Below are 144,179 nucleotides of genomic sequence, written 5' to 3'. Positions count from 1 at the left end.
AAAGCGGCCCCAACTGGGCCCAACAAATGAGCCATCATTGCCGAACATTGGTGGAAAAAAAACTAGGCCTGGAAAAAGCAGTTTTTTTGCCAGCTGAGACTTGACAGAAGACCTGCCAGATGGTGCACCAAAAGGACCAAGCTCTCCAGGTGTCACTTTTCTGAGGAACCCCTGGGTTGGAGTCATGCAGTGTGAAAGATGGAGGCTTCGGGAGCCAACGAGCAGGTATTTCCACTTCTCTCTCCACCAATACCCATAGATTTTATCTTGGTACAGCCAAATTTGGTGGTGGTGTAGGCACTTTCGGTAAAGGTAAGAGGTTGTGGACCATGGAGCAATAAGGTGGAGCTGGTGGCAGAAGGAGATTGTGAGCCACACAAAGGCAGTCAGCTACCATTCGTTTCTGGAAAGCCTGCTACATTGACGGGCAAAAAGTGGAGCGTGATGGTTGAAGCCATTGCTCCGACTCTTGCCTGGATGCTTCTCTGCCTCCAGCTTGGTGGTGACCTTACCTTAGATCAACCACCACTCTCTGCAGACTTGTCATAAAGCACCAGCGCTGTTTCCTTCTCAAAGGACTGGTTTTTTTTTTTTAACCTCAGCTGGATCAGCCCAGATGCTCATCAGTGTGGACAATCCGCCACATCCAGATGACCCTCATGGCCGCCCGCTCAATAATAGCCTGAGCCACGATATTGCCTTCTGGCGGTATGATCGACCCTCATGCGTGGCACACAAGAGACTTCAAGCTCATCATCGAAATTGAATATGTTGATGCATCATCGTGGAAGTTGTTTTGTCGAGGAATGAAATGATTACATTTAATGTGTTTTGTGTTTCCACAGTTGAATGATTGCTGGACAATTTTTCACTCACCACCGCAGCTGTCTTGTTGACCTGTTCGGGCACATTCAGTCTTACCACAAATAAAAGAATGAACACATCAAAATCTCTTGTTTACTGATGTATTTGTAGTTCATGTTAATGTATAATTATGTCTTATAAAGTTCCTGTTTAATCTACATGTAGTGTTTTCCAGGCTCCTCTACACCTTTTGGCATTGAGACTGGAAGCAGGATGACCATTTTTATGCATGCAAGGCCTCAGTGTGAACAGTATTCTGGCGGCAGGTTCCACTGTTTATATATATATATATATATATATATATATATATATATATATATATATATATATATATATATATATATTGTTGCGGTTTTGAGTTTTTGCAATAAAGGTTAATTCCCCCCTCATCGTTTAGTCACACTACAACATGTAGCCTCGCGATAGTTCAGTTATTTCATAGTAAATGTAAGCAGAGTCCTTTTCCTGTGTTAGTTTTGCGTTGAGTAGAAAAATGAGAGTTAGGTTTCCCTCCCATGCCTTATGCTGCCTCAATACTTTGGCTTTTGGCGCGAAATAACACGAGGTCGGGCCTGGCAAGTCGATCCATGCCAAAGGAAGGTGGAGCAGGGAGAGTGGGAGTCACGGTAAGCACGAGCCGCCAATCAGGGCTCAAGGGAGTGGCTTAGCACTGCATCCGAAGGCGTGTTTTGGAACATCCGAGCGAGCTAAGGGGGTTGGCAATATAACCCATTGCGCGAAGCCCCCCACCACAGTTCTGTGGAGAGGTGAGCTGAACCAAGTTCTGAGGGAGGTGCGCTGAACCAAAGAGAAGAGAAAGAGGGTTCAAGAGTTGAGAGTTCAAAGAGAGAGAGAAGACGCGCATGAACCAAGTTATAAGGCGCTCAGTTGAGCTTGAGGCGGATCCTCTATCGAGTTACGTGAGCGAAAGCATGCCGTTAATTGATCGTACTGTGAGAAACTGCCAAGCCTGGTGAGAGACGCGTACATTTTCCCACCTGCCTGCTCTGCCCTTTGTTTGAGAGATGCGCTGCAAGGATCCCTCCCGCCGCCTGCTTGCCTTCATTGAGGGACGTGCTGTGACCAGGGAGAGCCACGCCAGGCGAAGCCGTTCCTGGACGACCAAGTCGGCACGTTCGGGGCGTGAACATCATCCTTTCTTCATTTCCCCCTGTGAGTGTGATCGGGCCCGTGTCTGGGGATAAGGTAAGACTGCTTAAGTTCTGCTCTGTGTCCCTTCGACTTGTACATAATTGTGTAAATAATTATTAAACCTGTGTTCTTCCTTTTATTCGACCGTCTCGTCCCTTCCATCTATTGACTAAGCGTGGTATGAATAAAACCGCTCGAATCGGGTTCCTATACCAGAGATCTGCACGGACCACATGGTGCGCCATCCGCCCGGGTGCACTCAAATTACACGTGGTTCGTGTGAGGCTTGATCCCCGCTTCCGCGGCGGCATGAGTACTTAGGTACGTGCGAGCATTGTCCCGAAACCCTGTCTCGCGTCCGACCGGAAGTGGCGACTCAAGTCTCGCGGTTGCGACGACCCAAAAAGAACAAGGGGTTTAATCTCCTTGGTAAGGGCTAGGAGGGTCTCAATACAATCATGATTTAACATTACATTTTGATATCTTAATACCATAGTATTAATTTTTCATTGAAATGATGAATGATGCTGTTTTGAATGAAAATATAGAGATATTGAGTTTAAAGCAGAATGAGAAAATGACGTATGGGTTTCCATCCGTGACATTCGTCGATTCCCCATTTGCAGTTTCGCCGTATGGATATAGCAACAAAATGACGTATGGATATAGCAACATTCAGACTGGGTACGTTTTTTGTCCAAGTCCTTCAAGAACCTGCCATCAATTCTTAATGTTCGACTGAAGATGGCACAGGAATGTGGAATTTATTGAAAAAATTTAATACTTACTTTATTTGCTAACTGGTATCCCTACGCATGTCATGCTATGCTCTTCAACTAAAGTATCAAACAAACCGAGCTATGCCGCTGTTAGACTATCGGTCTTGTTATGTGACAACAGCACTCGACTTGAATGCCACCGATATGCATAGGCCTTGTCAAGAAAATTGGCAATGATCACATGAGGCACAAATATCAGACTAGCCAAAACCAATAAACCAGTATGCTGGCAATATCTGACAAGAGCAGCTATTCCTTGCTGAATAAACAAGAGCTTTTCAATGGATGAAAAGATATAACATACTGCTGATGTATTTATCATGATAGTTGGCTCCTGGCAGAAGCAGTTAGATTCACCACCATCCGGCTGTATTGTCATGCTGATTGGCTATTGTAACTGTGCTGTAAAAATTATGCCATTAATCATGGCGGGCCATCTTTTACTCCTTTACTCGATAGAATTGTAAATGAGAGCAACATGCCGTTTGAGCGTTTGGAGGAAATGCTCCAACCAGTGAATAATATCAAAAAAGATTATTTGATTTTGGTCAATCCACTTTTTAAATCCTGAAAAATAGTCTTTCACATAATAAATTGGGGGAAAAAAAATCTGGTCTAGCCAATACAAAGCAGATCAAGCTGGCATGACAAACACCTGGTGTAAAAAAATAGACATTGTGTGATTTTTGTAAAGCAATTTACAGAAAGCAGCAACATTCTGAAATGATGTGAACTCTTAATTGATTCCCAATCGAACCCTTTAAAGCGTTGTCACATTTTATTTATGTGCATTATATGAATCTCTTTGCTCTGGCCTAGATTCAACCCCTCCCCATCACCAATCACTTCCCACAAACCTCCCAGCCCTGTACACCTGGCTTTCTGGTTTCATAAAGCACGTCACATCACTGCCATTTGGTATTCATGGACATGATAGAAGGTCTTGTAAACAGTGGTATACAAATCAAGCGTTTCATTATCATCATACGATTGATGCTTTGAGATATTAATGCTGGCATGAGCTGTGACACAAACAGAAGGAAAGTCCCTTTAAAACACTGGGAAGAATGATATCCTTTCCATCATAAGTGCACTTCTTCTTGCCGAATGCAGTTTTTTGTACATACATGTAGATATTTTATGTGCAATTTGAAGGAAAAACGGACAAAGTGTCTTGAAGGCAAATTGCCCAGGACAATCCATGGGGTCTTTGCCAATACACATGCGTCACTGACTCAGGCGCTCATGCATAATACATGAAGGAAAGGTTTTTTCACGTTACATTGAGCCATTCTTCTGAAGCTAAACCTGTGATAATTCCAACAAGGTCATTGTTGTTTGCTTTTGTTTGGAACTACAAAACTGCCTGCTGAGATATTTACAGATTTCTGTTTCATTCAATAATGCCACCATGTGTAGCTAATGTTTTTCGTGTTGTTAAAAAAACATGAAGCTCTTTTTTTATGCAAGAGTTTCCTTTAATGATGGTCAGAAAAAGACTTCTTCCAGAATCCACTGTTTATAAAACTGTTCAACAATGCTTCCACACCCCCACCCAGGTGCACATCATCCATAAATCTTTAAGAGGTCTGTACAACCAAATAGACTCAATTTAATAGACTCGTTTATAGATCTTGCGAAAAAGAGCAAATTGGCAATTTAAATATCACAAACCATGGTGAAAACAAAACTACTCGTCCCACGATTTGGTATGCTTTGGTAAGTTTTACAGTTTTGTTGTAAATATTTAACACAAAATTCTGTTTAAATTGTTCATGCTAAATCTTGTCGGTTTGGGTTACGTATACGTATAGAGGTTACGTATAGAGCAATATGTAATGGTGATTTTGTTATTCGGTTGAGAATCACAAGACTAATTTCAATTAAAGATACAAAGAAAATATTGTCTGCTGAAAGTGAAGGTTGACCTTGGACACCTATTAGGAATCTAGTTATATGAATTAATGTCCTTGTGGAAGAAAAGTAAATAAGGAACCCATGCATTTTATGAAGTTGACCTTTAATTTACTGGTCTGTCAAATAAAATGAAAGAGTTGATTGAATAACGGTGCATTGTTGGATTTGTCAGGCGGTTGTAATTATATATACAGTCATGGGCAAAAATATTGACACTCTTTCACTTTTTTCAAATAATGCACGTTCTTCCAGAAAATTGTTGAAATAAAAAAAAATTCTTCGTATCCACATTTGTATTTCTTTGGTTTGCAGTGGAACAAAACAAAAAAAGCTGGAAAAAATCACTAAATCTTAGCTTATTCCACACAGAAATCCTAAAATGGCCCGGACAATATAATTGGCCCCATTTAGAAGTTGTTAAAAATAAATAGATTTCAAGCAGGTGATTCTCCTTAACTTTGGAATTGAACTCACCTCAGGTGAGTTGCAGGTGCCTACAATATAAAAATCACTCATTCGACCAGTTTGAATGGAGAAAAAGGAGACATTCTGCTGTTTTGTGTCACTGTGTGTTCCAAAGAAAGAAACAAAGAGAACCAGAGAATTGTCTGAGGAGGTCAGACACAAGATTGCAGCCAAGCATGGACAATCTCAAGGCTACAAGTCCCTCTCCAGGGACCTTGATGTTCCTTTGTCCACCGTACGCAATGTTTTCAGGAAATTAAAGGCCCATGACACTGTAGCCAACCTGCCAGGATGTGGTAGCAAGAGACAACCCCCACATTTTAGAGGCCATTTTTCCCCGCAAAGCGGGGGTTGGCCTTTTTCGTGGACCGTGGTTGTTGTTGTTTTTTTGGTCCCCTTTTTGAAGCAATGTTTTACGGCCGGATGCCCTTCCTGCCGCCAACCCTTTTTGTCGCCTTTTTACGACAAGCAGGGAATTACCAGTGAACTGGTACTCAATTTTGCCGACCTCGAGAGGATGACAGGCTGAGTCAACCCCCTGGCGTTAATTCAGCGATCGACCGGGATTCGAACCTAGGATCCTTGGAGCCTAAGCTGGCACCCTAGCCGCTAGCCCAACACCAGGCTGTCTCAGCAGGCACCCTAGCCGCTAGCAAGAGACAACCTGATCGAATATTGCAGCGAAGGATTGTTTGAATGGTGGAGAAAGCACCTCAATCAACTGCCAAACATATTCACGCTGACCTTCAGACACAAGGTACGATAGTTTCAACTCACACCATCCATCGCCAACTCAATGAAAGGGAAAGGGGGTTCTATGGTAGGAAACCCAGGCGGACCCCACTGCTGAGAAAGCCCGACTGGAGTTTTCCAAAAACACACCTCACAAGCCAAATTCCTTCTGGGAGAATGTCCTGTGGATAGATGAGACCAAATTAGAGCTTTTTGGTAAAGCACATCATCTCTATGTTTACAGAAACCAAAATTAAGCCTTCGAAGAAAAGAACACCTTTCCTACAGTCAATCATGGAGGAGGTACAGTGATGTTTTGGTGTTGCTGTCCTGCCTCTGCAACTGGGTGCTGTCCTGCCTCTGCAACTGGGTGCCTTGAATGTGTGAATGGCATCATGAAATCAGGAGATTACCAAGGCATTTTGGAGCGCAATGTTCAACCCAGTATCAGAAAGCTGGGTCTCCTTCGAAGGTCATGGGTCTTGCAGCAGGACAATAACCCCAAATGCACTTCAAAAAGCACCCAGGAATGGTTCAAGACAAAACGCTGGACTGTTCTGAAGTGGCCAGCAATTGTTAGCCAGTTAAGAGGAAGCATCATTCATTTTTTCAGGAAAGCACCAAATTTGGCACAGATGTTCTGTGGACCTATACAATTGTTTTCCTGAGGGGCGCCCAAAAATTCAGAACCCCTGGTGGCCGCCATATTGAATTTCAACATGACCGCCCTCTGTGACCTATTTCCCTCAATAACTTCTATACTATGAGTGATAACACCACAGTTCCAGTGTCTTACCCCATGTTTTCATGGTCTCTGAATCCAATGGGATCAATTGCATAAAGATTGGCATCCATCATCTTTAATTTCAAGATGGCCGCCATGGTGTTTCCATTTTCCTTGAATCTCTCATAGTATTTTAGGTAAAATTTCAATTCCAAGTGATACACGTTGTTTTATTGGTCTCTGATAACAATGGAATGGTATTAATTAATCAAAGTTACATGGGGTAAGACACTGGAACTCCCCTCAGGAAAACAATTGTGTAGGTCCATACAACATCTAGCACCAAATGTAATGTTTCGATACTATAGTATGCCATGTAAGACGTGTCTGCCACAGCGTTTGATTGCCATTATTTAATTAGTTTATCTAATCACAATCTAATCAATAATAATAATACTTTATCTGTGTAATACATGTCCATTATGTCACTTTTATTTTATGTATGAATTATATATATTTTTTCAAGTCTTATTTCTTTCTTTCAGATTGAGAAAATGTCCAAGAAGTTCACCCTGGTTCAACCTCGCCCTAGTGGGAGCCATGATGATCCACCAGACATCCCATCAACTGACTGGAGTCTCGGTGTCCTTTGTCAAGAGACGACATCAGAATCGCTTCAACAGCCAAAGAGGGGCACACGCTTGGATGCTGATGTGAGCTACAAGTTGTTGGATGGTCAGCTGAAGTTAGCACAGGAAAAGGGCTACGATCCATTCAAGATCGACCTCGATCGCATTGATGATGGCAATGGCATTGAAATGACATTGATATCGAACACTGCATCATGGCATAAGTCCTGCCGAAGTAAACTTTCTGTCTCCAAAATTGATAGGTATGCCTCTGCCAAGAAGCGGACATTAGATGGATCAGAAGCACAGCAGGGAGGTAGTCCAGTGAAAACACGTCGTTTCATCAATCTGTCACACATTAGTGAGCAATCAGAACCAACTTGTTTCTTTTGTGATGGACTGGATGGAGATGCTGGACTCCAAAGGGCTTCTACATTTGGTTTAGACGAAAATGTCCGACGCTATGCTGTAATGCTGAAAGACACTCACTTGCTAAGAAAACTTGCTGGAGGAGATATGGTGGCTATTGAGGCTAGGTATCATAAGCGGTGTCTAAGTGCACTTTACAACCGTGCCTCGAAAGTGTTGTTCGGTCATCAATCTAACAAAGCAGACAGAGAAGAGGATCAAAGGTGTCGTAGCATTGCCTTTGCTGAATTATTGTCTTACATTGAAGAGGCACGGAAGTGTGAGCAGGGTCTTGCCACTGTCTTTAGGTTAGCAGATTTAGTGAACATCTACAAAGACCGACTGATAGACCTTGGTCCTTGGTGTTGGAGAGGATGTGAATGTGAATTCCACACGTTTGAAAGACAGCTTACTGTCATACTGTCCATCCCTGTCAGCCAGTAAAAAGGGTAATGATGTGATGCTAGCTTTTGACACTGATGTTGGGGATGCTCTGAAGAGAGCTTGCGAAAGCGACTTCGATGCTGCAGCTATTAACTTGGCCACGGCAGCACAGGTAGTGAGAAGACAGATCTTTCAAGGGAATTATTGTTTTGATGGGACTTTCGCAGATGCCAGCATTCCAAGTTCTCTCTTAGCTCTGGTGACCATGATTTTAGAAGGTGCTAGCACCAGGGGTTCTGAATTTTTGGGCGCCCCTCAGGAAAACAATTGTATAGGTCCATACTACATCTGTGCCAAATTTGGTGCTTTCCTGAAAAAATGAACGATACGCCCTATTTTTCGGTCTTAACTGCCTAAGTACAATGAGTCCAGATCTAAATACCATTCAACACCTGTGGGGAGATCTGAAAACAGCAGTTGGGAGAAGGCAACCTTCAAATCTGGGAGAACTGGAGCAGTCTACACAAGAAGAGTTGGCCAAACTGCCAGTAGAGAGATGTAGGAAGCTCATTCACGGCTATACGAAGCGCTTGACTGCAGTATTTTGTCCAAAGTCTGTGCTACCAATTATTAAGTCTCGGGTGTCAATAATTTTGTCAATGCCATTTCCTTTCATTTTCTGATTTAAAAGGATATATTAAGTTCTGAATCAAAAAAAGGTTCTGTCATATTAACAGTGAAATAAAGAATTGTGGAGACCACATATTCTTGTCAATTTCAACTTATTTTTCGAGAAAATTGTGAGTTATTTGAAAAAAGTGCAAGGGTGCCAATATTTTTGGCCACGACTGCATATATATATATATATATATATATATATATATATATATATATATATATATATATATATATATATATATATATGCTAGCTGAATGCATCCGGCGTTGCCCGGATTATTTTTGAATGAATTTACTACCATAATTCAGCTTTTACTCGTGGCCATAGAAGATTGACTACTATAATTCAGCTCAGCTTTTAATTGCGAAATGGGCCCAGCCCGGCCGAGGTGGGCCTCGACCGGCCTCGCCACCTAGCCTATAACCTTCCTGGGGCCCGTCCCGACATTTTTTGTTCGATAGGGTTCCTCTTATCTTTCACCATTCAGGAGATTAGCGCGTGCAGACAAACAAACAAACAAACAAACAAAAACTTTCTTTTATATATATAGAAGATGATACATGTCACAATTACCACTCTCTGACAAGTGTTAATAATATTTCTCATCCCAGGTTTTGGATTTGGTTTGGTCTGATTCCAGGATATTAATAATTATCTGCAACATGCAGTTTAGTACATAAATATCTTGTACATGTACTACTTTGAGCATGTCATCTTGAAAAAAGAAGTCAAAATAGTGATGTAAGTTGCAAAAAATCACTACAAAAGAATATTTAAACAACACCAATAAATGCTATATTTTACAAGTTACTGATTACAATATCGAAAAGATTACACATTAAATATTATTTATTTGAATAATGTAAAAGTGTTTGTATTGTTACGGATCTCTACGTCGGCCCTTTTTCCCCTTAAGAAGGGGGGATTAATCCCCTTGTGTGCGAATGACAGACGTGAGTCCTGAAGTCCCAACGCTCCTTCCGGTCGGGAGCAGCCAGGGTATTTGGTCTACGAATAGTCCCAAGGACCTGAGTGCCACTCCTGACCGCGAAGCAGGGGAGGGACTCCCACTCGAACCCCGGTTTTAGATGGTCTAGTTGCCGAGCGGTTTTTAGCAACCTGAAGTTCGAGTCATTAGCATTCACGAACCCGATTCCTAAATGTTGGCCAAAATCGCGCCACAGGTGTTCAATGTGGAAACCTCAAAGACGAACGGATGTGAAGAAGAAGAAGGCAAAAGTAGGAAGAACAAATATAATTTATTACTACTATTTACACAATTAAAGGAACCAAGGAGAAGGAAAGATACGAAAATAAAGACAGAAGGATGGAAGGATCAGAAGACACAGTGCAAATACTAACTTATCTAAACAGGCTTAACTTATACCCAGGGACAAGACACACAAAAGAAACTCACGTACACAAAAGGATGGAATGGCAGGAATGGTTTGGGACAGCAGAGGAGGGTCTAGGCAGATGGTAGGCGTCGAGGTCCAGCTCCAAGCACGCGCTCCAATCCACGCTTTGCGGTCGAGGCGAAAACCCGGCAAACATAGCTCCGCTTCGGGCTGGCAGCGAGGAGCCGGCAGCTCCACATATTCGGTTTCACACCGGCAGCTGTCTCACGCGTCCTCCGCCTCCTGCGTCTCCGACGCTCTTTTCCTACTCCGCAGAATCTGCCTCTGGTCCAGCGCACCTCCCTCAAATCCCTCTCTCCGCTTCTCCTCAACTGGACTCTTACGCACTTTTTATCTGCTCGTGGGGGCTTCCTTGGTCATCTGCTTAAGCAGTCCCTCCCAACTTCCTTTTATAAGGCGCGTGGCGATCAAGCCGCCGGCCTTTTAGAAACGCCCATCGGTGAGCTCGCCTCGGCCTGGATTGGTCGTGAGGGCTCACCGATCCCGCCCCCTTGATGAGGCGTTGGCAAAGCCACGCCTTGTTCCTGGCGCTTGGTTGACTCCTCCCACCTTCTTCTCCGAGTTAGAGCACATGGCAATGGCGGCGAATGCAGTTGGCAATAGAGGCTTTGAGGGAACTAGGGCATGCCCGTACTATATCTATATCTAAAATTATATCCCCCCCCTCTATTTACATGAAATGGTTTGGTCCAAAGCGAACGGCTTGCGAGTGGTGACAATCCCCCCCCTCTATTTACATGCAATGGTTTGGTCCAAAGCGAACGGCTTCCGGAGTTTGGTAAAGAAATCGCCATCGCGTGCACAAACGCGCAGGAAAGCGAATGAATCGCAAATTCGTTTTTATTAGTTGTAAAACATAGTTTAACGCCAACATAGTTTGCAAACGTGAAATAAATGAATATGCTCTCAAATGTGCCATCCGAGGCAGAGTGTGCCCGCCACGTTCGGCACACGCGATCGTTCGCTGCTCTCTGATTGGTTGAATCGTTTTTTGGACATAGCTCGGTAAGTAATTGTCCGATTAATATGAAACCTTGAAAAGGCACATCCTCGGGTCCCCAGCAATATACCTGGCAAGTTAAAAGTATATCGGACCCGTGGTTGTCGAGAAACAGCGGTCACAGACAAACAAACGTACAGACAGAGATTACTGGAATTATAGATAGATGAAAGGGAATCTATCGTATTTCAATTCGGTGCAATGCAGAGTCAACTAATGGGAGACACAGCCTTAAACTAATACACATAATAAGGAAATAACTATTTAGGGTGGGTATATGGTGGCCTACGTGTATGTATATGGATTAACTAGGAGGACGACCTTTGACCTTTACACACAACACGGAGATATTTACAATAATTCATTACACTTACAGAGGGTGATATTTACAACAATTACACAGAATTCTCAAATCCACAACACTGCACCCTCATCCTCCAGGCACGTGCTCGGGCCTATAAAACTTTAACTTAGTGTGACATGTAGGTGTAGTTCCCTCTACAATTAACCTGACCCTGAGTGTGACAGTTTTAAAACACAAATAAGTATGTCCCCCTGCTGCATTGCACCCTATCTAACTGATTCATGCCCACAGGATAACCGAATTGCGGAATTGTCTTCAAACTAAACATGAATGGTGGGGAGCATTATTTACAAGTGACGCTGATTTTATTTACAAAACGCAACCCAGGACCTGCGATTGTTCTTTTGGGGGGGGGGAGGGGGGGAGGGGAGACAGCCTGCGCTGCATCGACGCACCAGCACCATAATCACCAAAGCACCATAAAGCACCAGTCAGTGCACAGTCACCATAGTTCATAATAAACAACAAAACAAACCCTGCTGGTGGTCTTGCTCTTTGGCTCCCTCTGCTGGCCATTGTTCTTGATGTTGTCTCTCTTCCTCTTCTTGCTGGCGGCCTATTTGGACATAAAAAATGCACAAAATGTGTCCGTTTTTATTTATGGCCCACAGGGGCTGACTATGAGTGGTTCACCTGTGGGCTTGGTGCCACCTCACCGGTCCGCAAGCAAGATCTTGGGCCATCGTGGCCGGTTCCAGCAGAGGGGCCATGCCCCAACCCGTGGGGTCCATGAGTGGTGCTCAGCCACAGACATGTGGTCCATAAGTGGTGCATCGATGCAGGCAGCTGGTTGCGGGGGTTCGGGCACACAATGGCGGTCTCACGCACGCTCCCCTCGGTGCCCAGAGAGCACGATCCATGGGTCGGGGAAGGAAGACAGAGAGGGCAGGTTAGCGAGGGGCAAGGTCACAAGGGTACACATCAATAAAGGCAATGCAAGGTGAGGTGCGCCTGGAGACCGAGCGGAGAAAAGCTCGTCCCGATCGTATGTCACCCCCCCTGTTACCTACTCTACCCTTGCCCTTACCCCATATTTACAACAATCTACACATTTACAAATCCGTCACTACCGTCACGTCTTCCCCATATCTCCCCTACTCCAAATTCGTCACAATCCCATTCATCCAAAATTTGCCATCCCCAATTCATCATCAATCCTCATAAGGAGGGAGAGATGGAACATCAGCACAATGTCACACCCACGTCATGATGCGTCTCACAATCCAAAACATTTGCACAAAAAAAAAAAACAACCATGGCATGGTGTGGAGCACCGTCACCTCAGGTGAGTGGATGTAGATGGTGCAAGGACATTTCAATCCTAACTATTCTCTTAAATGACATTAACACACTTTACACTACCCGGGGTCTTTCCCTGCCAAACCATTGGCCTTCTTACTCTATGCGGTTTTAAGAACCAAATTCCCATTGACCAAACTGTGGTGCTTCGTCAATTTGAGGACTTACTCCCCCGATTCAACTCCCTGTGCCTTTGCACAATTTCAGGACTGGGTCGTGTGGCTCTCCCAGCAGGTCTACCCACCTGCACACCTCCACCACTGCAGTTGCCTCCGAGCTTACCTGCTCCTTACCCTAACCTATCTACCTGGGGAAGGCCCTCCTTGGCGCTTACCCCACTCGGTGCCCTCTCTGGCACTGGGCTACCCGGGTCCGTCTTCCGGATCCTCGGGCCCCATCCACAACTCTAACGGCTCCCAGAGCCCACCTGCGGCCTCACCTGGCCGACATCCTAACAGTGGCGGAGTGCCCATTCAACTACACACACCAACAGGCCACATGCCCAGCCATTTCCACGTCACTAATGCACCCATCCAAACACCATTCTTCAACCACGCACCACAGATGCCAATGTCCAACCACAATTTACCTACTCCCTCTACCTAACTCTTAAACTAACCTCCCTGGGTATTCGTGATAGGGGTCCACTTTTCCCCCATCCACACCTTCGCACCATCCACTCCACTCCACAGTTTCCACCATACTCACTCCACACCACCCATTCCATACTCCATATATTCCATACTCCATGTATTCCACACAACCATTCTCCATACACCTGTATTTGCACACCTGTGCCATCACTCCTACACCTGGTGCTTCCTGCACACTCCTTCCTCCCAGGACCATTTGCTCAACACAACACTCAATCACTATTACTCACTCATACACTGCTCCATACACTTGTTCACTTGCACACCTGTGCAATCACACCTGGTGCCACCTGCACCCTCCTTCCTCCCAGGCTTCTTCAATCATTCCATACAATGCACAACCACAATTGTTCCTCATGCACTGCTCCATACACTTCCACGCTCAATACAACTCACAATCACCTCACTCACTTTTCACAATACACTTCCGATTCTTAAACACACGGCATCATCTGATCTACCTGGTGCCCTGCTAAAACTCGCGCTTCCCCGTCGCCCATTACATTGTTGCGCTCCCTCATCATTATCATCCATTCTAACCTCTCTATGTCCCCGACTACCTGTCCAATGTTGCTACTTAAATCTACAGTTACCTACGGTCATCTCTAGGTCCCTATACATTATCCTAACCCTCCCGGGCTAGTTTTCACTGCCAAACCCCATAGCTATTGCTCATGTGCCCCGTTGTGGGAGGGATGGCAGAATTGCCATCCCACCACATCGGGCATCTTCCACTATAAATTTTGCTCATCAAATTCCAGCCAATCAAAAATTTTCCAATCACAAACTCCCTATCCCTACCAAATGTCCTTTCACTGGAGCCTCGGTGCGTCTTTACCTCATTAAAACTCGGCTTCGCAAAGCCGAGCAATGAATGCGGGTGGTTTGTTGCCGGCGGTTGGGTCCGTCCGGCATTCTGTGCGGGGAAGGAGGTTTACTCGGGCCGAGATTCCACGCACCATCTCGGCACGGAGCCGTCTGATGGCCCGATCTCGCCCTGCCGGAACGCCTCAACCACAAGGGGTCGCCGTGACGACCCCTTCCTACCGGGCCGCCCGCTCCGCTTAGCGGAGCACGGACGTGCCCGTTTAGAGCTAGGCCCGGCGTGGATCGCATACGGCGGTTCTTTCGAAACCGCCGTGGTTACGATCCCCGCTGGTTCCGCACACAAAGCCCGGCACGAACCGAGGGCTCGCTTCGGCTACAAGTCGATCTAACCGCTATCACGTTTAGCGTCGATGCTTCACTTGCATGCTCACACCCCGCGTTCCGTTCCCTGCTCACACATCCAGCTGTCTCCACACTCTCCGTCATTGCACCTTCTCTTACACACACCCCAGGTACACTCATAGACTTTGTCACACACCTGACCACCGCACACCTTGGCCCACACTCGTCGTTCGTACACCTCACCAACACACCTCTTCGCGCCCACTCCTCGGTCACATCCTCTGTGACAACCACGGGTGTGCACTCACCCGCACACCCAATCACGTGCTTCACTACCAACTCAAGTGTGCATTCCCCCACGCGCTCGACCATTACAGGAGTGCATCCTTCCATTCCAGGTGTGCATCCTCTCTCACCTGCTACAACCAACTCGTGCTCCGTGTCACTCTCACTTCTCTCACCACCACACTCGGTCGCGCATTCATCCTTACTCTCGACAGCGCACTCTGTAATCATGCACCCGTCCGTTACACCCCTTTCTTGTGCACACTCTCCCGTTACGTCCTCCGTAACACTCACCACAGGTGTGCACTCTTTCGTTACATCCCCTGTAGCACTCCCCATCACGCGCTTCCATGTGCCCCCCACCCCCCCGCACCTGCGCCACGACCCACTCACTCTAGACAGCACACTCACTCCTCGGCACGCACTTTTTCCTCACACACCCCATAGTCGGACATCCTTTATCCATACACTCCGGACCAGTCATACACCTCACCATTGGTCCCTCACGAACACCCGGGTCTACACCAACACCCAAGCCGACTGAATCTCCCCTCACACCATATACATTTCCGAGTATATCGCCACTCACCTCGGCACCTCGTCTTTGCTCCTCCTCCGCCACCTGCAAACTCTTTATTTGGTCAGTAAGCACACCATCACGATTTGAGTACAGACCTTGCACCAATTCGTTCACTTCCTCCTTTATCTCTCTCTTAGTTTCCCTCCGTCTCTTCTTAATTTCACTCACCCCCTCTTCCACATCCTCTAATTTTTGCTTCACCTCTTTCATTTCCCAGTGCGCCCCCTCAATTTTTTCCTCTAAGGCCACCTTGATCGTTTCTATGTGCGTCCTCACCTCCCGTTCTTTCGTCTCCATTGCCTCTGTCACCTTGTCCAACCTCTTTGTCAACCCCTCATGTACCATCTGACATTCCCTCTTTGTCGCTATAAGTCCCTTTTTTATCTCCTTCTTAGTCGCCTTTAACCCCCCGATTACCGCGGTGTTCTTCTCCACTTGCTCCACTAATTCCTTTTGTCCCACCGTCAGCTGCTCTACTCCCCTCGTTAGATCTTCTATGCCCCCCTGTAACCTAACCGTCCTATTTCTCACCTCTTTCTCCATACGCTCCTCACCTCGCTTTACCTCCTCACATACTCCCGCGACCTCCTCGCCCACACCTCGTCTGATCTCCTCCCCCATTTCTCCCATCTCTTTGGTAGATGCTGCCCTCATCTGTTCCAAATCATTCCTCTGAGCATCCAATTTGGTTTCTTACCCGATTTTCACCTCCTATATCTGCTCTCCCATTTGTTTAATTTCCCGGGCGGATTGCTCCCCTATTTCCCTCAATTTGCCTTCCATAGTGTTTTCTAACCCCCCTAACCCATTCTTCACCCCCTTCATCTGGTTCTCCTGGGCAGCCATTCTATTTTCCAACCCCGTTAACCCCTCCTTCATTTCCCAAATTTGATTACCCATGTCCTCTAGTTGGCCCCCCAATTTACCTTCGAGCCCCCCGATTTGGCTTCCCATATCATTTCTCAATTCCCCTATTTGATTTTCTAATCCCCCAAATTTACTGTCCAACTTCCCAATTTGGGCGCTGGTACCCCTCGCTTCGTCCCTCATTGCCCCCATTTGGCCCCCCAACTGCTCACCCTGAGCCCTCGTCTCTTCTTTTTGGGTGTCTAATTTGGCCATTATTTGCATCATAAATACTCTCATGTACTCCGGCATCTCGGGCTCGGCTGCCACGACCACGTGCGAAGCGCCGCCATTTTGTGCACCTGATACCCCCACAACCCAATGTGTATTGCGCTCCTCCATTACTCCCAAATCCTCCCCGGGGTCCTGGGTCGATTCTACCCCCCCTTCTAACTCACCCACTGGCATCTGCTTGCTTTGATTATCCATGGCACGATTTTAAATTTAGGAATATAAAATAAAATTTTGGGCCACTCGTAATTTGAGTGCGCTAAACGCACTTCGGGTCCGAATCTCGCTCCTGACACCAATTGTTACAGATCTCTACGTCGGCCCTTTTTCCCCTTAAGAAGGGGGGATTAATCCCCTTGTGTGCGACTGACAGACGTGAGTCCTGAAGTCCCAACGCTCCTTCCGGTCGGGAGCAGCCAGGGTATTTGGTCTACGAAAAGTCCCAAGGACCTGAGTGCCACTCATGACCGCGAAGCAGGGGAGGGACTCCCGCTCGAACCCCGGTTTTAGATGGTCTAGTTGCCGAGCGGTTTTTAGCAACCCGAAGTTCGAGTCATTAGCATTCACTAACCCGATTCCGAAACGTTGGCCAAAATCGCGCCACAGGTGTTCAATGTGGAAACCTCAAATACGAACGGATGTGAAGAAGAAGAAGGCAAAAGTAGGAAGAACAAATATAATTTATTACTACTATTTACACAATTAAAGGAACCAAGGAGAAGGAAAGATATGAAAATAAAGACAGAAGGATGGAAGGATCAGAAGACACAGTGCAAATACTAACTTATCTAAACAGGCTTAACTTATACCCAGGGACAAGACACACAAAACAAACTCACGTACACAAAAGGATGGAATGGCAGGAATGGTTTGGGATGGCAGAGGAGGGTCCAGGCAGATGGTAGGCGTCGAGGTCCAGCTCCAAATGCGCGCTCTGATCCACGCTTTGGGGTCGAGGTGAAAACCCGGCAAACACAGCTCCGCTTCGGGCTGGCAGCGAGGAGCCGGCAGCTCCACATATTCGGTTTCACACCGGCAGCTGTCTCACGCGTCCTCCGCCTCCTGCGTCTCTGACGCTCTTTTCCTACTCTGCAGAATCTGCCATTGGTCCAGCACACCTCCCTCAAATCCCTCTCTCCGCTTCTCCTCAACTGGACTCTTACGCACTTTTTATCTGCTCGTGGGGGCTTCCTCGGTCATCTGCTTAAGCAGTCCCTCCCAACTTCCTTTTATAAGGCGCGTGGCGATCAAGCCGCCGGCCTTTTAGAAACGCCCATCGGTGAGCTCGCCTCGGCCTGGATTGGTCGCGAGGGCTCACCGATCCCACCCCCTTGATGAGGCGTTGGCAAAGCCACGCCTTGTTCCTGGCGTTTGGTTGACTCCTCCCACCTTCTTCTCCGAGTTAGAGCACATGGCAATGGCGGCGAATGCAGTTGGCAATAGAGGCTTTGAGGGAATGAAAGGGAATCTATCTTATTTCAATTCGGTGCAATGCAGAGTCAATTAATGGGAGACACAGCCTTAAACTAATACACATAATAAGGAAATAACTATTTAGGAGGGTATATGGTGGCCTACGTGTATGTATATGGATTAACTAGGAGGACGACCTTTGACCTTTACACACAACACGGAGATATTTACAAGAATTCATTACACTTACAGAGGGTGATATTTACAACAATTACACAGGATTCTCAAATCCACAACAATATGAAGTGATGGGGAAGGCAATTGGCATGATAGCTCAGATTTATCGCATATGCACATTTCAGCTGCTGAAGTCTTGGTTATGTTTCCAGACCAGACGATAAATTGTCACCTGGTGTTTTTCAGGAATATTTCATTCTATCAATGAGCATGCTATCCATTGGATAGTATGTTTATCTGTGCACCTGAGTTGCCAGCATTTGATGATGGATGTTAAATATCTAAAGTTGGCCTTTGTAACGAGTAGATGACTGTTGCTGGCACCCTTTCTAAATTCAAAGATCCTATCCTAACCTTCATGGGGCACTGCATCAGCAGCACAGTTATGCTCCCAGCATTATGCAACCAACAGCCACGTGCCATGTACAAATGAATGATTGAATTAAGAGAAAGGCTGCCTTAAAATAATGTGGAAAGGTACTGTATAAAATTTGTAATCTAAAATATTCAAAAACAAATTCATTGTTTAAATCCACAGCTTGATGGAGTACTGCTCTCCCCTCTGGGCTGGGTCCCCTGCCTCACATCTTGCTCAACTGGACGCCATGGAAACCAAGGCCTTCAAGATTATTGGAATCTCAAGTGATGAAGCTGAGTCTATGGGCCGATGACTTCTCCATCGCAGACAGGTCGGTGGTCTATTTGTCTTCTACCACCTCCTTTCTGGCCTTGCACCCTTTGCCCTTTCCGTGCTTTTTGAGTCCCTGTATAGAGTTATGACAACCCGGAATTAGAAGCCATTTTGTTTCCATTGTTTGCGCCACGCACTAGTGCACTGCCCGCTAGTGTGTATATACATTGTGCGTAACCTCGTACAAAATTTGAGTGCCTACTTTGTGTAATTTGTGATTTGCACCGTGCCCCTCGCTTTTGATATGATTTTCTCTTAGTCCAAGATAAGAATCGGATTTTGTTTATTGCAATAATCTTTGTTCAGAAATGTAGTTTTATGTGGGGAGGAGAGGGAGGAGAGGGGGGAAAAGGAATAAAAGGGAAAGAGGGGACAGGAAGTGCCTATCATTTTCTGGACTACCTTGCTCTCTTGCGTCTTACTTTCTTGACGAGCATGCATGCACACAAAGCCGACAATGTGAACATTTTCAAATCTCTGTTAAAGACTCATTTATTTGAAAATGCCTACATCTGATTATATCTTAGGTTTTCTTCTTGTATAATTTGTATTTGTATATTCATCTCGCTGGCTTTCTTCTCTTTTCTAAGCGCTTAGAGGCTCCTGCAATTTACGCTATATAAATTCCTATTATTATAACAAGATTACCTTAAAAGCATCTTGACAAATGACAGAAATGTTGATTTTAAATATGAAAATTAAAAAGTAATTTAACTTTTCATGTAGGCGCACCGGGAGAAATACATATGCACAATTAAATTGTAATTATATAAAAGGCCCAGAAATTGTAATCCAGACTTGCAATGGAAGAGTATGCATGTAAAACATACCCGATTTTCATAGCAATGTACAATTAGTTGTATGGTGTACATCTAAACTATTCCAAATTACATACATGTACATGATAATAATAACAATATAATAACAGTATTTATATAGCGCCTTAGCATGAAATGAACAAAGCGCTTCACAACATATCTTGAAGACTACAACTTACATTACACAATCTTAGAAGAATACGACTTAAAGCTACTTTTCAAAAAATACAATTAAGTTACTTTGGAAATAAATGTGTTTTGAGTTTTGATTTGAAAGTTTTTGTCGTGTGAGGTCCGAATAGTTATAGGTAGTTTGTTCCAGAGGGCAGGTACTGAGTTGCAAAAGGCTTTGTCCCCGTATGGCATATGAGTTCTATTACAGACAAGGAGAGTCTTATCAGCGTGTGATCTTAAGTATTTGGCGTCATTAGAATGAGTGTGAGTATTAAAGACAATACTCACATTATTAAGTATTATTAAAGACAACAAACAAAGCCAGCCAATAAAATAGAGCGTTCCTCGTATGTATTCAATGCAAGGCCAAAAACACGCGAAGATCGGACAGGAAACAACATGGCGTCCACAGACCACGTGATCAATTTTTTTCGGACTCCACATGTCGCAACTCTCTCTATACAGGGACTCTACGTGCTTTGTCCCCTCCCCCATGTTTCTACAGGGCACACACAGTCCACCATAACCCCCCTTATGGGCCGATTGTGGTGAAACTACCTAAATCCAGGATTACTGCTCACCTCTACTTATTCGTTCGTATTTTTCCTTACTTGTGGAATCAACTTCCACACTCCCTTCAATCTCATTCTTCCCTCCAGGTTTTCAAGACAGCTGTTCCACCCCATCTCAGATCAACCCCAATCCAAAACCATGATATTGTTGCGGTTTTGAGTTTGCACAGTGAGTATAATAAAGGTTAAAATTTCCCCCTCATAGTTAGTCATACAAGCAACATGTAGCCTCGCGTTAGTGTAGTTATTTCTTAGTATTTGTGAGCTTAGTCCTTTTCCTATGTTAGTTCTGCGTTGAGTAGAGTCAGGAGAATAGGCCCTACTTCTACCGACTTTCCAGCTTCCCTAGCCTCATGCCCCTTTGCACTGACTTTGGTTCATTTTGGGCGAATTAACACGAGGCAGGCCGAGGAGGGTCGGGACGGAGCCGAATGAGGGGTGGCAGAAGCGCTGATGGTAAGCACGAGCCGCCAATCATGGCTCAGAGGTGGTGGCGGCAGCACTGCGTCACAGGGCGTGGTAAGAAGGTTCGAGAGGGTTCCAGAAGGTTCGGGGGCGTACCTATATAACCCATCGCACAAAGCCCCCAAGAGGACTCGCTGATGAGAAAGAGGACTTGAGGACCTGCTGATGAACGGAGAACTCGCGCGCACTGACCAACCCGGAGGAATCGATGACCAGCCGGAGTTGAGAGCGTCCAAGGACTGTGAGAGATACGCGGGTGAAGAAAGACGCGCATAAACCGGAATACGCGCTATTATAAAGTGACGCTCGGTTGAGTTGGAGGCCGATCCATATACAGTGCATTAAGTCGCGCGAGTGATAACGGCTGAGTAATCGCCAGCCAAGCTGAGAGTCCCGCATTTGCTCTTCCACCTCACCGGCTGCCTTTGTTCGGGAGACACGCTACGAGGTTCCTTCCACCGCCTGCTGCCATCTTCGCGGGACGTGCTGGGACCGTGGAGAGTCGGACGGGGCCGTTCCTGGACGACCACGTCGATGCATCTGGTTGGGACATCAATCCATCTGCAATTTCCTGTGTGAGTGTGACGGGCCCGAGTCCAGGGGGTAAGATAAGACTGATTAAGTGCTGCCCTGTGTCTCTGCGTCCCCGATCATTGCATATACGTGTGGGAATAATTAAACCTGTGTTCTTCCTTTTTCCATTCGATCGTTCCTGTGGTTTCCTCATTGGCTAAGTGTGGTACGAATATAACCGCTCGAATCGGGTTCCACTACTAAACTGCATGGACCACGTGGTACTCAATCCGCTCGGCATACCCAAACCACACGTGGCTCGTGCGAGGCTTGCTTCCTCGCTTCCGTGGCGGCGCAGGGAATTAGGTACGAGCGAGAGTTGGTCCCGAAACCCCACTTTGCGTTTGCCGGAAGGGACGTTTCAAGTCTCGGTTCCATCAAGCCCAGAAAGAACAAGGGGATTAATCCCCCCTTGGTAAGCGGAAGAAGGGCAGCGAAGAACCGTAACAATATTTTCTACCCTCATAAAGCTCCCTGTTCACCCCAATCCCTCCTCCATCCAAATTTCGAGTGAGCAAACTTCCTTCTATATCCATCTTGTCCACCTCGTACATCACCTTGCCCATCCCATGCATCCTCTCCTGCCACCCGTTCCTCCCCACACCCTTTGTTTGTCCAAGGCTCCCTCTATATTGGACTTCTGTTCTGCTGTTGTTGTTTCACCCTCTCTCTACTGTTCCTTTTGTGTATGTCTCTACTGTTCCTTTTGCGTCTTGTTGCGTCCTGATTCATTCAATGTACCAGCTCTTCCACAAGCTATTACGAACTAACTTCCAAAATTAAAATGTTTCGCAGAGAGGACCACATGCTACTTCTCATTTCTACTTCAATTTATTATTCCCTCTATCAACCATACATTGCTCTCAAGTTAATGACTTTGAAGTGTTTAGATTGCTCCCAAATCAATGACTTTGAAGTTTCGCTAGTCCAGAAGAGGTGCAATTTATCAACGTTAGGCCATCAAAATAAGTACATAAAATCTGTTTTTGTAACAACAAAAGACTTTCTTTTTTTGTTTACATTAATCGAAGAGATGCACTTTGGTTATGCTGTTCAATCAGGCAAGTGTCTTCCTCCTCATGATCAGGTAATGCAGAAGATGCTGTGGAATGGCTTACAAATACCAGTGTGTTTGCATCCCTGAAGGAGTGTATGGGGAATTGAGGGTGAGGAGCATATGGCCATCTTCCTGTGGGATGAGGAACTTGTCTGACTAAATAAGGTACGAAGAAGACATGTAGAGAGACACAAGTAGCCTCAGTGCGTCTCTCAATAAGTGTATAAGAGGCACGTATATTTGACTTTGATACGTTATATTTGACTACGTTACGTTATACGTTATACGTTATATTTGACACGTTATATTTGACTGACTATGCAGTCAAACTTACCTATGGTTTTCAATCTTGTGTGTGTGTGTGTGTGTGTGTGTGTGTATGTGTGTATATGTGTATATGTGTATATATGTGTATATGTGTGTGTATATGTGTGTATGTGTGTGTGTGTGTGTGTGTGTGTGTGTGTGTGTGTGTGTGTGTGTGTGGATATATGTGTGTGTGTGGATATGTGTGTATGTGTGCATGTGTGTATGTGAATAAGAGAGAAACAGAATTGTGAGGAAAAGAAATGAAAAAACGAGATGTGTGTGACCCACTCGTGTGTGTGTGCGTGTGTGTGTGTGTGTGTGTGTGTGTGTGTGTGTGTGTGTGTGGATATGTGTGCATGTGTGCGTGTGTGTATGTGAATAAGAGAGAAACAGAATTGTGAGGAATAGAAATGAAAAAACGAGATGTGTGTGACCCACTCGTAGGTGTGTGTGTGTGTGTGTGTGTGTGTGTGTGTGTGTGTGTGTGTGTGTGTGTGTGTGTGTGTGTGTGTGACCGACTCCCCTCCCCCCCCCCCCCCCCCCCAGTGTGTGTGACCCACTCATGTGTGTGTGTGTGACCCACTCCCCCGGGTGTGTGTGTGTGTGTGTGTGTGTGACCCACTCCCCCGTGTGTGCGTGCGACCCACTCCCCTGTGGGTAATCCACTCCCTGGTGCTGTGTGCGTGATGTAGGAGGGATGGGGGCGGGGAGGGAGAGGATTTGAGCTCTTGAAGTCACATTTTATAAAAGATGTAATGACACATTTCAAACTGTATTTCCCATGTGCACGCACATGCATTCACATGTTATCAGAAGTAAATACATTGTGTAGATTACATTATTTGTGGATCTGATAAATTGCCAGTAACCAATTTGTAAATCTGAATGTGCAGCATCAAACTCAGAATGTCCAAATGTCACACACGTGCATGCCCATGGGACTCCCACTGGTGACCCCACTAGTAGTAATAATAATTGGGAATAATAATGATAAAAACATGACTCCCCTTGTCGCTCCCATAGTAAACGGCTGTACTAGTTAGATCAAAACTAATTTTGATTCTGTGATTCGATTAAAAAAACAAACATGTATTTTCAATGCTCTGAAGTCAGAACCTGAGGACCTGCTGTTATACATTTGCTCTATACCAATCAAGCACTTTTCCTATCAGCAATGGATTGCAATTTGACAGCAAAGTCGCGGAAACAAATATGAAAGGACAAAAAGCTCACAATTTGTGATGATTTATAATGCATGGAATACCACGCGATGTCGGGATAATGCATTTTGCTGTTGGAATGACAAATAGTAAATAAGGCAAATGTGATTGAGACGAAAGGACCTTTTATACACCTGATCATCAAGTTTGATTGAAAACAAAAGGTCAGGTGGAAGGATGATATTAAACGGAAAATGTGCAAGAACTCTTATATTATCAGAATGCGAGCATGTCTGACACCCTTTTGTTATGCCATATTATCTTATCTGATAGCCTGGTGTGGTGATTACTTGAGTGTTCAACAGTTTCTCTCCCTATGCATTATGCATTCAATCATTCCTAATCTACTGAAAAGTGAAGTCCATAATGCATGTCTCCTGGATTTTATCTTTTCTTCCCAAGTGCCTTATGCATTAATTGGTATTAAACACGAGTCCATGCAGAGAAGGTGCACCAAGAAGTTTCAATTACCAGGTCGTACACGAGTTATATCCAGGGCCGGCGCCAGACTATTTTGCGCCATTGGCTAGGCCAGCTACTTGCATCCCCCCCCCAACCAAATTTTTTTTGGCCAACTTCGATTATTAATTCTCCCGTTTTCCTGACGATGATCAATCCATGCGCCCAACGACGAAATGGCGGCAGCGTTTTGAACATGCCGGATGTGACGTATGGGAGAAGGCGCATGGGAGCAGGCTAGTCAGTTTCAAGCAGGATGTGACATATGCCACAAAGCGTACATGCTCAAAATTAATCACTTACACTATTATGAACAATGAACTATTATATTTTCCTTTTATTATGTTTTTTCTTAAAACAATAATTTGTATAAAACTGTGATCCTTTAAGGTTCAGTAATGCGCCCCTCTGATGTCTGCGCCCTCGGTGGCTGCCTAGTTGGCCTAATGGTAGCGCCGGCCCTGGTTATATCCATGCAAACTCCACCACAAATATGGAAATTATTTGAGTTATGTCTGTTCAGCGACCAAGTGTATTCATAATGACCAATATGCAGATGGAAACTTTAATAGTTTTTTGTTTTTTGTGGCTTAAAAGCCTAAAATAGGACACGATGGTGCGTGTCGAAAGGCAGGATGTTTACACTTATCTCCCTCTATCCAGGAGGACTAATGCTAGTTGATCGGTCATTATCCCTCAGAAGGTAATGTCATACCCTGGGTTGTTAGACAAGCACATTGCCAATTTCCTGATTCACTCCTTCCTCTGACATACCATTTTGAGGTGCCGTCAGGACAACAAGTCTCAATAGGGTCCAAATAATCTGCGCAACGACAGGAGAAACCCAGCTCGCACCCTGTTAGTGGTTGAACAATCTGACACTTTACAAACTGTGCCTCAGAATAATAAGGAAGAGATGATGTTTTTTAACTTTTCATTTACATTTTAACTTTTCTGTCACCTCTACCTTAAAACCCAAAAGGTCAAAAGGATCATGAGGATAATCTTTTACAGTTAGGTATTTGGACTGAAATTCCAAGATCAAGTGAGCTCTTGCCCTTGTGCTCTACAATTCATTTCTGTGCACCTAGTGTTTGGCCTCGGATGCTTGTGTTATGCTTTTATAGGTGTACTGCCCCAGACAAACTCCCCGGATAACTTTGTCACCATATTTACGTTATCTTCCTGTATACCTTCAAAAACTATATTTCATGCTTCCATTACAGGCATTCCATTTCCTAATCCACCAACACCTGAGTGATACCTTGAGTGATGTTATTATTTGTGAAGGTTTTTGTCAGTTTGGTAAGTGGATGATAGATTTTCATCACCTGAAAACTGAGGAATATGTTAACCACCGCACCAGTGTGGCGGAGGTGACTTTTCAGTGTTAGCCCTTTCATAAGAACAAAAGAGTAATGTCTAAGGGTGTTACTGGAAGGTTATAACCAAGTCTAATTATGAATTTAAGTATCTCCCATCTCCTTGTTCTTTTACATCATAACAGTGTAACATGAATGGTAGAGACTCTGATGAGTGGCTCCTCCACATCATGCTACCAATAAAAAAAAAAAATAACCACCTTTAGAGGCCATTTTTCCCCGCAAAGCGGGGGTTGGCCTTTTTCGGGAACCATGGTTGTTGTTGTTTTTTGGTCCCCTTTTTGAAGCAATGTTTTACGGCCGGATGCCCTTCCTGACGCCAACCCTTTTTTCCGCCTTTAACGACAAACAGGGAATTACCAGTGAACTGGTACTCAATTAGCCGACCTCGGAAGGATGACAGGCTGAGTCAACCCCCCTGGCGTTAATTCAGCGATCGACCGGGATTCGATCCCAGGATCCTAGGATCCTAAGCCGGCACCCTAGCCGCTACCCCAACACCAGGGTTCTACCAATGAAGGACTAAATTCCATTCATAACGTTGGCAGAGTCAATAATTAGGATGTGGCAGACAAAACCTTCAACGTTGTTTTTTCTCGCTGAAACCATGACATCAGTTTTCCAACCTCTGCACTCAAAATCCATACCACCTGAAAGTGATTCTGAACCAGGAAGAAGATGCAACATCTATCTGTGATTTGAAATGAGGAAGGCATGTCTCATCAGGAACTTTTATTGTAACTATACTCTCAATCAGACAAATTAAATAAGGTCTCCCACCAGAGTTTGAATCACTTTTTAGTTTACAATAATCCAAGGCAATGTGAAGAGGTTACTGCTGCCCAAGACATAAAACTGACAGTCTGCACTAAGTAACAAAAGTAGACCTGGATGGACTGCTCCAGGGGTGGAGAATTACTATTGATGAGATGTGGGAGAATATTAAAATATATGAACATTTTGACCTACTATTGGAATAAAAAACGATTAGTACAGTGCTTGAATCACAATACATATATATATATATATATATATATATATATATATATATATATATATATATATATATATATATATATATACATACATATATATATATATACATACATATATATATATATATATATATACGTACAGACTTAGCATTTAATATGTAATATGGAATTATTTTTTTTCTTGACTTGGGTTTACTTTCTGAACTCAGTATATCAATCTGGTGAGTTTATTTTACCCTTCGGTGATGTCTTTGTTGAAAGAACCATGTCACTGATTGTCTTTCGCAGCAAGAAGTCAATAACAGGATTATATCACAGGTGGCGTGACAAAATGTAACGACAGGTACATTTGACGATTGGCTTCACAATCGGGTATATAAGGGTTGTTGCGTTCTGTATTTGTGGAAAACAACTGCTGCACATCTACAAAAGTTATTTCCGCTTCCTTTGAAGATGGTCCATCAACTTGACAATGCTCTTTGTCATGGAGTGGTGGCTTTACGAAATTCTGGCATGAAACAGCGTGCTATTGCTCGGCAGTATGGCATCACTCAAGGTCAGTTGTCAAAGATCCTGAAACGAAATGCTCAGAGGGGTGTCCCTACTCCAATACCGAGGCCAGGACGCCTACGCAGAACCACAAGGAGAGATGATCGCCAGCTGCACCGGTTAGTCTGCAATGGCCGTACCAAGTCAGCTAATCGGCTTAGGGCTGAGTGGCAGCAACTGACAAATGTGCCTGTATCCAGAAGGCTAGTCAACCAACGACTGGTTCAAGCAGGCTATCGTGCCAGGCGTCCCCTGAGAAAGCCACGCCTGACCAGACAACACAGCCAGCGCCAATTGCAGTGGGCCAGAGAGCACCGTCAATCGCAGCCAGGACACTGGAATCACGTGACCTTCAGTGACGAGTCTAGATTTCTGGTCTATCGTCAAGATGGCCGTGTCCAAGTGCGCAGACAAGTGCATGAAGCCCACAACGAAGACTGTATAGTGCCAAGAGTCCAAACTGGAGGTGGTGGGGTGACCGTTTGGGCTGCTTTTCATGCAGGGGGCAAAACTGACCTGGTTGTTCTGAATGGAAACCTGAACCAGTTCAAGTACAGGGTCATTCTGGAAGAAACATTGCTTCCATTTTATCGTGCAGCCTTTCGAGGAAACTTTGTCTTCCAAGATGACAATGCATGGCCTCATCATGCTCGCATGATCCAACACTTTCCTGCTGACCGTGGTGTAGAGCATATGGAGTGGCCTGCCATGTCCCCGGATATGAATCCGATAGAGAACTTGTGGGCAGAATTAACGCGTCAAATCGACAACTTGGACCAGCAGCCTACCTCTGTGTGTGAATTTCAGCAGACTATTGTCACTGCATGGCAAGCGATTCCTGTCCAAACCTTGGCAAATCGCGTGAACAGCATGCCTCGACGTGTACGTGCTCTCCTGAATGCTCATGGGGGTTACACGAAGTACTGAACTGTAATTTTACTGTCCGTAATCCCAGTCATAATTTGCTTTTGTTTTTGTTGAAAAATAATTTGGCTAATGTGCAAAATAAAGAGATACTTCTGGAAAACGTACAGAAGTTTAACACAGTACTGTCCGTGAATTGAGTTCGATATCAGTTTACATCACTTTCAAGGATCAGTTTATTTGCTTCGAAATGTCAAATGTGGTTTTTGTTTCTTTTAAAGGTCACATTAACAAAATCTAGAATAATTTCAACATAATTCCAATGAACTTTTGGTTCTAAGTCATCTTGAAAAGTAAGTTCACCCCCACAAAAAAAATATTCCATATTAAATGCCAAGTCTGTATATATATATAATTATATATATATATATATATATATATATATATATATATATATATATATATATATATATATAAATATATAAATATTGTTGCGGATCCCGGGTTTGTCAACGTACCCGGGATCCTGGGAGTTTATTACCCCGCTCCTCCTCAAACTCTGGGTCCACAGGCCTCCAACCGTGAATAAACTCGTGATCGACGGGTTGCTAAGCAATTTCAACCGCCAACCTCCCAGCCACGCGCCAAAGAGTTCGCTGGTCAAGGAATCCCAAATACCTTCAAGACACACAGCCGAAGAAACAGGGGGTTAAATCCTCGCTTTGCACACACCTTATTTTATGCCGAGTGATCTAAACGGTGCGGAAAGCGACGTTACCTTGCATGATTGTCGGGCCTGATTCAAGCCAAATTCGGTCTTGGGTGATACTAGGCCAATGGAGAAAAAAACGATCCGACCAGGTTTGAAAGAAACATGTACAACCTTTTATTTATAAGACAAAGAGAAAGAGATGGAGAGACAGCCTTATCAATTCTTACCTACCTAAACGCAACAGGCGCCTTCACACACACAGAGGATGACACACACACCGGTTATTCTCGTACCGATGTACGTGCAGGGACTGACTTGAGGTTGGCCGCAGCTGTGCGCAGCGCGCAGTTCGATCCTCGATCGGGACGTGCAGCTGGTGAAGTAAGGTCCGAAGGACGAACTTCAGCGCAGGAAAGGCAAACCAGCACGTCAGACAGCCAGCTTCAATATCAATCAACAGATTCAGCAACCAGGATTCATCAGCGAGCCAGCGAGGATCATCAACCAAACAGCCCAGCTTCAGCAACCAGACAGCCAGGAATCAGCAACGAGTAAGCCAGCGAGGAACATCAACCAAACAGCCAGGATTCAGCAATCAGCGAGACAGCAAGGATCATCAACCAAACATCCCAGCTTCAGCAACCAGACAGCCAGGAATCAGGAACGAGTAGGCCAGCTAGGAACATCAACCAAACAGCCAGGATTCAGCAACCAGCGAGCCAGCGAGGAATATCAACCAAACAGCCAGCGAGGAACATCAACCAAACAGCCAGGATTCATCAGCGAGCCAGCGAGGAATATCAACCAAACAGCCAGCGAGGAATATCAACCAAACAGCCAGGATTCAGCAGACAGCGAGCCAGCAAGGAATATCAACCAAACAGCCAGGATTCAGCAATCAGCGAGACAGCAAGGATCATCAACCAAACATCCCAGCTTCAGCAACCAGACAGCCAGGAATCAGGAACGAGTAGGCCAGCTAGGAACATCAACCAAACAGCCAGGATTCAGCAACCAGCGAGCCAGCGAGGAATATCAACCAAACAGCCAGCGAGGAACATCAACCAAACAGCCAGGATTCATCAGCGAGCCAGCGAGGAATATCAACCAAACAGCCAGCGAGGAATATCAACCAAACAGCCAGCGAGGAATATCAACCAAACAGCCAGCGAGGAACATCAACCAAACAGCCAGGATTCATCAGCGAGCCAGCGAGGAATATCAACCAAACAGCCAGTGAGGAACATCAACCAAACAGCCAGGATTCAGCAGACAGCGAGCCAGCGAGGAATATCAACCAAACAGCCAGCGAGGAACATCAACCAAACAGCCAGGATTCAGCAACCAGCGAGCCAGCGAGGAATATCAACCAAACAGCCAGGATTCAGCAACCAGCGAGCCAGCAAGGAATATCAACCAAACAGCCAGGATTCAGCAACCAGCGAGCCAGCAAGGAATATCAACCAAACAGCCAGGATTCAGCAGACAGCGAGCCAGCGAGGAATATCAACCAAACAGCCAGCGAGGAACATCAACCAAACAGCCAGGATTCAGCAACCAGCGAGCCAGCGAGGAATATCAACCAAACAGCCAGGATTCAGCAACCAGCGAGCCAGCAATTCCATATTAAATGCCAAGTCTGTACATATATATATATATATAACTGTGAGAAATAGGAGAAACTCCACAGTACGAGCAGGGCGTCTCATTTGCATTAAATAAACAATCGGGAGGTTAAATCAGACGTGGACATAGCTTCAGGACGTCGATCTTTAATTTGACAAGCTTTCGACCAACAAAGGTCTTCTTCTTAGTCATCCCCAAGTTCAACGGTTCCGTTCAATGAAAATTCCATTGAACTTGGGGACGACTAAGAAGACCTTTGTTGGTCGAAAGCTTGTCAAATTAAAGATCGACGTCCTGAAGCTACGTCCGCGTCTGATTTAACCTCCCGATTATTTATATATATATATATATATATATATATATATATATATATATATATATATATATATATATATGTATATATATCTATATATATCTGTGCAGCGTCTGTCCTGTGTTGTGTTGTGTTGTGTTGTGTTGTCCTGTGTTGTCACTGAACTACTTTCTCAAACTGTTGTGAAATCGTACCAAACTTCTGGAATGCACATATCTCTCCCGTCGGTACGTCCTAAGGGTATTTTTTTTGAAAATTTTTCCAATTTTTTTTTTTTTGGGGGGGAATTTTTTTCGGAAATTTTTTTTTTTTCAACTTCAATTGTTTATAAAATGCGATATCACGTATATTACAAATACATTTGTGCAAAATAATTGTTTGAATTATGATTGGTTTAAACCATGACAAAACGGCAACTCGGGTACAGTCATTTATCTGTATATCTACACATCTGGGCAGTGTCTGTGTTGTCACTTAACGACTCCCTCAAACTTTTGTTTCCGTGGTTGTGAAGTGTTTTTAATAACGTTGTGGTGGTTTTGAATCACGTGGTGGTGAGGTATTTGAATTATGTGGTGGTGAGGTGTTTTGAATTAATTGGTGGTGAGGTATTTATAATTACGTGGTGGTGAGGTATTTATAATTACGTGGTGGTGAGGTGTTTTTAATTTCGTGGCTGTGAGGTGTTTTTATTACACGTTTTATGGCTGTGAGGTGTTTTTATTACGTGTTTTATGGCTGTCAGGTGTTTTTAATTTCGTGGTGGTGAGGTGTTTTTATTATGTGTTTTATGGCTGTGAGGTGTTTTTATTACGTGTATTAAGGCTGTGAGCTGTTTTTAATTTTGTGGTGGTGAGGTGTTTTTATTACGTGTTTTATGGCTGTGAGGTGTTTTTATTCCATGTTTTATGGCTGTGAGATGTTTATAATTTCGTGGTGGTGAGGTGTTTTTATTACGTGTTTTATGGCTGTGAGGTGTTTTTATTACGTGTTTTATGGCTGTGAGGTGTTTTCAATTTCGTGGTGGTGGGGTGTTTTTAATTTCGTGGTGGTGAGGTGTTTTTATTACGTGTTTTATGGCTGTGAGGTGTTTTAATTTACTTGGTGGTGAGGTGTTTTGAATTACTTGGTGGTGAGGTGTTTTGAATTACGTGGTGGTGAGGTGTTTTGAATTACTTGGTGGTGAGGTGTTTTGAATTACGTGGTGGTGAGGTGTAATCGTCCCAAACTTCCAGTCTGCACCTACCCCTCCCCTATGTATGTGCAGAGGGGTTCTTTCTTGAAAAAAAAACATTCAACCTAAATCTTCAACCTAAATTGCCTATAAAAATGTAATATCACAAACACAACAAATACATTTGTGCAAAGTAATTGTTTGTATTATGATTGGTGAAAATCATGACAACACAGAAATTCAGGTGCAGTCATTAGCCTCAGTTAAAATAAGCCCATTCCTCAGTATCGACGCTTGGTGAGGCGAGCGTAGCGAGCCGAGCCAAGCTAGTATATATATATATACTAGCTTGGCTCGGCTCGCTAACTATATATATATACTAGCTTGGCTCGGCTCGCTGCGCTCGCCTCACCAAGCGTCGATACTGAGGAATGGGCTTATTTTGGCATGTATATATGACAATCGTGTCCTTGACAATCGTGACAATCGGATCGTGACAATCCTTGACAATCGTGGCATGTGTATATATATATATATATATATATATATATATATATATATATATATATATATATACTGTATATATATATATATATATATATATATATATATATATATATATATATATATATATATATATATATATATATATATATATATATACATACTGAAACGCAAAAGAAACTTACCACCTTTGAAACCTTTAAATATCAACAATAACACTGCGTGTAGTAAATGTGTGAACTTATTTGTGGACAATAGTGTCCTCACTGTCAGACAAAACGGTCACGGATGGTCAATTGAACCTTCAATGGTCACTTCATAGCACAGCTGTTGAACAGCTGTTGAACAGCCGTTTTGACTGTCAGTGATTAGCCAAGGGGTACGGGATGATTTTAATGAGCTGCACGTGATGTCCTGATATTGGCTTTAAAAAGGCCAGTGCAAAATGGGCATTTCAATCAACATGCCACGATTGTCAAGGGATCAACGGCAGCGTGCCCTGGGCATGCTGCAAGGCGGACTGAGCTACCGTGAGGTGGCACGTCGCCTTGGCTGTTCACACCAGACGATATCGGCCCTGGTGGACAGAGACACTTACCACTTGTTTGAAATGTAATAAAATTGTAACAGTTCAAAATAAAACAAACCAACAATTGCTAATTGAAACATTGGCATTTTATTGATGACATGTCAAGTTTTTGACCAAGATACACCATCTCATCAGTTTGTTCTACAGTACAGAACAGCACAGGGTGCAATGTCAGTCCCCTTTCAATAGCGTGTGTGGCCACCATTGTTTTGGATACAGGCAGTGCATCGTCGGCGTATACTGCCTACCAGTCTTTGGATGGATTGCTGCTGGATTCTGTCCCACTCAGTCCTCAATGTCTGAAGCAGCTCTGCCCGTGTCCTGGCCCTGCCAACTATGCATCTCCCAAGCTCACCCCACAGGTGCTCTATGGGATTCAGGTCAGGGGAGAGCGCAAGCCACTGCATGGTGTTGATGTTCTCGCCTTGGAGAAATGCAGTGGTAAAGCGAGCAGCATGGGGACGAGCGTTGTCATGCTGAAAGGTTCTCAGTTCTGGGTGGTTTAGCAGGAATGGCAGCAGATGAGGTCGCAGGATGTTATCCACATACCGCTGGGCGTTAAAATTCCCATCCACAACCACCAGTGGCGTCCTGTACCGGCCTGATATGGTGGCCCACACCATCACACTTGCGCCACCCCACCTATTGGCTTGACGCACGCAACAATCAGCATATCGCTCGCCAGTTCTTCTCCAGACACGCTCACGCCCATCAGGACTGTCCACACAGAACCTTGACTCATCGCTGAAAGCGACCTCGTTCCACTGCGCCAAGGTCCACCGCTGATGCTGCTGGCACCATCTCTGTCGGTTGCGGCGATGGGCAGCCGTCATCACGGGGCCTCTGTATGGTCTTCTGGCAGTCAGACCATAGTCATGCAGTCGTCTTCGTGCAGTATCATTGGAGATCCGTGGGTTTGCACGCCCCGGAGTTTCTGCCGCAGTGCGGGATGCTGGACGGAATCGATCCCGCAGGTGACTTCGGACCATCTGCCTGTCCTGCCTTGCAGTGGTGACTCTTGGCCTCCCTGATCGAGGTCTGTCATCTGCAGAGTTGTGGAGGGTGTCTCTGTCCACCAGGGCCGATATCGTCTGGTGTGAACAGCCAAGGCGACGTGCCACCTCACGGTAGCTCAGTCCGCCTTGCAGCATGCCCAGGGCACGCTGCCGTTGATCCCTTGACAATCGTGGCATGTTGATTGAAATGCCCATTTTGCACTGGCCTTTTTAAAGCCAATATCAAGACATCACGTGCAGCTCATTAAAATCATCCCGTACCCCTTGGCTAATCACTGACAGTCAAAACGGCTGTTCAACAGCTGTGCTTTGAAGTGACCATTGAAGGTTCAAGTGACCATCCGTGACCGTTTTTTCTGACAGTGAGGACACTATTGTCCACAAATAAGTGCACACATTTACTACACGCAGTGTTATTGTTGATATTTAAAGGTTTCAAAGGTGGTAAGTTTCTTTTGCGTTTCAGTATATATATATATTCAAACGACTCCATGGTAAGATCTCCAACCTTTAATTGAACCAACAATGACTCAACGTTTCAGTTAGCAACGTGGAAAACCACATGCATCCTTTAACCTCCTTCAAGAGTGATAAAATAAACTCAACCCCCCCCCCCCTTATATACTCAAAAGGTGGGGGTTAGTTATATACATACAAGCGTTACGCCTAGTTCCCCCACCGGGGAAGTGATGTGAGTTGACAAAGTGGAAGACGCAGAAAACATGCCAAGATATGATATTTCGCTCACAAGATTCAGACATACATGGAGGCGGCCATCTTGGATTTTGACGTGGCGACCCAATTTTCAATAGCGTTCTTCCTTATGCCTCGATACTCCCACACACCAGATTAGAAGTTAGTAATTCGTTTATTTTTCAAGATATTTCGCTCACAAGGTTCAGACATATATATGGTGGCGGCCATCTTGGATTTTTACGTGGCGACCCAATTTTCAATAGCCTTCTTCCTTATGCCTAGATACACACACACACCAGATTAGAAGTTGGTACTTCGCTTATTTTTCAAGATATTTCGTTCACAGGGTTCAGACATATATATGGTGGCGGCCATCTTTGATTTTGACGTGGCGACCTTTCAATAGCGTTCTTCCTTGTGCCTCGATACACCCACACACCAGATTAGAAGTTGGTACTTCGCTTATTTTTCAAGATATTCAGCTCACAATGTTCAGACATACATGGCGGTGGCCATCATGGATTTTGACGTGGCGACCCAATTTTCAATAGGGTTCTTCCTTATGCCTAGATACACCCACACACCAGATTAGAAGTTGGTACTTCGCTTATTTCTCAAGATATTCCGCTCATAAGGTTCAGACATACATGGCGGCGGCCATCTTGGATTTTGACGTGGGTTGCACCCACACACCAAATTCGAATGCGGTCCTTCGCTTACGCACGCATGCATGCACGTATGCACGCACGCACGCCCGGACGGACGGACGGACGGACGGACACACGGACGGAGGGGAAAACCATAGTTCCCCTTTCGCTCCGCGGTGCGACGGGGGACAATAACTCAGGCGACTCCATATAATGAGTTGATTCCAGAGGTAATGCACCATATGGCAGGCGGTGCTTGTCGCTCCCATTAAGTTACAGCGAAAGCTGGATGGGATACCTTAATGGCGGTTCACCACTGATGATATGGAGTCGCATAATGACTGATATATAACCAAAAGGTTTTCAGATTCACAAGTGTATGCAGGTCTCACTGCGTTGCCCTGATGAAGCCCCAACAAGGGCGAAACCAGGTCGGTAATTGTGAGTTTTGTATGCAATTGTGATAGTATTGGTTCACGAGTTATCAAGTGACCACTATATTCGTCATCTGTGTGTGTGTCTGTCTGTCCGCAGCATAACTACCCGATGATATTATCCGTTCTTGATGAAACTTGGGTGGGAGGTTGATATCATGATCTAGTTGTGTCCTGCCTGGAGTGGGCGTATTGCGCCCATTGTGGGCGGAGCCACGCCCGAAAAAGATGTCTTTTTAGGGGGTAATCGATTTCAAGCTACATATTCTCCAAGGAGTTTGGTGGAATCTGACAGGGGTTTCGTTATTTGGTTAGGCCAATGTCATGTGTCTAGCCCCACGGAACTCAAATTCTTTTTTTTTTTTTTCTTTTTCATTTTTTTTTTTTTCCCCCCATTTCATTTTTCACCGAATTTTCGGTATTGTGGAGCTAACTAACCTCATAACTGATTATACATTATTTTCTATCTCATTTCAAGGTCAGTAACCTTTTTTTGACATTTCCGGGCCTGGCCTGTCTGGGCCTGTTTCAGTTGTAGTCCGTCTTTTGTCATTGAATACCACTCGCTCGTGAACCATTGTCGTCTCCTGACTTGTCTGAACTAAGGTCGAAATTACGCACTGTCAGATGGCTCTTCCGGAGCTTGACAGGCAAGGCGTACGTACGTGGTGGTGACGTCATTACGTGCGCTCATTAGATTGGAAAACTGAAATTATATTCTGATATATATATATTGTTACGGATCTCAGATTACGGCGCTCCCCTTACCGAGGGGGGTTTAATCCCCTCGTCTATTACACTGGCCGTCCGAGTCCTAGAAGGTATCGCGCTCCTTTGCGGGGTTGAGGTTGACCAGGGTGACTGGTCAATGGGGTCCCAGATACCTTCGCCAACCTCGCCGCAAAGCAGGGCGCTACTTCTGCCCGAGCCACGGACAAGATGGAATTTTGCCGAGCGGTTTAGCTATCCGAGGCTCGAGCCGTTAGCAATAAAACTAACCCGATTCTGAGCGGTTCTAATCGTGCCACAGGTACTCAATTGGGGACAGGACGCAAGCGATCGGATGAGAGGAACCAAAGAATAAGAAGGGTGAGGCATGCCACAGGTACTCAATTGGGGACAGGACGCAAGCGATCGGATGAGAGGAACCAAAGAATAAGAAGGGTGAAGGAAGAACAAATATGATTTATTGACTATCTAAAAGAGGAAACGAAAGGCAAGAATATACAGAAGAGGGAAATAAAAGGACATAGGGCAACCTTATACACTCTTATATAACACGCCCATGACAATACAAACACACTTACACGAATGGGGTGGTGGTGGTGGGAAGGAAGAGAAGGGTCCAAGCAGATGGTTCCAGGCTTCGGGTCCGCCGCGAAGAATGGTAGGCAGCTGGTGTCGTTGGCGCGCGACCGGACCTTACAAATGCGAGGGGCTGGAATGCGCGTACGTATAGCGTGCCGAACGCTCTCAAAACCACGGCAGTTCATATCACACGATCGTCCCAAGCGATCCTCCACGCAAGGTTCTTATCATTTGCCGCCTCTGCGCTGTTCGCTCAAGTTTGCCGATCATCTGCCGATCTTTTCTCCTCTCTTGATCATCTGCTCTCTCCCCTGCATCTGCGTAAAAGGGCTCGCGCTTTTATCACAAGCCTCGCGTATCAAGCCGCGTCCGCTTTGCTCCGCCTACCGGGGAACACGCCTCAGCCCGGATTGGTCACGAGGGTTCATTGGTACCTCCCCTCGTGACGCGTTGATGGGGCCATGCCTATGTTCCTGGCCGCTCCTCCCTTTTTCTCCCACTCTGCCACGTGGCTTATGGCGGCTTGGGGCCAGCTTCAGCTCAAAGGCAGCGAACGCTGCTGGCAATGGCGGCTTGGGGCGAGCTTTAGCTCAAAGGCAGCGAATGCTGCTGGCAAAAGCGCACCATACAATTTGGAGAGGGCAGATTACGCCGCAATATGAATGGAATGGGAATTTGAGAAGGGGGCTAGGTTATTTGATTAATACAACGCAGATTCAACTATTGGAAACAGATCCTTACCTGAAACACATACTAATGAAATAACTACAGAAGGTTCCTATGGTGTCCTACGTGTTGCAATATGGCCTAACTAGGGTGCGACCTTTGACCTTTACACCAAAAATGGGAGTATTTACAGGGGATTATTTATAAGGGAACATTTACAAAAATTTACAAAGTGGAGGGTTCTAAAAACCACAACAATATATATTGTTACGGATCTCGGGGGTCGGCGCTCCCCTTATCAAGGGGGGGTTAATCCCCTTGTCTTTTTTAGCTGGCTGTCCCGAGTCCTGGGAAGCTATAACGTCCTTCCCGGCACGGCGTTATGTAGGGTTTGCTAGGCCTAGGGGTTCGCTGCTACCTAAGTACTAACGCCCGCCGGAAACGAGGGAATAACTCCCGCTCGAACCACGGATATGATGGATAATGCCGAGCGGTTAGCGATCCGCGATCCGATCTATTAACCAAGAGACTAAACCCGATTCTAGTGGTTCCGAATCGTGCCACAGGTACTCAATTCATAGAAAGGACGGATGCGATCGGATTCGGGAAAACCAAGAAAGAACAAGGTAATTTATTTACAAACCAAAAAGAAGACGAAAGGAAAGAATGTACAGGAAGAAGAAGAAGCAGGACACAGGGCAGGCTTAACTACACAGTCTTAACTTACGACCCCAGACAAACATACGCACTCACACTGGGATTGTAGCTGGTAGGGTGGAAGGTCCGGGTTGATGGTCCAGGCTCCAGTCGACTCCGGTCCAGCGGGCGAAACCCGGCAGGCAGCTCTGCGTATCGTTGGGTGCGAGCGGACCTTACATATGGCGGGGGGGGGGGGGGCTCGTTGGGCGAACCTTACATATGGCGGGGGGGGGGGGGGGGAGGCTTGTGTCCTTTAGCATACGTAACAAATGGATGGTCGTGCTAAATGCTCCCTCTCTCTCTCAAGTTCTCATGCAGCGCCAGCGAGTGAGTCTTGCTTTGCCAATGTGCGCTTCCCAGCAGGTCCTTTTTACAAGAGCGCCGCCGCATAAGTTCTGTTACAAGAGCGCCGCTGAACAAGTCTTCGCCAGTCCTCTGTAGGCGAGCTCTCTCACGCAGTCCTGTGAAAGGGCTTTTCGTTCGCGCTTATATTACGCGAGCCAAGATCACTCCGCGCCTCATAAAGCCACGCCCGCCGGTGATATTACATCAGCCCTGGTTGGCTGGGGGGGGCTTACCGGCCACGCCTTTGATGGCTGGATGACAGGCCACACCTTGTTCTTGGCGTCCCGCCCCCTTCTTCCTCGAGCCTGACCGCATGGTTAATGGCGGTGCTTGAGCGAGCGCTAAGGCAGCGAACTCTGCTGGCAAGGCGCGTAACGGCAGCACTTGGAGAGGGAGGTCGCAAAATGGACGAAATGGAATGGGACCTACTCCTTATTTGATTGATGCAATGCATATTCAACTATTGGAAACACGGCCTTAACTAAAACACATAATAATGAAATAACTGGAATTTCTAAGGTGGCGTACGTGTTGCTGTGGCCTAACTAAGGGTGCTACCTTTAACCTTTAATGTAATATTTACAAGTTATTTATTTACAACAAGTGGGGATTCTAAAACCGCAACTATATATATATATATATATATATATATATATATATATATATATATATATATATATATATATATATATATATATATATATATATATATATATAGAGATATATATATATATATATATATATATATATATATATATATATATATATATATATATATATATATATATTGTTACGGACCGCAGATAAGATGTTGTGTTTGCCGAGCGGATGGCCCCGCGGCCGTACAGTTACCCCGACTAACCCGATTCCCGAACGTTGGCCGGATCGCGCCACAGATATTCAATAGGGAAAAGACTAAGGCGACACGGATGTGAAGAAGAAGCAGACAAAAAGGTTGGAAATACGAATATAATTTATTTGCTATTTACAGGCTCAAAAAAACCAAGGAGAAGGAAAGATAAGAAAATAATTTACAGAAGATTTTAGACACAGTGCAACCCAGCTTATACAAACTTAATTAACCCAAGGACAGAACAAACAAAACAAACTCACGTACACAAGAAGGATGGAAAGGCAGGAGGTGGATGGCAGGAGGGAAAGGAAGGTCCAATGGTACTGCAGCACGATCGGCGCGTTTGGGCAGCCGCCGTTCCTTCGCGGCCCCGCTCCAAACTGCCGTCCAGGCCCCAAGCTGCTGTATCTGAAGCTGCTGTGGCTGTTGCGTGGACGTCGCGTGCTTTGCCAGGACTCGTCTGGTCCAACCACACAACTGAACAACGTGCTTGCTTCTTGCCCAACTCTCTTGCTTGGTCCAACTTTGGCGAGCAAGGCGACGAATAGCAGGCTTTGTGCTTCCCTGGACGGTCTCACTTGGACAAGAATCGCTGCTGGATGATCTCTTTTGGATGATCTCTCTGGATGATCTCTTTTGGACAAGAATCGCTGCTGGATGATCTCTCCTGGATGATCTTCTGGATGATCTCTCTGGATGATCTCTCTGGATGATCTCACGCAGTACCTTGCGCACGCGCTTTTATAGCGCCTCCGGCGATCAAGCCGCCGGCCTTCAGGACACGCCCATCGGTGTGCTCACCTCGGCCCTGGTTGGTCACGTGACCCTCTGGCTCCGCCCTTGATGACGACGGGCGGGCACGCCCTTCCTCCCCGACCCGAGCACATGTTCAATGGTGGTTTTGGAGGGGATGTAATTGGCAATCGAGGCTTGACAATGATGAAAGGGGAAAGTGAAAGGAATCTACTCTATTTCACTTGGTGCAATGGAGTGTCATCTTAATGGGAGACAAGGCCTTACTCTAATACACATAATAAAGATATAACTATCAACCAGGGGGAAATCTATGATTGGCTGACGTGTATGCTTTATGGACTAATTATGGGACGCCCTTTGACCTTTACACAACACTGGAGGCAGGAGGGTCCAGAATCAAGCAATATTAATAAAACACACAATAAAAAAAAAATACAATCCTCATATCCACAACACTGCACCCTCCTCCTCTTAGGCACGGCCCGGGCCTATAACTTTAACTTAGTGTGACACGTAGGTGTAGTTCCCTCTACTTTTAACCTGACCCTGAGTGCGACAGTTTTAAAACATAAATAAATATGTCCCGCTGCTCCATTGCACCCTACCTAACTGACCCACGCCCACAGCTAACCGAATTGCGGAATGGTCTTCAAACTATACACTGACGGTGGGGAGCATTATTTACAATGACGTTACTTTATTTACAAAACTAACCCAGGACCTGTGATTGTTCTTTTGGGGGGGGGAGGGACAGTCTGCTCTGCATCAATGCACCATGAAAGCACCCAAAACGCACCAACACACCCTCAAGCACCAATCGGTGCACAGTCATCATTGTTCATGAATAAAATAAAAACAACAACCCCTAACCCTGCAGGTGGTCTCTTGCTCTTCGGCTCCCTCTGCTGGCTATTATTATTTTCCTGGTGTTGTCATCTTCCTTTGCTGGCGGCCTATTTGCACTATTAAAATGCACCCAACGCATCCATTTTTATTTATTTTATTTAAGGCCCACAGGGCCGACTAGTGTGGTTCACCTGTGGGGCATCGGTGCCCTGTGATCAAGGTCCGCCAGCAAGATTTCGGGCCTTCATGGCCGGTTCCAGCAGAGGGGCCATGCCCCAACCCATGGGGTCCATAAGTGGTGCTCGGCCACAGACATGTGGTCCATAATGTGGTGCATCGATGCAGACAGCTGGTTCTGGGAGTTCCGGGCGCACAATGGCGGACTCACGCACGCTCCCCTCGGCGCCCAGTGGCGCACAGGTCCTCATGTGGGAGACAAAGGGGGGGAGAGACAGATGAGCGAGGGGTAAGGTCACAAGGGTACACATCAAACAAGGCAATGCAAGGCGAAATGCGTACGGAGAGCGAAGTGAGAAAACCTCGTCCCTTCCGTACGTCACCCCCCCTGTCACCTACTCTACCCTTGCCCTTACCCCATATTTACAAAAATCTACACATTTACAAATCCGTCACTACTGTCACGTCTTCCCCATATTTCCCCTACACCAAATTCGTTACCACAATCCCTCTAACCAAAATTTGCCATCACCCAATTCATCATCAATCCTCATAAGGAGGGAGAGATGGAACCACAAAGCACAATGTCACACCCACGTCATGATGCGTCTCACAATCCAAACATCTGCACAAAATAATAAAACATGGCATGGTGTGGAGTTACGTCACCTCAGGTGAGTGGATGTAGATGGTGCGAGGAGACTTCAATCCTAACTATCCTCTAAATGGCATTAACACACTTTACACTACCCGGGGTCTTTCCCTGCCAATCCATTGGCCAACTTACACGATGGGTTCTAAAAACCAATTCCCATTGACCAAACTGTGGTGCTTCTCAATTTGGGGTCTCACTCCCCCGATGCAACTCCCTGTGCCCTTGCACAATTTCAGGACTGGGGCATGTAGCTCTCCCAGCAGGTCTACCCACCTGCACACCTACACCACTGCAGTTGCCACCCGAGCTTACCTAGCTCCTCACCCTAACCTATCTAACTGGGGAAGGCCCCTCCTGGCTCTGTCACCCCTTGGTGCCCTCTGGCACTGGGCTACCCGGGTCCATCCTCCGGATCCTCGGGCCCCATCCACAACAACTCTACCGGCTCCCAGAGCCCACTTGCGGCCTCACCTGGCCGACATCCTCACAGTGGTGGAGTGCCCAAACCAACTACACACACTAACAGGCTACACGCCCAGCCATTTCCACAACACTAATGCACCCATCCAAATACCATTCTTTCACCTCGCATCACAGATGCCAATATCCAACCACAATTTACCTGTACCCTCTACCTAACTCTTAGACTCCCCTCCCCGGGTATTCCTGATGGGGGTCCACTCTTCCCCCATTCGCACCTCTGCACCATCCATTCCACTCCACAGTTTCCATCATACTCACTCCACGACCATCCATTCCAATACTCCAGATACTCCAGACCATGTATTCCACACTACCATTCTCCATACACCTGTCGTTGCACACCTGTGCAATCACACCTGGTGCCACCTGCACCCTCCTTCCTCCCAGGACCATTCAGTCAATACAACACCCATCACCATCACTCACTCATACACTGCTCCATACACCTGTCCAGTTGCACACCTGTGCAATCACACCTGTTCCTCACACTTTTCACAATACACTTCCGAATACACCTCCAACACTCACACGGCATCATCTAAACTACCTGTTGCCCTGCTAACTTAGTGCTCCCCGTCTTCCCTTTAAACTAAGCACATACCACGTCATTATCATCCACTCTAATCTACCTGCGTCCCCACTACAGGTATCATTGTCACTAACTAATCTTAACGTTACCTATTGTCATCTTCCCTAGATCCCTACACATTATATCCTAACCCTCCCGGGCTAGTTTTCACTGCCATAAACCCCATAACTAGTGCTCCTTTGCCCCCGCGTGAGAGATGGCAGAGTTGCCATCCCACCACATCGGGGCATTTCCCACTACCAATTTTGCTCGTCCAAATGCAACAAATCAAAAATTTGCCAATCATCTGCCAATCCTCACTCTGCCAATCATCAAATTTTGTTTTTCTAATTTCGGGGCCAAAACACTATCCTCATCATCATCATCACAGTCCGCTTTATCTGAGCCTCGGTGCGTCGTCACATCATTAAAACCCGGCTTCGCAAAGCCGAGCAATGAATTCGGGTGGTTTGGTCGCCTTGGTTGGATCCTTCCGGCATTCACGACTCTGGGGAGGAGGCATGCTCGGGCCGAGGTTCCACGCATCATCGCGGCTCGGTACCTTGCGGTCCCGGGCCCGATGGCTGAGGCTCGCCCGGTCGGAACCCCGTCCCCGCGAGGGGGCACCGTTCCGCTTCCTCCCACTCGCCCTTGAACCGGACCGGTCGCCTCGCCCGACAAGGCCCGGACTCGACCGTGCAGGGCGGGGCCAAGCCCGAATCGGCAACGACGCTTCGAAGAGAAGCGACGCAGCTTCGATCCGCGCTGGCCGCCGGGCCTGCATCCAACAAAGCACACCGCGCCCCGAGTGCTCGCATCGGCTATCCGTCGCCCTAAACGCTAACCCGTCCAATGTCGATGCTTTACTCGCATGCCCACACGCACACGCGACCCTTTGGCACTCACAAAACCCGGCGTTCCAACGCCGTCCGTACATTCCACCAACGCACTCCCTGTTACACACCACACCTCTCGCGCACACTCGCCGTTCGCACACTCCCTTAACACACCTCGTGCACCGTCTTGTGCACTCTCCCTCGGTACGTACTCCGTACCACTCACCATGGGCGTGCACCCTTGCATCCACCCACAACCGCGCTCAGATGGGCTCTCCCACACCCGCGCCACGACCAACTCAGGTGTGCTTCCTCGCACACGTTCCACCACCACCTTACTCTCCGTGTCACACTCCGTACACCCCGACGCGCATTCTCGCTCGCACTCGGTATCACACTCGCGCTTCGTAACACGCTCACCCCTTGACGCACACTTTTTTTTCACACGCGTGCTATTTCCACTCACACCGGACCCTTCACCAACGCCCGGGTGCCATATTGACCCCAATCGCGCGACTATTCTCTTCGCGCCAAACCCCCTTTTACAAAATCTCCCGGCACCACATGCAGCCCGTCTCACCTTCGGGGTTCTTCTTCGTCCCTGCACCAACACCTGCAAATCTTTATAAGGATTAAGCACAGCATCGTGATGTGAGCACGGACTTTGAGCATAATCCATTTCTCCCTGCAATTCCCGGGCTACCTCCGTCGTCTCTTCAATTTTAATTATACCCACTACTGCTTTTTCTTTATTCCCCTCGACGACCGCTGGCTTTAATAAAACCCCCTCTTCTACCTCAGCGGTCGCCGGCTGCTCCATACCCCATGTCGCGATTTCTACCCCCGTCATTGTACCCGTGCTTTCCTCTGCCTCGCTCAACCAGCGCTTCTCAACCCGCGTTACCTCCTCGTGCACCCCTGGGCCCCGCTCGCTCAACCTGCGGTCTCTGTCCCTCTCCGCTTCCCTTACCTCATATGCGACTCTGTCCCTCGCCATTTCCTCAGTTATTTCTTTAATTTGGTCCCCCAAGCGCTCACTGTTAGCCCTCGCTTCGTCCCTCATTGCCCCCATTTTGTCCATAAGGGCCCCCATTTGCAGCAAAAAAAAGGTTCGAATCCACCGGCGGCGCTGCTACGGTCACGGGCGCCGTAGCCATGTGCGAGGCGCCATTTTGCGCGCCCGTAACCTCGTGCGCGAGAGCGCCACTTTGCGCGCCTGAAACCTCCTCAACCACCTCCTCATTGCCCTCCTCCACATACATTTCCCCCAGGTCCTGGGTCGATTCTACCCCGTCTATCTCTCCCAACGACATCCCGTCGCCTTGACCAGCCATGGCGCGATTTCAAAATTCGGGTTTTTCTTTAAAACAACACAAATTTTGGCAGCTCGTAATTTTGAGCGCGTTAAGCGCGCTTCGGGTCCGACCCCGCTCCCGACACCAATTGTTACTGCCAATTGTACAATTGGTGTTCCAAAATTTGGGCTAAATAAATTTAGTCCCAGGTCCGAATCCGACACTCCTGAAACCAATTGTTACGGACCGCGGATAAGATGTTGTGTTTGCCGAGCGGATGGCCCCGCGGCCGTACAGTTACCCCGACTAACCCGATTCCCGAACGTTGGCCGGATCGCGCCACAGATATTCAATAGGGAAAAGACTAAGGCGACACGGATGTGAAGAAGAAGCAGACAAAAAGGTTGGAAATACGAATATAATTTATTTGCTATTTACAGGCTCAAAAAAACCAAGGAGAAGGAAAGATAAGAAAATAATTTACAGAAGATTTTAGACACAGTGCAACCTAGCTTATACAAACTTAATTAACCCAAGGACAGAACAAACAAAACAAACTCACGTACACAAGAAGGATGGAAAGGCAGGAGGTGGATGGCTGGAGGGAAAGGAAGGTCCAATGGTACTGCAGCACGATCGGCGTGTTTGGGCAGCCGCCGTTCCTTCGCGGCCCCGCTCCAAACTGCCGTCCAGGCCCCAAGCTGCGGTATCTGAAGCTGCTGTGGCTGTTGCGTGGACGTCGCGTGCTTTGCCAGGACTCGTCTGGTCCAACCACACAACTGAACAACGTGCTTGCTTCTTGCCCAACTCTCTTGCTTGGTCCAACTTTGGCGAGCAAGGCGACGAATAGCAGGCTTTGTGCTTCCCTGGACGGTCTCACTTGGACAAGAATCGCTGCTGGATGATCTCTTTTGGATGATCTCTCTGGATGATCTCTTTTGGACAAGAATCGCTGCTGGATGATCTCTCCTGGATGATCTTCTGGATGATCTCTCTGGATGATCTCTCTGGATGATCTCACGCAGTACCTTGCGCGCGCGCTTTTATAGCGCCTCCGGCGATCAAGCCGCCGGCCTTCAGGACACGCCCATCGGTGTACTCACCTCGGTCCTGGTTGGTCGCACGACCCTCTGGCTCCGCCCTTGATGACGACGGGTGGGCACGCCCTTCCTCCCCGACCCGAGCACATGTTCAATGGTGGTTTTGGAGGGGATGTAATTGGCAATCGAGGCTTGGCAATGATGAAAGGGGAAAGTGAAAGGAATCTATTCTATTTCACTTGGTGCAATGGAGTGTCATCTTAATGGGAGACAAGGCCTTACTCTAATACACATAATAAAGATATAACTATCAACCAGGGGGAAATCTATGATTGGCTGACGTGTATGCTTTATGGACTAATTATGGGACGCCCTTTGACCTTTACACAACACTGGAGGCAGGAGGGTCCAGAATCAAGCAATATTAATAAAACACACAATAAAAAAAAAATACAATCCTCATATCCACAATATATATATATATATATACATATATATATATATATATATATATATATATATATATATATATATATATATATATATATATATATATATATATATATATATATATTATATATATATATATATATATATATATATATATATATATATATATATACATATATATATATATATATATATATATTGTTACAGACGCGGTTTTAGATGTTAGTTTACCGAGCGGTTTGGTATTACCGCGTCCGAACAGTTACTCCCCGATTAGAACCCTATCCCGCCCGATTCCACTTGAACGTTGACCAAGTCGCGCTATGCTAAATCAATGAAGGAAAGGACACAACGGCTGGGATAAATGAAACGACACAAGGGGTACAGTTCTCAAGACCTCCGGAGGAGGATATAATTGGTGATGCAGAAACGGGTAGATTACACGGTAAGAGGTAAAGCACAGAAAAGATGGGCACTTAGACACAGTCTTATCTATCCCCGACAGACCACAGACAAACGGGACAAGACTGACTTACACGGGGATTGATGGCAGGGAAGGACAGGCAGTCGATAGCACAAGGTGCACCTTGGCTCAGGGGCAGAATCAACACGGTCCGGTCCAGAGATGCGGGGAGGTATTGTAGCGCTTGGAGGTGGCGTCTTCTCTCTCCAAGCTGAGGGCGCATCTGACGTCACCTCCCTCTTCCTGCGCATGCTCAGCGGGGAGTGCCACGCCCTCGGCTCGTTGTCTCCGCCCCAGATGGAATCGGTCCGCCGCTTCTATTGGGTGCGGGGGGTTACCGGGCTCCGCCCTTGACGAGGAGCTGACAGCGAGCCCCTGCGTGGTAACCCCGTCGGAGCACATGTTCAATGGCGGCTAACCAAGCCGGAGTGAGGACGCACACTCCCCGCGCCGCCGCCGCTGTTGTTGTTGTTGTTGTTGTTGTACCATGAGGAAGAGCTGCGGGGAGGTATTGGGAGGTCCTAAACTTCCTAACGGTGCCATACAATCACATTCTGGTGCAACGAAGAGTCAGAATTAATGGAAACAAGTCCTTAACTGACATAGACTAAGAATAACTAGCAAGATGTCCTATAGTTGTCTACGTGAGATGCGGTGGACCTGGATGCGACATTTAATGGGGGAAATAGGGGAAGGTCGGGTCTACAGAGTGTTGTTTACAGAAAATGGGACTAGGGAATGGGGGATTGGGGATAGTTGGGAAGTATTGGGGAAATAGGGGAATATTTACAAGCGGATATGGATGGATCCAAATCCCATATCCGCAACAATATATATATATATAAATATATATATATATATATATTTATATATATATATATTTATATATATATATATTTATATATGTATATATATATATATATATATATATATATATACAGTATATATATATATATATATATATATATATATATATATATATATACAGTCACGTGAAAAAGTAAGTACACCCCATGTAAAGTTTTGACTTTTTCAACATATTTCAACATACAGCTATTTGATCTTCATTTCAACAATATTGATAGATAAAGGTGATATAATATAACAAATATCATGAAACATTTACATTTTGTAGTCCATTGTATAATTTAAATAAACATAAATACAAATTTCGCATGTGGAAAAAGTAAGTACTGATTTGGTGAAGGAGGGGTTGTTGAATTGAGGTTTGGTGTAACGGATTATTGTTGGAATGAGGAGATTAAATTCGGCAAATGGGGAGACAACACATCCGTGACATACAGAATAACCACACAATGCATTTCCCCTTCCTGAGGGGATATATATTGTTACGGATCGCGGATTAGATGTTATTTACCGAGCGGTGGTATTGCCGCGACCTAACAGTTCCCCCGATTCTTCCCCAACTCACCCGATTCCACCCGAACGTTGGCCAAATCGCGCTACGCTAAATCAATGATTGGAAAGGACACAACGACTGGGATAAATGAAACGACGCAAGGGGTACAGTTCTCAAGACCTCCGGAGGAGGGTATAATTAGTGGTGGAGAAAAGGGGTAGATTACAAGGTAGTGAGGTAAAGACACAGAAGAGATAGGCACTTAAATACAATCTTATTTTATCCCAGACAGACCACAGACAAACGGGACAAGGCTGACTTACACAGGGATTGATGGCAGGGAAGGACAGGTAGTTCGATAGCACAAGGTGCACCTTGGCTCGGGGACAGGATCAAGCACGGTCCAAGAGATGCAGGGAGGCCTCACAGCGCTCGGAGGTGGCGTCTTTCTTTCTCCAAGCTCAGCGCGCATCTCACGTCACCACTCCCTCGGCTGCGCATGCTCAACGGGGAGTGACACGCCCTCGGCTGGTTGGCTCCGCCCCAGATGGGACCGGTCCGCCGCTTCCATTGGGTGCGGGGGTTACCGGGCTCCGCCCTTGATGAGGAGCTGACAGGGAGCCCCTATTTGGTAACCCCGTCGAGCACATGTTTGATGGCGGCTCGTGGGGAAGGCCTCGTGCCCTCCCAACACCCCCTACCAACCAAGCCGGAGTGAGGACGCGCACTCCCTGTGCACGCCGCCGCCGTTGCTGTTGTTGTTGTTGTTGTTGTTGCTGAACCATGAGGAAGAGCTGCGGGGAGGTATTGGGAGGTCCTAAACTTCCTAACGGTGCCATACAATCACATTCTGGTGCAACGAAGGGTCAGAATTAATGGAAACGAGTCCTTAACTGACATAGACTAAGAATAACTAGCAAGATGTCCTATAGTTGTCTTACATGAGATGCGGTGAACCTGGGCACGACATTTAATGGGGGAAATAGGGGGAGGTCGGGTCTACAGAGTGTCGTTTACAGAAAATGGGACTAGGGAATGGGGGATTGGGGATAGTTGGGAAGTATTGAGGAAATAGGGGAATATTTACAAGCGGATATGGATGGATGCAAATCCCATATCCGCAACATTGCACCCTTCTCTACCTCGGGGCGTCCCGACCCGATAAATTTTTCCCACTCCTGACACCAATTGTTACGGATCGCGGATTAGATGTTATGTACCGAGCGGTGGTATTGCCGCGACCTAACAGTTCCCCCGATTCTTCTCCAACTCACCCGATTCCACCCGAACGTTGGCCAAATCGCGCTACGCTAAATCAATGATTGGAAAGGACACAACGACTGGGATAAATGAAACGACGCAAGGGGTACAGTTCTCAAGACCTCCGGAGGAGGGTATAATTAGTGGTGGAGAAAAGGGGTAGATTACAAGGTAGTGAGGTAAAGACACAGAAGAGATAGGCACTTAAATACAATCTTATTTTATCCCAGACAGACCACAGACAAACGGGACAAGGCTGACTTACACAGGGATTGATGGCAGGGAAGGACAGGTAGTTCGATAGCACAAGGTGCACCTTGGCTCGGGGACAGGATCAAGCACGGTCCAAGAGATGCAGGGAGGCCTCACAGCGCTCGGAAGGGACGTCTCTCTTGCTTCAAGCTCAGCGCGCATCTCACGTCACCACTCCCTCGGCTGCGCATGCTCAACGGGGAGTGACACGCCCTCGGCTGGTTGGCTCCGCCCCAGATGGGACCAGTCCGCCGCTTCCATTGGGTGCGGGGGTTACCGGGCTCCGCCCTTGACGAGGAGCTGACAGGGAGCCCCTATTTGGTAACCCCGTCGAGCACATGTTTGATGGCGGCTCGTGGGGAAGGCCTCGTGCCCTCCCAACACCCCCTACCAACCAAGCCGGAGTGAGGACGCGCACTCCCTGTGCACGCCGCCGCCGTTGCTGTTGTTGTTGTTGTTGTTGTTGCTGAACCGTGAGGAAGAGCTGCGGGGAGGTATTGGGAGGTCCTAAACTTCCTAACGGTGCCATACAATCACATTCTGGTGCAACGAAGGGTCAGAATTAATGGAAACGAGTCCTTAACTGACATAGACTAAGAATAACTAGCAAGATGTCCTATAGTTGTCTTACATGAGATGCGGTGAACCTGTGCACGACATTTAATGGGGGAAATAGGGGGAGGTCGGGTCTACAGAGTGTTGTTTACAGAAAATGGGACTAGGGAATGGGGGATTGGGGATAGTTGGGAAGTATTGAGGAAATAAGGGAATATTTACAAGCGGATATGGATGGATGCAAATCCCATATCCGCAACATTGCACCCTTCTCTACCTCGGGGCGTGCCGACCCGATAAATTTTTACCTACTTTAGTGTGGCACTCAGATGTAGTTCCCTCTACTATTAACTCAACCCTGAGTGCGACAGTTTTACAGATGTTCACAAATGAGTAAATATGTCCCCCTGCGACGTTGCACCCTTCTCCTAACAGAAACACACCCACAGGATAACCGAATCGCGGAAAGCATCCTCAAACTAAACATACAGCCAGTAGGGAGCATCATTTATACAAGACTGATATTTACACTACGATCCAGGACCTGTTCTTTGAGGAACACATGCAGATGTTATGCATAGAGAGAGAGAGCACGCATCCCAGCATCGATACACCAACCCACGAGTGCCCTGTGGCCCTACGGCCTTTAATAATGTGCAGAGCACCCCGTCCAAGCACCAAAAGCACCACCCCATTACGCACCGTCAGCACCATCCGGTGAACCAATAAAGTGTTCATAGTCACCGGTGGTGTCGCAGCCGGCCGATGTTCTGCCGCTGGTCTTGCCTTCATGGAGTGCACTTGGCCTTCTGGCTTCTTTAGAAATAAAGAAAGGCGCCAACCGCGTCCATTTCTAAATTGTGGCCATCAGGGGGGCCAACTAAAAGTGGTTCACCTGTATGGCATAGGTGCCACGTTGACCCAGAGGTCCATCCACGGGTGGTGCTTGACTGCAAAAGAACTGCGGTCCATTGTGGGCGGCCACAAAAATTGCGGTCCATATGGTGTATCGATCCAGGCAGCAAGCAGCGGAAGTACAGGCCCACAACTGCGGAGCCAGCACCTCTCTCTCCTCTCTCTCTGCCCCAAAGCCAGATCCTCGGAGGTGGGAGACAAAAGAAAACAAGTGAGTAAGGTGGTAAGGGCACAAAAGTGCACGCAATTCAAGGTAATGCACACTGGGGGCACATGGGAACCAGGTGAGACAGGTACGTTCCTACCGTACGCCCCCCCCCCCCACCAGGTAACCTACATTGCCCCTCCCTTACCCCTTACTGTATCCACAAAACACAACACTACCCATAAACATCTACTTTACACATCAACAAATGTCCCTACTGTCTTCCCCGTTCCTCCCATAAACCAAATTCGTCTTCTCTCCCTCCTAACCAATCAAATTTGCCATTTCCAACTCTCATCAAAATTTGCCATCTCCAACTCAACATCAAAATTTGCCATCACCAATTCATCATCAGTCCCTCCTAAGGAGGGAGAGATGGAATCACCCCAATGTCTCATCCACGTCGTGATGCGTCTCACAAATCCACACAGCAATTCTCCTTTCCTGCAACACAGAACAAAGGAACACAGGTGTGGAGTCATCATCATCACCTCAGGTAAGTGGCTGCGTATGGTGCGACAGGTTCATCAATCCTAACTATTTCCTAAATGACTTTAACAACTTTACATTACCCGGGGTCTTTCCCTGCCAATCCATTGGCCAACTTACACTATGGGTTCTAAAAACCAATTCCCATTGCCCAAACTGTGGTGCTTCTCAAGTTGGGGTCTCACTCCCCCGATTCATCACTCGGTGCCCCCACACAATTTCGGTGGCTGGGTCGTGTGACGCTCCCAGCTGGTCCGCCCACCTGCACACCTCCACCACTGTTGTTGCCTACCGAGCTCACCTGCTCCTCACCCTAACCTAACTAACTGGGGAAGGCCCTCTCGCACTCTCACCCCCTCAGTGCCCTCTCTGGCACGGGCTGCCCGATCCACACCCGGGATCCTCAGGCACCCACTGACACTAACGGCTCCCAGAGCCCACCTGCGGCCTCACCTGGCCGACATCTAACAGTGGCGGAGTGCCCAACCATTCACACTCATACTAACTGGCCACACGACCAGCCAATTTCACCACACAAATGCACCCATCCACAATACCATTCTGCAACCGCACCACAAATGCCAATATCCAACCACAATTTACCTATACCTTCTAACTATTCTTTAAACTACCCTCCCCGGGTACTCGTGAAAAGGGGTCCACTCTTCCCCCATCCACACCTTCGCACCATGCACACCACTCCGTACCACTTACTCCAACTCTCTCCACACCACTCATTCCAATACTCCATGTATTCCACACACCTGTACTTGCACACCTGTGTTCTCATACTTGGTGCCGCCTGCACCCTTCTCTCCCCCAAGCGCATTTGCGCTGATCCACAACACTCACTACTCATACACTGCTCCACACACCTGTCCAGTTCTCACACAGCATCATCTCATCTAACTACTCCCCTCTGAAACTTGCGCTTCCCAGTCGTCCCTTTAAACTATTGCGCTCCCTCGTCATTATCATCCACACTAATCTACCTGCGTCCCCTCTACAGGTATCCTTGTCACTAACTAATCTTAACGTTGCCTAATGTCATCTTCGCTAGATCCCTACACACAATATCCTAACCCACCCGGGCTAGTTTTCACTGCCATAAACCACATAATCTATAGCGCATTTGCTCCCAATCATGGGAAGGGTGGCAGGGATGCCACCCTTACCCACCGTCATACGGCGCGAGTGGGACCTTGTGGGACCACCTCGTATGCGAGTCGTTGCCCGCCTGCCGGACCCCGTGCGTCGCCTCTTGCGGGGTCAGCGCGGGGCCGAACCGGCCGGGCCCCCACAGTACATTACCCCCAAGGGGCTCTCGTGCCTCCCCTGTCCCTCTAAAAACTACCCCTGTTGGTGTTGATGCATGGGTCACACTTCCGCAACCCGCTACCCATTCCATACCACCACAACCTTGCTCACTCACACCTCGCACCTCTCCCATCACCGGACCCTCTCGCTCGCACCCTCGTTCCATACCCTCCGGACCAGCCATACACCTCACTCTTGGCCTCTCACGAACATCCGGGTCCATCTCGACCCCCAAGCTTATTAAATCACCTGGCGCATCATACGCACGACCATATTGGTCACCACTTACACCGGGTCCTCTTTCTCTTCGCTTCTCCTCCATCACCTGCGAATCCCTCATCTGGTTAATGAGCACATCATCACGATCCGAACACAGACTTTGGACCAATTCTTTAACTTCCTCCTTTATCTCTTTCTTATCCTCTCTCCGTCGCTTCTTAATTTCGCTCACCCCTTCTTCCACTTCTTCTAATTTCTGCTTCACCTCCTTCATCTCCTCGTGCGCCCCCTTAAGTTCTTCCTCTAACTCCACCTTATTTTTTTCTATATGCTCCCGCACCTCCCGCTCTTTAACCTCCATCACCTCTACCACCTTGTTCATTTTCCTCGTCAGGTCCTCATGTACCGTCTGACACTCTTTTTTAATTACCCCGACGTCCTTTTTCATCTCCTTCTGTGTCGATTTTAAACCCTCTATTACCGTTGTGTTCTTCTTTACCTGGCCCCCAACTCCTTTTGTCCCACTGTCAGTTGTTCTACTCCCAGCGTCAACTCCTCTATACCACCTTGCAATTTTACAGTCCCCTTTCTCACCTCCTTCTCCATGCGCTCCTTACAGTGCCTCACCTCCTCGCGCACTCCTCCGACCTCCTCACTCACACCTCTTCTGATCTCTTCTCCCATCACTTGCATCTCCTGCCCAGATGCCACCCTCATCTGCTCCATTTCCTCCCTGTGAGCATCCAATTTAGTTTCTACCCCCATTCTGACCCCCTCTATCTGCTGCCCCATTTTTTAAATTTCCCTTTCCGCTTGGTCCCTCATGTCCCTCAATTTGCCTTCCATACTGTTTTCTAACCCCTCTAACCCCTTTTTCATCCCTTCCATTTGATTCTCTTGAGCGGCCATTCTGTTTTCTACCCCCGCTAACCCATGTTTCACCCCTTCTATCCCATTGTCTAACCCCTCTAATTTAGCTTCTAGCCGTTCCCCCATTTCTCCCATTTTGTCCCCCATTCTGCCCCCCAATCGCTCACTATCAGCCCTCATTTGCTCACTATCAGCCCTCATTTGGCCCTCCAATCGCTCACTATCAGCCCTCATTTGCTCACTATCAGCCCTCATTTGGCCCTCCAATCGCTCCCCCTGAGCATCCATTTTTGCCATCATTTGTATCATAAAGACTCGCATGTACTCTGGCATCTCTGGCTCGGCTGCCGCGACCACGGGCGCAGCGCAATTTGGTACTGCTACGGTCACGGGCGCGGCAAAATTTGGTGCCGCTACACCCACGTGCTCGAGGACGCCATTTTGCGAACCTGCCGCCCTCACTGCTTCGCTCTCCTCTTATCCCTCAATTTGGTCCTGGATCGACCCTGCCTCACTCTCCCCTACCGGAACCCAGCCGTCTTGATCTGCCATAGCGCGACTTTCAAAATTCGGGTTTTCCTTTAAAAACAAAACAATTTCCAACTGCTTGTAATTTTGAGCGCGTTAAGCGCGCTTCGGGCCTCGTATCTCACTCCTCGACACCAATTGTTACGGATCGCGGATTAGATGTTATTTACCGAGCGGTGGTATTGCCGCGACCTAACAGTTCCCCCGATTCTTCGCCAACTCACCCGATTCCACCCGAACGTTGGCCAAATCGCGCTACGCTAAATCAATGATTGGAAAGGACACAACGACTGGGATAAATGAAACGACGCAAGGGGTACAGTTCTCAAGACCTCCGGAGGAGGATATAATTAGTGGTGGAGAAAAGGGGTAGATTACAAGGTAGTGAGGTAAAGGCACAGAAGAGATAGGCACTTAATTACAGTCTTATCTTATCCCAGACAGACCACAGACAAACGGAACAAGGCTGACTTACACAGGGATTGATGGCAGGAAGGGACAGGCAGTCGATAGCACAAGGTGCACCTTGGCTCGGGGACAGGATCAAGCACGGTCCAAGAGATGCAGGGAGGTCTCACTGCGCTCGGAAGGGACGTCTCTCTTGCTTCAAGCTCAGCGCGCATCTCACGTCACCACTCCCTCGGCTGCGCATGCTCAACGGGGAGTGACACGCCCTCGGCTGGTTGGCTCCGCCCCAGATGGGACCGGTCCGCCGCTTCCATTGGGTGCAGGGGTTACCGGGCTCTGCCCTTGACGAGGAGCTGACAGGGAGCCCCTATTTGGTAACCCCGTCGAGCACATGTTTGATGGCGGCTCGTGGGGAAGGCCTCGTGCCCTCCCAACACCCCCTACCAACCAAGCCGGAGTGAGGACGCGCACTCCCTGTGCACGCCGCCGCCGTTGCTGTTGTTGCTGTTGTTGTTGTTGTTGTTGCTGAACCGTGAGGAAGAGCTGCGGGGAGGTATTGGGAGGTCCTAAACTTCCTAACGGTGCCATACAATCACATTCTGGTGCAACGAAGGGTCAGAATTAATGGAAACGAGTCCTTAACTGACATAGACTAAGAATAACTAGCAAGATGTCCTATAGTTGTCTTACATGAGATGCGGTGAACCTGGGCACGACATTTAATGGGGGAAATAGGGGGAGGTCGGGTCTACAGAGTGTTGTTTACAGAAAATGGGACTAGGGAATGGGGGATTGGGGATAGTTGGGAAGTATTGAGGAAATAGGGGAATATTTACAAGCGGATATGGATGGATGCAAATCCCATATCCGCAACAATATATATATATATATATATATATATATATATATATATATATATATATATATATACATACATATATATATATACATACATATATATATATATATATATAATTATATATATATATATATATATACTGATTTGGTGAAGCGCGGTATATATATATATATATATATATATATATATATATATATATATATATATATCCATCCTGAGACCTGAGATAAACGCCGTGACATCACCATCACAACACACTTTCTGTCGTCAGCTTCCGCAAGAGCAATCACACAGCGCTAATTTATAAAGATGTGTTTTCAGATATTGTCTCAACCACAAGTGCATGGAAAATGCAGTTACCGATTGGTTTAGCCATTGTTAGGGCATCATCAGGGCAACATAGCAAGCTTCCATGCACGTATGACTCTGAAAACCTTTAGGTTATACACCAGATAATGTACTGTATAACTCCAAACTGCGAGTGGTGAAATTGCCGGAACCGTATACCGTACAACCCATGCTGCACAGTACCGGTGATGATAAGTGTTCGGCCTATGGCCGTGGTGTGAGTAACTACCATGATACCTTTCAAACTCAAGGAGAAACAGAAAGAAGAATTAGAACGGCACTAGGTAGAGTCCATAGAGTCTACCTCCGCCAGGCTGACCAGTTTACGTTTGTATCCCACTGTTGGCCAGGATCTGCATTCGGACGTGAACCAAAATCTGCTTACTTGTTCTTGGATTTTGTTCTTGTCATTACCCAACTCATCCACCAAATTGTGTCATACCCATCCACAACTTTTTTAAATGTCATGCTATATATAGTTTTTGACCTTGTGTCTCAATGGTGAAGAATTACTTTAAAATTATAGGATCTGGTCCCGCATCTTTCCCAAAATGTAATCACATCATCCTTGTCACACTTGTCACAGTAACTTTCATCCCAATACTTCCATAACTTTTTGAGATATCATGCTAAATGTTGTTTTTGGCCTGATCACTCAATTGTAAAGAATCACTTATAAAAATTAAAATTTCTCCAATCTAGATCCGGATTCAGATCTTCACCAAAATCAAACCCATTCATCCTTGTCACTCACCCAACCTGTTCACCAAGTTTCGTCCGAATCCGTCCACAACTTTTTGAGATATCGTGCTATAGATCAGTTTTTGCCCTATCAATCAATGGTGAAGAATCAATTAAAAAATTATCTCATCCGGATCCGGATTCAAATTTTCACCAAAATTCAAACATTTTGTCCTTGTCACACACCCAACTCCTCCACCAAATTTTCGCCAAATCCATTCACAACTTTTTGAGATATCCTGTTTACAAACAGACAAATACACAAATATGTGCACAGCGTGATACATGCGAAATCCCTAAAATAAGTTGTTGACCTTTTGGCCTATGTTGACCTCAAAATAATTGGTTGTTGACTTCAGTAGCCTGATATGTCAAATTATCTTCAAATTTAAAGTCAATCCGATGAAAATTGACAATTTTAGAAATCTGACCTATGTTGACCTTTTGACCTCAAAATCAATATGCTTCTTGCTTCTGTCCAACTCTACCTTTTTTTTTAAAGTTTCGTGAAAAGATCGGTTTAAAATTGTGACCTTTAGGCGATTGACATACCGACAAACAAACAGACAATAGTGCACACAACCAACCAATATACGTGAAAAATCTACGGTTTTTGCGACTAACAAACAAACAGATGAAAAATCGGTCAGAGACCGAGGACTTGCCGGAATGTACTTTTTTATCGGCCATTTAGGACAAATAGGGCGGCCGAACCACGTGACCGATGACGTCATCATTAACATATTTTATTCCCCATGGAGAGTTCTTTACAATGAGCCATACCTCAATTTTTTCTATTCAGGACTTTTGGAGATGTGGAGGTGCAGAGTTTTTCGGTTTTTCCAAGATGGCGGCCGAACCACGTGACCGATGACATCATCATTAACATATTTTGTTCCCCATGGAGAGTTCTTTACAATGAGCCATGTCTCAATTTTTTCTATTCAGCACTTTCGGAGATATGGAGGTGCTAAGTTTTTCGGTTTTTCCAAGATGGCGGCCGACCACGTGACTGATGACGTCATCATTAACATATTTTATTCCCCATGGAGAGTTCTTTACAATGAGCCATGTCTCAATTTTTTCTGTTCAGCACTTTTGGAGATATAGTGGTGCAAATTTTTGCCGTTTTTCCAAGATGGCGGCCGACCACGTGACATATGACGTCATCATTAACATATTTTATTCCCCATGGAGAGTTCTTTACAATGAGCCATGTCTCAATTTTTTCTGTTCAGTACTTTCGGAGATATAGAGGTGCAAATTTATTCGGTTTTTCCAAGATGGCGGCCGAACCACGTCACCGATGACGTCATCATTGAGGCACAGTATATTAGAGGGCAAGACCATTATGTGTGCAAAGTTTGGCGATTCTCCGTGCAACGGTGTAGACGCAGTGCTGCAAACAGACAAACAGACAGACAAACAGACAGACAAACAGACAGACAGACAAACAAACGAACAGATCAACATACTTGCCGGAAAATTTTTCCGGCAAGTAACAAATGAAAAATCACGCATAGAGCGACACTTGGCAAAAGAAAACAAAGGTAGAATGGCACTCTGTTGAGCATCCTTTTGACCTCACAAATAATTGGTGGTTGAATTATGTGACCTGATATGCAAATCGTCTTTAAATTAAGTTAATCCGATGAAAATTGAGGATTTTAGAAATTTGGCCTATGTTGACCTTTTGGCCTATGTTGACCTCAAAAATAGTTGGTGGTTGGTTTCATTAAGCTGATATGCAAGTCATATTCAGATTTCAAGTCAATCTGATGGAAATTGAGGATTTTAGAAAGTTGAAATAGTTGTTGACCTTTGGCCTATGTTGACCTTTTAGCCTATGTTGACCTCAAAAACAGTTGTAGGTTAAATTCAATTAGCTGATATGCAAATCCTATTCAAATTTCAAGTCAATCGGATGAAAATTGAGGATTTTAGAAATTAGAAGAAAAGTGGTTGACCTTTGGCCTATGTTGGCCTTTTGACCTAAAAAAAAAAAAAAAGGGATTCTGTCGGACCACCAGCTCTACCATTTGGTGAAGTTTCATGAAGATTGGTTTCACCTGTAGGCAAGTATAAATGAGCGTACAGACAAACATACAGACAAACACACACACGAACACACAAACCGGAGTGATCAACATACTTGTCCAAAAATTTTTTTTGCCCAAGTAACAAGCAGGGGTGAAAACATGACTTACATCCACCTTCGGTGGTGGAGGTGAATATGTAGGGATGGATCTTGCATATTTTGATGCTCCCATCGCTACCTTGTTTTCTTACTATTTTGCATTTCCATCCCGACTTTTGCATAATAATTTTTTTACACCTTTTTATCAACCGCTCTCAAAGTTTGTAATAGGAGACTAAGAAGATGAAGACAAGAGAATTGGGTGAAGGACTTGCCACTGACTGAATAACCCATGTAGTGAGGCCAGTGTAAATTGCAGGTGTAAGATCCAAAATGGAGCACGTGTTGAACGCGATGAAAAGCAATCCTTTCACAGCAATTACAAATGCTGCCACCTGCTGTTCTGGATCCCTCTCACTCATTATCGCCCTGTTCCAGAGGCTGGACCCTGTCAGAACCTGGCAAGTCCTTTCACGACTGCTGCGGTAGGCAAACCGACATATTCAAGACACCCCAAAGCGTCTACATCGGGAATTAAAGTTTTTAATGGAGGCGACATCAGCTCAAGTTTATAATTATATTTTATGTCTTGAGATGAGTCTCTCCGTGGGACATTATGTTTCTCTGCAAACAGGATGCTTGTGATGCGTATCAGTAAGATGATGACATCATTTAATTGCCCACGTCATAAAGGCTGTTGCTGTTTAATTAAATTAATTTTTTTGTGTACAAGGTCTTAACTTCTTATTTTTTTGTGTAAATTTAAAATATCTCATAAAATCCATTTGTGCTGCTGGATGAAAATATCTAATTTGCTGGTGAGCTTATGATACCGTATCAAAAGTTTTCGTTCTCACCAAAAATATGAAGCATCTGTATAGTGGGTTTACCTTTCTGTGACTGACCCCGCGACTATCTCTCGGAATATTAAGCTTGAAGGTGGATTTAGGTACCTTGGGACGTTATCTTTAAAAGGAGCTCCAACACACTTCCTGAAATGATGGGGAATGGCCGCTAGGAGGCGCTTTCCAAAATGGCCGCCATTGAGAATATTTCACATTTCTAACCATTTCACCCAGAGTTGCTCAAGGTGTCTACTTGGGGGGGGGTTTAATCATTTTAAATTCACCTTTTATACTTACAACACACATAGGCATTCGGAAATACTGAATTTAATCATTTATTGGCATCCCAAAGGACTTATTAATTTGTCAGTAACTATAATTTTATCGGAGTGGTCACTGTTCACTCATCAGTTTCCTCTACTTTACTGTCATCTGAATGAGCAGAAAACTCAGTATCTATTCTGCTGTCGTCTCTGTGGGAGGCGTCCTGTTCACCTGGAAAAATAACCGAGAGATCTTCAGGCGTCATGGGTTTGGAGTGGATGACAGGAACGACTGTACCGGAGTCCGGAGGTCCTTTATCCAGCCATGCTGCAATGGTGAAGGAGGGGGGTCAGGGTTTTTGCTGCACTGCTGCTCTCAAAACACACACTTGATAATATTGATTCTTCAAATATGAAAAGAGACGGAGACGAAGTCGGGGTCTGGTGGAAATCTGGATGTCACATTCTTCTTCATACTGTTACCTCTGCCACCGAAAGTGGGTAGAGGTTATGTTTCTACCCGTTTGTCTGTCTGTTTGATCGTGAACAGGATATCTCAAAAAGTTGTGAACAGATTCGGACAAAGTTTGGGAGAGATGTTGGGTTTGCGACACAGACTAAATGATACGATTTTGGTGAAGATCTGGATCTGTATGTTAGAATTCTCGAAGTGATTCTTCACCATTGAGAGATAGGGCAAAAAAACAACAACCCGCTATATCGCATGATATTTCAAAAAGTTGTGAACAGATTCGGACAAAGTTTGGGAGAGATGTTGGGTTTGCGACACAGACTAAATGATAAGATTTTGGTGAAGATCTGGATCTGTATCTTAGAATTCTCGAAGTGATTCTTCACCATTGAGAGATAGGGCAAAAAAAACAACAACAACCTGATATATATCATGATATTTCAAAAAGTTGTGAACAGATTCGGACAAAGTTTGGGAGAGATGTTGGGTTTGCGACACTGACTAAATGGTAAGATTTTGGTGAAGATCTGGATCTGTATCTCAGAATTCTCGAAGTGATTCTTCACCATTGAGAGATAGGGGAAAAGACAACAACAACCCGATATATAGCATGATATTTCAAAAAGTTGTTCACAGATTCGGACAAAGTTTGGGAGAGATGTTGGGTTTGCGACACAGACTAAATGATACGATTTTGGTGAAGATCTGGATCTGTATGTTAGAATTCTCGAAGTGATTCTTCACCATTGAGAGATAGGGCAAAAAAACAACAACCCGCTATATCGCATGATATTTCAAAAAGTTGTGAACAGATTCGGACAAAGTTTGGGAGAGATGTTGGGTTTGCGACACAGACTAAATGATAAGATTTTGGTGAAGATCTGGATCTGTATCTTAGAATTCTCGAAGTGATTCTTCACCATTGAGAGATAGGGCAAAAAAAACAACAACAACCTGATATATATCATGATATTTCAAAAAGTTGTGAACAGATTCGGACAAAGTTTGGGAGAGATGTTGGGTTTGCGACACTGACTAAATGGTAAGATTTTGGTGAAGATCTGGATCTGTATCTCAGAATTCTCGAAGTGATTCTTCACCATTGAGAGATAGGGGAAAAGACAACAACAACCCGATATATAGCATGATATTTCAAAAAGTTGTTCACAGATTCGGACAAAGTTTGGGAGAGATGTTGGATTTGCGACACAGACTAAATGATAAGATTTTGGGGAAGATCTGGATCTGTATCTTAGAGTTCTCGAAGTGATTCTTCACCATTGAGAGATAGGGCAAAAAAAACAACAACAACCTGATATATATCATGATATTTCAAAAAGTTGTGAACAGATTCGGACAAAGTTTGGGAGAGATGTTGGATTTGCGACACAGACTAAATGATAAGATTTTGGGGAAGATCTGGATCTGTATCTTAGAGTTCTCGAAGTGATTCTTCACCATTGAGAGATAGGGCAAAAAACAACAACAACCCGCTATATAGCATGATATTTCAAAAGGTTGTGAACAGATTCGGACAGAGTTTGGGAGAGATGTTGGGTTTGCGACACAGACTAAATGATAAGATTTTGGTGAAGATCTGGATCTGTATCTTAGAATTCTCGAAGTGATTCTTCACCAGTGAGAGATCGGGCGAAAAAACAACAACCCGAAATATAGCATGATATTTCAAAAAGTTGTGAACAGATTCGGACAAAGTTTGGGAGAGATGTTGGGTTTGCGACACAGACTAAATGGTAAGATTTTGGTGAAGATCTGGATCTGTATCTCAGAATTCTCGAAGTGATTCTTCACCATTGAGAGATAGGGGAAAAGACAACAACAACCCGATATATAGCATGATATTTCAAAAAGTTGTTAACAGATTCGGACAAAGTTTGGGAGAGATGTTGGGTTTGCGACACTGACTAAATGGTAAGATTTTGGTGAAGATCTGGATCTGTATCTCAGAATTCTCGAAGTGATTCTTCACCATTGAGAGATAGGGGAAAAGACAACAACAACCCGATATATAGCATGATATTTCAAAAAGTTGTTCACAGATTCGGACAAAGTTTGGGAGAGATGTTGGATTTGCGACACAGACTAAATGATAAGATTTTGGTGAAGATCTGGATCTGGATCTTAGAATTGTGGAAGTGATTCTTCATCATTGAGAGAGAGGGGAAAAAACAACAACCCGATATATAGCATGATATTTTAAAAAAGGTTGTGAACAGATTCGGACAATATTTGGTGGTCAGAATGGGTGTGTGACAAGGAATAATTACTTTAATTTGGTGAAGATTGGAATCCGGATCCGAATCAGACAATTTATTTTTAAGTGATTTGTCACAATTGAGTGATAGGGATAAAACCAATATATACAGCAGCACGATATCTCAAAGTTATGGACGGATTTAGACGAAACGTGGTGGACAGGTTGGGTGTGTGACATGGACGAAACAATTCAATTCTGGCGAACATTCAAATACTGATTTGGATATAAGATTTTTTTCAAGTGATTCTTCACCATTGAGTGATCGGGCCAAAAACAATATTTAGCTTGATATTTCAAAAAGTTGTGGATGGATTATGCCAAAACTTGGTGGACGAGTTAGTTAGGTGACAAGAACAAGCCAATTAGATTTTTGGTTCAGGTCCGGATCCAGATCCGGCCTATCAGTGAGATTCAAAACAAACTTTTCAGCCAAACAGAAGTTTGCTCTTTACCGAGTGCCGTTCTAGTTCTACTTAGTAGCATGTGCTTTCTTGTTTCTGTAGATGGGTGAAATAGTGTCGTAGCAAAGGGTGAAATACTCTAGATACCCCACTGGTTAATGGCAGCTTCACTGAGCATGCAGATCTGAGGATTGGTGCAGTTTCCTCTGAAATCCTGCTGTTTGGGTCTGTTATCCATGTCAGAAACAGACACATAACATATGTTATCCATGTCTGTTATCCATGTCAGGTCTGTTATCCATTCTGAGATCCATTGGTTGGTTACTACTCGTTCATCTGATCAAGATGAGGAGGTCATGCAGCAAATGGGATTTCTGCCACCTTCTCATGAATGTATTGGCCACAATTTAATGTATCGCGTCAGCGGGAATACCCCACTGGTTAATGGCAGCTTCAAGGTATGTTCCTCGCATATGTTATGTTTGGAATTCACATGCTGTAATTCGCATGTAATTCATGTTGGGAATTCACACGTTATAATTCATATGTTGGGAAAACGGCAGTGACGTCATGGGAAACGGAAGTGACGGTTGGTTTTGCAGAGTGGGAGGAGCTCAGAGGACTTGGGCTTTTTGTGGCCTAATGGCTGCTGTGCCATGTTGCAAGTTACTGATTAAACCGTTGATGTTACAAGCAAGTATGTTTCATGTGAGCGCTGGATACAACATTTGGTGACCAAGATGGCTGATATTTCGTTACCTTCACCTGCAATGTTCCTGCCGGTCCCAGGCGAGCCCACAGTACAACTTGTAGCGGCGATGGTATCAGTCATTCGAAACTTACTTAATTGCGCTGGATTTACAAGACACAGCGGCTCCACGTAAGCGAGCCATTCTTATACACTACTTGGGTTCGGAAGGCCAGCGGATTTTCTCTACTTTGGAACTGGCAAACGACACGTTCCAAGCAGCTGTGGATGCACTTTCTGCACATTTCAGGCCTCGGCAGAGTCTTCTCCTCAATCTCTTTCAGTTTAGTCAGCGATCTCAGCGGCCGGGTGAGTCCATGATCCAATACGTGTCTGCACTGAGAGAGCTAGTACAGCACTGCAAATTGGAGCACTGCAGGGCGAGTTAATAATGGATCAGCTCATTGAAAAAACGTCTTGTGTGCAGCTGAGGGAGCACCTGTTGTTAGAATCTGATTATTTATCATTGGGGAAAGCAGTGGATATCACAAAGCAAATTGAAGCAGCTTTAGCACTGGCAGACACCTCCACCTCACCATCTTTGGATACTACAGCACAAGTGCCTGTCCAAAAAGTAGAAAATACCTCCCGGCGTTGCACGAACTGTGGATCATTCAAACATGCAGCCCGGTCCCCGGAGTGCCGTGCAAATGGCCAACGCTGTAGGAATTGCCAAAAACTGCACTACTTTGCCCGGTGGTGCCGCTCTTCACCCGTCCTACCGGCTACCGCATCAGACACAGCAATGTTATCACAAGTCGCAATCAACTCGGTGTCCCAGCCGGTTCATTCAAAACCTGTGGATGTTATGTGAATGACATTTTAATTCTGCTTCTGGTTGATAGAGGCCCCAAAGTTTCAATTCTGAATAAGGCAACTTATGACAATTTCTTTCGCGCATTCCTCTGAAATAAATTTCAGTGGCTCTGTCGGGTTATGCCAATACCAACATTACTGTTCTGGGCATGGTCAGCCTACCAGTGTGGTACAAAAACCACACTGCTGCTTCTTCAGTTTTCTACATCACCACAACAGGTGCCAATCTGATAGGGCTGGACTTATTCCACAGTCTTCACTTTCGGCTGGCTGATTCCTGTGGCGCAGACGTCCTACAGGTCACGGCCACCTGGCAACACATGATTCCCGCATTGTTTTCAGGCCTGGGGTGCATCTCTGACTTTGTACACCAGCCTACAGTTAACTCTGCTGTTGCACCAGTCATTCAACCCCTGCGGAGGGTGCCTCTGTCCCTCTAGGACCAGGTCATGGCTGAACTACAGCGTCTCTGTGACGCTGTCACCGAACCCATCAAGGCGTCCCCTTGGATTTCAAACCTGGTCGTTGCACGAAAAAATCTGGGGAGCTGCGACTGTGTGTAGACCTCTGGGCAGTCAACAAAGCCATCATTCTGGATCAATATCCCCTACCCACCGCTGAAGAACTCACCACACATTTCCATGGCTCCACTGTTTTCAGCAAACTGGATTTAAAGCAATGTTACTTACAAGTGCCCCAGGCAACAGTCAGCAGAGACCTCACAGCCTTTGTCACGCACATGGGGGTTTTCCGTTACAAGCGCATGCCTTTCGGCCTGTGCTCGGCTCCTAGCTGTTTTCAGAAAATAATATCTCTTCTCCTAGCCGGTATACCTGGGGTGTCAATCGACTTGGATGATATTGTGGTGCATGGTGCCACCCAGCCTCAACATGATGCTCGACTACAACAGGTTCTTCATCAGATATCTGCCCATAACCTCACACTCAACGCTGCGAAATGCCTCCTCGGGGTTCCAGAGATAGAGTTTGTGGGGTACAAGCTCTCAGAGCAAGGAATCATTCCTATCTTATCACATGTTGACGCCATCCATACCCTCCCAGAACCACAGTCAGTATCTCAACTGGCATCCTTCCTGGGTATGGCCACATATTACCTCCGTTTCCTGCCACGGCTTGCTTCTACTACAGCCCCACTACGCCGCCTATATATAGAAATGCAATTTCTGCAGTCTTGAAAATGTACAGTGCATTCAGAAAGTATTCAGACCCCTTCACCTTTTTCACATTTTGTTATGTTGCAGCCTTATGCTGAAATCGTTTAAATTCATTTTTTCCCTCATCAATCTACACTCAATACCCCATAATGACAAAGAGAAAACAGGATTTTAGAAAGTTTTGCAAATTTATTAAAAAGAAAAAACTGAAATATCACATTGACATAAGTATTCATACCCTTTGCTATGACACTTCAAATTTACCTTAGGTGCATCCCATTTCTGTTGATCATCTTTGAGATGTTTCTACACGTTGATTGGAGTCCACCTGTGGTAAATTCAATTGATTGGACATGATTTGGAAAGGCACACACCTGTCTATACAAGGTCTCACAGCTGACAATGCATATCAGAGCAAAAACCAAGCCATGAGGTCGAAGGAACTGCCTGCAGAGCTCAGAGACAGGATTGTGTCGAGGCACAGATCTGGGGAAGCCTACAAACAAATTTCTGCTGCATTGAAGGTTCCCAAGAGCACAGTGGCCTCCATAATTCTTAAATGGAAGAAGTTTGGAACAACCAGGACTCTTCCGAGAGCTGGCCGCCCGGCCAAACTGAGCAATTGGGGGAGAAGGGCCTTGGTAAGAGAGGTGACCAAGAACCCGATAGCCACTCTGGCTGAGCTCCAGAGATTCTGTGTGGAGATGGGAGAAACTTCCAGAAGGACAACCATCACTGCAACACCCCACTGATCTGGGCTTTATGGCAGAGTGAACAGACGGAAGCGAAACAGTTGCATCTTGGTTTCATCAGACCACAGAATCTTGTTTCTCACAGTCTGAGAGTCCTTTAGGTGCTTTTTTGCAAACTCCAAGTCGGCTTTCATGTGTCTTTCACTGAGGAGAGGCTTCGGTCTGGCCACTCTGCCATAAAGCCCAGATCGGTGGAGTGTTGCAGTGATGGTTGTCCTTCTGGAAGTTTCTCCCATCTCCACACAGGATCTCTGAAGCTCAGCCAGAGTGACCATCGGGTTCTTGGTCACCTCTTACCAAGGCCCTTCTCCCCCGATTGCTCAGTTTGGCTGGGCGGCCAGCTCTAGGTAGTCCTGGTTGTTCCAAACTTCTTCCATTTAAGAATTATGGAGGCCACTGTGCTCTTGGGAACCTTCACTGCAGCAGAATTTTTTTTGTAGGCTTCCCCAGATCTGTGCCTCGACACAATCCTGTCTCTGAGCTCTGCAGGCAGTTCCTTTGACCTCATGGCTTGGTTTTTGCTCTGATATGCATTGTCAGCTGTGAGACCTTATATAGACAGGTGTGTGCCTTTCCAAATCATGTCCAATCAATTGAATTTACCACAGGTGGACTCCAATCAAAGTGGCTCTTTATGTTAGCTTTATGTTAAATGTTAGCTCTTTCACGAGCCTCGATTCAGTATACAAAAAAAAGAAACAAAAAGTGTAGAAACATCTCAAAGATGATCAAGAGAAATGGGAGGCACTTGAGCTAAATTTCAAGTGTCATAGCAAAGGGTATGAATACTTATGTCAATGTGATATTTCAGTTTTTTATTTTTAATAAATTTGCAAAACTTTCTAAAATCCTGTTTTCTCTTTGTCATTATGGGGTATTGAGTGTAGATTGATGAGGGAAAAAATGAATTTAAACGATTTCAGCATAAGGCTGCAACATAACAAAATGTGAGACAAGTGAAGGGGTCTGAATACTTTCTGAATGCACTGTATGTGTATACTGCTGAAATAGTGGTGGCTGTGACGCTGTCATTCAGTTAATATTGTTGCGGATATGGCATTTGGCCTCAATATCCGCTTGTAAATACTCCCCTATTTCCCCAATACTCCCCAACTATCCCCAATCCCCCATTCCCTAGTATTGCCTGTAAATAACACTCTGTAGAACCGACCTTCCCCTTTTTTCCCCCATTAAATGTCGTGCCCAGGTTCACCGCATCTCACGTAGACAACTATAGGACATCTTGCTAGTTATTCTTAGTCTATGTCAGTTAAGGACTCGTTTCCATTAATTCTGACTCTTCGTTGCACCAGAATGTGATCGTATGGCACCAGTAGTGAGTTTAGGACCTCCCCTTACCTCCTCCCATCTTCCCCATGAAACAACAACAACAACAACTACAACTACAACAACAGAGGAGAATGGGGGCGGCGCGGCGCGGGGGAGTGTGCGTCCTCACACCGGCTCGGTTAGCCGCCATTGACCATGCGCTCCGACGGGGTTACCACGAAGGGGCTCCCTGTCAGCCCCTCGTCAAGGGCGGAGCCGGTAACCCCCCCCGCACGCACCCAATGAGAAGCAACGGGCCGATTCCATCTGGGGCGGAGCTAACGAGCCGAGGGCGTGTCACTCCCCGCCGGATATACGCGGCGACTTACCGGATGTGAGGTCAGATGCGCCCCCAGCTTGAAGAAGAGCCAGTCACCACCTCCGAGCGCTCAGTGAGACCTACTGCATCTCTGGACCGGACCGGGTCGATTCTGTCCTTGAGCCAAGAGTGCACCTTGAGCCATCGACTACCCGCTTTCCTTGCCATCAATCCCCGTGTGAGTCAGTTTTGTCCCGTTTATCTGTCGTCTGTCGGGGCTAATATAAGAGTGTGTCTAAGTGCCTGCCTTTCTATGCTGTCCCTCTTGTCGTTGTAATCTGACCTTCCGCCCTAATATAACCTCCTCCGGAGGTCTTGAGAACTGAACCCTTGGTGTCGTGTCATTTTAATCCAGCCGTTGTGTCTTTTCCTTCATTGATCTAGCGTAGCGCGACTCGGCCAAGGTTCGAGTATAATCGGGTAACTTGTGCGGACACGGCGGCCATTCCGCTCGGCCCACCATAACATCAAAGTCGTGTCTGTAACAATATACAGGCTTTATAAACGTTGTGGCAATTCCCCCCCAACCCCACCATGGAATGGCATATATATTGATGTTACACAAAGCCTGAAGTTGCAATTTAACTTTAATTTCTACTTTCCCTGCTGCAATTCAGAAGCCACATTAACTCTAAGGGATGGACATGTGGCAGGTGTTTTCTATTGGTCAGGGCCTTCTGATGAAAATGTGGGGCACATTGATGAAAAGAAGAGGTTGGTGAGATGTAACTTCTTCAAGAACTAGTAAGATAGCAGAGCATCTACACTGATTCAGTTCCACATCACCATGTTTAAAACGATTTCACAAGGCCTGCCTGAAGCACCAAAGACCACATCTGGACCAAGGCAACCATCCTGTCTGCAATCAGAGTTGACTAATAGTCGGCGTGCAGGTAATGAAAGCAGCAGGGAGACTCTGTGACATTGATTGTGATTGTGCTTTCAGAGCATAGCAAGTGCTTCCTTCACACCAGTGCCCTTGATACTTATTGTGAATTTCACCATTTTCTTTTCTGATTGCAAGTGAAAGTGATTCACTTTTGATCAAAATCCCCGAATTCTGCTTGACACAGGTGTTCCTATTCAATACATTTAATTTTATTGTTTGGTGTGTGTGTGTGTGTGTGTGTGGGGTGTGTGTGTGTGTGTGTGTGTGTGTGTGTGTGTATGTATGTATGTATGTATGTATGTATAATTGCATATATATATATATATATATATATATATATATATATATATGACCATATCGAGGTTGAAGGGCCGAAACGGGATGATGCTGAGGACCCGGTCAGTGAGGCACGCTTGTGACCACGTGACGCACGTGTTTTGAAATCTATATTTATATCTGTGCAGTGTCTGTGTTGTCTTGATATATATATATATATATATATATAATATAATATTGTCGTTTTGCCAGTGACTTAATCGACCGACACTCAGCTCCAGCCTCAACGAAGACTTTTGGACGCTTGGTGGTCGTTGAACGGTTCCGGTCGGTCGGCGAAAGGATTGAGCGTCGACGTGTCCACAATGGCTCCAGTCAACCACGCGAGCACCCCTAGTCACGAAGCGGCAGCAAGACGTCCTCCTCTCTCACTCCTCGCTAGAAAGAACAGCGCGGCCACAGCTTCCCCGAAGGGCACCACAGATCAACCACACCTCCTTCCACATTTATTCCAAGTGGCACAAAGGCTCCAAAATTCAGTCCACCAGCGGCCACGGGCGTGAAGCAGCCGTCCGCCGGCGCAACCAGGACAAACGAGAGAGCAAAAGACTGAGAGAGCCACGCGTTCTTCTTCCTCCCTCGCAATTCTGCCCACGCAGCCAAGAGTTCCTCATTTCCTTCAGAAGCGCATACAAATCCCAGTGCACCAAACGCACCAACAATGGCAAGTTTCTTGTTCAGCAAGCACAAAAAAAATCAAGAGAGAGATTCTTCTTCCTCTGCAATGCTCGAAACTTCTCGCTCTATGACATCATACGACCAATCACAAAAGCTCGGGGCATGGCCTTTTCCTTACTTGGTTGATGGGCGGGGTTTAGTTGCCTGTCAGTTACAAACTTTTAGAGGTGGAGTTTAATTGTCGATCGACAAATGTTCGGGTCCTGTCGAGCGTGGAGGGGCGGGGTTTAGCCCGCAGGTGAATATTCGGCACTGTCTGCGTTGATGGTTGTTGGTTAATGGAGGTGATTTTTGATGGCCAGCCTTAAAAACATAGGGGATTGATCACAGGGGGAAGCACACACTGGGAAAATTATCTTTAAACCCTACCTAATTAGCATGTCATGTAAACAACTGTAAGCGCATCCATAAAACCCCACAAAAACCTCAATCGATATCTAGCATTTGAAAATTGTCATTTCTGTATCTGCAAGCTGTGAAATAAAAACCCAATGAAAATTTACGTTAAAAAACAGTAAAAGCGTCTGTAAAAAAGAAAAAAGAAAGATATCTAGCAGCAGGTCGGTGATGCTTGCCTATAATCTTCGAGCTTCTATTTATTATGTACCTACGTACGAAGCACGGTTTGTTATTGCTTACAATGTGTAAGCATATCCCCAGTAGCTAAATTATGTATCACGTATGCAAAATATGTATGAACAAAATATGTACAAATATGTACAAAATATGTACAAAATATGTAGAACACGTATGCTTCAAATGCAATTTGCTTTCTTAAAGGCTGCCTGAATTGATTTTAAAATTGTCCTTAGAGTCAGAAACATCCTTGGAGCCATTGCACATTATGACAAAATATATGCAAATAGATCCCCATTCGTGGATGCCGCTTTGTCAATTAACAGCAATTCAAAACCAGGAAGTTTGAAACGAATATCTTGATACATAATTTAGCTTTTCTATATTTTGTTGAAACCTCATCACATTGGCAATTCCCAACTGCTTCGCCATTGTTGTTTTGAACTGTTAAATGCTCCCTAAAAGGAGAAAGCATAAGCAACACTGCTTGATTGCATAACTGAAATGATTTTCCCAAAGGACCAAACAAATCTTTATGCATTAAAATCTATAGTTGAAATCCCAAATCACATCATGAAGCAATGCAACTGCACTGAGTTCTTGCCTGCCTGTTTTAACTTCGCCAGCGGATAACTCGATCATTTGCCATGAATCGGTATTTGGAAGCAAGGTAGATCCGAAATGAAGGAAAAGATTCACATTGCTCGGGGCCTGACTATCCATATTGACAAAGTGAAAAAATGATTGCCTCGACGTCTGGCATAGTCATCAAATAACTTTAGTTGTTGATAAATGAGGAATACAATAATAACTACAAAGTATTCCAACATGCAAAGCCCATCCACATCCACTTGTTAATCAAACTAAAGTTGACGAAAACAGCTTTAAAAAATAAAAAGAAAACTTCATTAATAATTGTACTCCACATTCTCATAATAAAGGGTTGTGGAAAATTTGCTGATAACAGCTAAAATGGTAAAAAAAAATTCATGACCTTTACAAACACGCATACACACACACACACACACACACACACACACACACACACACACACACACACACAGACGAACACCCACAGATAGACACACACAGACAAACACACACACACACTCACACAAATACAGACACACATACACACACAGATGGACACACACAGACAAACACACACACAGACAAACACACACACACACACATACAAACACACACACACACAGACAAACACACACACACACAGACAAACACACACACACACAGACAAACACACACACACACACACACACAGACAAACACACACACTCACACAAATACAGACACACATACACACACAGATGGACACACACAGACAAACACACACATAGACAAACACACACACACACACATACAAACACACACACACACAGACAAACACACACACACACAGACAAACACACACACACACACACACACACAGACAAACACACACACACACACACTCACACAAATACAGACACACATACACACACACGGACACACATACACACACGGAAACACACACATGGGGACACACACACACGTTCGCACAGACACAGACACACACACACACACATGCACACACACACACACACGCGCACACTATCACAAAACCCCATTTTCCACTGCATGGGCGGATGAGCTAACTAATCAATGTTGAAAGGAAACACTGATACATACTCATAAAACTGACCTGAATTTTTCTTTTTTTTACTCCACTCTCAAAAATGAACATTCTCTGAACCCCAGAGTTTGAGGCTTCTACTCATTGTCCAAAGACAGTAACAGCTTGACACCATAGAAACCAAGGCCTTCAATATCATTGGGATCTCCCACGATGAAGCTGAGTCTCTGGGCCTATCACTTTTCCATCCCAGACAAGTCGGTGGTCTCTCTGTCTTCTTCCACTTCCTTTCGGGTGTTGCACCCTTTGCCCTCTCCGTGCTCTGCCCTACCCTCACCAAAGTTTCTGCAGGGTGCACGCAGTCCAGCAGCAACCCCTTTCTGATAAACGACAAGAATCGAGAATCACCGTTCACCTCCACTCGTTTGTTCCTATTTTTCCGCACCTCTGGAACCAACTTTTACACTTTCCACCACTATCTCAAGATCTCATCCCCCATCTGCCCCTTGTAAATCCTCTCCCCCAAGCCCACCTCTTTCCAAATCTGCAGTATGTCCTTCCTGAGAGTTTGATTCTGTATCCAGCTTTTCCACCCCATGCATCACCTACTGCCCCTCTCTTTCATCCCCACATCCCTTATTTGTCCAAGTCTCCTATTGTCCTTCAACCCTGCTGTTGGTGCCCCCCATCCCCTCTTTATGCTGTTCTGTCCTGATCCATTCTGTGTTCTAGCTCTTCCACGAGCCTTAACTGGGTATACAAAACAAAAAACTGACATATTTTGCTTCTTAATTTACTCTATTTTTAAGTTTTTGCATTATCTTGTATAAAAGGTTTTGTTAACTTTTTTTGTTAATAAAAAGTTTGTTAATTTGCCTTGCTCTGAAAGCTTGAATTTTGTGCAACAGTTAAACATTTCACCTATTGAGGTTTCTGGCTACTCATGGAAACCCTGTGTCTTTCAAATGAAATTCATGATTCAGATTTGGGGGTGGGGGGGGGGGGGGGCGGACTGCAGGTTAGTATTAGTTATTGGAGGAACACAGCTGTTGTAGTACCCCCTGTATGTTACAGCAGGAAGTTGGAATTTGGCCAGGGTGCCTGCAATGGCACACATAGGACACCATGATCACCATTCCTTGCAAAGGATACCACGGGATGTTTAATGTCCACCAGCTAATGCTGGCAGAAGGGACACCCAGTTTAATGTCAAGCCGAGGACCAGCACACACATTGATGAACAGTTTATAGCTGGGCTGAGATTCAAACCCACGATCGACAACTCAGAGGGGAGTGGACACACCTTTAGGTTCACCTGCCAGCCCAGATGGAGGATTGGAGCCAAGGAGAGCATTGGGCTATATAATTCAAACAACATGAGGAAAAACATCTGCCATTTTTCAGGACAACTTGCTTTGACCTTTGTAAGTATTTTTGTGGTACCAAATATGAAGAGACTCTGCTTGCTGGCTAAATTTGGGCTTTGCTGAAAGTGCCTGCACCTACATTTATGATCACTTAGATACTTGCTTTGTCACGTGGCTGCACTGCTGAAAGGTTTTGAATGTTTGTTTTATTATTATTAACCTTCACTCTTTTTTTCAACTACTCTGTATCTCTATGACACATTTTCAGAGAGAGTAACAACTTTTGTCAGGAACATACTACTTTATCATGGCTTATATTACTATTCTTTCAGGTTTTTTGTCTGTATCTTGCAGCGATTTTAAACATCTAGGAAAATGACTCCATACTGACACTAGATTGCATAACAAATATAACCTAATAATATTTCTGGATGTCAAACCACAATCTCTCGAATACGACTATCACAACTGACAGGCTCCTATCTACTAACCCAATAATATTAATTTTGATGGAATAATCCATGTTTTGCAATTGATTTGTACTAGTCTGTAAGGTTCTTGAATCCATATGCATTGTTGGGTATAATCTTTGTAATTTTCAGGAAATACTGTCATATACAAATCCAAAACCACTTGATAACAATTTTTTGGGAGCCCAAAATGTCGGCCATTTTGGATTTCAAAATGGCCACCATTTGTGTAAAGTCCCAGGATCCAGTATCACTTTTTGAAGTTCATCAATAAAGGATTATTGAAAGCGAAAACAAAAGTCATTCAGCAGGCAGCAATAATCACAACAAGCATCTCCATTTCCGGCATGGCGCGCTCGCTAAGCTCCACCCTTCCGGATACGGATGTATATTTTTATAACTTCAGATATCACAATAAAGCAAATTAACATAATTAACTAATAACAATATCTCACACTCCTCCAACCTAAGATCAAAACATTGTATAGCATCAGGTACAATCATAATCTTTCAAGTATGTCGGGTGTTTAACCTGACGGCCTGAACGACGTAGCCCATCCCTTGAATCTGCAAGAGGGTTGGTTGTCTCTTTCCAATTACTCCAACCCTGTAGTTGACCTCTCATCACTAATGCCCCCACCCGACTTCACCACAGGCTCTTGCTGGTCCAGAACTGTACATGAAAGCCTGGGAGAGCTCCTCTACTCTGAGGGCTCAGGTCTAGGATGCAACTGGTCCATATGCCTGCGTATAGGCCCACCACATCTAGATGTACCTGATATGACACTGGTCCGGTCTGCTTTGTCACTGTACCCTGCAGCCATGGATCCCTTTGTCCATGGTTCTTTGCAAACACAGTATCTTGGGGAACAAAACCATGATCTGTACCACCATAGTACTCCTTTTGATGCTCCTGTGGTTGATTTACACGCACGTTCACTCTTGGGCGAACCAAATCAGGGCGCAATGTCAACTTGCAATTGAACAACAATTCAGCCGGTTTATGGCCCGTCGCCGTGTGTGTGGGGTTGCACTATACTTCAGTTGAAACCGGGTCAACTTGTTCTTCAGACTGTCGTTCTCCACAGTCATCTTTCTCATTGCCTGTTTAAAGGTCTGTACCATCCTTTCTGTCAGGCCGTTAGAAGCTGGTCGGACTGGAGCCAACGTAGAATGAGAAACTCCATTTCGAGCGCAAAAGGCCAGAAATTCAGCCGCTGTGAAACAAGTGCCATTATCCAACACCAGATGTTCCACTAGACTAGATCATGGGTTTCAAAAAGGTCCATCAGACATTCAATAGTAGCTGTTGCAGTAGCAGTCGTCACTACCCTGATGTCTACAAGTTTTGAAAATGCATCGGAAGCAACCAGGAACATTCGGCCCAGGAAAGGCCCTGCATAATCCACATGGAGCAGTTGCCATGGTCTAGCTGGCAACTCCCACGGGTGCAAAGCTGCTTCGTGGCATTCATGGCATTCGTGGCTGCAGGATGGTTCGTGGCATTCATTTTGTAGGCATTGCAACCCTGCACCCATCTTTCAATATCCTGAGTCATGCTGGGCCACCACAAATAGCCTCATGCTAAGGCCTTCATACGGACCACCCCTGGGTGTGTCTCATATAGTTCCTCCAATATTGCTGCATGACCAGGCTTTGGAATCGCAACTCGATGGCCCCATAAGATACAATCACAGTCCACGCTCAATTCCTCTTTCCGACTGAAAAAAGGTTTTAGTTCCTCGCATGAACAATGGTCTGGCCATCCCATCTGAATGTACCTGTAGACCTGGCACAACAACTGGTCTTTCTTGTCCAATTCTTAATGTCTATTGAGGTAACTGTGGATGAGTAGGTATCTACCATGTGCATGACCATCTCAGTCTCCGGCACCCTGGGAGTTTTACGTGGACTCTCTGGCAATGGTAAACAACTCAGTCCATCACAATTCCCATGAGCCTTCCCCGGTTTATACCTCAGTGAGTACGAATATGCAGCGAGAACTATTCCCCAACGAATCACTCTTGGAGAGGCCATCTGCCGAATGGGTCGGTCTTCTCCCAGGAAACCCAACAATGGTTTATGATCACTGTGAATCTCCAAATGTGTTGGTGGAATTGTTTCACTCCAAAAATGACCGCTAACCCTTCTCTGTCCACTTGAGCATGGTTCCATTCTGCCTGGTTGAGTCCTCAAAGCAAATGCTATGGGCCTTTGCGTACCATCGTCCATCACATGCGACAATACAGCACCTACGCCGTATGGTGAAGCATCTACCGATAGCACTAACGGCTTGTTACCTTAGTAATGCACAAGGACTTCTACCGACGTTAACAACCACTTTTAATGCTGAAAAGCTCGCTGCTGTTCAACACCCCATTCCCATGCAATGCCCTTATGCAACAAATGGTGCAGGGGTTCTAACACCAATGAAACATTTGGAAGGAAACTGTGATAATAGTTCAACATCTCCAGAAAACTCTTCAGCTGTCTCACATTCTGTGGCTGAGGAGCATCCAAAATGGCCCGCATGGACTCCTGCACTGGCCAAGTACCTGTCATGTCAATTCGGTATCCACAGTATACAAGGGATTCCGTGAAGATGAAACATTTTGCTCGGTTCAACCTAATGCCTGCCTGTCGCAGACGATGAAACACTTCACGTAAGTGAACAAGTGATCTTCCTGGTTCCTGACTGACACAAGGATGTCATCCAGACGAGCCACAACAAATGGTATCAATCTTAATATGCCTTCCATGAATTTCTGGAAAATCGCTTGAGCCGGCGATATGCCATAGGGCATACGGTTGTAACGATACATACCGCGATGCGTATTGATGGCCGTATAGTCCATGGAGCCCTCTTCTAGCTCCAGCTGTTGATATGCAGACATTAGGTCCAACTTAGACCATGTCTGACCACCGCTCATCACAGCCAATTGGTCTTCAACATTAGAATTGGGTACTGATCCACGACTGCTACCCGATTAAACGTTGACTTGTAATCCCCACATATCCTAAGAGAGCCATCGGCTTTCAGAACAGGACCACAGGAGATGCACATTCTGAATAATTGTTTTTCTCGATTATTCCCTCAGACTAACCCCCTAACTAGGCTAACCCTCGCTCTAGCAGGGAAAATGGCCTTTAAAATGCATGTTGTTGTTGTTGTATTCCCTCAGACTCTAAACGGTCCAATTCTGCCTCCAGTTTGGCTTTCAATGCAAAAGGCACAGGTCTAGCCTTGATGAACTTAGGCCTTCCTCCTTCTCTGATGCCCAGCTTTGTCTTCATACCCTAGACTTGTCCTACTCCCGTATTAAACAAATCCTTGTATTCCTTTATCAGGCCTGCTCTGGGGTCTTGCCCTTGGCCCCCAGTATACTGCAACTGCTTAATTTCGGACCAATTCAATCTCAGCTTCTCCAGCCAGTTACTGCCAATCAAGCTAGGACTCGCTTTGGTTATGACTAGTCCAAAAATCCATTTCCGTCCCTAGAACACCACCTCTACATCGACTTGTACCGGGACTTAATCACCTGTAAACATTTAAATTATTCGATGACGTGGCAGCATGGCAGGCTTCTGTGTGGCATCCTTGAGGAACTTAGGCCTGTGTGGCATGGCAGCATGGCATCTACAGTGCATTCAGAAAGTATTCGGACCGCTTCACTTTTTTCACATTTTGTTATGTTGCAGCCTTATGCTGGAATCGTTTAAATTCATTTTTTCCCTCATCAATCTGCACTGAATACCCCATAATGACAAAGAGAAAACAGGATTTTAGAAAGTTTTGCAAATTTATTAAAAATAAAAAACTGAAATACCACATTGACATAAGTATTCAGACCCTTTGCTATGACACTTAGAATTTAGCTTAGGTGCCTCCCATTTCTCTTGATCATCTTTGAAATGTTTGTACACCTTGATTGGAGTCCACCTGTGGTAAACTCAATTGATTGGACACGATTTGGAAAGGCACACACCTATCTATACAAGGTCTCACAGCTGACAATGCATATCAGAACAAAAACCAAGCCATGAGGTCGAAGGAACTACCTGCAGAGCTCAGACAGGATTGTGTCGAGGCACAGATTTGGGGAAGCCTACAAAAAATCTGTGCTGCATTGAAGGTTCCCAAGAGCACAGTGGCCTCCATAATTCTTAAATGGAAGAAGTTTGGAACAACCAGGACTCTTCCTAGAGCTGGCCGCCCGGCCAAACTGAGCAATCAGGGGAGAAGGGCCTTGGTAAGAGAGGTGACCAAGAACTCAGGTTATCAAGGTTACCAAGAGAGGTTGCCAAAGACACATGAAAGCCCACAGAATCTTGTTTCTCACAGTCTGAGAGTCCTTTAGGTGCTTTTTTGCAAACTCCAAGCGGGCTTTCATGTGTCTTTCACTGAGGAGAGGTTACCGTCTGGCCACTCTGCCATAAAGCCCAGATCGGTGGAGTGTTATAGTGATGGTTGTCCTTCTGGAAGTTTCTTCCATCTCCACACAGGATCTCTGGAGCTCAGCCAGAGTGACCATCGGGTTCTTGGTAACCTCTCTTACCAAGGCCCTTCTCCCCCAATTGCTCAGTTTGGCCGGGCGGCCAGCTCTAGGAAGAGTCCTGGTTGTTCCAAACTTCTTCCATTTAAGAATCATGGAGGCCACTGTGCTCTTGGGAACCTTCAATGCAGCAGAGATTTTTTTGTAGGCTTCCCCAGATTTGTGCCTCGACACAATCCTGTCTCTGAGCTCTGCAGGCAGTTCCTTCGACCTCATGGCTTGGTTTTTGCTCTGATATGCATTGTCAGCTGTGAGACCTTACATAGACAGGTGTGTGCCTTTCCAAATCATGTCCAATCAATTGAATTTACCACAGGTGGACTCCAATCAAGGTGTTGAAACATCTCAAAGATGATCAAGAGAAATGGGAGGCACCTGAACTAAATTTCAAGTGTCAGAGCAAAGGGTCTGAATACTTATGTAAATGTGATATTTCAGTTTTTTATTTTAAATAAATTTTCAAAACTTTCTAAAATCCTGTTTTCTCTTTGTCATTATGGGGTATTGAGTGTAGATTGATGAGGGAAAAAATGAATTTAAACGATTTCAGCATAAGGTGTGACATAACAAAATGTGAAAAAAGTGAAGGGGTCTGAATACTTTCTGAATGCACTGTAGATTTTGTCACTCTATCAGAATCGGATTCAGACATTGCAGAAGGTCTCCCCATTCTTGTTCTCAGATGGTCAGCATTGTTTATGTACCTCCATTCATCCCTATCAATTTCATTTTTGTCTGTTGTGCTGCTCTAACAATTGCGATGCCATTGTGCCCATCTTGCTAATAGATCTTCCCCTGTGAGTCTCTTCAGTCTGCGTGACAAACTTAATCAGTCAGGATTCATAAATTCTGCTCTCTTATTCACACTTTGTATAAATGCTTCATACGTTGACACATCTCTCAGTTTACATAGTTTGTCTCTTTTCTGTGATTCTTGACACTTTATGCACATACTGAAATCAGTCAGCTTCCATTTCGCTTGTCTCTTCTACATGTATGGCAGAATCATCTTCCTCAGTGCTGCATGAGGCAAGTGGAACTCAGCATGTCTTCTTCTGCTATCTCTGTATCCATTACAAATCTGAAAAAGGAAAGTAGAAATTAATAAATGTTCACGTCAACTATATAGGAACCACCTTTAGAGGCCATTTTTCCCCGCAGAGTGGAGGTTGGCCTTTTTTTGGGCACCCTGGTCCCCTTTTTTGAAGCAATGTTTTATGGCCGGATGCCCTTCTTGCCACCAACCCTGTTAATCACCTCTTGCAACACACAGGGAATTACCAGTGAACTGGTTCTCAATTTTCCGACCTTGGAAAGATGACAGGCTGAGTAAACCCCCCTGGCGTTAATTCAGCGATCAATTGGATCCAGGATCCCAAGCCGGCACCCTAACCGCTAAGCCAACACCAGGCGTTCACGTCAACAATATAATGGACAATTTTAAGATGAAACGCACATCCATGACAGGCATTGGCCCTGTAAATATGGGGGCATATCATGCTTAGAATCAAGTTTTTCAGGAACTAATAAGTCAATACATATGTATTGGTATGGGACATAAGAATCGCAACACGGTAGGCCAATCAACACCAGGCAGGATGGAGCAAGGGTTAAAGAATAACTAAGAAGACGATGGCTTGAAGACCAATAACCAAGAAGACACAAAATCACTGTCAGCTTGTCGACTGAAATATTTACATGTGTACCTGAACACAATGTCAACAAGGAATTCAAACATGACATGCAGAAAGGCATTTCAACACATAACAATAAGAAATGCACATAGGCAATGAGAAATCCAAGAATACAGGAAATAACTCTATACTCCTTTCGAAATGATGGCCTGAATCAAAAGAAAATGGTGGCCGGCTTCATAAAATACTGGACATAAAAAGATGAAATTTGTGGAAACAAGAACGAATCAGACTACTGGAATTAGCTTCATCGATAGTTAGAAATATAAAGAACATAGTTGTCAATGAACAGTCACAATAAATTTCCAACAGAGTGGAAAACTCTCTGTTACTTTATGGTCTGATGCGTCATGCACACTTCAATGCATTCTTGGTATGGAGTGAAGTAGTTTCACTTTTGGTTCAAGAGCGAAGGGTGGGAGCCGCTGATGACCGAGCGAGGAGACTGAACGGTACAACCAAAACAAGCAAGACGAAGGAATGTTAGTTAAGGCTGCAGAAACAAAATATACCACAAAATATGTGTTAAAAAAGCCATTTTTAAATTGAAAGTGGTGGCCATTAAAATAGTATAAACTAGAAGAATGTGACTGTGTCGCCAATATGCCTCCGCATTGTCCCATAACGGGTAGATGTCATCACTCTGCATATGTATGGGTAGTGGATCACGTTTGTGAAGTTCCGTGTTGATCGGATAAGTTTCGTTTTACTATTCAAGATGGCTGCCAAACCACGTGACCTATGGTGTCATAAATTTAATATTTCAATACAAATGGGTCATAGATCATGCGCATGCAATTTCAGATTTTTAGGATAAGGAATTCGATTAAAACATTTTTGGCTGGTATACCACTTCACCGATGATGTCATCATTATCATGCTTTTGTTCCCCATTGGGAGTACTTCACAATGCACCAAGTTTCAAAATTTTCCATTCAGCGGTTTCCGAGAAATACATTTTTAATTACTTGCTTTTAATCCAAGATTGCTGCCATACCACATGACCTATGACGTCACAATTATCATAAAAACATTCTGCGTGGTGTCACTCCCACCCTGAAAGTTTCATTTCAATCGGACACATGGTTGCTGAGAAAAACGAGGTTTAGCCCGTACGGAAAGACAACCTGAAAACATAATGCCTTGGGCGACTTTGTCGGCGGAGGCATAAAAATATTATGTGTTATGGTCAGGTAAGTCTTTGGAGGCAGCCACTGGTAACATGTAACCCAGTGCTACCTGCCGCATAGTCGGGTTGTCGGCGACTAAACCGACACCCCTCACTGGCTTTGCTGGTGGCGAGGGTGACTGTGAACCTCTGCAAAGACCAAAAAAAACACCTCACAAAGGGTGGATGAGCTCCCATAGGGAGCCAACAGTCATCCAGTAAGGAGATGGTGTCTCCTAAAAAACACCACTCCGGTTTGGACTGGTTCAAGTCATACGAAAGACTTTTCTTGTACCAGTCAGTTGCAGGACCAGTTGCAACTGCTAAACCAGAAAGCATCTGAAATTGCAAAGCCTGTCCGCATCCGTTTGTATTCAGACATTTTCGTATTCTTCTTTCGTATGCTCAAAATAACGAAAGTAGTTTTAAAAAATACAAAATGAAAATTGATAACTTTATGCAGCCTTGACCTTTGAGCTTTTGATTTAAAAAAACACACACGACGGGGTGTCCCACACACAAAAACACACACACACACACACGGGGACACATACACACACACAAACAAGGGGACACACACAAACATACACACACACACACACGGGGACACACACACACACACACGGACACAAATACACACACACACGGGGACACACGCACACACATACACACACACGGGGACACAAATACACACACACACACGGGGACACACACATACGCACACACACACACGGGGACACACACACACACACACGGGGACAAAACACACACACAAACACACATGGACACACACACACCCACACACGGACACACACACACACACAGGGACACACACACACACACAAATACACACACACACACACACAAGGGCACACACACACACACACACAAATACACACACACACACACAGGGGGACACACACACGGACACACACACACACATACACACACATACAGACACAAATACATACACACAGACACACATACACACACACGGACACACATACACACACACACACGGACACAAATACACACACACACACACACACGGGGACACACACATACACACGGGGACACACACATATACACGGAGACACACACACACACACATACACACACATATATACACACACACACACGGACACACACACACATGGACACAAATACACACACACACACAGGGACACACACACACGGGGACACATACACACACGGGGACACACACACACACACACGGACACACACACGTGGACACACACACACGTGGACACACACATCATTCTTACACACACACACCAAGACTTATGGGAAGTTACGAGGGTCGGTAATTTGACATCTCGCCCTGAGCGTCATTTTTCCTTGATACGCCATTGCTCCAGTGTATCTGCGATCTGTTTTTAAAATTTCCTCTAGATCAGGGGTTCCAAACCTTTTTTGTGTTATGCCCCCCTTGGCTCCCAGAGCACATCCCCAACAACACCCTCCCTTTTGTGAGGGTACAGCGGCGGAGCGCGTATAAGCAGGCTAAGGGGGTCTGGGGGCATGCCCCCTAGAAAATTATTGATTTCTAGATGCTCTGTGGTGCATTCTGAGAGGTGTTTTTTTTCCTTTAATTGGCTATTTTGTTTGTATGAGAATTGGTAAATTATTACACAGAAAATGAGGAATTCCAAGTAGCCAACATGAACATTTAGTTCCATAGTTTTTTTCTGTTCCTTACTGGCTCCCAACTACATCGTTTTTGGAAGAAGCAAACAAAGCAACGTCGCTCGAATGATGCATGTTTGATATGAGATTTTAATATTATCAGTAGCAACACTATGGACAGCATAAAATAGAACTGTCACACAAGAAAACAGTATGAAAAGGTTACAAGTCAAGAATATGTGAAAACTAAAAACCTCTGTTGTGTCTGTATTTAATGCAGCGTGTTGTAATCTCACAAAAAGAAATTAAATTCGACAACAACTCAGGTTATCAAAATTAGGGATGCGGTGCATGCGCCGTAAAAGTGAATTAAAAACTCAATGGGATGGCTGAAATTGCATTTTAGCTACCAATTGGGGTATCCGTGGTTGAGTCACAGTCAGGGCACAGCGGAGGTCATCTTCCACATGGAGGCGATTACGCTGTTTCGATTTGATATTCAACAGCGTGGAAAACCCCACTTCGCAGAGATAGGCAGACGAGAATGGCAGAAGCACCCGGATAGCTATCTGGCTGATATTAGGGTAGCGACCCATTCCCACCCAAAACTCCATCAAGCTCTTCTCTTCGAATGTGTCTTTGGCAAATGAATCATTTCAGAGATCCCGCAATTCATCTTGCATTGCCTCTGGCATGCTCTCCACGCAAAGGTTGACGGAAGAAGGATCCCTCACAATTTTTGCCTCATTGTCGTCTAAATCAGGAAAATACTTATGAAATTCTAGCTCCAGTGACTGCAGATGCTCAAGAATGTCATTTTTCAGTACGGGATCAAGCTCTTTTTCCATGCTGTCTTGCAATTCAGACATTCTTTCAAACATAGCAATGTTTCCTGTGTTCACTTTCCTGTGCCAGTTTTGGAGCTTGGCAACAAATCCTCTGAGATGATCTTGGAAAAGAATAACATTAGTCGCTCTTCCTTGGAGCTTGAGGTTCAGCTGGTTCTGCTGCTTGAAAATGTCAGCAAGATAAGCAAGTCATTCGTTCCACAATTCTTCGTCATAATGCTGCAGGAGGTCATGTTTCCCTTGAAGATTCAAGAAATGTTTGACTTCCGCACGAAGTTCAAAGAAGCAGTTCAGAGCATTCCCTTTCGAAAGCCAGCGTTCAGCAGTATAGTACAGCAACGTTTCATGTTCCGCATTCAGGTCTTTGCACAGCTCCTTGAACATTCGGGTGTTGAGAGCCCCTGCCTTGATGTAGTTAACAATCTTGATTACGACTTCAAGAACTTTCTTCAATGAGAAAGGGAGAGTCTTACAAGCCAGGGCGTAGCGATGAATCATACAGTGGGTTCCTTTTGCTTGTGCGAGCATCTTCACTTTTGCTTGGAATCCGGATTTGGAACCAAGCATAGCAGGAGCACCGTCAGTACAGACACCGCATACGTTTTCACACTGAATTCCTCCCGCATTGAAGAACAACTTCAGTTTTTCCATGACGTCGTTAGCTTTTGTCGTTGTTTCCAGGGCACTGCAGAACAAGATTTCTTCCTTGATATCATCTCCCTTGACATGGCAAACGAATGCCAGTAGCTGGGAGCAGGAACTAACATCGGTCGATTCATCAAGTTGAAAAGAAAACAAGCCGAAAGGCGCCGCCTTAATCTCATTGATGATCTGTTGTTTCACATCTTCCGACATGTCACGGATACGATGCTGCACTGTGTTATTCGATAAAGACACCTGTTCAATTTTGCGAGCCTCTGCCTTGCCGAGAACCTGTTCGACAATGAGGAGGGTACAAGGTTTGATGAGTGTCTCCCAAATCGAGTGGGGTTTTTTCTTCTTTGCAATTTCAAGAGAAACTTCATAAGAAGCCTGGACAGTTGCTACATTTTGTTGTTGAAAAGCTCCTCCCTCATCCAACTTCTGTCGCTTTAAATTTCTTTCATGCCGCTTGAAAAATTCGGGATCCTGCTTTGCATGTTGTGCGTGATTCGTCTCGAGGTGCAACTTCAACTTGGATGGCCTCATGGATTCAGCACTCAAAACATTGGTTTTGCACACATTGTGGTGCAGCACACATTGTGGTTTCTCTTGGCCAGACACGGTAATGGACGTGAATCCAAGCTTTATGTATTCGTCAAGATACTTTCTTTTTTTACTCCCAGAAGCCATAATGTCAAATCTGCAATAGGGAAAAAAAAAACCAATATCAAAGTCAAAACAATAAATAAATAAATAAATAAAATTAAATTTTTTGTATGGTTCAAATTACCCCATGACCCCCGAGAAATACACCATGGCCCCCAGGTTGGGAACCACGGCTCGAGATGAAGAACCCAGATTGTGTATATCATATTCTAGTCTGGAGGCATATCCCCAAAAGTGGCCTAGAAAAGGTGGTAGGGGTACACTCATGTTACAAGCTGGCAACAATGTTTTTCTGAAAGCCCAGACCTCTAGGAACCCAAAAAGTCTTGTTGCCAGCTTGGGAAATGGTTTGGACCAGATTTGTGGCCATTTTTCAAAATGGCCGCCTACATTTTTGGTGTTTTCTAATATTTGAGCTCTAGAACTTATATCTGGCTGTCTTAAAGGTCTCTAGGGTTATGACCTTATAACATATAGTCATACAACAATCCTCACCCAAATTGGGGTGCATGGCATATCTATAAGTGGTTTTATTGAAGCAAAAAGGCAAAAATATGCCTGAAAAACGCCTTCATTTTGATTTTTCCAAATCACTAAATTGCATACTGTGAAGTTGTTCTTTGGTCAATTTCTTTCAAAATAGTTTTAAAATTTGCCCAGATCCCTCCTCTTCATTAGCAAATCTTCAGGAATATACCCAAGTTCTCAGAAAATATGTTTTATGCATGATCAGCTACCCCTACCCCCTAAATCACAAAACGTGCCAATTTTCAATATTTCCAGATTCCAACCAATATCATTGTTGTATGACTTTTTCTCATCATGATAGGTCCAAATTAACTTACTCTATGTGATTAGGTGTTAATAAAAATGGAATTTCACACTTTAGTGAAAATCCAAGATGGCTGCCAAATGGCCATAGAATATTTGGTGGCGTGAGACCATAAGACTGCAATTTCATTCAGAGGCACTTCTAAAATGTTCCATTTATACTAAATATATGAGGCACTACTATTCTATAGGTCACATGTATGTGAAAGAGTCTTGATGAGTTGAAGATGTATTATTTTAGAGGGGGACTTTATGTAAAATTTATGTTTTATAACATTTGAATTTCAGGAAAGTAGTGTGGATTTGGAAGTGCCTTGTTTGCGGAGTATATTAGTTCCAACATAGCTGACAAACAAGGCACTTACATAAATGAAGACATAGAAGATTGTAAAATATAAGCTATATTATTTAATGTAAAACAAAAATAAACATACATAACTTGTATACATAATGCAAACATTATTATGTTACACTGATCCAAACAATACAAACGTCAATGCAATGCTTGCACCTTTAAACTAAACAAATATTTGGCACTGAATTAACAAAGTCATACCCAACAAGCTAATCTGGCTATTCATACATAAGTGACAGAATGTGGGATACAGTCATATCATAGACTAGTAATACATTGGTGGAACAGAGCTGAAGCAAGACTAGTTACATTATGTCAAATACAGCCTAACTAAAGTCTAGTAACACTATTTGAATGCAGTCAAATCATGGACGTGTAATGCTATGTGGAATACAGTAGCATAATAGACTATTGACATTATGTCATATTGAGCTTAGTAAATCAAAGACTAGTAGAACCAAATACTCCAAATACTAAACTTAGTCTAGTAATACTTTGTGAAATACAACTGAATCATAGATTGGTTACATTACGTCAAATACAGCCAGCATAGTAACAATATGACATTATGGAATATACTCAAGTTTCCATGCATGTCGTCTAATCACTATCAGAGTCATTGAGGGGGTTCCTGCATAAGTCTGCACATTTGCATGCCAATGTGCACCGCAATCCATTTTTCCTACAGTTGCACCTGCCAGTTAGACATGGACGGGCCTTTGAGGTACATGCACACGTCGCAATTTTGACACATTCTGCTGTGAGCCCTTCCTTGGTCATGAGACGGGGCATCAGCTGGTTGTCCTCAAGGTACCAGCCGGATGTTGTTGGATTGGGGATTCCTTGGACGATTGCATTGGACGATTCAGTCATCCTTTGGCAGTTTTGAATCACTGTCCAGATGGTGTCAAACTCATGTGCAGGCTCATTGATTTATCGGCATAGGCCCTACTGTAGTCTTTGCTGGATTCACATCAGACACACGCTGGTTAAATGCTGTCCAGCCTGGAACATGCTGGTCCTCGGTGTGAGACCGACGTGCAAGGAGCCATGACACATCTATGGCCATAGCCTCAGAGATAACCTGGGCATCCGATTCCATATACCAATCAGCTTTCACAGCTACTGGAAATGTTGCTTCGGGTTTCTGGGTGCCCATGCCTGAAGGTTGAATCTCATTGAAATGCTCTGGCACAGTTACAGATCTGCTACTGCTTGACTTGACATCAGGTGCAATGGTCTTTTCGCCAGGTATGCTTCTTCGAAAGGCAGCAGACTGTGAGGCATGAAAGGAGCCTTGACCGTCAAGGGTCTCCTCTATGATGTCAATGTTATCATTAGCATATCTCATGTATCCTTGGTAGGTAGCTTGTGCAAAATTCAGGGGTATTATTGTGTTGTTTTGCTCAACATATCTGGCCAAGACAGAGTTTGCAAGGGCAGTGTCAGCTCTTCTTACAGTTTCATAACTAACACCATGTCCTGCAGCATGCATTAGTTGCACCAAGTCCTTGGACCTTGTTGCTTGGTGAACAGTGAGAGCTAGCCCTAGTTGCTTTGGTGTCTGCTTTCTGCCACCAGATGCCAAACATACTATGTCCTGTGCTATGCTCAAAATCCTTTTGCTTTCTCCATCATCATCACCTTCGGAGGTCCCTTCAGAATCTTCAAATATGCTGTCACAATCACACAGCAGGCGTAGGAAAATGTAAAGGCTTTCAGGAACCACCTTCTGTGCACTTTCAGTATTGATGTCTCCAATATCTGAGTGTCCTGGCATTGTCTTGATGTCATTTCTCATTTTGACTGCCACTCTGTAAAGCCAACTCAAGAGTTCATTGTCCTTTGTTTCGGCTGAGAAAGATGGAATGTGCTGGGAGGTTTCATCAGAATCTTGTATCTCACTTTGTTCTAGCTCATCTGCCATCTCTGCTAAGTTCTGAACAACAATACCTGTTTGAATTAGTGGGAAGACTAGAAGTGAATCCTGTTGATTCATGGACTGTACAAAATCTGCCCTATCTCCTAATACCCTTTTGACTTTGTTCTTGAATGCTTTGTAACTCTGTCGGTCACATTGCTCCACACAGACACTGAAGTCTCTTCTCATCATGTAACAGTATTGGTGCCAGATGGTTTTCATGGTATAGATGTCTCCTCCAGACAGCCCAGCATCCACCTCCTCGATCATTTTGTTGAAACAAACATCTGGTGGATATTCTGGGCCTTCTTCTACCACAGTTGACTCAGACTTCCTCCTGAAGGTTACATAACAAGGAAGGTGGTACTTCCCTTCAGCAGCTATTAGGTCACTTATTCCTGCCAACCGGCATCTCATAATCTTGTTCTTTTGAGCATCATTTAGTATTCTGTCTGAGGTCTCTAAAGTGGCTACATTCCTCAATTGCTTTCCTGCCTTATCCTCCTGACAGAAAATACATTTGTCCCAGGACACTGAAGCAACTGATGCTCTAGAAGAGGGGCGAATGCATGTAGATGGTTGGTCATACGAGTCCTTTGCTTCCTTTTCATGCCGATTTTTCAGTCTCTCAATATGGTTGGCATGTGTAAACTTTGAATAACAGCCCCTGTGCCATACTATGTGTTCTTTTTCATCATCAAGGTCAATACTCTGTATTCTGTCAAGTGTTGAGATGTACTCATGGTCATGGTATTTCTGTCTCATAATCACACAGTCTTTAAAGCGTTCGAGACCAACATCTGTGGGCTTGGTTGTCTTTTCATTTTTTCTGTTGCCTTGGCAAATGAAGCATGTGCTCCAGTCGATGTCCAGTGCAACTGATTCTCTCTTCCGTCTCCCGCCTATCACAGCTACAGGTTCCATCTTCATTCATATCTGGAAAGAGACAAAGACTATGTCTACCACAACACTGAAAGCTATTTACAGCACATGCAACAAGCATGTTATAGTACATTGTTAACACAACAATTATGTTAAAATGATGATTCGGGCAGGACCTGAGGAAGGATACAAAGGAAAGCATCATTATTGCAATATATTATGTCTCAAAAATGTGTTGGTATCAAATGGTAGACTGCATTACCTTAACTTAACGTCATAATGTGAAATATTATATTTTATTGGCCATTTGGCAGCCATCTTGGATTTTCACTAAAGTGTGAAATTCAATTTTTATTAACACCTAATCACATAGAGTAAGTTAATTTGGACCTATCATGATGAGAAAAAGTCATACAACAATGATATTGGTTGGAATCTGGAAATATTGAAAATTGGCACGTTTTGTGATTTAGGGGGTAGGGGTAGCTGATCATGCATAAAACATATTTTCTGAGAACTTGGGTATATTCCTGAAGATTTGCTAATGAAGAGGAGGGATCTGTGCAAATTTTAAAACTATTTTGAAAGAAATTGACCAAAGAACAACTTCACAGTATGCAATTTAGTGATTTGGAAAAATCAAAATGAAGGCGTTTTTCAGGCATATTTTTGCCTTTTTGCTTCAATAAAACCACTTATAGATATGCCATGCACCCCAATTTGGGTGAGGATTGTTGTATGACTATATGTTATAAGGTCATAACCCTAGAGACCTTTAAGACAGCCAGATATAAGTTCTAGAGCTCAAATATTAGAAAACACCAAAAATGTAGGCGGCCATTTTGAAAAATGGCCACAAATCTGGTCCAAACCATTTCCCAAGCTGGCAACAAGACTTTTTGGGTTCCTAGAGGTCTGGGCTTTCAGAAAAACATTGTTGCCAGCTTGTAACATGAGTGTACCCCTACTGTCACATTTCCTGGAAGTGCCTCCAGACTATTCCCTCAGGAAGCGACTCATTGTTACCCGGCAACGCCGGATATTTTTGCTAGTATATATATATAAATATATCTATATCAAAACAATATTTCTTGAAAGTTACACAGATTATATCCAAAAATGCAAATTAACCCCAAATGTGCTGCACAAGTTGACCGACTATAATGTCCGCATAGACTTTGTGATGAAAGTTGCACATGAAAATGAATGTTGCACTGGGATGCAGGCTGAGAAAGAAAGATCGGCAACAATTTAACATAAACATACTATATCGGTCATCTCCAGAGATAAAACAGGTCATGAAAAGAAGGCGAAACAAATTGGATCATCAAGTGGTTCAATTGAGGTTTCTTACTTTTAAAACACAACGTTGTATTGGGGAATAATAGATAAGAGTGAGTGCCAGGCAGATTGCTCATTTAATGAGGATATAATTAATAAAATGCAACACCTCAAAAACGCACACTGTAGAGTAGTCAGTGAGTCGAAACACCACACCTAAGTCAGGAGAATATAATGTATTTGTTCACACCAGCGTTTAAATTGTGCTACGGCAAAGGATTTGCTGAAACAAACCAAATATCCCTGGAGGCCGAATGATGTGTTATTCAGTGTGCACTATCCAATGTATTATGCAGTGTACATTTCCGAGGTGGCAATTGTAGTACAGCTTCATTTGTAGAAACATTTCTGGGATCCATGCTAGTTAACAGCACATGGAAGAAAAAGCTTGAAAGCTTGACTCAAAAGCTTGTTCTTAAGTGTGGATCTGTAATTATGATGATGACAGTGTGTCCACATAATTGCCCAAATATGGGTTACCGTCAATAATGTTATAAGGAATATGACATTGATAACAGAAAAAAATGTCATGCGTGTATATTTAGAAATGGTCATAATGATTCCTCTTTCTTTTCCAACTCGTATATTGACTGTTCCGTCAGTCATGCTGCCTCAAAGCATCCCAAATTCACTGAAGAGAAGCAATTTCCATGCTGATTTTTGTCTGAGCCATCATATTGACTGCTGCAATTGAAGCTCTACTTGCTCTGTTTGAAGTGCAAATGAAAGACTTTTTGGAGTTTTTTGGGGGGGTACCTCGGCTGAAGTAGCAGATAGTGATTGGATGTATGATGATACACAGTGCCTTCAGAAAGTATTCACACCACTTGAATTTTTCACATTTTGTTGTGCTACAGCCTGCATTTTGAGTTTTAAAAAGGTTTGTCACTAATCTACACAAAATATCCCATAAAGATAAAGTGAAAACATGTTTTGTTTTTACAAATTTAGAGAACATGAAATACAGAAATATCTAATTTACATAAGTATTTAGCCTCTGAGTCAATACTTCGTAGAAGCGCCTTTAGCAGCTATTACAGCTTCGAGTCTTCTTGGGTATGTCTGACTTTGCTTTGGACATCTGAATTTGGGGAGTTTCTTCCGTTCTTCATTGCAGATTTGCTCAAGCTCTGTCAAGATGGATGGGGACCGTCAGTGAACAGCAATCGTCAAGTCTTTCCACAGATAATTATCAATGGGATTCAAGTCTGGGCTTTGGCTGGGCCACTCAATAACTTTCACGTTCTTGTTCTGAAGCCATTCCAGTGTTGCTTTGGCTGTATGCTTGGGGTCATTGTCCTGTTAGAACATAAATCTTCGCTGCAGTTTAAGGTCTTTTGCACTCTGAAGCAGGGTTTCCTCTAGGATTTACCTTTATTTGGCTCCATTCATTGTTCCCTCTATCCTTAAAAGTCTCCTCATTCCTGCCACTGAAAAGCATCCCCATAGCATGATGTTGCCACCACCATGCTTCACGGTAGGGATGGTGTTAGATGGGTGATGAGTTGTGCTCGGTTTCTGCCAAGTGTAGCGCTTTGCATTCAGGGAAAAGAGATCAATTTTCATCTCGTCAGACCACAGAATATTTTGTCTCATGCTCTGAGTCTTTCACATGCCATTTTGCAAACCCCAGTTGTGCTGTCATGTGCCTTTTTGTCAGAAGTGGCTTCGGTGTGGCCACTCTCCCATAAAGCCGAGATTTGTCAAGTGCTGCAGAGACTGTTGTCCTTCCGGCAGGTTCTCCTCTTTCAGCCAAGGAAATCTGTAGTTCTGCCAGAGTGATCATTGCGTTATTGATCACCTTCCTGACCAAGGTCCTTCTTGCCCAGTTTCTCAGTGTAGTCGGACAGCCAGCTCGATGAAAGAGTCTGGGTAGTTCCATATTCTTTCCCTTTCCTAATGATGGAGCTCACTGTGATCTTGGGAACTTTCAACATTCCAGAAATAACTCTCAACACTCTCAAAATTGTTTTAAACCCTTCCCCAGATCTATGCCTCCTCACAATTCTCTCTCGGAGTTCCTTCGACTTCATGATAGAGTTTCTGCTCTGACATGCACTGTCAACTGTGGGACCTTGTACACAAATGTGTGTTTCTTTCTAAATCATGTCAAATCAATTGAATTGGCCACAGGTGGACTTCAATCAAGTTGTAAAGACATCTCAAGGATGATCAAAGGAAATTGGATGCACCTGAGCTCAATTTGGAGTGCCATAGCAAAGGGGTTGAATACTTATTGACTCAAGACATTTCAAATCTTCATTTTTAATTATTTGTTAAAAAAACAATTCTTAAAAAATATTCCACCTTGACATTATGGGGTATTATGTGTAGATCATTGTCAAAAAAATCTCAATTTAATCCATTTTAAGTTCAGACTGTAACACAATAAGATGTGAAAACTTCAAGGATTGTTTATACTTTCGCGAGGCACTGTAGCTGTTTGCGCTGATAATAATTATTTGTCACATATTCAGCAGTTCCTTATTGCTGGTGTATCCACTAAATATAATTAAGTTTCCAAAGGTTTCTAAATATATACATATACATAAACAATGATATGTTATTCACAAGCGACTGTGTTTTTACTGACGTTTTAATAGTGACATTGTAATTCTCCTTAGACTAGTTTGATGTCTAGACTCGAGAGTCTCGAGGTTTAAAATACAAACTCTTCATACTTTTGCTTCCAGGAGGATTTCAACCCACAATCACGAAAGTGCCATTTCAGTATCCTCACCACTGATAATAATCCCTCACCCTTTTAACCAACACCCCATTCACTCCCCCCTGTTTGAATAATGTCAGCACATCCTATGAATATCTGAGCTTTTTTATATTTACGATACCATAATACTGCCATGATGGCAATGGCAGATGCTTCCAAAATGACAGTGACACCATCTGTTGGGCCTGTTGGCTTTATGATTGCTTTGGAAAACATGATGGAGTTCCAAAGTCTTCCTTAGCCAGAGCACTTCCTGGATGCAACCCTAAGTGGGGACTTTTTGTATACAGAGTCAAGGCCCATGGAATATCAGGAATACAGAACGGATCAGGATGCAATATAGCAAAAGGAACAGCAGGAGGAAGCAGCAGGGGCCGAGGGAAAAATTAGATCGGGATGGACAAACAAGGAGCGCAGGTACCGATCAGAGGTAAGGGGAGCACGCAGGGGGTGGACAAGATAGATACTGAAGCAAGATTTTCTTTTGGGGGGGGGGGGGGGGGGGAGGGTGAGGTTTAATGGGTGTAGAAAATATCATGGTTTTGGATGGGGGCCCAATCTGAGAAATCTGCTCCTTTAAGTGAAAGACATGCTCCTTGTCATTGCATTACCGATACTCTTTAGATTTACCATTTTAAAATTGTGAGAATTTTCTTAGTCACAGTAAATATATTCGTGGGTAATAAATGACCCACATGTCAGTGGCTCAACAACATGGCTGGCTTTGTGTGTAAGTAAATTGAGAAACCACCCAGGCTGTCAAATTATGATGGACACAAATAAAAACAGTTGCTAATTCCAGTAAAGAAATAGATGTCTGCATTCATGGCCCAAGAAACTAAAAAAAAGAAGAATATAAAGCTTAAAGTTATCTGCTGGAAAATATCACAAAGCGCTGACATTTGGGCCTTGCCCTTCATGAGAGCAAAAGATGGCAAGGCCCAAAATGTCAGTTCTTTGGCATCTTGTAGTACTGAGACATCAAGTGTCAGAATCACGAAACCTCACTCCCGGTGGCTGGAAGACCTAATGTGTGCAGACTGGGCTTTGTCTCCTTATTGTATCTTCAGCAGTTTTTGAGATAAATAACAGGAGGCATTACTTTTCAGCCTGCCCTTGCATATATTCATATTATATATCAATACCTGAGCATTGATGAAGCATTCCACTATCCATCATCAGCTCTATCGTAACCTTTCACCACATGAGAAAGGAAATATGCAGAGACATCCATTCACAACTGTATCCATCACAGAGTCAGTAGCCTGTGCATAAAGATGGTCCAGTAAATATTGGCAAAGCTCCACTCCCAACAAAAATCTGCAATCAACGAAGGTAAACCTATTTGGTGGTCGGCTGTTAGCCACTCAAGGCGCTATCACCACCTGTCTCTTCGGAGTATTTTGTGAAACATTGTTACCTCCGCCACCAAAGGTGGATGGAGGTTGTTTTCACCCCTGTCTGTCTGTCTGTTTGGTTGTTTGGCTGTGAACAAGATATCTCAAAAATGTGTGGACGGATTCGGACGAAACCTGGCGTAGAGGTGGCATATGTGACCAGGACGAAATGATTAGATTTCGATGAGGATTCGGATCCGGCTAGTATAATTTTTAAAGTGATTCTTCATCATTGGGAGATCGGGCCAAAAACGATATATAGCAGGATATCTCAAAAAGTTATCGACGGATTTGGATGAAACTTGGTGGGCAGGTTGGGTGTGTGACACGGACTAATCGATTCGATTTTGGTGAAGATCTGAATATGGATTCGGATATGAGAATTATTTAATTTTTAAATGATTCTTCACCATTGGGAGATCAGGCCAAAATCGATACACAGCAGGATATCTCAAAGAGTTATCGACGGATTTGGATGAAACTTGGTGGGCAGGTTGTGTGTGCTACAAGAAAGAATCGATTCGATTTTGGTGAAGATCTGAATATGGATTCGGATATGAGAATTATTTAATTTTTAAGTGATTCTTCACCATTGGGAGATAGGGCCAAAAACTATACATAACAGGATATCTCAAAAAGTTATGGAAAGATTTGGACGATACTTGTTAGACAGGTTGGGTGTGTGACAAGAAAGAATCGATTCGATTTTGGTGAAGATCTGAATGTGGATTCGGATACAATAATTATTTAATTTTTTAAGTGATTCTTCACTATTGAGGGATCGGGCGAAAAGCGATAAGTAGCATGATATTTTACAAATTTGTGAACGAGTTATAACTAAACTTGGGGGATGAGTTGTTTCGGTCACAAGAACAAGCGATTAGATTTTGTTTCAGGTCTGAATCCAGATCCGGCCAATCAGTGGAATACAAAACCTAAACTGTTCAGCCTTGCGGAGGTTTGCGCTCTACCGAGTTCCATTCTAGTTTCTGTTGCAAGCTCTTGGAGCAGGCTGCCGGATAAGGGGTTCATTGGTTTTGGGAGCGTGGGGGTGGGGGACGTCGAGGGAGATTCTTTCTGTCACATTGGTTGAGCTCTTGGTTCTGCTGTGTCTGCTAGAGGGTACTATTGAAGTCTGTGTTCTCACAGGCTTGCCACGATAAAGCTACAGGCCCGAACCTGGGTGCAGCTACCCTGAGAGGCTGCATCATCATCTGGCACAATCTTGTCTCTCCTATTCTTCCAGTTCGCAAATGGAACCGCACTGAGCACAGGAGTCCAGGAGGCATTTTGGAGGCAACTAGTTTACACTGTTCCTACCATCTGGAGTGCTCATTGTTTGTCTGCAAAGTTTCCTAAATCCCATGGCCTTCTCTTATTTGACTGTGGGCCAATCATTTGAGGCACCTCCATCCTACATTTTCCAATCTTCTTTTGCTTTTTCATCCACGGGCCCTTCATGGATTTTGGGCTTGAACTTTCCCCCGCGGTGTTAATTTAAAAAATGTATGCTGTAGGCGGCAGTATCGTTGACATTGGTATTAGATGGGAAGGTGTTTTTCGTACAAGATGACCTCTCTGTAAACCAGACATGGCACCCAGGCAAAGAAAGGAGAGGGGAGAATTTTGAATATGTCGGAATTTTGTGTTTGGGCCAATAAACCCCCATGTTCTGGGTACAAGGCATCCAGCGTGGCGCCAGCCATTGCAAGGACCTCCAAGGGCGTGCTTCCATTGGCGCACTGCACGGCATCACATCATTGCTTAGGGTGGCGCCGGTGATGGCACCGCGTCCGTGTGGCAGATCACCATGGATGTGGCGACATGCCACCTCACTGGCAAGTGCCAGGAAATGAGCAAAGAACATTTAGAGGCATGTGCATGGCTGCATGTTTTACTGTACAAAATAAAATAATGTAATGAATCAACAGCAAGCACAATTAATGTTGAGAGCAACCACAATTCAGAAGTCAGGCTTTCCTAAGTATTTCTGTAAGACCACATTGTACTACAACACAACAAGGGTCCTCACTCTCTCCAGTCATTATCGCAGTATCCAGATGGCAGCGAAGCTTCTGTCTTTGAAACTTGAAACCATTTGATGGAGCCCTCGAAATTCCAAACATGGAATCGTCACTCATTCACTCTTTGGTGAACATGGCATTATTTAGCCTTTGACCTCCACGTTATTCCATCCCGGATGATAACATCATGCTTCTGGAAAACTATTGTGAGAAATATCTAAAAGGGTTGATAAACGAACGGGGCTGGCTTTCGTTGCAACTGCAAGAATATGCCAATAAACATTATATTTTTTTAATGTATAAAGAGGCCTCAGTGAATGAATGTTCATAATGCTTTTTGAAACAGGGTCAATACTCGTGGAGGAGCTAGAACAGAACACTCTGGAGTAGAAAAAGAGTGGTGGAGACACTAACAGCAGGGTTGAAGGCCAAAATAGAGGGAGACTTGGAGAAATCATGGATCTGGGGAAGAATGAGGGAAAGGTGTGAACAAAATGTATACAGCTGCAAATTTTCAATCACAGAAGTGGAAGGGAAAACTGTAAACTCAGAAAGAGCTGTGCTTGAGGATGGTTAATTGGGGTAGAAAATATTGTTGTGGTTTTTAGAACCTTCCACTTGGTAAATTTTTGTAAATGTTCCCTTATAAATAATCCCCTGTAAATACTCCCATTGTTGGTGTAAAGGTCAGAGGTCGCACCCTAGTTAGGCCATATTGCAACACGTAGGCCACCATAGGAACCTTTCAGTTATTACATTAATATGTGTTTCAGGTAAGGATCTGTTTCCAATAGATGAATCTGCGTTGTATTAATCAAATAACCTAGCCCCCTTCACAAATTCCCATCCTATTCATTTTGCGGCTTTACCCTCTCCAAATTGTATGGCGCGCCTTTGCCAGCAGCATTCGCTGCCTTTGAGCTAAAACTCGCCCAAAGCCGCCATTGCCAGCAGCATTCGCTGCCTTTGAGCTGAAGCTGGCCCCAAGCCGCCATAAGCCACGTGGCAGAGTGGGAGAAAAGGGGAGGAGCGGCCAGGAACATAGGCGTGGCCCCATCAACGCGTCACGAGGGGAGGTACCGATGAACCCTCACGACCAATCCGGGCCGAGGCGTGTTCACCGGTAGGCGGAGCAAAGCGGATGCGGCTTGATACGCGAGGCTTGTGATAAAAGCGCGAGCCCTTTTACGCAGATGCGGGGGAGAGAGCAGATGATCAAGAGAGGAGAGAAGATCGGCAGATGATCGGCAAACTTGAGCGAACAGCGCAGAGGCGGCGAATGATAAGAACCTTGCGTGGAGGATCGCTTGGGACGATCGTGTGATACGAACTGCCGTGGTTTTGAGAGCGTTCGGCACGCTATACGTACGCGCATTCCAGCCCCTCGCATTTGTAAGGTCCGATCGTGCGCCAACGACACCAGCTGCCATCTGCCATTTGCCATTCTTCGCGGCGGACCCGGAGCCTGGAACCATCTGCTTGGACCCTTCTCTTCCTTCCCACCACCAACACCCCATTCGTGTAAGTGTGTTTGTATTGTCATGGGAGTGTTATATAAGAGTGTATAAGGTTGCCCTATGTCCTTTTATTTCCTTCTTCTTGTATATTCCCTTCTTTCGTTTCCTCTTTTAGATAGTTAATAAACCATATTTGTTCTTCCTTCACCCTTCTTATTCTTTGGTTTCGTCTCGTCCGATCGTCTTTGTCTTTTCCCCATTGAATATCAGTGGCACGATATAGGAACTGCTCAGAATCGGGTTAGTCTTTTTGCTAACGGCTCGGATCGTGGATTGCTAAACCGCTCAGCAATTACCATCACATCCGCGGTTCGAGCAGGGACTCATCTCCCTGCTTTGCGGAGAGATTGGTGAAAGTATTTGGGAAACCTTTGACCAATCACCCTGGCCAATCTCATCCCGCAAAGGAGCGGGATAGTTCCAGGACCGGAGACGGCCAGCTTAACAAGACAAGGGGATTAGCCCCCCCTTGCTAACGGGAGTGCCGTACTCTGAGATCCGCAACAATATCATGGTTGTGAATGGGGGATGACCTGAGATAGTGGTGAATAGCTGACCTAATGCCCTTTGGGAGTTTCACCAGAAGGGTTTGCTGCTATTGATTGATTATCTATCTTCTTCTATCTTCTATCCATCTTCTTCTTCTTTTTCTATCTTATCTATATCTTCTTCTTCTATATATTATATATATATATATAAAAGAAAGTTTTTGTTTGTTTGTTTGTTTGTCTGCACAAGCTAATCTCCTGAACGGTGAAAGATAGGAGGAAACCCCTAATAGAAAAAATGTCGGGACGGGCCCCGGGAAGGTTATAGGCTACGTGGCGAGGCCGGTCGAGGCCGCTTCGGCCGGGCTGGGCTCATTTCGCAATTAAAAGCTGAGCTGAATTATAGTAAGTCAATCTTCTACGGCCGCGAGTAAAAGCTGAATTATAGTAGTAAATTCATTCAAAAAGAAATAAAAATGTCGGGACGGGCCCCGGGAACGGTATAGGCTAGGTGGCGAGGCCGGTTGAGGCCACTTCCGCCGGGCTGGGCCCATTTCACAATTAAAAGCCGAGCTGACTTATAGTAAGTCAATCTTCTACGGCCGTGAGTAAAAGTTGAATTATAGTAGTAAATGCATTCAAAAAGAACCAAAAATGTGGGGACGGAACCCGGGAAGGTTGTAGGCGAGGTGGTGAGGCCGGTCAAGGCCGTATCGGCCGGGCTAGGCCCATTGCGCAATTAAAAGCTGAGCTGAATTATAGTAGTCAATCTTCTACGGCCGCGAGTAAAAGCTGAATTTTTGTCGTAAATTCATTCAAAAAGAACCCGGGCAACGCCGGGTGCTTTCGGCTAGTCTTCTATATATATAAAAGAAAGTTTTTGTTTGTTTGCACGCGCTAATCTCCTGAACGTTGAAAGATAGGAGGAAACCTCTGAAACAAAAAATGTCGGGACGGGCCCTGGGAAGGTTATAGGCTAGGTGGCGAGGCCGGTCGAGGCCGCCTCGGCTGGGCTGGGCCCATTTCGCAATTAAAATCTGAGTTGAATTATGGTAGTCAATCTTCTACGGCTGCGAGTAAAAGCTGAATTATAGTAGTAAATTCATTCAAAAAGAACTAAAAATGTCGGGACGGGCCCCGGCAAGGTTATAGGCGAGGTGGCGAGGCCGGTCGAGGCCGCTTCGGCCGGGCTGGGCCCATTTCGCAATTAAAAGCTGAGCTGAATTATAGTAGTCAACCTTCTACGGTCGCGGTTAAAAGCTGAATTATAGTAGTAAATTCATTCAAAAAGAGCAAAAAACGCCGGGACGCGTCCCGGGAAGGTTATAGGCTAGATGGTGAGGCCGGTTGAGGCCGCCTCGGGCAGGCTGGGCCCATTTCGCAATTAAAAGCTGAGCTGAATTATAGTAGTCAATCTTCTACGGCCGTGGGTAAAAGCTGAATTATAGTAGTAAATTCATTCAAAAAGAACTAAAAATGTCGGGACGGGCCCCGGGAAGGTTATAGGCTAGGTGGCGAGGCCGTTCGAGGCCGCCTCGGCCGGGCTGGGCCAATTTCACAATTAAGAGCTGAGCTGAATTATAGAAGTCAATCTTCTACGGCCGCAAGTAAAAGCTGAATTATAGTAGTAAATTCATTCAAAAAGAACCCGGGCAACGCCGGGTGCTTTCGGCTCGTCTATATATATATAAAAGAAAGTTTTTGTTTGTTTGTTTGTTTGTCTGCGCAAGCTAATCTCCTGAACGGTGAAAGATAGGAGGAAACCTCTAATACAAAAAATGTCGGGACAGGCCCCGGGAGGGTTTTAGGCTCGGTGGCGAGACCGGTCGAGGCCCACCTCGGCCGTGCCGGGCCCATTTCGCAATTAAAAGCTGAGCTGAATTATAGTAGTCAATCTTCTACTACCACGAGTAAAAGCTGAATTATGGTAGTAAATTCATTCAAAAAGAACCAAAAATGTCGGGATGGGCCCCGGGAAGGTTATAGGCTAGGTGGCGAGGCCGGTCGAGGCCACTTCAGCCCGGCTGGGCCCATTTCGCGATTAAAAGCTGAGCTAAATGATAGTAGTCAATCATCTATGGCCGCGAGTAAAAGCTGAATTATAGTAGTAAGACATATGTACAGAACCACCGTTAGAGGCCATTTTTCCCTGCAGAGCAGGGGTTGGCCTTTTATGGGCACCGTGGTCCCCTTTTTTTGAAGCAATGTTTTATGGCCGGATGCTCTTCCTGGCGCCAACCCTGTTCGTCGCCTCTTGCGACACACAGGGAATTACCAGTAAGCCTGGACTCAATTTGCTGATCTCGGAAGGCTGACAGGCTGAGTCAACCCCCCTGGCGTTAATTCCGCGATCGACTGGGATTCGAACCTAGGATCCCAAGCCGGCACCCTAACCGCTAAGCCAACGCCAGGCTTATGTACAGAAGATTAAATTTATTCAAAAAGTACCCGGGCAACGCCGGGTACATTCAGCTAGTCTACTATATAAGAGGGCTGTTGGTCTGTCTGTGTGTCTGTCTGTGTGTCGCCATTTTTCTCAGAGATGGCTGAACGGACCTTCGTCAAACTTTCAGAGGTTCATCAGTGAGTGCCTGGGCCCCCCCCAAAAAAAATTTTGAAGAAAAAAAAAGTTAGTTTTTTTGGATTATTTAAAAAAAAATTGCTCGATAGTGCCTAAGCCTTTTTAAAATTAATGACATTAATAAATTTTAAATTAAACACATTCACATAAATAAATACAAAACAATCACCAGACATTTGAACACAAATAAATCAAACAAATCAAGCAAATCAAATTGAACACAAATATAATATAATATAATATAATATACAGTGCATTCTGAATAAGGAACATCCTCTTGCGCGCCGCATTGCTGGGGCGCCTCGTCTACGGCGCCCGGCGATACCGCTGTGCAGCACATACAGTGCATTCAGAAAGTATTCACAGCACATACAGTGCATTCAGAAAGTATTCAGACCCCTTCACTTTTTTTTACATTTTGTCATGTTGCATCCTTCTGCTGAAATCGTTTAAATTAATTTTTTCCCTCATCAATCTACACTCAATACCCCATAATGACAAAGAGAAAACAGGATTTTAGAATGTTTTGCAAATTTATTAAAAAGAAAAAACTGAAATATCACATTGACATAAGTATTCATACCCTTTGCTATGACACTTGAAATTTAGCTCAGGTACCTCCCATTTCTCTTGATCATCTTTGAGATGTTTCTACACCTTGATTGGAGTCCACCTGTGGTAAATTCAATTGATTGGACATGATTTGGAAAGGCACACACCTGTCTATATAAGGTCTCACAGCTGACAATGCATATCAGAGCAAAAACCAAGCCATAACGTCGAAGGAACTGCCTGCAGAGCTCAGAGACAGGATTGGGTCGAGGCACAGATCTGGGGAAGCCTACAAAAAAAATCTGCTGCATTGAAGGTTCCCAAGAGCACAGTGGCCTCCATAATTCTTAAATGGAAGAAGTTTGGAACAACCAGGACTCTTCCTAGAGCTGGCCGCCCGGCCAAACTGAGCAATCGGGGGAGAAGGGCCTTGGTAAGAGAGGTGACCAAGAACCCGATGGTCACTCTGGCTGAGCTCCAGAGATCCTGTGTGGAGATGGGAGAAACTTCCAGAAGGACAACCTTCACTGCAACACTCCACCGATCTGGGCTTTATGGCAGAGTGGCCAGACGGAAGCCTCTCCTCAGTGAAAGACACATGAAAGCCCGCTTGGAGTTTGCAAAAAAGCACCTAAAGGACTCTCAGACTGTGAGAAACAAGATTCTGTGGTCTGATGAAACCAAGATTGAACTGTTTGGCTTCCGTTCAAATTCATTCAAAAAGAACCCGGGCAACGCCGGGTGCTTTCGGCTAGTATATATATATATATATATAGCTAGACAATGTCGACTGTACACGAAACTTGTGGAGCAGATCGAAGTGACCAAGGCCCATCTGAGGTTCAACCATCGTTGCCTGAACAAAGATGTCCTACCCAAACCTCTCCGTTTTAGACCACCTCTACCAGGATACAAAGCACGTCGGATCATGCACGCCACGGGTCGGAGGTTTTTGCATCTGCACGTATCGATGTGCCACAACAAGATCAGATCACGCACCGCCCGAACAAACCGGATTGCTGATGCGATCCGCATGGTCTTAACGACGGCAGAATGGACTCGCGTGGAAAAGAGCTTCAAACTTTGCCAGCGCCACCTTATGCCTAGGTCACACATAGGCGGATTTGTCGGCGACTACTGGCGACTGAAAAAATCGCCACCATCCGCCGACAATCGTAATGAAACCGTAATGGACGGTCGCCTGTAGTCGTGGTTATCCTCCCCAGGTCGGCTGCAGTCGGCAAGAGTCGCAAAGGGGCCAAAAAGTTTTTAAAATGTTAAAAAACGGCGCGCTCAGTCGCAATGGAAAAAAATCTGCCATGCTGTCGTGATGGAACTGCCATGCTGTCGTCGGTATCCGTAATAAGAGCGTAAAGCGGCCGCAACCCAGTCGCTCATAGTCTTCCGCAATCGCCCCACCAGCTAGCACGGCAGAGATGCGAATGCCATACGGCCTTCCTGCGGCATCTTCCCGACTACGGGCCGACACTGTTGCGGCTGCATATCGACTACAGAAGAACTGCCACGTCTCCCCTGCGGCTATGGGAGACTGACGACGACAGCAGTAGGACTACTGGCGGCCGAGTTACGGCCATTGGCGACAGAGATACGACTGCCTGGCGACTGCATTACGACATACCACGATTTTCTGGCCAGGTATAAATAGGGGTGGGCATTTCAGCTCACTGCAGTATGTTCTATGGTCAAGGTCTACCAAGGGTCTCTCTACCAACATCTATCATGGATGATGAACATAGGATGAAGCTGGTCCTTCTGAATGACTTGGCAGCACTGGACCAAGATATTGCTGCGAATGACCTACTGCTGGCTCATGCTGAACTCCATTCCATGGCAAGACAGGATGGTGTGAGGGTCTCCGTGGAGTGAGGTCCTGTGGTGCCGACAAGGATATGGCTTTATTGTTTGGACTTGGGACTTTTGGGAACTTTATTTTTGGGACTTTGGTCCTTTGGAAACTTTATTTATGGGACTCGGGACCAGTGGAAAAAATTTGTTGGACTTTATTTCCATTCTCTCTCCCTGCAGAAAAGTTTGATTATTACATTACAATGATACATCTTTATTAACTTTCTTATTGTACATCAAACATCTTTATGCTTCATGTCATACATCATTGAAATGAATAAAGTGAAATGTAAAATAGAGAAATAAAGATTTTTTAAAAAAATGCAAAATAGAAACACTGTAACGGTAGCTTTAGCCGTCTGATGAGTGCCTGTAGCGAGGACGAAACAGTGATTTTTGAAATTTATATTTAATACAAACAAATTTATTTGTTCATATTAAATACAAATTTGTTCATAGCACAAGTATCCAATAATGAATCACAATGTTCATAGCACAAGTATCCAATAGCACAGCACAAGTATCCAATAGCACAAATATCCACAAGTAATCACTAATGTGTCAATAATCCTGACTGTCAGAGTCATCGTCATCGTCAGCTGGTGGCAGGTTCGGTGTAGACATCGTCTCTTGATGTGTGAATCATGTGTGAATGATTGTGTGTGATCACACAATCATCATGTGTGAATCGTCTCCAATCGCCGGCGGTCTTATTGCAGTCTTGCGGACGTCGGAGTAAACCGCCACCCGGCCCCAATGCAGTCGCCGCGATCCGCCATCGGTCGTAATCTAGCCGCCAGACTGTCGCCACGCTGCCGCCGTCGATCTTCGACAGTCGCCATCCCACTCGGGGCATCGTCGCAATGCAGGCGCAATGTGGCCGCCTGCAGTCGCCATACTGCCGCCTGACCATATTTGATCGCCCGACATCGCCAGTAGTCGCCGAAAAATCTTGATCGCCGGCAGTCGCCAAAATATCCGCCTATGTGTGACCTAGGCATTAGTGTCAGTGAAGAAGAAGCACGAGAACAAGTTTGCTGCACTCCACGACAAACTGGTGCACGATGGGAACGCCAGCGATTCACTCCAGGACCGATGGGTGGTTAACCTCTCAGGTAAAAATTTCACAGACTCACATATGAGTGTATTAAGAAAAGGCCTTACCTTTGCGGTCACTCCAAAAGGAATACCGACAGATGTGATCGTGTCACGAGTTGAAACCGCCGTCACGGAACTGTCGGATGACGTCAAGAACGAGGTTCGGTCACGTGTGGCAGCAGTTTGACTCCGCCCACCCCGCCGCAGCCGAAATGATTTCAACCTGGATTCAGTGGAACGACGAGCGTTGCAAGAGCTGCGCAGGATGGACGACATTGTGGTTGTACCGGCGGACAAAGGTCGTGCGACAGTTTTATTGGACCTCTCGACATACAAGGACAAAATGCACGAGTTATTGAATGATACGAACACCTATGAACGTATAACGAAGGATCCAACTAAGAAGGAAGAACGCACGTTAAACTCGCTGCTTGCAAGGTTAAAAATAACAGGAAGACTATCGAGCACAAACTACCAGCGATTGTATAGCAGCAACGGCATCGCTCCCAGAGTGTATGGGTTACCAAAAATCCACAAAGAAGACGTTCCTTTACGGGTCATCGTGTCGTGTATCAATGGACCATCTTATGCATTGTCCAAGTTCGTGGCCGATATACTAAAATACCTCGTGGGAAAAACCGACCGAGGATTGCGCAACAGCTCCGAGTTTGTGGATAAAATAACACACACCACGATCCATCCACACGAATCCATGGTGTCATTTGACGTCATTTCGCTATTCACAAACGTGCCCACAACCCTGGCGGTTGATGTGGCGAGACAGAGGCTAATGGAGGATGATTGCTGGAAACAGGCCGCCGACAAGTTGAATGTTGATGACGTATGTGACCTCCTCAGCACTTGTCTGTCTTCCACCTATTTTGTCTTTGACAGCACATTTTACAAACAGGTGTTCGGCACTGCGATGGGCTCCCCGGTGTCTGCGGTGGTTTCCAATATGGTGATGGAAGAGCTGGAGACACGCACCATCCCATCCATCCCAACACAGCCACGTGTCTGGTACCGCTATGTCGATGACACTTTTGTCATCTGCCCCAGCACGGCTGTTAATGCAATCCGGGAGGGCATCAGTGGAATGTTTCCTTCCATCAAATTCACCTGTGAGGAAGAACAGGATGGGTCGCTTCCATTTTTGGACGTCTTGGTGAGGAGGAACCTCAATGGAAGCTTAAGTACCGCAGTGTATAGGAAACCCACCCAGACCGAGCGTTACCTCGATTTCACGTCTTGCCATCGACTGCACCATAAAAGAGCTGTGGTGAATACACTCGTAAAAAGGGCAAGGAATATACCGTCCACCTTGAAGGGCAAAAGGAGAGAGATCAAGCATCTCAAATGGGTATTGAAAGCCAATGGCTACCCAGACCACCTCTGCCCAAAAAATGAAATGGTACTGGCGGCTCCAAAAATCCAGGACGTGCCACAGGAACCACCTAAGGGCTTCTGCGTGCTACCATTTGTGCCACGGGTATCTCAAAGGATTGGCAGGATTTTGAGACCGGTCGGGGTGAGGGTTAACTACCAACCTATACACACCTTGAGACGTGCACTGACCAAGGTCAAAGACAAAAGACTAAAGAATGATTGCACAGGTGTGGTATGTACACCATTCCATGTGACTGTGGTGGATAATACATAGGCGAGACTGGAAGAACCTTAGGCCAGCGCATTAATGAACACCACAAGGCCTTTGAGTGTAATCACCCAGAAAGATCTGCTATCGCCAAGCATGGAATAAGGGCGGGCCATGTTCCTCTATGGGACAATGTGAAGGTGCTGGCGGCATCCCCGAACAAGGCCAGGAGGCGAATACTGGAGGCCTGGCACACTGGCCAAACGAGGGCACCATTGACAGAGGAGACTGTGGCGTTACCACAGGCATACGGACCTCTCATGCATAAATACACCAGAGAGACACCGATGCTGGGAGGAGGACAAAGCCAAAGTGGGACATAGCCGACACAGGCAACACGGACAACAAAACACAATACACCGCTCAAACACACACAAAACACTTGCAACATAAGCCGAGCATGGGTCTATGGTCACGAGGTCTCGCAACACAGCTTTGTGATTGGTTGATAGAATAGGCCCACCCCTCCCCCCAGGTATATCTGGGAGGAGGTGAACAAGGGAACTTCTCTTGATGAAGGCTAGTGGAGGCTCAGCGCACGCTGGGTTGCTGGCCGAAACGTTGAGTTTTTTTAAAGACAAAGTTATAGGTTGGAGAACGGAAAAATGGATATCGTGGATATATATATATATATATATATATATATATATATATATATATATATATATATATATATATATATATAAACACGACATGGCCAAAAGTATGCAGACACCCCTTCAAATTAGTGGATTCAGCTGTTTCAGCCACACCCATTGCTGAAAGGTATATATAATCAAACACACAGCCATGCAATCTCCATAGACAAACATTGGCAGTAGAATAGGCCATACTGAAGAGCTCAGTGACTTTCAACGTGGCACCGTCATGGGATGCCACCTTTCCAACAAGTCAGCTCATCAAATTTCTGCCCTGCTACAGCTGCCCGGTCAACTGTAAGTGCTGTTATTGTGAAGTGGAAATGTCTAGGAGCAACAACAGCTCAGCCACGAGGTCGTAGGCCACACAAGCTCACAAAACGGGACCGCGGAGTGCTGAAGTGCATAGCGCATAAAAATCGTCTTTCCTCAGTTGCAACACTCACTACTGAGTTCCAAACTGCCTCTGGAAGCAACGTCAGCACAACAACTGTTCATCGGGAGCTTGATGAAATGTGTTTCCATGGCCGAGCAGCCGCACACAACCTGAAGATCACCATGCACAATGCCAAGCATCGGCTGAAGTGGTGTAAAGCTCACCGGCATTGGACTCTGGAGCAGTGGAAATGCGTTCTCTGGAGTGATGAATCACGCTTCACCATCTGGCAGTCCAACAGACGAATCTGGGTTTGGGATGCCAGGAGAACACTACCTGCCCGAATGCATAGTGCCAACTGTAAAGTTTAGTGGAGGAGGAATAATGGTCTGGGGCTGTTTTCCATGGTGCGGGCTGGGCTCCTTAGTTCCAGTGAAGGGAAATCTTAACCCTACAGCATACAATGACATTCTAGATGACTGTGTGCTTCCAACTTTGTGGCAACAGTTTGGGGAAGGCCCTTTTCTGTTTCAGCATGACAATGCCCCCATGCACAAAGCGAAGTCCATACAGAAATGGTTTGTCGAGATCCGTGTGGAAGAACTTGATTGGCCTGCATAGAGCCTTGACCTCAACCTCATCAAACACCTTTGGGATGAATCGGAACGCCGACTGCGAGCCAGGCCTAATCGCCAAACATCAGTGCCCGACATCACTAATGCTCGTCGCTGAATGGAAGGAAATCCCTGCAGCAATGTTCCAACATCTAGTGGAAAGCGTTCCCCGCAGAGTGGAGGCTGTTATAGCAACAAAGGGGGGACCAACTCTATATTAATGCCCATGATTTTGGAATGAGATGTTCGACGAGCACATACGGGTGTGTTGTTCGGGTGTCCACATACCTTTGGCCATGTAGTGTGTATGCAGTGTCACAGGTTGTGGCCACAGTGCAGGCATTCTTGTTTTTACATGACCATTCTCATTAAAATCTACACTAAAAAGTGCCTAAAGTATGATATGTACCAATTCAAAAGCTGTCCTAACTTTGTTGATGTAATTATGACATTCCCTAACTAAGCTTGGTGTTGACTTACCGGTTAAGTTCTTGTGTTTGAGCCGCTGTCGTAACACCAGGTGGGTTGACTCAGCCTGGCATCCTTCTGAGGTTGGCAAAAAGAGTACCAGCTTGGCACAGCCATGCTTCCAGAAATGATGCAACAAGCAGCCACAGGATCCTCACGAAACCACATTCCCTAACTGGAGCTTGTTGCCAATCACTATAAACACAAGACCAATCCTGGTGTAGCCATTAAATGTCGCAGGGGTGACTCTTCCAGCAAATGAAAGATTCTTTAAATCAAATAATCAATTTCACTTACCGGTAAGCCAAACTGCATGTCTTGTGAATTTCAATATAAACATTTTAAAATTATCTATAATAATAATAATATGGTCCCTTACAAGGAACTTTTTAGCCAATCATAGTCTGCACTTTTATTACCAACCTCTGGTTGTTTGTCCATGCTCTGTCCTCTTTAAATGCTGAGAATCAAGCAAGGAAACAGTACATATGCTATACTTACTATTTTAAAGTCGTTGGTATCACTCGGCTGGGGTTCGAACCGCCAATTTCCCATACTCGAACGGCCAATTTCCCATACTCGAACGGCCAATTTCCCATACTCGAACCGCCAACTTCCCAGTCTCGAACCGGCAACTTCCCATATCAAAACGCCAACTTCCCATACTTGAACCGCCAACTTCCCAGACTCTAACCGCCAACTTCCCATACTCGAACCGCCAACTTTCCATACTCTAACCGCCAGCTTTCCATTCTCAAACCGCCAACTTCCCATACTCAAAACGCCAACTTCCCATACTTGTACCGCCAACTTCGCAGACTCTAACCGCCAACTTCCCATACTCGAACCGCCAACTTCCCATACTCGAACCGCCAACTACCCATACTCAAAACGCCAACTTCCCAGACTTGAACCGCCAACTTCCCAGACTCTAACCGCCAACTTCCCATACTTGAACTGCCAACTTCCCATACTCTAACCGCCAGCTTCCCATACTCTAACCACCAGCTTCCCATTCTCGAACCGCCAACTTCCCATACTCTAACCGCCAGCTTCCCATTCTCGAACCACCAACTTCTATACTCGAACCGCCAACTTCAAAAAGACATAAAATGCCATAAGCCCCGTGGTTTTAGAAATTTTGCTGTACGCAGTTAAAGGCCATCAGTCGGACATATTTTGTCAGATTATTTGCGAAGAGTGGGTGAGCTAAATCGTCCAAACCTAAAATTCCAAATTCCTGCCCTAAAGTCAAATTCCTGCCCTCTGGTTCGTGAAAGACTTGAGCCTAGCTTCTCCTGGCAAACCAAACAAAACGTGCCGAAATTTGTTGAAGTTCTGAATCAAAAATCCATTGCAATCAAACAAAATTTTTTTTAGAGTAATCGCTTGAACAAATAATGAAACAAATTTAATCAATATTTAAAGCGCAGGTGAGATGAATCAGTATTTAATTTTCTCATGAATTTTACAGCGTTTGTCTGTTCTTATGTCCCCACAATCCTCTACCAATCAGAGCTGAGGATCTGGTCACATGATGGGGGGGGGGGGGGGGGGGGGGGGAGGAGCGCATGTTTAGTGGCCATTACAGTTGCATATTTTCCTAAAATAAATATAATAACCTTCTGTGGAACGTTTTGGGATCCCAGCGGGTGTCGTAAGGTAGGTAGAAGGTTTCAGAAAGCCCTAAATACGATTACGATTTTGAAATGCGATTGACACGGACCTTGCTCCCGAATCCGATAGTGAACAGATGTCGCTGGTTCATTGATTCGATAATATCTCAATACAATCGTGATTTCACATTATAATTTGTGATTGGAATGATGAATGATGTTGTTTGGAATGAAAATATAGATATGTTGAGTTTAAAGCAGAATGAGGAAATGACGTGACGGTCTCCATCCGTGACATTGGTGGATTTCCCATTTGCAGTTTCACCATTTACTGGGTATAGCAACATTCAGACTCGTACGTTTTTTGTCCAAGTCCTTCACAAACCTTCTGCCAATGCCTGACGTCCGTCCGATTGAACTTGAAGGTGGCACAGGAATGTGGAATTTATTGGTTCATCGTTTGCTATTCGCCGTTATTTTTTTTGTTTTACCCAAGTCATTCAGGAACCGGCCTTCCATGCCTGAAGTCAAAAAAAAAATTGAATACTTACATTATTTGCTAACATGTATCTCCAACTAGGTCATACTATCCTCTTCAACTAAAGTATCAAACAAGGCCGGCTATGCCATTGTTAGACTATCGGTCTTGTTTTTATAATAAAGTCGAGGCTCGAGAAAGAGCTAGACTACTGAGCGGATGATGACACATCAGAACAAATGGAACAGTACGAAGAGCCGGGAAACACCAATACTTTGGTTGAAGGACAAAATGGAGGGAGACTTGGACACATAATGGGTGTGGGAAGGAATGAAGGGTAGAGGAGCTGGATACATGGGGTGGACAAGATTGATACAGAAGCAAACTCTCAGGAAGGAAAAACTGAAAATTTGGAAGGAGGGTGGCATGGAGGTGTGTAGTGGTTAACAGGGGTAGAAATGATCATGGTATTTGATAGGGGATGATGTGAGATGGTGGTGAACAGCTGTCTTGAAGATCTATAGGGAAGAATGAGACTGAAGAGAATGTGGAAGTTGGTTCCACTAAAAAGTCAGGGTCGTCCTGTGGGAGGAGGATGATCAATCAATGTGAGAGGAGGATGAGGACGGTCAATCAGCAGTGGCCTGGATTGAGAGATCTGTCAGGTTAGAGTGGAGGTCTTTGATTTATGATGTCCACACAGTAAGGGACAGGAAAGGAGGAAATGGGAGGGTGTGGGACAAAGCGCATGCTGGGAGGATGAGGGACGTGGGGGTGGAGAGGATACAGGATAGGGCAGAAGATGGGAGGTTTCTGGACGAGGGTGAAGCTTTGAGGTGACTGGGGAATGGTGAAGTTTAGAGGGGCAGAGTGAGGATAAAGTTTTGAGTTGGTGGCGTGAGGGGGATACAAAAAGAGGGATATGAAGTGGAGGTATGCTGAAGATGACACATAGAATGGGTGGGGTTGGAAGGACGCGGGCTTGCAGGACATGTTGGGGAGGGTACTGACACCATAAAAGAACGTGAAGGGGATTTCATTGTCATTAATAGACACTCTGCAAACTGGACTTCTCAAAATTCCCAAATTCGACATACTGAAATAAATATGATGGAAAGGGTGAAAGGAATCTTTGGTGAAGGCACAGAGAAAGGTGGTGCTGTCGGTACAGGAGGAGGGTTGATGGACCGAGTGCATAGGTGACAGAAAGGTTTGTAAAATATGCCTTATGAATAAGATTTAGAAGGAGAAGAAGAAGAGGAAGAGATTTTTTATGAAGAAGAAGAACGTGTAGAGTATGAATGATGGAAAATTGGAAAAGTTAAGCATTTCAAAAGGTTTTTTTGAAAGCTTTCAAAGGAAGAAGCGCTTCCTTCAATTAAGATTCAGTTTGGACATATTGAGAAGCGATAGATAAAGAATGAGGTACATGAAGTACAGGTGTGGAAGCCAAAATGAGATTGTGTCCCAGAAAAAAATGATCACTGTGTAAATTTTACATTTTTTGTGTTTTGCAGCACAAAACTGCAGTGTTGTCCAGCAAGGCAAAATATGATTAAAGTACAGACTTGGCATTTAATATGGAATATTTTTTTTGTGGGGGTGAACTTACTTTTCAAGATGACATAGAACCAAAAGTTCATTGGAATTATGTTGAAATTATTCTAGATTTTGTTAATGTGACCTTTAAAAGAAACAAAAACTACAGTTGACATTTCGAAGCAAATAAATTGATCCTTGAAAGTGATGTAAACTGATATCGAACTCAATTCATGGACAGTACTGTGTTAAACTTCTGTACGTTTTCCAGAAGTATCTCTTTATTTTGCACATTAGCCAAAAAAAATTTCAACAAAAACAAAAGCTAAATTATGACTGGGATTACGGACAGTAAAATTACAGTTCAGTACTTCGTGTAACACCCACGAGCATTCAGGAGAGCACGTACACGTCGAGGCATGCTGTTCACGAGATTTGCCAAGGTTTGGACAGGAATCATTTGCCATGCAGTGACAATAGTCTGGTGCAATTCACGCACAGAGGTCGGCTGCTGGTCCAAGTGGTCGATTTGATGCGTTAATTCTGCCCACAAGTTCTCTATCGGATTCATATCCGGGGACATGGCAGGCCACTCCATATGCTCTCCACCACGGTCAGCAAGAAAGTGATGGATCATGCGAGCATGATGAGGCCGTGCATTGTCATCTTGGAAGACAAAGTTTCCTCGAAAGGCTGCACGAGCAAATGGAAGCAATGTTTCTTCCAGAATGACCCTGTACTTGAACTGGTTCAGGTTTCCATTCAGACAACCAGGTCAGTTTTGCCCCTTGCATGAAAATCAGCCCAAACGGTCACCCCACCACCTCCAGCTTGGACTCTTGGCACTATACAATCTTCGTTGTGGGCTTCATGCACTTGTCTGTGCACTCGGACGCGGCCATCTTTACGATAGACCAGAAATCTAGACTCGGCACTGAAGGTCACGTGATTCCAGTGTCCTGGCTGCCATTGACGGTGCTCTCTGGCCCACTGCAATCGGCGCTGGCTGTGTTGTCTGGTCAAGCGTGGCTTTCTCAGGGGACGCCTGGCACAATAGCCTGCATGAACCTGTCGTTGGTTGACTAGCCTTCTGGATACAGGCACATTTGTCAGTTGCTGCCACTCAGCCCTAAGCCGATTAGCTGACTTGGTACGGCCATTGCAGACTAACCGGTGCAGCTGGCGATCATCTCTCCTTGTGGTTCTGTGTGGACATCCTGGCCTCGGTATTGGAGTAGGGACACCCCTCTGAGCATTTCGTTTCAGGATCTTTGACACCTGACCTTGAGTTATGCCATACTGCCGAGCAATAGCACGCTGTTTCATGCCAGCATTTCGTAAGGACACTACTCCATGACAAACAGCATTGTCAAGTTGACGGACCATCTCCAGAGGAAGTGGCAATAACTTTTGTAGATGTGCAGCAGTTGTTTTCCACTAATACAGAACGCAACAACCCTTATATACCCGATTGTGAAGCCAATCGTCAAATGTACCTGTCCTTACATTTTGTCACGCCACCTGTGATATAATCCTGTTATTGACTTCTTGCTGCGAAAGACAATCAGTGACATGGTTCTTTCAACAAAGACATCACTGAAGGGTAAAAGAAACTCACCAGATTGATATACTGAGTTCAGAAAGTAAACCCAAGTCAAGAAAAAAAAAATATTCCATATTAAATGCCAAGTCTGTATCTCCCAAAAATACTTTTCAGGTGTACAGTTTGTCCCTTTGGGCAAAATAATATTTCAATTGCATTTTATAGCATGCAAGTCTGACAGTATGGGCCAGCAAGGCCAAACACGGTTAGAAAAGCCAACATCTATCACATCATCACAATTTTTTTTATAAGTGTACATTGTGTTCCAGAAGACCTTGTGGAAATATCACCACCTTAAATTGCCCACTTAAGGTGGCCGGATATTGTCATTCCCTTCTGCAGGATACTCTTTTGTCAGCTTAGACCCCTTATCCCTTGAAGAGGATGAGAGTGTCGATATACATATGCAGTGCATTCAGAAAGTATTCAGACCCCTTCACTTTTTTCACATTTTCTTATGTTGCAGCCTCATGCTGAAATCGTTTAAATTCATTTTTCCCTCATCAATCTACACTCAATACCCCATAATGACAAAGAGAAAACAGGATTTTAGAAAGTTTTGCAAATTTATTAAAAAGAAAAAACCGAAATATCACATTTACATAAGTATTCAGACCCTTTGCTATGACACTTGAAATTTAGCTCAGGTGCCTCCCATTTCTCTTGATCATCTTTGAGATGTTTCTACACCTTGATTGGAGTCCATCTGTGGTAAATTTAATTGATTGGACATGATTTGGAAAGGCACACACCTGTCTATGTAAGGTCTCACAGCTGACAATGCATATCAGAGAAAAACCCAAGCCATGAGGTCGAAGGATCTGCCTGCAGAGCTCAGAGACAGGATTGTGTCGAGGGACAGATTTGGGGAAGCCTACAAAAAAATATCTGCTGCATTGAAGGTTCCCAAGAGCACAGTGGCCTCCATAATTCTTAAATGGAAGAAGTTTGGAACAACCAGGACTCTTCCTAGAGCTGGTCGCCCGGCCAAACTGAGCAATCGGGGGAGAAGGGCCTTGATAAGAGAGGTGACCAAGAACGCGATGGTCACTCTGGCTGAGCTCCAGCGATCCTGTGTGGAGATGGGAGAAACTTCCAGAAGGACAACCATCACTGCAACACTCCACCGACCTGGGCTTTATGGCAGAGTGGCCAGACGGAAGCCTCTCCTCAGTGAAAGACACATGAAAGCCCACAGAATCTTGTTTCTCACAGTCTGAGAGTCCTTTAGGTGCTTTTTTGCGAACTCCAAGCGGGCTTTCATGTTAGAGAGGAGCATTAGAGAGAGAAACCCGAACTGCCGGCGTGTCGAGTGGACATACCTGAACAAACACGTCGTCGGGAGCAAAGAAAAGCCTGTGCTCGACTATTTGAGCAACCATAGGTACTGTGGAACAAAGATTAACACACGTTTATTCATGCGAGAAGACGTTTTTACTTTATCCAAACCGATTATCTCTCCGACGGCAAGGATAATGGCATCGACGTCGATTCCCGACGGAGGTGTACAAACTAACCCGTGTTTCCAGGTTAGCACTTCAAAGACGTGTAACGAGAGCCATCTGCCATCGTTTCCACGTTTAAACAAAGGATAAATGTATAAAGGGTTAATGAAGCCAAAACGCTCCAGTAACAAACGAAAAATAACACGTTTTAATTGAAAACAAAAGCCGCGTCGATGTTACACAATGCCTAGATGCAGCTGTGCATATAACGTCGATGTTATAGGCACAGGACGTGGCGGATTTAGGGGGGGTGGCGCAGGGGCGTGCGAACCCCCTTTTCCCTTCTGTTATTTCAGGCAGTGTATGACTGACCATGCCGCGATTTAAAAAATATATATCTCGGCAATTTCCCGTGTGTAGCGACACGTGAACGAAGCTATGCTCCTCTCTCCACATTATTGTGACGACGTATAAATTAAATATTTCATCGTGACGATTGTCATCTTTTTGACGAATTTTTAATATATCTCGGCATTTTCCCGTCTGTTATTTCAGGCGGTGTATGACTGACCATGCCGCGATTTAAAATATATATATCTCGGCAATTTCCCGTCTGTTATTTCGGGCGGTGTATGACTGACCATGCCGCGATTTAAAAAAAATATATCTCGGCAATTTCCCGTGTGTAGCGACACATGAACGAAGCTATGCTCCTCTCTCCACATTATTGTGACGACGTATAAATTAAATATTTCATCGTGACGATTGCCATCAAATGGACGAATTTTAAATATATCTCGGCATTTTCCCGTCTGTTATTTCAGGCGGTGTATGACTGACCATGCCGCGATTTAAAAAAAATATATCTCGGCAATTTCCCGTGTGTAGCGACACGTGAACGAAGCTATGCTCCTCTCTCCATATTATTGTGACGACGTATAAATTAAATATTTCATCGTGACGATTGTCATCAAATGGACGAATTTTTAATATATCTCGGCATTTTCCCGTCTGTTATTTCTGGCGGTGTATGACTGACCATGCCGCGATTTAAACAAAATATATGTATCTCGGCATTTTCCCGTCTGTTATTTCGGGCGGTGTATGACTGACCATGCCGCGATTAAAAAAAAAAAAAAAATCTCAATGGACTTGAAGTTACAGGCCTTTGAGAATTCATTTCGTTCTATAAACGGAAACTTTCATCGGATTTTCTTCCCGTTTTTTTTCAACCGAGTCTAAAACTATGTTAGCGACTGTGAAAAATGAAATGATATATCGAATTTGATTTGAAATAAAACTGTGTGAGAGAGGAAGACACCACGGGCCTACAAAACAGGCCTCAAAGCTATGCGAGTTAATAAAATGGTGGATATTTGTTTATATGAAGCCTCTCCCAGAATGGGTGGAGCTATGGTTCCCAGAATGGGTGGAGCTTTGAGGTTTTGTCTTCTCTGCAAGAACAAGAAGAAGAAGAACAAGAACAACAACAACAGCAGAGGGCACTCTATGAGCAGCGTCTGCGACGCGGCTAAAAATAATTACGAAAAAAGAAACAGAAAAAAGTATTATGATTTGTAACACGAAGCGAAAAAAACCAAAGAGGGAACCGCCATAAGGGGGAACCCTTACCAGTATCACCACATGTGCTCCCTCACTCTCTCACTCTCAAGAGGGGGGAAGGGATGATAACATGGAAGGGTGGTACGCAAAAGACGACACAGAGGTGGGAAGAGGAAAGGGGAGGGTAGAAATACAAACCACGAGCACGGAGCTACAAGGCCAAAACACGAGCACACGCCATGACACTGCACCCAACACACCAACAGCCAGCAGGGGGCGATAGAGAGAGAGAGAGAGAGAGGGAGAGAGAGAGGGAGAGAGAGAGAGGGAGAAAGACAGAGACAAGAGGGAAAGGGCCGTTCCGTGGGGACCAATCAGCACTCTGACAATGACCACGCTGCCCTGATGAATCTGGGCAGCAGGGAAGAATGGGGGAATATTTTGGCCGTGACTTGCGTTGAGTGGTACAACCACCACAAAGAGGTGTCCCTGATAGTTGTTACGCTATGGTTGGTGAAGTTTGAGGACACTGTGCCATTGTTAGATGAAACATCTGGACCTGTTTTTCATACACGCACAGTCTTTGCAAGGCTAATAGCATTAAATGGGAAGACACATTCCAAATATACAGCAGTCCTTGACATTTACCATATGCCTGGCATTTAAGTGTACCTTGACGTCTCAATTCTGTTGGGCAGGTGATTTAGTCTACATGTAGGCCATCAGGGTCCTCAAAGCCATATTTTATGGTCAGCTGACAGAGGCGACCCATATTTGATCGATATAGTGGCGAGATGAATACTCAAGACTAACTAAAAGGGTGTGCTGTCGACACTTCTACCTGGGAAAAAATTGCTCTGAACTATTGATCATAGGATAAACACCTTTTGGATTGCAGTTAAAAAAGTTTGAGGAGTGGCAACTCCATTTGGTGAAAGAGAAGAGATGAAAATATGGATAAAAAGTCAAATTTTGGTATTTTTACAACTGCTTTATTTTTCTTCTTATTAAACAGGAAGAATAAAAAGAACAACAAGAATAATTTAATTAATGGGGTCTGCTATCCAAGCTTCCCTCTTTTGGCTTTCCTCCTTCATTCCACTCTCTCATATCGAGCTTTCCCTCTGACCACTCTATCTCCGTAATTGTTGATGGTTCAACATCTTCCTCCTTCCTTATCAACAGCGGTGTCCCTCAGGGTTCCTTCCTCTCTCCAACATGCTTCCTTCTTTTTATCAATGACCTTCTTTCCTCTTTCTACAACTAACCAAATGCACTCGTATGCTGATGACTCTGACATTACATTCCTCCATGCTTTTCCCATCTGCTCCATCTTCCCTCACTTGATCTACATCTTGTTTGATCATAGCCACCTCTTTAAATGTGGATTTGGACAAGATTTCCCAATGGGGAAAATGTAATCAGGTTAAGTTTAATGCTTCTGTAACTCAGTTTCTTCCCATTTCTCTCTAAAACCCCTCTCAACTCTCCAATCTCCTTTGAAAGCTCCACAATTACACCATGTGATAACATAAACATACTAGGTATTACCCTGACATCAAATTTGTCCTGTAATCCACAGATTACACAAATAGCTAAGTCTGCCTCGAGGAAACTGGGAATCCTGTTCAGATGTCGAAGATTCTTCTTCTCTAAATAGTTGCTTCAACTATATAAAGGATTGATTCTTCCTTGTATAGAGCACTGCTCTCACATCTGGGTAGGTTCTAGCTCCACATACTCACTGGACAGAATTGAATCCAAAGTAATCCAATTTATCAACTCTCTCATTCTGACCTCAAAACTCGACCCACTTGAATTACGCTGCAAAGTTGGTTCTACTTCTCTTTTCTACCGATATTACTTCTGTTTCTGCTCCCAAGAACTTGCTGCTTGTGTACTCCTGCCATTAGCAAGACCACGGAATACTCGACAAGTCACTACATCGCATGATTATTGTGTGGCCATTGGCAACTCAAGGGTAGGCTGTTGTGATGTTTCTTTCTTTCCCTCTACTGCCAAACTCTGGAACTCTTTACCTTCTCATCTCTTTCCAAACACTTACGATCTTTCCCTTTTCAAAAAGCACATATTTTACTTCCTCAAAAACTTTTACACTATTCTCTCTTTCTTCACTTTTCTATCAACGCAGCTCTTTTATTTAAGGACTGGCCTTGTTGAGGTCTATAAAGTCCGTGACTGGAGCTTTCAACATGAAAAAAAACTACCAACTTCAAATGGCATACCAAAAGTGATGGGTTGCCATATCCTGGGACCATGCCCTACAGCCTCGGTCTTTGAGACCCATCAATCCTGGCAAGGTGCAGTCGCTTGTGTTGCAGCATTGTCATGTTTGCATTTTAATGATGTATTAAAATGCAAAAGCATGAGACTCCCAAAAATTTTGGATGGGTTTGGCCTTCTCAACCAGTCTTTGGATTGATTGGTGATGCTTTGGCAAAATTGTACTCACCATCCTCATGTGCAGAAGTGTTCCAATCTCGCAAAATGCCGGTGTACATAGTTCCACCTGGCCATAATTTCCAGGAGTGTGTTAAAACTTTCTCTGCCTTCTTGATCTCAACTGTACACCCCAACTGGATACTGCTTTTTGACTTCTTTCCTGCCAAGGAGATATGCTCTGTGGATAGTTTTCCCCAATGAATAGTTTCAGGGGGAGTTGGACATGGACACAGTTGCAGTGGAATATATTGCAGTATTTGAAATTATTCCATTGTTATGAGCCATCACCTAAGCATGCCAGAATCATGAAGATGATGAGGAGTCATCTACTCCTTACCTCAGAGGCAATTAATCTTTGACGTTGTAGTTGTACCGTGGCTTTCTCTTACGAGTCATATTTGTCATGGGATAAGCCATCTTGTCTCTATATTTTTATGCACAATTTGATACCAACTTCCTGCCATGACTTGCTGTGCAGAGAATGCTACAATCGGAGCACACTGCTGTGCCATGGTAATCTGCAGAGCAACGGATGCTGTGCCATGTCTTCCATACTTTATTATCTTTGTCATTCAGGAGTGTAGGTTCAGTTTCAGTGTCACCACAAGTCCACACACCACCATAGCTGTCAGTTACAATTTCACTCACCTTCTTTCTCCAGTCTCAGTGACATTCTCAAGAGATTATTACCATTCAGTTATTCACATAATGAAAGAAAAGCATTTTTAGTTGGACACTAGACATGGAGAAATAAGTATTGTAGTTAGACTTACAACATTGATCTCTCCATGTACATTCCTGGAAACTCCTCGGTATACTTTTGCTGATGACTACACTATGTGCAGAAAAATACATCACACTTCTGAGAAGCAGGTTGTGTCTGTCTGCAGATATGGAAAATAATGTCAGAGACCTGGAACATATTTAAACTCAGGAAGATCCTCTGCTCTCATTCTGCCTCTTCATAATAATTGATTGTTGTTGAAGCCCTCAGTTTTATTTTTCTGGTCAACCCATGCAAGAGGTGTAATCCGAACAAGACCTTCATCTGAATTATTATGGAGTATGGCTCCCCAATCTGGGTTGGTGCAGCTGCTTTCTGTCATGCTCCTTCAAAGACAATTTTGAGTTCAATACTTTCATATTATTGAAATCTCCTGCTGGGAGGCCAAGTTACAAGTTCTAATTCTCACACATTCTTGCAAAAAAAACCACCACACCTTGTTTCCCCTCCCCGAGTCTAAGCTGGATTCTCACCTCCATTCCTTCATCTCTCTATTGTATTTGAGTTCTTAGAGATCTCTCTATTCTCTTCAGCACACATAGAGTTTTAATTTGATGAACACAGCATTTGAGCTTCTGTACTGAGGTACCTACACATACTGCATGGAACTGCGACAGCACACTATAAAGGATTTAATATGTGATGTTGTGATGGTTGTGAAGAGCTGCCAGCTGTGTATATACGTATGTATGTATATATGTGTACAGAGATGAATATATATTTTTTATATGTATATATATATATATATATATACAGTCATACCCCGTTTTACGCCATTTCGAACTACGTCAAATCCGACTTTACGCCACTCTTCTAGAGTAAATTTCAGTTCAGTGAACGTCATTATGTGCGACTTTACGTCACTCCTACGGACGTGAAAAAAATTAAATTTTTCCTTAAAAATATATTTAAAATAAATAAAATAGTACATAAATTAACAATAAAAGAAGCTAAAAAACAATTTAAAATACAATAAAAAGCACATTAAAAATATTAAAAATGTACGTACAGTATACTGTACTGTACGTACGCGTAGCTGCTGGTTCTCATTCAAAACAAAGGGGACGCCATATGCATTTTGTCCTGTGCTGCGGTCGCGTGCTTGCTTTGCCTTTCGCTGGTATTTTTGTGATTATTCCTTTACTGTGTAAAACAACCAACGTAACATGGCAACGGCGAAACATGACGATGCCGGCTCGGACGACCGTCCATGGCAGACGTCACGTCACGTCACCGTGCAGAGTGTGCAATGTCCGCGACGAGGTCAGGCCCCATGGCCCATGGCCCATGTGAAACGAATGACCGTGTCATGCCTCGAGCCAGGGTCCCTCGTCGGGCACCTCGCCGGCATCCGGCGTCGACAAACCGATCGACGTGTGCATGTGCACATGTGCATGGATTTGCAAATTTGCAATTTTCTGCGTAGCCACAGCCTCCTCCAGTTATTTACTCTAGTTTTACGGTGTTTGTCTTCATTTTAAGGCATTTTAAAGACATTACGCCCGGTTTACGTCAAAAACCGAGTTACGTCACGGCTTATGGAACAAATTAATGATGTAGGCCAGGGTATTACTACATTCCATATCACCACGTTATACATTTCCGACATTCAATATCACCACTTTATACATTTCCTACATTCCATATCACCAATTTATGCATTTCCTTCATTCCATATCACCACTTTATGCATTTTCTTCATTCCATATCACCACTTTATACATTTCCTACATTCCATATCACCACTTTATACATTTCCTACATTCAATATCACCACTTTATACATTTCCTACATTCCATATCACCACTTTATACATTTCCTATATTCCATATCACCACTTTATACATTTCCTACATTCCATATCACCACTTTATACATTTCCTACATTCCATATCACCACTTTATACATTTCCTACATTCCATATCACCACTTTATACATTTCCTATCTTTCATATCACCACTTTATACATTTCATACATTCCGTATCACCACTTTATACATTTCCTATATTCCATATCACCACTTTATACATTTCCTATCTTCCATATCACTACTTTATACATTTCCTACATTCCATATCACCACGTTATACATTTACTATATTCCATATCACCACTTTATACAGTTCCTGCATTCCATATCACCACTTTATACATTTCCTCCATTCCATATCACCACTTTATACATTTCCTTCATTCCATATCACCGCTTTATACATTTCCTACATTCCATATCACCACTTTATACATTTACTACATTCCATATCACCACTTTATGCATTTCCTATCTTCCATATCACCACTTTATGCATTTCCTATTATATATATATATATATATATATATATATATATATATATATATATATATATATTGTTACGGTACGCGGTTAAGGATGTTATATTTGCCGAGCGGAGGCTCCGCGACCGAACAGTTGTTCCCCGACTAAACCCGATTCACCCAGACGTTGGCCGTATCGCGCCACAGCTACTCAATCGGGAAAAGACTAAGACGACGAATGCAAAGAGGAAGAAGAAGAAGAAGACGTACAGAAGAGTAACGGGGTTTATTATTATTTACACACATAAGCAAAAAGAGCAGTCACGTTTATTTACAGGGGACATGAGACGCAGGTGACACAGTGAAAATTACTAGCTTATACAAACTTAGTTACTACCCAGGACAGCATGAACAAAACAAACTCACGTAGGCAAAATGGGGAACTTGCAGGCAGGAATGGCTGGAAAGGATGAGCAGGTGGGATCACCGGGCACAGCAAGCAGGTCCACTCCGGGCGGGAAGCGGGGAGCCGGCAGCTCCTTGTAATCCGCTTTACAGCGCACACCGTCAGGGCTTCACGCGGCTGGTTGAAACGGGGCTGCACTCCTCTGTTGTATCTCTCGTGTAGCTTGTTTCGTAAAAGCTCCTCGGCTTTCTCTTGGACCCTTTCTTTTGTCGTGTCCCTCTCCACGCAGCTCAGCTCGTATTTTTGTTCCTCTCACTTCCCTTCCAGCGTGGGTCTCTCTCAGCGCGGGACTGCTATCTCGGCTCAGCTCAGCCTTGGATTCCCTCCTCTCACTTCTCTCGTCAGCGCGGGACTCTCTCGCCCTTTCTTTCACTTCTCCTTTTAGCGCGGGACTGACACGCCCTCCACGGTTTCGGTACCGCCCTCTCCCCCGTGCTCTGTTTCGTGACCTTGTATGGTAATCCCACGGGCTTGTCTCCTTATTTGGGCATCACACCGACAGCACGCCCCTCGTGGCGAGCCACGGGCTTGTTTCCTTATTTGGGCATGGGGCTGCACAGCCCCGCCCTTCGTGGCGCGCCCTGGGCTTGCCTCTCCCTGGCGACCCCGCCCCTCCTGTTCAAACAGAGCACGGAGCACATATTCACTATAGCAGCGAATTGAGAGGGCGTGCACCCCATGCTTGTGAACTGCTTTACCCACAGATGGAGAGTTTGGCTGGGAAATGGAATTATTGAAGGGGAGCTATTCTCTATTGATTCGGTGCAATGGAGTGTCATTCTAATGGAAGACAAGGCCTTACTCTAAAACACATAATAAGATATAAGCTATCGAACAGGGGTATTCTATGATTGGCTGACGTGTTTGCTTTATGGACTAATTATGGGATGCCCTTTGACCTTTACACACTGGAGCAAGGAGGCTCAGAATAAAGCAATAATAATAATACACACAATAAAAAAAAACACAATCCTCATATCCGCAACAATATATATATATATATATATATATATATATATATATATATATATATATATATATATATATATATATATATATATATATATATATATATAATATATATTGTTGCGGATATGAGGATTGCATTTTTTTGATTGTGTGTATTGTAGTGGTAAATTGTTGTGTAACATTGGTTGGATATGGCCCCTCCTGCCTCCAGAGTTGTGTAAAGGTAAAAATGGCGTCTCGGTAGTTAATTCCATGAAACACCACATTGAAGGACCCGATAAAACCCTTGTTCAGTAGCTTATATCTTATTATGTGTTTTAGGGTAAGGCCTTGTCTTCCATTAAAATAATACTCCATTGCACCGAATCAATTAAGAATAGCTCCCCCTTCAATACTTCCATTTCCCAGCCAAACTCTCCATCTGCGGGTAAAGCAGTTCACAAGCGTGGGGTGCACGCCCTCTCATTTCGCTGCTATAGTGAATATGTACTCCCTGCTCTGTTTGAACAGGAGGGGCAGGGTCGCCCGGGAGAGGCAAGCCCAGGGCGCGCCACGAAGGGATAAGGAAACAAGCCCGTGGCTCGCCACGAGGGGCGTGCCGTCGGCGCCATGCCCAAATAAGGAGACAAGCCCGTGGGATTACCATACAAGGTCACGAAACAGAGCACGGGGGGGGGGGGGGGGGGGAGGGCGGTACCAAAACCGAGGAGGGCGTGTCAGACCCGCGCTGAAGGTTTGGACGAGAAGGGTGTGACGATCGCTGGGACAAGCGACACGAGAGATACGGCAGATGAGTCCAGGTGCGTGAGAGGGTTGGCAGTCCACCGGGAGAGAGTTCAAGTTGCACCGGAGTTGCGTGAGAGATACGAAAAGCCTTTGACAAAGAGCGGCTTCAACCAGCCCCGTTTCAACCAGCCGAGTGACCCTGCCGGCGTGCGCTGTAAAGCCAAATACAAGGAGCTGCCGGCTCCTCGCTTCCCGCCCAGAGTGGACCTGCTCGCTGTGCCCTGTGATCCCACCTGCTCATCCCTCCAAACGATTCCTACCCTTCCATCAATTTGCGTACGTGAGTTTGTTCTGTTCGTGCTGTCCTGGGTAGTAAACTAAGTCAGTATAAGCTAGTAATTTGCACTGTGTTACCTGCTTTTTCATGTCCGCTGTAAATACCCGTGACTGCTCTTTTTGCTTATGTGTGTGTAAATAATAATAAACCCCGTTACTCTTCTGTACGTCTTCTTCTTCTTCCTCTTTGCATTCGTCGTCTTAGTCTTTTCCCCATTGAATATCTGTGGCGCGATACGGCCAACGTTTGGGTGAATCAGGTTTAGTCGGGGAACAACTGTTCGGTCGCGGAGCCTCCGCTCGGCAAATATAACATCCTTAACCGCGTACCAATATATATTTATATATATATATATATATATATATATATATATATATATATATATATATATATATATATAGATATATATATTATATATATATATATATATATATATATATATACAGGGTCCGGCTGGGAGGTGTGACGATTTTCATAAAACTCGTACACAGTTATTTTTAGTCGAATTAAAATTTTTTTTTTTTTTTAAAGACTACATATATAATGCCATTTAATACACTGTAACACTATAACAAAGACATTTTTAAAATGTAATTCATGTTTGAATTGGGTATAACAATGCAAGTGGGGGGTCTAGCGCATGCGTGATGGCTGTTGGTTACTCGTTGTTAGGCGCCATTTCAGTAGCCATGGAGCTGTGGACGATTGAACATCGCGTCTTTGTTGTCGAGACGTTTATTCAAACGGGTAGTTCGGTGGTGCTTACACAGCGCAGATTTCGTACTCACTTCAATGTTGGTCAACGTGGCGCCGTTCCGTCTCGAAACACAATATTGAAGTGGGTAAAAAACTTCAGGACAACTGGATCTGTGAGGCCGGGAGCAGCTCGGGGAGGTGATCGAACCGTTAGGACCCCGGAAAACATTGAAAGGGTTCGACAAGCTGTGGAGGCCAGCCCTCGTCGGTCAGCGGAGTTGGCACGCTCGCGCGAACTCCATCAAAGACCCCTGCACTGCAAGCGAGTCACTGTGTGGGCCGGAATAGTCCGATTCGGCATAATTGGGGCTTATTTTTTCAAGGAAGGCGGACGCACTGTGACAGTCAACTCACAACGTTATGTTACGATGTTGCGCGAGTTCTTACTGCCTGAATTGAGACGACGTCGCATTGACCTCCCTACAGTTTGGTTTCAGCAATATGGGGCTACTTGCCATACCTCAAGAGAATCAATGGCCTTATTAAGAGAACATTTTCCAGGGCACCTCATTTCAATCCGTGGGGATGTGGAGTGGCCCCCTCGATCGCCCGATCTTTCACCCTGTGACTATTTTTTATGGGGTTACCTGAAAGCTAAGGTTTACAGTGAAAAACCACGCACTCTTGAGACCCTTTCAGATGCCATCACCAGAGAAATTCGAGCTATTCCACTTGCCATGGTTGAAAGGTCTATGGACAACTTTTCCGCGCGTCTGCAAGAATGCTTGGACAAGAACGGCCGCCATTTAGATGATGTCATTTTTCAAACATGAATTACATTTTTTAAATGTCTTTGTTGCAGTGTATTACATGGCATTATACAGACTTGGCATTTAATATGGAATTTTTTTTTTTTCTTGACTTGGGTTTACTTTCTGCACTCATATATCAATCTGGTGAGTTTCTTTTACCCTTCGGTGATGTCTTTGTTGAAAGAACCATGTCACTGATTGTCTTTCGCAGCAAGAAGTCAATAACAGGATTATATCACAGGTGGCGTGACAAAATGTAAGGACAGGTACATTTGACGTTTGGCTTCACAATCGGGTATATAAGGGTTGTTGCGTTCTGTATTAGTGGAAAACAACTGCTGCACGTCTACAAAAGTTATTGCCGCTTCCTCTGGAGATGGTCCGTCAACTTGACAATGCTGTTTGTCATGGAGTGGTGGCTTTACGAAATTCTGGCATGAAACAGTTTGCTATTGCTCGGCAGTATGGCATCACTCAAGGTCAGGTGTCAAAGATCCTGAAACGAAATGCTCAGAGGGGTGTCCCTACTCCAATACCGAGGCCAGGACGTCCACGCAGAACCACAAGGAGAGATGATCGCCAGCTGCACCGGTTAGTCTGCAATGGCCGTACCAAGTCAGCTAATCGGCTTAGGGCTGAGTGGCAGCAACTGACAAATGTGCCTGTATCCAGAAGGCTAGTCAACCAACGACTGGTTCAAGCAGGCTATCGTGCCAGGTGTCCCCTGAGAAAGCCACGCCTGACCAGACAACACAGCCAGCGCCGATTGCAGTGGGCCAGAGAGCACCATCAATGGCAGCCAGGACACTGGCATCATGTGACCTTCAGTGACGAGTCTAGATTTCTGGTCTATCGTCAAGATGGCCGCGTCCGAGTGCGCAGACAAGTGCATGAAGCCCACAACGAAGATTGTATTGTGCCAAGAGTCCAAGCTGGAGGTGGTGGGTGACCGTTCGGGCTGCTTTTCATGCAGGGAGCAAAACTGACCTGGTTGTTCTGAATGGAAACCTGAACCAGTTCAAGTACAGGGTAATTCTGGAAGAAACATTGCTTCCGTTTGCTCGTGCAGCCTTTCGAGGAAACTTTGTCTTCCAAGATGACAATGCATGGCCTCATCGTGCTCGCATGATCCAACACTTTCTTGCTGACCGTGGTGTAGAGCATATGGAGTGGCCTGCCATGTCCCCGGATATGAATCCGATAGAGAACTTGTGGGCAGAATTAATGTGTCAAATCGACCACTTGGACCAGCAGCCTACCTCTGTGTGAATTGCAGCCGACTATTGTCACTGCATGGCAAGCGATTCCTGTCCAAACCTTGGCAAATTCCGTGAACAGCATGCCTCGACGTGTACGTGCTCTCCTGAATGCTCGTGGGGGTTACACGAAGTACTGAACTGTAATTTTACTGTCCGTAATCCCAGTCATAATTTAGCTTTTGTTTTTGTTGAATTTTTTTTTGGCTAATGTGCAAAATAAAGAGATACTTCTGGAAAACGTACAGAAGTTTAACACAGTACTGTCCGTGAATTGAGTTCGATATCAGTTTACATCACTTTCAAGGATCAATTTATTTGCTTCGAAATGTCAAATGTGGTTTTTGTTTCTTTTAAAGGTCACATTAACAAAATCTAGAATAATTTCAACATAATTCCAATGAACTTTTGGTTCTAAGTCATCTTGAAAAGTAAGTTCACCCCCACAAAAAAAATATTCCATATTAAATGCCAAGTCTGTATATGTAGTCTTTAAAAAAAAAATAATTGAAATTCGACTAAAAATAACTGTGTTTGGGTTTTCTGAAAATCGTCACACCTCCCTGACGGACCCTGTATGTATATATATATATATATATATATATATATATATAGCTGCGAATGGCCTAAATGGCCTGAGTAGGCCATTTCCACTAGTGATACCTGCGTTTTGTAAAAGAAATAAACTTCGGTCCCGTTCATTTTGCGGCCACCCTCCAAACCACCTCGTGTACCAGCAGCGTCCGCTGCCCTTAGGGTTTCACTCGAAACCAGCCAAATGCCAAGAGGTAGGCCTGGAAAGGGGGAGGAGCGCGAGGAAGAGGTGTGGCCACATCAAGCAGCACGTCAGAAGGCGGTGACGGTAAGGGCAACCACCAACCAGGGCTCGGTGGGCATGGCTTAAGAGGGCGTGGAAAGGGCGCATCTAGCAAGTGCTGGAAGGTTCACTGAAAAGGCTATTTTAGCGCGCGCACAACGCCCTTGAAAGGACGGACGCAATAGCGCTCGTATGAGGACTGACCTGGAGGACTACGCGGAGATGTCTGATTGTACAGGAATCGTGCGAAAGAACCTGTTGGGAGAGCGCACATGATAAAGGATTCCTTGGAAGAGGACTGCAGCGGATACGCGCTTTGTATGAGGACGTATGCTATTGAACTTGCATTGGGGAGCGCCTATTGAGCCTGTATTGGGAGCGCATATAGCCCGGTTCATCTAATACGTACGCGACCGTGGTCGCCAGTAACCGCCCTGCCAGCCTACCTTTCGACCCGCATTTAACCCCGTAATTGTCCGATCTGCGTCAACGACCCGCGGGGAGCTTCTGCCGCCCGGACCATCTCTTCGCGGTACGAGTCGGGGACCGGAGTGAACTGCCTGGACGCCATCATCCCTGGACAATCAACCCGACCATCTACATCCCCGTGTGAGTGTGTCTGAGTGTGAAACGGGCCCGTGTCCTGGGATAAGTTAAGAGTGTATGAAGCTGCACTGTGTGTTCTTCTTCTCCTTCCTGTACAAATTGTAAATAAATCTGTTCTTCCTTGTTTCTTTCCTCATTCGACCGTATCAGTGATTTCCTCCATTGGGTAAGCGTGGCACGATTCGGAACCGCTCAGATCGGGTTTAGTTCTTGTTAACGGCTCGGATCACGGTTCGCTATCGCTCGGCGTTTCCACTTATAACCGTGATTCGGGCGGGGTTTATTTCCTTGCTTCCTGGGAGGCGTTGGTAATTAGGTATTAGGCCAAGTAAAAAAAAAAAAATGTTTCTCGTCCCCGCCCGCTTCCTTTTTGGTCGCCGCCTACTTTTATTTACTATTTAATACTATTTTTTTTTAATATATACTTGTTTTAAAAAAAAATCGTTTTGCGAAGAAACTCGGTCTAAAACTTGCCGTTTCCGGGCGTTTGCTGATCGTATCTTGTGCATTGATGATCTGAACTATTATGGATCCCGCCCTCTAACGGAACTTCCTGGTTAATACATGCTCGGCTTAACACAGACACTTTGTGCTAAAGACGGTCAATTCTCGCAGCGGTTGTGCACTGGGCAAGTGCAATTTACGTGTAAAAATCTTGCATTTCATACTTTTAATGGTACAAATTTGAGTAGGGAATATGACGATATTCGTGTGTGTCAGCATACGTTCGTCGACAAAAGTTTTGAAGTCTTGGTTCGCGAGATCAGTTGTAGATGAGAAGCGAACGTTGAACGATCTCTTCGCTAAATTTGCCAGTGGAGAATTTGACGATGGAGATGACATTGGTGATGGATACCAAACAACGAAAGTAAGTTGGCGTCGTGATATAGCGTAAATATTGAAGCCATATCAAGACATACATTTCCTAGTGTACTTGTTTTAAAATACTTGGTGCATTAAAAAATCCATATGTAGCTGTAACGCTATACTTGGATGGCCTAGTACTAGTTGTAGTTTCGTGTATTCTGAAGTGTGAATACAGTCAGGCCATAGTCCTACCCTATGATATAGGTTTAATGGTGGGATGTGGGAGTTCAACGCGGGTCTCTGAGTGAGAAGTTAGGTATCTAGGCCCTGTTGTAGTTAATAAAGTAGGCCTAGATTTCTGCAGTATTGATTTTTCATTTATTTCGTCAAAGAAAATACAATCACAAAGAATGGCAAAATAAAAATATTAACAGAACATGTAGTATATATAGAGGGGCTAGCTAGTGTATACATGTTGGTGGGGTGCACTCACAATCACATACTCAACTCACTTGTTTTGCTTGTTTAGGATAGCCCATGAAAAATTAGTACTCGTTTTTTCGTATTATTTTTTAATAAATTGTTTGATCCCATTGTATGTAAATTTTTCAATATATCATGTGGTTTTGTCTACAGGTAAAGGTGAATATTGGTCAAAGTAAGGCCAAGTTGGATGTGTCTGAAAAATTGGACGAGTGTCGAGCAGACATTGTGTCATGCCTCGGCCGTTATGTCCTCGGCTGTCACACATGACATGTTCCATTGATTGATTCTATTCATATGCCATTTTTTTATTTTTTTTTATTTTTTTTGTATACTGAATCGAGGCTCGTGAAAGAGCTAACATTTATTTCACAAACAAATCAACCAGACAAACAAAATATACAAAAAGAGGGAGCGGAAGACAAGATGGGGAGAGAAGGGGAAGCACACAACCACAACATTTGAGAGCAGGGAGAAGTGTGGGAGGGAGAGGGCTTGGGGGGAGGAGGCGTGCGAAGGGGGGGGGGGGGGGGAGAGGTATAAAACACAAGGGGACCGAAATTAGCGGGGGTAGAAAAGATCAAGGTTTTGGATGGGGGAGGATAAGAGATGGTGGTGAACAGCTGTTTTAAAGACCTGGAGGGTGGAGTGGGATTGAAGAGAGTGAGGGAGTTTGTTCCAGAGGCGGGAGAAAAGAGGAATGAAGGAGTGAAGGTGAGCAGAAAGTATTGATTTTGGCAGTTTAATCATAAGAGGGTTGCAGGCAGATCTTGTGCGACCTGTAGGAATATTTGGGGGACAGAGCCCAGAGAGAGCTGGGGGGGCAAGGCCAGAGAGGAGTCGGTAGAAGACGGAAAGACCACCAACCTGGTCTTTCCGTCCTGGAAAACCACCAACCTGGAAATATATGTTCAGTTAAACATATATTTATTTGCTAATTTGGAAATGAAATTGCAGGCCTTTCGGTAACAATCAACACTGGCATGTTTCACATTACATTGGACAAACTATAGAGTCTTTAAGTCAGCCACAGTGGTCATAAATCTTTCCTCTTCTCCAATGGCTTGATCTCTGATCATCAATTTGGTTTCAGACCAGGTCACTCTACTCTGGACATGCTGCTTCTGCTGTCTCAACAATGGATGGAGGTCCTCAATGCCAAACAGGAAATTAGAGCTGTCTCCCTCGAAATATCACGTGCCTTCGATACGGTCTGGCACCCCGCTCTGCTCACCAAACCCTCCTCCTTTGGTATCCATGGAAATCTCCACGCATGGCTGGCGGACGTCCTCTCTAGTCGTAGTCAACGTGTGGCCCTGAATGGGTTTCTCTCATCTCCCCTTCCCGTTCAGGCTGGAGTTCCCCAAGGCAGTGTTCTGGGACCTGTGCTTTTCTGGTCTTCATCAATGATCTCTCTGACTCTCTTGGAAATCCTCTCTATCTCTTTGCTGATGACTCCACTCTTTGCCGCTCCATTCCTCATCCCTCAGATCGGCAGTCTGCAGCCTCCTCACTCTCTGCAGACCTGGACAAAATCACAGACTGGGCAAACAAGTGGAACATGTCTTTCAATCCTGACAAATCTCACACTCTTACGATGTCTCTCCAAAAAGACCGACAGGACAACCCTCCCATCTACTTTCTGAATAATCCTCTCCAAGAAATTCTGTCACTCAAGCTTTTGGGTCTCACTATCTGCCATGATCTTTCCTGGGAAAACCACATTTCCAAGCTGGCCTCCAAAGCCAGTCGCCGACTGGGCATCCTCCGTCGTGCGAAGTCCTTCCTTGGCACACCTGAGCTCCTCACCACATACAAGGCTTTCATCCGCAGCTCAATGGAGTACTGCTCTCCCCTCTGGGCTGGTGCTCCTGCCTCACACCTCGCTCGTCTTCACGCTGTTGAAACCAAAGCGTTCAGAATCATTGGAATCTCCCGCGATGACGCTATCTCCGAGGGCCTTTCACTTACTCACCGCAGGCAGGTTGGTGGTCTTTCCGTCTTCTTCCGACTCCTCTCCGGCCTTGCTCCCCCAGCTCTCTCTGGGCTCTGTCCCCCAAATATTCCTACAGGTCGCACAAGATCTGCCTGCAACCCTCTTATGGTTAAACTGCCAAAATCAAGACTTTCTGCTCACCTTCACTCCTTCATTCCTCTTTTCTCCCGCCTCTGGAACAAACTCCCTCACTCTCTTCAATCCCACTCCTCCCTCCAGGTCTTTAAAACGGCTGTTCACCACCATCTCTTATCTTCCCCAATCCAAAACCTTGATCTTTTCTAACCCCGCTAATTTCACCCCAAATCCACTTTTTTGAGGTGACTTTTGACTTCTTTCCTGGAAGTCCTTGGTGTCCTTGCGTTTTATACCTATCCTGCCTCCCCCCAGGCCCTCTCCCTCCAAAAACATCTCCCAATGTCCCTGCTCTCAAATGTTGTGTTTGTGTGCTTCCTCCCCTTCTCTCCCCATCTTGTCGACCGCTCCCCATTTTATATACTTTGTTTGCTTGCTTGTTTTATTTTTTTGTTTGATAAATGTTAGCTCTTTCACGAGCCTCGACTCTGTATACAAAAAAAACAAAACAAAAAAACAATTCGGTTCATGGCAGCCATCTTGGAAAAAAATAGCAAAAAAAATGAAAATAGTAAATAGTAAGGGCCTCCCTCCTCCTTTTTTCAAAAAAGTCCGGACGAGAAACATTTTTTTTTTTTACTTGGCCTTAGTGATTAGTCCTATGACCTTACCCAACGCTGACCGGAAGTGACGTCATAGCCCCGGATCCCGTCGGCTAGTCAAAGACAAGGGGATTAACCCCCCCTTGGTAAGGGGAAAGGCTGACGAGGAGAGCCGCAACAATATATATATATGTATAATTGTATATATATATATATATATATATATATATATATATATATATATATATATATATACAGACTTGGCATTTAATATGGTAAAGCGCGGCGTTACGCGCGCTGCTTGCGAGCAAGGAGGAAGCGGACAAGCGGTAACTTATAAGCGTCTTTATTTCAGGAGCTCACTGTAACACTAGCCCGCTCTGGGCTGCGCGCCCCGTGTATATCCTCAGGCCACGCCTACCCCTCGGGCGTGGCCCTCGCCCACTTGGTGCGCGGAATGATGTCACCACGCCAGTGGGCTTTTGTGTCCGCCACACGCGCCCCCCCAGAATTCCCGCGCACCTGGAGGGCCAGTTTGTGGGGCAGACGAATGACCCGGCCGAAGCGCCCCCTGGCGATCGGCGGCGTCCGGGGTGCAGCGATGCCAGGTGGGATGCCCCTGGCTGCCCCTGGGATGGGTGCAGGACCGGGGGGCGGCGGGGCTGGGCGGTGCCGGGGGTCCGCCTGCAGGGGGGCGGCCCCGACGTGGGGGTCGGGCCACTGGCGGTGGATGGTCCACGTCGAGGTGGGCCGGCTTGAGGCGGTCTACCGAAAGACGGTCGGGAGTACCGCCGATGTCCAGGGTGAAGTGCTTCGACCCGGTCTCCAGCACGCGGAAAGGCCCGTCGTACGGGGCCCGCAGTGGTGTCCGGTGGGCATCGTGGCGGACGAAGACGTACTCTGCCATGCGAAGCTCCAGGGCGACGTGCGTCGGTGGGTGCCCGTGGCATGCCGTTGGCACCGGGGCGAACCTCTGGGCGGTCTCTTGCAGAGCGGAGCGCTGCTGTGCCGCGGACCATGGTGCCGTGGAGTCGGGGAGGAACTCGCCCGGCACCCGCAGCGGTTGCCCGAAGACCAACTCCGCCGCGGATGCGCGCAGGTCCTCCTTGGGCGCCGTCCGGAGGCCCAGCAGGACCCAGGGGAGCCTGTCGACCCAGCCACCGTCGCGGAGGGTGGCCCGGAGCGCGGCCTTCAATGAGCGGTGAAACCGCTCACACAGGCCGTTAGCCTGGGGGTGGTAGGCCGTGGTTCGGTGCAGCCGGACCCCAAGCCCCTGCGCGACCGCCCCCCAGAGCTCGGAGGTGAACTGGGGGCCGCGGTCGGACGAGATGTCTGAGGGGGCGCCGAACCGGGCGACCCAGGTGGCGATGAAAGCCTGCGCGACATCGGCCGCCGTTGTCGACGCCAAGGGCACGGCCTCCGGCCACCGGGTGGTGCGGTCCACCATGGTGAGGACGTGGGTGAAACCCCGCGAGGGGGGCAGAGGTCCCACCAGGTCCACGTGGACGTGGTCAAACCGGCGTTCTGGCACCGTGAACGGGGCCAACGGGGCCTGGGTGTGCCGGTGCACCTTGGCGCGCTGGCACGCGAGGCACGTCCTGGCCCAGCCGCGGACGGCCTTCCGGAGGCCATGCCAGACGAACTTGTCAGCGATCAGCCTTTGGGAGGCCCTCGCGCCCGGGTGGGACAGGCCGTGGATGGCGTCAAACACCTGGCGCTGCCAGCCCGCGGGCACGATGGGGCGAGGACGCCCGAGGGAGACGTCGCACAAGAGGGCCGCGCCCGCGCCGTCGAACGGCACCTCGGTGACGCGGAGGCCCGTGACGGCGGTCCGCAAGGCCTGGACGTCGGGGTCAGCGGCCTGGTCCGCTGCCATCCGGGCATAGTCGATGCCGAGGTGGACTGCGTGGGCGACGGCCCGGGAAAGGCAATCCGCCACTGGGTTGTCCTTCCCCGCGACGTGCTGGATGTCCGTCGTGTACTCGGACACGGCCGAGAGGTGATGCTGCTGCCGGGCCGACCACGGCTTGGTGACCTTGCCCATCGCGAAGATCAGCGGCTTGTGGTCGACGAAGGCCGTGAACGCACGGCCCTCGAGCAGATGGCGGAAGTGCCTGACCGCCAAGTGAAGCCCGAGCAACTCGCGGTCGAAGGTACTGTAACGGCGTTCGGGCGGGAGAAGCTGCCGGCTAAAGAACGCCAGCGGTTGCCAAGCTCCACGCACCCATTGCTCGTGCACCGTGCCCACCGCGTAGTCCGAGGCATCGGTGGTGAGGGCGATCGGTGCATCGGGCGCCGGGTGCGCGAGCATGGTGGCGTTAGCCAAGGCGAGCTTCGCGCCCGTGAACGCCGTGTCCATCTGCTCGGTCCAGGTAACGTCGCCTTTGCCCGGCTTACCTCGGAGAGCTTCGTGCAGGGGGCGCAGGAGCTGGGCGATACGGGGCAGGAACCGATGGTAAAAGTTCACCATGCCCAGGAACTCCTGCAGCCCTCTGATCGTGCGGGGGCGCGGAAACCCCTTCACCGCCTCCACCTTGGCCGGCAGGGGGACGGCTCCGTGCCTGGTGACACGGTGCCCCAGAAAATCGATTATGGCGGCGCCGAACCGGCACTTTGCGGGGTTCACAATCAGGCCATGCTGGCCCAGGCGTTCGAAGAGCGTGCGGAGGTGGCGTAGGTGCTCTTCGCGGGACGCGCTGGCGACGAGGATATCGTCCAGGTAGACGTAGACAAAATCCAAGTCGCGCAGGACGCTGTCCATCAGTCGCTGGAACGCCTGAGCCGCATTCTTCAGACCGAATGGCATGCGCAGGAACTCGAAGAGTCCGAATGGCGTGATGACCGCCGTCTTCGGGACGTCCTCCGGCCTGACGGGGACCTGATGGTAGCCGCGTATGAGGTCCACCTTCGAGAAGAAGGACATGCCCGCCAAAAGGGCGGAAAAGTCCTGAATGTGGGGGACGGGGTAGCGGTCGGGAGTCGTGGCGTCATTGAGACGGCGATAGTCCCCGCACGGTCGCCATCCCCCGCCGGGCTTCGGCACGATGTGCAGTGGCGACGCCCAAGCGCTCTCTGAGCGCCGAACGATGCCGAGTCGCTCCAGGGTAGCGAACGCCGCTTTTGCCACCGCCAGCTTCGTCGGCTCGAGGCGGCGTGCCCGGGCGTAGACCGGTGGCCCGACGGTGGTGATGTGATGGGCCACCCCGTGCTTGATGGCCCCCGCCGAGAAGGTGGGCCGCGTGAGGGCCGGGAAGCCGGCGAGGAGGCGGGTGAATGCGTCCGCTGCCGGAAGTGTACAGACCAACGTGGCCGGAACCGAACCGTTCGGCAAGCCACTTGGCAAGTGGCTCGTTGAGCTGCTCGGCGAGCTGGGCAACGCACAAGCGAGCGAGCTGAACGTCTCGGCCTGGACAAGACGTCTGCGCTTGACGTCGACCAGGAGCCCATTAGCGCACAGGAAGTCCGCGCCAAGCAGTGCCATGGGCACGTCGGCGGTGACGAACGTGCCCTCCGAACCGCAGAGAGAGGCAGCGTTTTCCGTACGTACGGATGGGCGTCCCGTTCGCGGCAAGCAGCGTGGGGCCCCCACCCGCGGCATGCTTGTCTGACGTGCCGGCGGGAACGACACTCACCTGCGCTCCCGTGTCGCACAGGTAACGGCGCCCGGAGAAGATGTCCGTTATGAACAGCAGGCTGCTCGAATGGCCGGCGCTCATCACCACTATTGAGCGCCGGCCCGGGCGTTTCCCGACCTGTTGAAGGAGCATGGCGGATGACACTGCCGAGCTTCGTGGCCGAACTTGGCGTGGAACCAGCACCAGGTGGTGGAGCTGAAGGAGCGCGGCTGGCCCCGCCAGGCCGGTGGAGTTGGCGGGTTTCCCCGCGGTGGCAGTTTTCGCCGCGGCGGTGGGCGGGGCGTGGCGGCGGTCACGAGGTGCGTATCAGCATGCTGCGTATGCTGTATAAGCTGATGCTGTGGATCAGCAGCATCGGCAGCATCAGCAGCATCAGCTACGAGGGCCGTGACGGCCACGCCGACTCTCGCCCGCGTGTCCGAAGCGGCGAAGTACTTGTCCGCCTCGGCTGCCAATGCTCAGGGTTCCGTTAGCCCGGTCCCGGCCAACGCGAGGCGAACCTGCGCTGGAAGTTGGCGACGGAAAAGCGCCCGGAATAGAGAACCGGGGGCTTCGTCGCCCAACAGTGACAGCATATGGTCCATTCGGACCGACGGGCGCGTGTCGCCGAGCTCGGGGAGATCCAGGAGGCGGTCGGCCCGTGCGTCGTCCGTGAGGCCGAACGTGGCTAGGAGTAGCCGCTTGAGTGCCTCGTACTTGTGGCCGTCCGGTGGGTGGCGAAGGACGGACACAACTCGAGCGGCTGTGCCGGGCCCGAGGGAGGCGACGACGTGGCAATAGCGCATGTCATCGCCGGTGAGGCGCCGAAGCTGAAATTGGGCTTCGGCCTGGAGGAACCAGACTTCGGCCTAAGCCTCCCAAAATTCGGGAAGTTTGATGAAGTTGGCCATGGCAATGGCGTCGCGTGTGGAAGGATCGCTCCGGCAGATCCAACGTCGAGGGGGTCACCAGTAAAGCGCGGCGTTACGCGCGCTGCTTGCGAGCAAGGAGGAAGCGGACAAGCGGTAACTTATAAGCGTCTTTATTTCAGGAGCTCACTGTAACACTAGCCCGCTCTGGGCTGCGCGCCCCGTGTATATCCTCAGGCCACGCCTACCCCTCGGGCGTGGCCCTCGCCCACTTGGTGCGCGGAATGATGTCACCACGCCAGTGGGCTTTTGTGTCCGCCACAATGGAATATATATTTTTTCTTGACTTGGGTTTACTTTATGAACTCAGTATATCAATCTGGTGAGTTTCTTTTACCCTTCGGTGATGTCTTTGTTGAAAGAACCATGTGACTGATTGTCTTTCGCAGCAAGAAGTCAATAACAGGATTATATCACAGGTGGCGTGACAAAATGTAAGGACAGGGACATTTGACGATTGACTTTACAATCGGGTATATAAGGGTTGTTGCGTTCTGTATTAGTGGAAAACAACTGCTGCACGTCTACAAAAGTTATTGCCGCTTCCTCTGGAGATGGTCCGTCAACTTGACAATGCTGTTTGTCATGGAGTGGTGGCTTTACGAAATTCTGGCATGAAACAGTGTGCTATTGCTCGGCAGTATGGCATCACTCAAGGTCAGGTGTCAAAGATCCTGAAACGAAATGCTCAGAGGGGTGTCCCTACTCCAATACCGAGGCCAGGACATCCACGCAGAACCACAAGGAGAGATGATCGCCAGCTGCACCGGTTAGTCCGCAATGGCCGTACCAAGTCAGCTAATTGGCTTAGGGCTGAGTGGCAGCAACTGACAAATGTGCCTGTATCCAGAAGGCTAGTCAACCAACGACTGGTTCAAGCAGGCTATCGTGCCAGTCGTCCCCTGAGAAAGCCACGCCTGACCAGACAACACAGCCAGCGCCGATTGCAGTGGGCCAGAGAGCACCGTCAATGGCAGCCAAGACACTGGAATCACGTGACCTTCAGTGACGAGTCTAGATTTCTGGTCTATCGTCAAGATGGCCGCGTCCGAGTGCGCAGACAAGTGCATGAAGCCCACAACGAAGATTGTATAGTGCCAAGAGTCCAAGCTGGAGGTGGTGGGGTGACCGTTTGGGCTGCTTTTCATGCAGGGGGCAAAACTGACCTGGTTGTTCTGAATGGAAACCTGAACCAGTTCAAGTACAGGGTCATTCTGGAAGAAACATTGCTTCCATTTGCTCGTGCAGCCTTTCGAGGAAACTTTGTCTTCCAAGATGACAATGCACGGCCTCATCGTGCTCGCATGATCCAACACTTTCTTGCTGACCGTGGTGTAGAGCATATGGAGTGGCCTGCCACGTCCCCGGATATGAATCCGATAGAAAACTTGTGGGCAGAATTAACGCGTCAAATCGACAACTTGGACCAGCAGCCTACCTCTGTGCGTGAATTGCAGCAGACTATTGTCACTGCATGGCAAGCGATTCCTGTCCAAACTTTGGCAAATCTCGTGAACAGCATGCCTCAACGTGTACGTGCTCTCCTGAATGCTCGTGGGGGTTACACGAAGTACTGTACTGTAATTGTACTGTCCGTAATCCCAGTCATAATTTAGCTTTTGTTTTTGTTGAAAAAAAATTTGGCTAATGTGCAAAATAAAGAAATACTTCTGGAAAACGTACAGAAGTTTAACACAGTACTGTCCGTGAATTGAGTTCGATATCAGTTTACATCACTTTCAAGGATCAATTTATTTGCTTAGAAATGTCAAATGTGGTTTTTGTTTCTTTTAAAGGTCACATTAACAAAATCTAGAATAATTTCAACATAATTCCAATGAACTTTTGGTTCTAAGTCATCTTGAAAAGTAAGTTCACCCCCACCAAAAAAAATTCCATATTAAATGCCAAGTCTGTATGTATATATATATATATATATATATATATATATATATATATATATATATATATATATATATATACATACATATATATATATATATATATATATATACATATATATATATATATATATATATATATATATATATATATATATATATATATATATATATATATATATATATACTGTATATATATATATACTGTATATATATATATATATATATATATATATATATACACATATATACAGTATATACGTTTGGGTATGTACAGTGCATTCAGAAAGTATTCAGACCCCTTCTCTTTTTTCACATTTTCTTATGTTGCAGCCTTATGCTGAAATCGTTTAAATTCATTTTTTCCCTCATCAATCTACACTCAATACCCCATAATGACAAAGAGAAAACAGGATTTTAGAAAGTTTTTGCAAATTTATTTTAAAATAAAAACTGAAATATCACATTTACATAAGTATTCATACCCTTTGCTATGATACTTGAAATTTAGCTCAGGTGCCTCCCATTTCTCTTGATCATCTTCGAGATGTTTCTACACCTTGATTGGAGTCCACCTGTGGTAAATTCAATTGACTGGACATGATTTGGAAAGGCACACACCTGTCTATATAAGGTCTCACAACTGACAATGCATATCAGAGCAAAATTAAGCAATGAGGTCGAAGGAACTGCCTGCAGAGCTCAGAGACAGGATTGTGTCGAGGCACAGATCTGGGGAAACCTACAAAAAAATTTCTGCTGCATTGAAGGTTCACAAGAGCACAGTGGCCTCCATAATTCTTAAGTGGAAGAAGATTGGAACAACCAGGACTCTTCCTAGAGATGGCCGCCCGGCCAAACTGAGCAATCGGAGGAGAAGGGCCTTGGTAAGAGAGGTGACCAAGAACCCGATGGTCACTCTGGCTGAGCTCCAGAGATCGTGTGTGGAGATGGGAGAATTTTCCAGAAGGACAACCATCACTGCAACACCCTCACCGATCTGGGCTTTATGGCAGTGTGGCAAGAAGGAAGCCTCTCCTCGGTGAAAGCCACATGAAAGCCCACAGAATCTTGTTTCTCACACTCTGAGTCCTTTTGGTGCTTTTTGCAAACTCCAAGCGGGATTTCATTGTTAAGTGTTAAGAATAATTGTTAAGCCTGCTTCTCGTCCTTTATCTGTACTTTTTGTAAATAAAACGTGTACATTTGTTCCTTTCAACCTGCTCGTGTGCGTCCTTTCATCCATTGGCCCAGACTCGTTCAAACCGAATTTGACTGCTCGATTAGGTCCGTAGATCACGCAGGATAAAACCGCGATTCACACCATGTGATCTGCTCGGCGCACTTGATTGGCATAAGGTGTGGAAACGCGAGGGTTCAATCCCCGGTCTTTCCGGCCACGTGGTCTCGCAAGGTATTCAGTTCGTGACCGATAACCCTTCGACCCGTGATAGGGAGTTTGGCAATTGAAGTTGTTTCGCAACCCGTCGGCTGTGCATTTCATGGCGGCCTGTGAGCCGGTGTCTGAGGGGAACCGGGAACTTCACCCCCCCCCCCCCCCCCCCACCCCCTTAGGACATCGACAGACCCCGGACCCACAACAATATATATATATATATATATATATATATATATATATATATATATATATATATATATATATGTATGTTTGTATATATATATATATATATATATATATATATATATATATGTATGTATATATATATATATATATATGTATGTTATATATATATATATATATATATATATATATATATAATATATATATATATATATATATATATATATATATATATATATATAATTATATATATATATATACATACTGTATACATAAACATATATATATATATATATATATATATATATATATATATATATATATATATATATATATATTGTTGCGAATATGGAATTTGGCCTCCATATCCGCTTGTAAATATTCCCCTATTTCTCCAATACTCCCCAACTTTCCCCAATCCCCCATTCCCTAGTCCCATTGCATGTAAATAACACTCAGTAGAGCCGACCTTCCCCTTATTCCCCCATTAAATGGTCGTGCCCAGGTCCACCGCACCACACGTAGACAACTTTCGGACATCTTGCTAGTTATTCTTAGTCTATGTCAGTTAAGGCCTCGTTTCCATTAATTATGACTCTTCGTTGCACCAGAATGTGATTTATATGGCATCAGTAGTGAGTTTAGGACCTTTCCCATACCTCCTTCCATCTTCTTCCCCAACAATTACAACAACAACAGAGGAGATGGCGGCGGCGCGGGGGAGGATGCGTCCTCACACCGGCTCGATTAGCGCCATTGACCACGCGCTCCACGGGGTTACCACGGAGGGGCTGGCTGTCAGCTCCTCCTCAAGGGCGGAGCCTGGTAACCCCCCGCACCCAATCAGAAGGGCGGACCGATTCCATCTGGGGCGGCGCTAGCGAGCCGAGGGCGTGTCACTCCCCGCCGGATATACGTGGCGACTGACCGGAAGTGAGAAGAGATGCGCCCCCAGCTGGAAAAAAGAAGTACCTGCGCGCGCTGAGTCAGAGGCGCCCCCGCCTGAGAAAGAACGTTGCCTGCGATCGCTGAGAGAGAAAGACCCGCCTGAGAAAGAACGTCCCCTCCGAGCGCTGTGACCTCCCCGCATCTTTGGACCGGACTGTACCCTGCTTTGAGCCAAGAGTGCACCTTGAGCCATCGCTATCTGCCTTTCCTTGTCATCAATCCCCGTGTGAGTCAGCCGTTGTCCCGTTTACCTGTCGTCTGTCCGGGGTTAATATAAGAGTGTGTCTAAGTGCCTGTCTTCCTGTGATATACCTCTAGCCCCTGTAATCTAACCTTTCCGTACGAATATACTTGAGAATCGAAACATTGGTGTCTGTCATTATAATCCAGCCGTGTGTCTTCTTTTTCCTTATTGAGCCAGCGTGGCGCGGCTTCGTCAACGTTCGAGTACAATCGGGTAATTTGTGCGGACACGACGGCCATTCCGCTCGGCCCATCTTAACATCAAAGTCGTGTCTGTAACAATTGGTGTCGAGGAGTGAGATTCGGACCCGGGACTAAATTAGTTAGGCCCAAATTTTGGGAGGGAAAATCGAGCCGGAGCGCGTGCGGCGCTCGACAAAATCGATCCGGAGCGCGGTCCCGCGGTTACTGCGCTCGCCGAAATTATAACGAAAAAAAAAAAATTTGGATTTGTTTTACGAAACTCGAATTTTGCAAGTCGCGCTATGGCGGATCAAGACGGCTGGGGTCCGGTAGGGGAGAGTGAAGCAGGGTCGGTCCAGGACCAAAGTGAGACACGTGAGGAGAGCGAAACAGCGGGGGTAGCAGACGCGCGAAATGGCGCCTCGCTGGTCACCG

Source organism: Myxine glutinosa, chromosome 8 (assembly GCF_964187855.1).
Source record: "Myxine glutinosa chromosome 8, kmMyxGlut1.1, whole genome shotgun sequence".
NCBI lineage: Eukaryota > Metazoa > Chordata > Myxini > Myxiniformes > Myxinidae > Myxine > Myxine glutinosa.
This window is presented reverse-complemented; position numbering follows the sequence as displayed.